The sequence below is a fragment of the Convolutriloba macropyga genome, chromosome 3 (genome assembly GCF_964194025.1).
Source record: "Convolutriloba macropyga chromosome 3, txConMacr16.3, whole genome shotgun sequence".
Taxonomy (NCBI): Eukaryota; Metazoa; Xenacoelomorpha; order Acoela; family Convolutidae; genus Convolutriloba; species Convolutriloba macropyga.
Genome location: NC_134470.1, coordinates 31399079 through 31543257, shown reverse-complemented (window position 1 = coordinate 31543257; position 144179 = coordinate 31399079). Strand labels below are relative to the sequence as shown.

At 36.9% G+C, this 144179-nt stretch overlaps 4 protein-coding genes across 4 annotated transcripts; all 4 read right to left on the bottom strand.

The window, feature by feature from the left end:
- Nucleotides 1-35007: 35007 nt before the first annotated feature.
- LOC142337002 (putative UDP-glucuronosyltransferase ugt-47) lies at nt 35008-49344 on the bottom strand. The gene is made up of 4 exons (XM_075386013.1): nt 49132-49344; nt 45946-46192; nt 44967-45191; nt 35008-35620 (listed from the first exon to the last, which is right to left on the bottom strand). Exons 1-4 carry the CDS (start codon nt 49207-49209, stop codon nt 35046-35048), a joined length of 1125 nt encoding a protein of 374 aa, XP_075242128.1. The 5' UTR covers nt 49210-49344; the 3' UTR covers nt 35008-35045.
- A 4151-nt stretch (nt 49345-53495) lies between these two features.
- Nucleotides 53496-64085, bottom strand: LOC142336607 (uncharacterized). Its single transcript, XM_075385517.1, has 2 exons — nt 63661-64085; nt 53496-53812 (listed from the first exon to the last, which is right to left on the bottom strand). The coding sequence occupies exons 1-2, from the start codon at nt 63908-63910 to the stop codon at nt 53496-53498; spliced, it is 567 nt and encodes a 188-aa protein (XP_075241632.1). The 5' UTR covers nt 63911-64085.
- A 4375-nt stretch (nt 64086-68460) lies between these two features.
- On the bottom strand, nt 68461-88514 carry LOC142336606 (uncharacterized). The gene is made up of 6 exons (XM_075385516.1): nt 88255-88514; nt 85926-86335; nt 83377-83623; nt 82927-83151; nt 68623-69092; nt 68461-68478 (listed from the first exon to the last, which is right to left on the bottom strand). Exons 1-6 carry the CDS (start codon nt 88505-88507, stop codon nt 68461-68463), a joined length of 1623 nt encoding a protein of 540 aa, XP_075241631.1. The 5' UTR covers nt 88508-88514.
- An 11819-nt stretch (nt 88515-100333) lies between these two features.
- On the bottom strand, nt 100334-128724 carry LOC142337001 (uncharacterized). The gene is made up of 5 exons (XM_075386012.1): nt 128396-128724; nt 112829-113238; nt 108882-109128; nt 105480-105701; nt 100334-101235 (listed from the first exon to the last, which is right to left on the bottom strand). The coding sequence occupies exons 1-5, from the start codon at nt 128601-128603 to the stop codon at nt 100667-100669; spliced, it is 1656 nt and encodes a 551-aa protein (XP_075242127.1). The 5' UTR covers nt 128604-128724; the 3' UTR covers nt 100334-100666.
- Nucleotides 128725-144179: the final 15455 nt, after the last annotated feature.

Below are 144179 nucleotides of genomic sequence, written 5' to 3'. Positions count from 1 at the left end.
GTTTTATATAATTTGACAAAACCTGAGATCTGAAAATAAATTATGGCCTGGACGTTAAAGCATGAAAAAGGTGAGACATTATTTGATACTAAAAATACTTTCAATTTCGTCTAATAAGAAGGCCAATGTGACCTGCCGAAAAGGAGATTAGGACAAGACGACAAAAATATACAAATACTCAGACAATCATTATTGATATTTGAAAAACCTTTTAAGCCTTTTAAAACAAAAAATAGATAAGGAATACACAGCAAGCGCTGAATCTCTCTTTTATTTGAAGTGCTGAGATTATGTAAGAATTCTGCTGTAATTTTGAAGTGTGTTTTTTTTATAAAGAATCTGTTGAAGGATGTGCTGCACTTTTGTATGAAAGCGCTGAAATTCCCAGAATGGCTGAAAATATGTAATCATTATGTTGAAACTTAGAAGTGTTGGTGTGATGTAATGGATTCAAAAGACGTGCTGCATTTGTGTTAGAAGTGTGCTGAATGTTTTTTACTGAAATCAGCTATGTATTCTGCTGAAATCTCTGTGTGTTCCATTTATGTAAGGAACCTTGAATCTGTTGAAATACATCCTGAATTATTGCAGTAGGTGTGCTGATTTATGTAAGGAATGTGCTAAAAAATTTGCAATCGAGATTTTAGGAAGCGCTGATATTATGTAAAAGATGTGCTGAAATTGTATAAGAAACGTGATGACAAGTGCTGAAAAAATGTTTTTTTTTCAGCGCTTTCAGCACCTTGAATGAAACTTTCAACACCTCCATTACAATTTTTACATATTTCTTGCAAAATCCGCGGATATTTCTTGCTTACTACCACTCACAGCTCAATTCGGGGTCATAAACCTTATTTTTTAATTTCGTTGGCAGTTTGGTTTCTATCTGAACTATCTTTGATACCACCTTTGTAAAAACAGAGAGCAAATAACACTGTAGCTGAGTGTTCTTTGGAAGTTTGTAAAAAAAGTTTCCTGTGGGATTCTCTGAACACTCGTAACCCAGGCTGAGGTCCCAGGCGGAAAGCCGGTGTATCCAAACCCTCCCAGTCGAAAAGTGCCTATGTCCTGACTTTCGAGCGTTCACCAGATTTTTGTGCTTTCATAATCATACTTTCGTGACTTCATCAGACCCTTCGTGCGTTCATGTCCAGACTTTCGTGCGTTCATCAGACTTTTGAGCCTCCACCAGACTTTCGTGCATTTATGTCCAAGCTTTCGTGCGATCACCAGAAAATTATGCGTTCATGTCCAGACTTTAATTCTCTCACCAGATTTTCGCGCGTTCACCAGTTTTTCGTGCGTTTATGTCCATAATTTTTTGCATTCACCAGACCTTCGTGTGTTTTTGTCCAGGACTCCGTGCGTTCACCAGACATTCGTGTGTTCATGTCCAGACCTTCGTTTGTTCATCAGAAATTCGTGTGTTCATGTCCAGAGTTTCCTGCGTTCACCAGATTTTCGAGCCTACACCAGACTTTCGTGCGTTTATGTTCAGACTTTCGGGCAATCACCAGAATATTGTGCGTTCATGTCCAGACTTTATTTCGTTCACCATATTTTCGTGCGTTCACCAGTTTTTCGTGCGTTTATGTCCAGACATTTGTGCGTTTACCAGACTTTCGTGTGTTCATGTCCAGACTTTCGTGAGTTCAACAGATATTTGTGCTTTTGTGTCCAGAATTTTGTGTGTTCATCAGACTTTTGTGTGTTTATGTCCAGACTTTTGGGTGATCACCAGAATATTGTGCATTCATGTCCTGTTTTTAGTTCGTTCACCACATTTTCGTGCGTTCACCATTTTTTCGTGCGTTTATATTCAAAAATTTGTGCGTTTACCAGACTTTCGTGTGTTCATGTCCAGACTTTTGTGTGTTCATCAGATTTTCGTGTGTTTATGTCCAGACTTTTGGGCGATCACCAGAATATTGTGCATTCATGTCCAGATTTTAGTTCGTTCACCACACTTTTGTGCGTCCACCAGTTTTTCGTGCGTTTATGTCCAGACATTTGTGCGTTTACCAGACTTTCGTGTGTTCATGCCCAGACTTTCGTGCGTTCAACAGCTTTTTGTGCGTTTATATCCAGACATTTGTGTGTTCATCAGTTTTTCGTGCTTTTATGTCCAGGCATTCGTGCATTTACCAGTTTTTCTTGCGTTTATGTCCAGAAATTCGGGCGGTCACCACATTTTCGTGCCTTTATCTCCAGACTTCATTTGACCACCAAAATATTGAGCGTTCATGTCCACACTTTAGTTCTTTCACCAGATTTCTGTACGTTCACCAGTTTTTCGTGCGTTTATGTCCAGACATTTGTGCGTTTACCAGACTTTCGTGTGTTCATGTCCAGACTTTTGTGCGTTCAACGGCTATTTGTGCGTTTATGTCCAGACTTTCGTTTTTTGTGCTTTTATGTTCAGACATTTGTGCGTTTACCAGACTTTCGTGTGTTCATGTCCAGACTTTCGTGCGTTCAACAGACATTCGTGTGTTCATGTCCAGACCTTTGTTTGTTCATCAGAAATTCATGTGTTCATGCCCAGAGTTTCCTGCGTTCACCAAATTTTCGAGCCTTCACCAGATTTTCGTGCGTTTATGTCCGGACATTTGTGCGTTTACTAGACTTTCGTGTGTTCATGTCCAGACTTTTGTGCGTTCAACGGCTATTTGTGCGTTTAAGTCCAGACTTTTGTGTTTTCATCAGACTTTCGTGTGTTTATGTCCAGACTTTTGGGCGATCACCAGAATATTGTGCGTTCATGTCCAGACTTTAGGTCTTTCACCAGATTTTTGTGCGTTCACGAGTTTTTCGTGCTTTTATGTCCAGACTTTCATGCGTTCAACAGCTATTTGTGCGTTTACCAGACTTTCGTGTGTTCATGTTCAGACTTTCATGCGTTGAACAGCTATTTGTGCGTTTATGTCCAGGCTTTTGTGTGTTCATCAGACTTTCGTGTTTTTATGTCCAGACTTTTGGGCGATCACCAGAATATTGTGCCTTCATGTCCAGATTTGAAATACTTCACCTTATTTTTGTGCGTTCACCAGTTTTTCGTGTTTTATGTCCAGACATTTATGCGTTTACCAGACTTTCGTGTGTTCATGTCCAGACTTTCGTGCGTTCAACAGCTATTTGTGCGTTTATGTCCAGGCTTTTGTGTGTTCATCAGACTTTCGTGTTTTTATGTCCAGACTTTTGGGCGATCACCAGAATATTGTGCCTTCATGTCCAGATTTGAAATACTTCACCTTATTTTTGTGCGTTCACCAGTTTTTCGTGTTTTATGTCCAGACATTTATGCGTTTACCAGACTTTCGTGTGTTCATGTCCAGACTTTCGTGCGTTCAACAGCTATTTGTGCGTTTATGTCCAGGCTTTTGTGTGTTCATCAGACTTTCGTGTTTTTATGTCCAGACTTTTGGGCGATCACCAGAATATTGTGCCTTCATGTCCAGATTTGAAATACTTCACCTTATTTTTGTGCGTTCACCAGTTTTTCGTGTTTTATGTCCAGACATTTATGCGTTTACCAGACTTTCGTGTGTTCAAGTCCAGAATTTCGTGCGTTCAACAGCTATTTGTGTTTTTATGTCCATATTTTTGCGTGTTCATCAGACTTTCATGTGTTTATGTCCAGACTTTTGGGCGATCACCAGAATATTGTGCGTTCATGTCCAGACATTAGTTCGTTCAGCACATTTTTGTGCGTCGACCAGCTTTTTGTGCGTTTTTGTCCAGACTTTTTTGTCTGTTCACCAGTTTTTCGTGCTTTTATGTCGAGACATTCGTGCGTTCACCAAATTTTTGTGCCTGTATATCCCGACTTCGTGCGATCACCAAAATATTGAGCGTTCATGTCCAGACTTTTGTGCGTTCAACAGCTATTTGTAGTTTTATGTCCAGACTTTTGTGTGTTCATCAATCTTTCGTGTGATAATGTCCAGACTTTCGTGCGTTCAACAGCTACTTGTGCGTTTATGTCCAGACTTTTGCGTGCTCATCACACTTTCATGTGTTTATGTCCAGACTTTTGGGCAATCGCCAAAATATTGTGCGTTCATGTCCAGGCTTTAGTTCGTTCAACACATTTTTGTGCGTTCACCAGTTTTTCGTAATTTTATATCGAGACATTCGTGCGTTCAACAGATTTTCGTGCCTGTATATCCCGGCTTCGTGCGATCACCAAAATATTGAACGTTTATGTTTTTTTTGCGTTCAACAGCTATTTGTGCGTTTATGTCCAGACTTTTGTGTGTTCATCAAACTTTCGTGTGATCATGTCCAGACTTTCGTGCGTTCAACAGCTACTTGTGCGTTTATGTCCAGATTTTTGGGTGTTCATCAGACTTTCGTGTATATATGTCCAGACTTTTGGGCGATCACCAGAGTACTTTGCCTTCACTTTCAGATTTGAATTAGTTCACCTTATTTTTTTGCGTTCAACACATATTTGTGCGTTTATGTCCAGACTTTTGTGTATTCATCAGACTTTCGTGTGTTCATGTCCAGACTTTTGTGCTTTCAAAAGCTATTTGTGCGTTTATGTCCAGACTTTTGCGTGTTCATCAGATTTTCATGTGTTTATGTCCAGGCTTTTGGGCGATCACCACAACATTGTGCGTTCATGTCCAGACATTAGTTCGTTCAGCACATTTTTGTGCCATCACCAGTTTTTCGTGCGTTTATGTCCACACATTCATGCGTTCAACGGCTAATTGTGCGTTTATGTCCAGACTTTTGTGTGTTTATCAGACTTTCGTGTTTTTATGTCCAGACTTTTGCGTGATCAACAGAATATTGTGCATTCATGGCCTGTTTTTAGTTCGTTCAACACACTTTTGTGCGTTCACCATTTTTTCGTGCGTTTATATCCAAAAATTTGTGCGTTTACCAGACTTTCGTGTGTTCATGTCCAGACTTTTTTGTGTTCATCAGACTTTCGTGTGTTTATGTCCAGACTTTTGGGCGATCAACAGAATATTGTGCATTCATGTCCAGATTTTAGTTCGTTCACCACAATTTCGTGCGTCCACCAGTTTTTCGTGCGTTTATGTCCAGACATTTGTGCGTTTACCAGATTTTCGTGTGTTCATGTCCAGACTTTCGTGCGTTCAACAGCTATTTTAGCGTTTATGTCCAGACTGTTCTGTGTTTATCAGACTTTCGTGTATTTATCTCCAGACTTTTGCGCGATCACCAGAATATTGAGCCTTCGTGTCCAGATTTGAATTAGTTCACCTTATTTTTGTGCGTTCACCAGTTTTTCATGTGTTTATGTCCAGACATTTATGCGTTTACCAGACTTTCGTGTGTTCATGTCCAGAGTTTCATGCGTTCAACAGCTAATTGTGCGTTTATGTCCAGACTTTTGTGTTTTCACCAGACTTTCGTGTTTTTTTGTCCAGAATTTTGGGCGATCACCAGAATATTGTGCCTTCATGTCCAGATTTGAATTAGTTCACCTTATTTTTGTGCGTTCACCAATTTTTCGTGCGTTTATGTCCAGACATTTATGCGTTTACCAGACTTTCGTGTGTTCATGTCCAGAGTTTCATCTGTTCAACAGCTAATTGTGCGTTTATGTCCAGACTTTTGTGTTTTCACCAGACTTTCGTGTTTTTATGTCCAGAATTTTGCGCTATCACCAGAATTTTGTGCCTTCATGTTCAGACTTGAATTAGTTCACCTTATTTTTGTGCGTTCACCAGTTTTTCGTGCGTTTCTCTCCAGACATTTGTGCGTTTACCAGACTTTTGTGTGTTCAAGTCCAGACTTTCGTGCGTTCAACTGCTATTTGTGCGTTTATGTCCAGACTTTTGTGTGTTCAACAGACTTCCGTGTGTTCATGTCCAGACTTTTGTGCGTTCAACATCTATTTGTGCCTTTATGTCCAGATTTTTGCGTGTTCATCAGACTTTCATGTGTTTATGTCCAGACTTTCGGGCGATCACCAGAATATTGTGCGTTCATGCCCAGACATTAGTTCGTTCAGCACATTTTCGTGCGTTGACCAGCTTATGTGCGTTTATGTCCAGGATTTTTTTGTCTGTGCACCAATTTTTCCTGCTTTTATGTCGAGACATTCGGGCGTTCACCAGATTTTCGTTCTTGTATATCCCAACTTCGTGCGATCACCAAAATATTGAGCGTTCTTGTCCAGACTTTTGTGCGTTCAACAGCTATTTGTGCGTTTGAGTCCAGACTTTTGTGTGTTCATCAAACTTTCGTGTGATCATGTCCAGACTTTCGTGCGTTCAACTGCTACTTGTGCGTTTATGTCCAGACTTTTGCGTGTTCATCAGACTTTCATATGTTTATGTCCAGACTTTTGGGCAATCACCAGAATATTGTGCGTTCATGTCCAGACCTCAGTACGTTCAACACATTTTTGTGCGTTGACCAGCTTTTCGTGCGTTTATGTCCAGACTTTTTTTGTCTTTTCACCAGTTTTTCGTGCGTTTATGTCCAGAAATTTATGCGTTTACCAGACTTTCGCGTGTTCAAGTCCAGACTTTCGTGCGTTCAACAGACTTTCGAGCCTTTACTAGACTTTCGTGCGTGTATGTTCAGACTTTCGAGCGATCACCAGAATAATGTGCCTTCATGTCCAGACTTGAATTAGTTCACCTTATTTTCGTGCGTTGACCAGTTTTTCATGTATTTATGTCCAGACATTTGTGCGTTTACCAGACTTTCGTGTGTTCATGTCCAGACATTCGTGCTTACAACAGCTATTTGTGCGTTTATGTCCAGACTTTTGTGTGTTCATCAGAATTTCGTGTGTTCATGTCCAGACTTTCGTGCGTTCAACAGCTATTTGTGCGTTTATGTCAAGACTTTTTAGTGTTCATCAGCCTTTCATGTGTTTATGTCTAGACTTTTGGGCGATCACCAGAAAATTATGCGTTCATGTCCAGACTTTAGTTCGTTCAACACATTTTGTGCGTTCACTACCTTTTCGTGCGTTTATGTCCAGACTTGTTTTTGTCTGTTCACCAGTTTTTCGTGCTTTTATGTCGAGACATTCGTGCGTTTACCAGACTTTCGTGTGTTCATGTCCAGACTTTCGTGCGTTCAACAGCTATTTGTGCGTTTATGTCCAGACTTTTGTGTGTTCATCAGACTTTCGTGTGTTTATGTCCAGACTTTTGGGCGATCACCAGAATACTGTGCGTTCATGTCCAGACTTTAGTTCGTTCAGCACATTTTTGTGCGTTCACCAGGTTTTCGTGCCTCTATATCCAGACATTTTGCGATCACAAAAAATATAAATCGTTCAGCCAGATATTAGTTCGTTCAACAAATTTTTGTGCGTTCACCAGCTTTTTGTGCGTTTATATCCAGACTTTTGTCTGTTCACCAGTTTTTTGTGCTTTTATGTCCAGACATTCGTTTGTTTACCAGTTTTTCTTGCGTTTATGTCCAGACTTTTGGGCGTTCACCAGATTTTCGTGCCTTTATATCCAGACTTCGTGCGATCACCAAAAAATTGAGCGTTCATGTCCAAATTTTAGTTCTTTCACCAGATTTTTGTGCGTTTTTGTCCAGACTTCCGGGCGTTCACCAGACTTTCGTTCGTTTATGTTCAGACTTTTTTGCGTTCATCAAACTTTTGTGCGCTTGTTTGCTTGCTTGCCTATTTGCTCTTTTGAGAATTGAAAATTCGTCCGATCACGGGTCTTTTCTATTTGACTTGAAAATTTGAACAAAATAATGTTGTTTTAACAGTTTTTCTGAAATTGTATAAGGAACGTCTTGACCAGTGCTAAAAAATTTTGTTCAGCACCTTTAATGAAGCTTTCAACACATTATAGTTTTTACATATTTCTAGAAAAATCTTCGGGTTTCTTACAAAAGTTGTTGCTTACTACCGCCCACATCTCAAACAGGGGTCATAAACCTTAATTTTTAATTTTGATGAAAGTTTTTTGTCTATCTGAATTATCATTGATAACACCTTTGTGAAAAAGAATGCAAAAACACTGTAGCTGAGTGTTCTTTGGAAATTTGTAAAAAAAATTTCCTGTGAGACTATCTGAAAACTCATTACCCACGCTGATGTCCCAGTCGGAAAATCGGTGTGTCCAAACCATCCCAAAAGAAAAATGCCTATGTCCTGACTTTGGCGCGTTGATAATCAGACTTTCGTAACTTCATCAGACCCTTCCTGCGTTCATGTCCAGACTTTTGTGTGTTCATCAGGCTTTCGTGTGTTTATGTCCAGACTTTTGGGATATCAGCAGAATATTGTGCGTTCATGTCCAGACTTTAGTTCGTTCAACACATTTTTGTGCGTTCACCAGCTTTTCATGCATTTATGTCCAGACTTTTGTCTGTTCACCAGTTTTTCGTGCTTTTATGTCCAGACATTCGTGCGTTTACCAGTTTTCTTGCGTTTAAGTCCAGACATTCGGGAGTTCACCAGAATTTCGTGCCTTTATCTCTTGACTTCGTGCTATCAACAAAATATTGAGCGTTCATGTCCAGACTTGAATTAGTTCACCTTATTTTCGTGCGTTCACCAGTTTTTCGTGCAGTAATGTCCAGACATTTGTGCCTTTACCAGACTTTCTTGTGTTCATGTCCAAATTTTCGTGCGTTCAACAGACTTTCGAGCCTTGACTAGGCTTTCGTGCGTGTATGTTCAGACTTTCGTGCGATCACCAGAATATTGTGCGTTCATGTCCAGAATTTAGTTCGTTCACCACATTTTCGTGCGTTCAAAACTTTTCTTGCGTTTAGGTCCAGAAATTTGTGCGTTTACCAGATTTTCGTATGTTCATGTCCAGACTTTCGTGCGTTCAACAGCTATTTTAGCGTTTATGTCCAGACTGTTCTGTGTTCATCAGACTTTCGTGTATTTATCTCCAGACTTTTGCGCGATCACCAGAATATTGTGGGTTCTTGTCCAGACTTGAATTAGCTCACCTTATTTTTGTGCGTTCACCAGTTTTTCGTGCTTTTATGTCCAGACATTCGTGTGCTTACCAGTTTTTCTTGCGTTTTTGTCCAGATATTCGGGCTTTCCCCAGATTTTTGTGCCTTTATATCCAGACTTCGTGCGATCACCAAAATATTGAGCGTTCATGTCCAGACTTTAGTTCTTTCACCAGATTTTTGTGCGTTTTTGTCCAGACTTCCGGGCGTTCACCAGACTTTCGTTCGTTTATGTTCAGACTTTTTTGCGTTAATCAAACTTTTGTGCGCTTGTTTGCTTGCTTGCCTATTTGCTCTTTCGAGAAGTGAAAATTCGTCTGCTCACGGGCTTTTCCATTTGACTTGAAAATTTGACAAAAAGATGATGTTTTAAAAGTTTTTCTGAAATTGTATAAGAAACGTGTTGACGAGTGCTAAAAAATTTTGTTCAGCACCTTTAATGAAGCTTTCAACACATTATAGTTTTTACATATTTCTAGAAAAATCCTCGGGTTTCTTACAAAAGTTTTTGCTTACTACCGCCCACCTCTCAACCCGGGGTCATAAACCTTAATTTTTAATTTTGTTTGAAGTTTGTTTTCTATTTGAATTATCTTTGATAACACCTTTGTAAAAAAGAATGCAAAAAACACTGTAGCTGAGTGTTCTTTGGAAATTTGTAAAAAAAAAAATTTCCTGTGAGATTATCTGAAAACTCATTACCCACGCTGACGTCCCAGACGGAAAGTCTGTGTGTCCAAACCATCCCAAACGAAAAATGCCTATGTCCTGAATTTGGCGCGTTGATAATCAGATTTTCGTGACTTCATCAGAGCCTTCTTGCGTTCATCAGGTTTTCGTGTGTTTATGTCCAGACTTTTGGGATATCACCAGAATATTGTGCGTTCATGTCCAGACTTTAAATCGTTCAACACATTTTTTTGCCTTCGCCAGCTTTTCATGCATTTATGTCCAGACTTTTGTCTGTTCACCAGTTTTTTGTGCTTTTATGTCCAGACATTCGTGCGTTTACCAGTTTTTCTTGCGTTTATGTCCAGACATTCGGGTGTTCACCAGATTTTCGTGCCTTTATCTCCAGACTTCGTGCGATCACCAAAATATTGTGCGTTCATGTCCAGATTTGAATTAATTCACCTTATTTTTGTGCGTTCACCAGTTTTTCGTGCGTTTATGTCCAGAGATCTGTGCCTTTACCAGACTTTCTTGTGTTCATGTCCAGATTTTCGTGCGTTCAACAGACTTTCCAGACTTGACTAGACTTTCGTGCGTGTATGTTCAGACTTTCGTGCGATCACCAGAATATTGTGCGTTCATGTCCAGACTTTAGTTCCCTCACCACATTTTTGTGCGTTCACCACTTTTTCTTGCGTTTATGTCCAGACATTTGTGCGCCTATCAGATTTTCGTGTTTTCATGTCCAGACTTTTGTGCGTTCAACAGCTATTTGTGCGTTTATATCCAGACTTTTGTGTGTTCATCAGACTTTCGTGCCTTTATCTCCAGACTTCGTGCGACCACCAAAATTTTGAGCGTTCATGTCCAGAATTTGGCTCTTTCACCAGATTTTCGTACGTTCACCAGTTTTTCGTGCGTTTATGTCCAGACATTTGTGCGTTTACCAGATTTATGTGTGTTCGTGTCCAGACTTTCGTGCGTTCAACAGCTATTTGTGCGTTTATGTCCAGACTTTTGTGTGTTCATCAGACTCTCGTGTGTTCATGTCCAGACTTTCGTGTGTTCAACAGCTATTTGTGGGTTCTTGTCCAGACTTGACTTAGCTCACCTTATTTTTGTGCGTTCACCAGTTTTTCGTGCTTTTATGTCCAGACATTCGTGTGCTTACCAGTTTTTCTTGCGTTTTTGTCCAGATATTCGGGCTTTCCCCAGATTTTTGTGCCTTTATATCCAGACTTCGTGCGATCACCAAAATATTGAGCGTTCATGTCCAGACTTTAGTTCTTTCACCAGATTTTTGTGCGTTTTTGTCCAGACTTCCGGGCGTTCACCAGACTTTCGTTCGTTTATGTTCAGACTTTTTTGCGTTAATCAAACTTTTGTGCGCTTGTTTGCTTGCTTGCCTATTTGCTCTTTCGAGAAGTGAAAATTCGTCTGCTCACGGGCTTTTCCATTTGACTTGAAAATTTGACAAAAAGATGATGTTTTAAAAGTTTTTCTGAAATTGTATAAGAAACGTGTTGACGAGTGCTAAAAAATTTTGTTCAGCACCTTTAATGAAGCCTTCAACACATTATAGTTTTTACATATTTCTAGAAAAATCCTCGGGTTTCTTACAAAAGTTTTTGCTTACTACCGCCCACCTCTCAACCCGGGGTCATAAACCTTAATTTTTAATTTTGTTTGAAGTTTGTTTTCTATTTGAATTATCTTTGATAACACCTTTGTAAAAAAGAATGCAAAAAACACTGTAGCTGAGTGTTCTTTGGAAATTTGTAAAAAAAAAAAATTCCTGTGAGATTATCTGAAAACTCATTGCACACGCTGACGTCCCAGACGGAAAGTCTGTGTGTCCAAACCATCCCAAACGAAAAATGCCTATGTCCTGAATTTGGCGCGTTGATAATCAGATTTTCGTGACTTCATCAGAGCCTTCTTGCGTTCATCAGGTTTTCGTGTGTTTATGTCCAGACTTTTGGGATATCACCAGAATATTGTGCGTTCATGTCCAGACTTTAAATCGTTCAACACATTTTTTTGCCTTCGCCAGCTTTTCATGCATTTATGTCCAGACTTTTGTCTGTTCACCAGTTTTTTGTGCTTTTATGTCCAGACATTCGTGCGTTTACCAGTTTTTCTTGCGTTTATGTCCAGACATTCGGGTGTTCACCAGATTTTCGTGCCTTTATCTCCAGACTTCGTGCGATCACCAAAATATTGTGCGTTCATGTCCAGATTTGAATTAATTCACCTTATTTTTGTGCGTTCACCAGTTTTTCGTGCGTTTATGTCCAGAGATCTGTGCCTTTACCAGACTTTCTTGTGTTCATGTCCAGATTTTCGTGCGTTCAACAGACTTTCCAGACTTGACTAGACTTTCGTGCGTGTATGTTCAGACTTTCGTGCGATCACCAGAATATTGTGCGTTCATGTCCAGACTTTAGTTCCTTCACCACATTTTTGTGCGTTCACCACTTTTTCTTGCGTTTATGTCCAGACATTTGTGCGCCTATCAGATTTTCGTGTTTTCATGTCCAGACTTTCGTGCGTTCAACAGCTATTTGTGCGTTTATATCCAGACTTTTGTGTGTTCATCAGACTTTCGTGCCTTTATCTCCAGACTTCGTTCGACCACCAAAATTTTGAGCGTTCATGTCCAGACTTTAGCTCTTTCACCAGATTTTCGTACGTTCACCAGTTTTTCGTGCGTTTTTGTCCAGACATTTGTGCGTTTACCAGATTTATGTGTGTTCGTGTCCAGACTTTCGTGCGTTCAACAGCTATTTGTGCGTTTATGTCCAGACTTTTGTGTGTTCATCAGACTCTCGTGTGTTCATGTCCAGACTTTCGTGTGTTCAACAGCTATTTGTGGGTTTATGTCCAGACTTTTGTGTGTTTATCAGACTTTCGTGTGTTTTTGTCCAGACTTTTGGGCGATCACCAAAATTTTGATTGTTCATGTCCAGACTTTAGTTCGTTCAACAATTTTTTTTGCGTTCACCAGCTTTTCGTGCGTTTATATCCAGACTTTTGTCTGTTCAGCAGTTTTTCGTGCTTTTATGTCCAGACATTCGTGCGTTTACCAGTTTTTCTTGCATTTATTTCCAGACATTCGGGCGTTAAACAGATTTTTGTGCCTTTATCTCCAGACTTCGTGCGATCACCAAAATATTGTGCGTTCATGTCCAGACTTGAACTAGTTCACCTTATTTTTGTGCGTTCACCAGTTTTTCGTGCGTTTATGTCCAGAGATTTGTGCCTTTACCAGACTTTCTTGTGTTCATGTCCAGATTTTCATGCGTTCAACAGACTTTCGAGACTTGACTAGACTTTCGTGCGTGTATGTTCAGACTTTTGTGCGATCACCAGAATATTACGCATTCATGTCCAGGATTTAGTTCGTTCACCACATTTTCGTGCGTTCACCACTTTTTCTTGCGTTTATGTCCAGACATTTGTACGTTTACCAGATTTTCGTGTGTTCATGTCCAGACTTTCGTGCGTTCAAGTCCAGACTTTCGTGCGTTCAACAGCTATTTGTGCGTTTACGTCCCCACTTTTGTGTGTTCACCAGTTTTTCGTGCCTTTATGTCCAGGCATTCGTGCGTTTTCGAGTTTTTCTGGCATATATGTCAAGACATCCGGGCGTTCACCAGATTTTCGTGCCTTTATCTCCAGACTTCGTGCGACCACCAAAATTTTGAGCGTTCATGTCCAGACTTTAGCTCTTTCACCAGATTTTCGTACGTTCACCAGTTTTTCGTGCGTTTATGTCCAGACATTTGTGCGTTTACCAGATTTATGTGTGTTCGTGTCCAGACTTTCGTGCGTTCAACAGCTATTTGTGCGTTTATGTCCAGACTTTTGTGTGTTCATCAGACTCTCGTGTGTTCATGTCCAGACTTTCGTGTGTTCAACAGCTATTTGTGGGTTTATGTCCAGACTTTTGTGTGTTTATCAGACTTTCGTGTGTTTTTGTCCAGACTTTTGGGCGATCACCAAAATTTTGATTGTTCATGTCCAGACTTTAGTTCGTTCAACAATTTTTTTTGCGTTCACCAGCTTTTCGTGCGTTTATATCCAGACTTTTGTCTGTTCAGCAGTTTTTCGTGCTTTTATGTCCAGACATTCGTGCGTTTACCAGTTTTTCTTGCATTTATTTCCAGACATTCGGGCGTTCAACAGATTCTTGTGCCTTTATCTCCAGACTTCGTGCGATCACCAAAATATTGTGCGTTCAAGTCCAGACTTGAATTAGTTCACCTTATTTTTGTGCGTTCACCAGTTTTTCGTGCGTTTATGTCCAGAGATTTGTGCCTTTACCAGACTTTCTTGTGTTCATGTCCAGATTTTCATGCGTTCAACAGTCTTTCGAGACTTGACTAGACTTTCGTGCGTGTATGTTCAGACTTTCGTGCGATCACCAGAATATTACGCATTCATGTCCAGGATTTAGTTCGTTCACCACATTTTCGTGCGTTCACCACTTTTTCTTGCGTTTATGTCCAGACATTTGTACGTTTACCAGATTTTCGTGTGTTCATGTCCAGACTTTCGTGCGTTCAAGTCCAGACTTTCGTGCGTTCAACAGCTATTTGTGCGTTTACGTCCCCACTTTTGTGTGTTCATCAGTTTTTCGTGCCTTTATGTCCAGGCATTCGTGCGTTTACGAGTTTTTCTGGCATATATGTCAAGACATTCGGGCGTTCACCAGATTTTTGTGCCTTTATCTCCAGACTTCGTGCGACCACCAAAATTTTGAGCGTTCATGTCCAGACTTTAGCTCTTTCACCAGATTTTCGTACGTTCACCAGTTTTTCGTGCGTTTATGTCCAGACATTTGTGCCTTTACCAGACTTTTGTGTGTTCATGTCCAGACTTTCGTGCGTTCAACAGCTATTTGTGCGTTTATGTCCAGAATTTTGTGTGTTCATCAGATTTTCGTGTGTTTATGTCCTGACTTTTGGGCGATCACCAGAATATTGTGCATTCAAGTCCAGACCTGAATTATTTCACCTTATTTTAGTGCGTTCACCAGTTTTTCGTGCGTTTATGTCCAGACATTTTTGCGTTTACCAGATTTTCGTGTGTTCATGTCCAGACTTTCGTGCGTTCAACAGCTGTTTGTGCGTTTATGTCCAGACATTTATGTGTTCATGAGACGTTCGTGTGTTCATGTCCAGACTTTCGTGCGTTCAACAGCTATTTGTGGGTTTATGTCCAGAGTTTTGTGTGTTTATCAGACTTTCGTGTGTTTGTGTCCAGACTTTTGGGCGATCACCAAAATTATGAGCATTCATGTCCAGACTTTAGTTCTTTCACCAGATTTTCGTGCGTTCACCAGTTTTTTATGCGTTTTTGTCCAGACTTTCGGGCGTTCACCAGACTTTCGTTCGTTTATGATCAAACTTTTTTGCGTTCAACAAATTTTTGAGCGCTTGTTTGCTTGCTTGCCTATTTGCTCTTTTGAGAAATGAAAATACATCCGGTCACGGGGTTTTCCTATTTGACTTGAAAATTTGACAAAAAGATGATGTTTTAAATTTTTTTCTGAAAATGTATGAGAAACTTGTTGACAAGTGCTAAAAAAATTTTTTCAGCATTTTTAATGAAGCTCTCATTACATTATAGTTTTTACATATTTCTAGAAAAATCCGCGGATTTCTTACAAAAATTTTGCTTACTACCAATCACATCTCAGCCCGTTGTCATAAACCTTATTTTTTAATTTCGTTGGAAGTTTGTTTTCTATCTGAACTATCTTTGAAAACACCTTTGTAAAAACAGAAAGCAAAAAACACTGTAGCTGAGGGTTCTTTGGAAATTTGTAATAAAAATTTTCCTGTGATATTCTCTGAACACTCGTTACCCACGCTGTGGTCCCAGACGGAAAGTCGGTGTGTCCAAGACATCCTAAACAAAAAATGCCGATATCCAGACTTTCGTGCGTTCATAATCGGACTTTCGTGACTTCATCAGACCCTTCGTGCGCTCATGTCCAGACTTTTGTGCTTTCATCAGACATTCGTGTGTTCATGTAAAGACTTTCCTGCGTTCACTAGACATTCGAGCATCCACCAGGTTTTCGTGCGTTTATGTCCAGATTTTCATGCGATCACCAGAATAATTTGCGTTCATGTTCAGATATTAGTTCTTTCACTAGATTTTGTGCGTTCACCAGTTTTTAGTGCGTTTATGTCCTAACTTTCGCGCGTTCACCAGACTTTCGTGTGTTCATGTCTCGATTTTCGTGCTTCCAACAGACTTTCGAGTCCTCACCAGATTTTGGTGCGTTCATGTCCAGACTTTAGTTCGTTCAACACGTTTTTGTGCGTTCATCTGCTTTTCTTGCGTTTGTGTCTCGATCTTCGTGCTTCCAACAGACCTTCGAGTCGTCACCAGATTTTGGTGCGTTCATGTCCAGACTTTAGTTCGTTCACCACTTTTTCTTGCGTTCACCAGCTATTCGTGCGTTTATGTCCAGAATTTTGTGTTTTCATCAGCCTTTCGTGTGTTTTTGTCCAGACGTTCGGGCGATCACCAGAATATTGTACGCTCATGTCCAGACTTTAGTTCGTTCAACACGTTTTTGTGCGTTCATCTGCTTTTCGTGCGTTTGTGTCTCGATCTTCGTGCTTCCAACAGACCTTCGAGTCGTCACCAGATTTTGGTGCGTTCATGTCCAGACTTTAGTTCGTTCACCACTTTTTTGTGCGTTCACCAGCTATTCGTGCGTTTATGTCCAGAATTTTGTGTGTTCATCAGCCTTTCGTGTGTTTTTGTGCAGACGTTCAGGCGATCACCAGAATATTGTACGCTCATGTCCAGACTTTAGTTCGTTCAACACATTTTTGTGCGTCCATCTGCTTTTCGTGCGTTTGTGTCCAGACTTGTGTTTTTCACGAGTTTTTCGTGCTTTTATATCCAGACTTTTTTGCGTTTATGTCCAGATTTTCATTCGACCACCAGATTAATTTATGTTCATGTTCAGACATTAGTTCTTTCACCAGACTTTGTGCGTTCACCAGTTTTTCGTGCGTTTATGTCCAAACTTTCGTGCGTTCACCAGACTTTCGTGTGATCACTTCCCGATGTTTTCGTGCTTTTATGTCCAGTCATTCGTGCGTTTAACAGTTTTTCGTGCGTTTATGTCCAGTATTTCGTGCGTTTATGTCCACATTTTCATGCGATCAGCAGAATAATCTGAGTTCATGTTCAGACATTAGTTTTTTCACCAGATTTTGTGCGTTCACCAGTCTTTCGTGCGTTTATGTCCAAACTTTGGTGCCTTCACCAAATTTTCGTGTGTTCGTTTCCCGATCTTTTGGGGCTTTTATGTCCAAACATTCGTGCGTTTACCAATTTTTCTGGCGATTGTTTCCAGACATTCGGGCGTTCAACATATTTTCCTGCCTTTAAGTCCAGACTTCGTGCGATCACCAAAATATTGAGAGTTCATGTCCAGACTTTAGTTCTTTCAACAGATTTTCGTGCGTTCACCGGTTTTTTGTGCGTTTATGTCCAAACTTCTGTGCGTTTACCACTTTTTTGTGCGTTTATGTCCAGACTTTCGGGCGTTCACCAGACTTTCGTTCGTTTAGGTTCGGACTTTTTTGTGTGTATCAAACGTCTGTGCGCTTGTTTGCTTGTTTGCCTATTTGCTCTTTTGAGAAGTGAAAATTCATCCGGTCACGGGGATTTCCTATTTGACTTGAAAAATTCGTTTATGTTCAGACTTTGGTTAGTTCATCAGACCCTTCGCGAGTTCATGTCCAGACTTTCTTGCGTTCACCAGACCTTCGTGCTTTTATGTCTAGATTTTCGTGCGATCACCTGAATATTATGCGTTCATGTCCATATTTTAATTCTTTCACCAGATTTTTGCGCGTTCACCAGTTTTTTGCTTGTTTATGTCCATACTTTTGTGCGTTCACCAGACTTTCGTGTGTACATGTCCAGAATTTCGTGTGTTCACCAGACTTTCGCGCTTCAACCAGTTTTTCGTGCGTTTATGTCCAGACAGTTGTGCGTTTACCAAACTTTTGTGTGTTCATGTCCAGACTTTCGTGCGTTCAACAGATATTTGTGCGTTTATGTCCAGACTTTTGGGTGTTCATAAGACTTTCGTGTGTTTATGTCCAGACTTTTGGGCGATCACCAGACTTTCGTGTGTTTATGTCCAGACTTTTGTGTGTTAACGAGACCTTCAAACTTTAACCAGACTTTCGTGCGTTGATGTCCAGACTTTCGTGCGTTCAGCAGACATTCGTGTGTTCATGTCCAGACTTTCGTGCGCTCACCAGACCTTCGAGCACTCATCAGACTTTCGTGTGTTTATGTCTAGTCGTTCGTTCGTTCACCAGACGTTCGAGCTTTAACCAGACTTTCGTGCGTTGATGTCCAAACTTTGGTGCGTTCACCAGAATTTCGTGTGTTCATGTCCCAACTTTCGTGCGTTCATCAGACTTTCGAGCCCTCAGCAGACTTTCGTCGCAATCACCACAGACTACAGTTTTTTTCACCAGATTTTTACGCGTTCACGAGTTTTTCGCGTGGTTATGGCGAGGCTTTTGTGCATTCACCAGACTTTCGCGTCGTTATTTCCAGAATTTCGTGCGTTCTCCAGCTTTTCGAGCCTTCACCAGACGTGCCTTCGTTTATGTTCAGACTTTTGTTAGTTCATCAGACCCTTCGCGAGTTCATGTCCAGACTTTCTAGCGTTCACCAGACGTTCGTGCTTTTATGTCTAGATTTTCGTGCGATCACCTGAATATTATGCGTTCATGTCCAGACTTTAATTCTTTCACCAGATTTTTGCGCGTTCACCAGTTTTTTGCTTGTTTATGTCCATACTTTTGTGCGTTCACCAGACTTTCGTGTGTACATGTCCAGAATTTCGAGTGTTCACCAGACTTTCGCGCTTTAACCAGACTTTCGTGCGTTGATGTCCAGACTTTCGTGCGTTCATCAGACATTCGTGTGTTCATGTCCAGACTTTCGTACGTTCACCAGACCTTCGAGCCCTCATCAGACTTCCGTGTGTTCATGTCCAGACTTTCGTGTGTTCACCAGACCTTCGAGCTTTAACCAGATTTTCGTGCGTTGAGGTCCAGACTTTCGTGCGTTCACCAAACTTTCGTGTGTTCATGTCCCAACTTTCGTGCATTCATCAGACCTTCCAGACCTCACCAGACTTCCGTTGCGATCACCACAGACTACAATTTTTTCACCAGATCCTTATGCGTTCACGAGCTTTTCGCGCGGTTTTGGCGAGTCTATTGTGCATTCACCAGACTTTCGCGTCGTTATTTCCAGACTTTCGTGCATTCACCAGCTTTTCGAGCCTTCACCAGACATGCTTTCGTTTATGTTCAAACTTTTGTGCGTTCATCAAACTTTCGTGTGTTCATGTCCAGACTTTTGTGCGATCACGAGAAAATTGTGCGTTCATGTCCAGACTTTAGTTCGTTCACCAGATTTTCGTGCATTCATCCCCCGTTTTTCGTGCCTTTATGTTCAGACTTTCCTGCGGTCACCAGTTTTTTCTGCGTTTATCTCCAGTCTTTTGTGCGTGCACCAGATTTTCGTTCGTTAATGTTCAGACTTCATGCGTTCATCAAACTTTTGTGCGCTTGTTTGCTCTTTTGAGAAGTGAAAATTCGTCTGGTCAAGGGGTTTTTTATTTGACTTTAAAGTTTGACAAAAAAGATGCTGACTTAATTGTAAATTTTCGAATTTAGAGACTCTTTTTTTTATAAAAAGCTGATTTTAATCGGTTTAGGGAGTTGTTGAAATGGAATCAATTTTTAATGTAGTATTTGCAGTGCTTGAAGAGTCTAAAACAAAAAGAAATGTTGATACAGTTGGTTTGAAAAAAGAAAAGTTTATTTTGGACATTATTTTGCGAATTTGGAGAGCATTAAAAATAGCTGATATATAGCGGATTAACGAGTTGTTGAAAGTGTTGAAAGTGATCACAATCTGTTTTTTTGGATTTTTACTGGGGTATTTATAGTCTGCCAAAAAATATTGTTGAAACTGACTGAAACAAAATTGTCACCTGAGACATTATTTGCCAATTTCAGCCATGTTTGCATAGTCGGTTTTGTACAATTATTATTTTTTATCGATTAAAATAGTTGTTCAGATTGAATCATTTTATGTATGATTTGTGTAAATTGTTTGTATTATCCATTGAAAACATTTGTGTATCATAGAACTGAATACGTTTTTTGAGATAGGATGTGATGAAAAAAGTGAGCCTTTCTGCCAAATATAGACATTTGGGCTTATAAACTTTATGAAATATGGTGAATTTTGGTCGGATGAAGTATCGATCGTCTTGAATCAAACTTGGATGGCAATCTTGCTGATTCAATTGAACTTTGAGGCAGATTTCCTTGCTAACTTTTTCGAAGAAAATGCGGTATTTTTAGGACGTTTCTCGAAAAATACATTTGAAAAATTTTGAACGTTTGTTGGCCTAAGAAGTTAACCGAATTTAGTTGGAATAGAAAAGACACATTATTCCCAGTGTTCTGATTGAGTTTTGAACACGATGGCTGTTTGCGAGAGTGTCTACATGGCTGAGGCTGAAAGATTGCCTAGAACAGAACTTTGTTTCAGGGGAAGGTTTTAACATTTTTGTATATCTATCTTTTATTTAAGTTTAGATTTTCATCTCTTGAAGAAATGATTCAAATCAATTCAACTTGAGTAGAGTATTTAGGTTATTTGTGAAGTTTGAAACTAACTTTTTATTCTTGAAAATGGTAAATTTCTCATACTTAAATTGAGATTATACTTAGTTTCCGCTCATATAATTTTGAAAAGATTAGTTTTCATCAAATTGAAGATAATTTGCAAAATTTGAACCTTATTATGACAATTGTGGTTCTGAGTGGAATCTGATACAACACAGGTGTCGAATGTTGCCAGTAGAGAATTATAGTACCTAAACACTTTCGAATCTTTTTTCTGTACTTTAATTTCGAAATTAGGTAATTTTCATTTCGTGAAGGAGTGATTGCAGTTAAAGCAAAAAAGAGCAAAGCTGATGTCCACTTTTTTTGGTTGTAAGTGTTTGGGAAACAATTAAACTTCTGAATGTTTTTCAGGACATTCCGCTTTTTTCTATCAAGAAATTAAATTTGTGTTAATCAGCCGCGTAGTAATTATTCATATCAAATCAGACAATTTAAAATTTTTCTTTTATTAAAGCGAGTTTGGAACAACATCTTTTTTGTGTAGCTTTTCTAGAACAAAATGATAAAATTCTGTGAGATTTTTTGACTTTGATAGAATTTGAGAAAAAATTGTACTATTCACAAGCGTCAAAAAGTAATTCTAGTTTAAACAAAAAAGTTCTAGAGCGTTTTAATGTAGGCGGAGTCCTGAACTACAAGAAACTTCACTCCTATCATTCAAAAAAGAGAATAATCATAGAATCTGAAATTTCGACAATTTTGCTAACACACTTTTTGGAAAAGAACCGATTTTCATTGGTTTCAGGAAAACTTGTGAGATCAAACTTTGTATGGAGTATTTGTCATGAGCTTGGTGTCTTATTATTCCTGTTTATTATTTCAGCGGCACTGAGATTTAAGTAAAGATAGCAGAGTATTTAAAAAAATTAAACCAAATTTGGCATGGGAGATCGCATGTGTGCATAAAGCCTCAACCAATGAGTGTTTCTCTTGGAGATTTGCAAGGAAAAGAGTCGCAATTTTCGTTGTTTTGCTCAGCTTGAACATAATTAACGAATGACGAGATTTGAAAACATGCTTTTTTCATGGATTCAACGAATAGTTCAAATCAGACAAAACTTGCTATGGAGCATCCCCAATTTATATAGAGTCTGAAACAAATACAATTTTTGACATAACTTAGCAAGAAAGAAGTTGACGTTTCATAAGGAAATTTGCCAATTTTGCAAGTAAAGAATTGTGAAAGAGGTCTTCTTCGTCGTGTAATGAGTTAATTAAAATAAACCATTTTTTCATAGGAGATCTAAGTTGTGTATAGAGTCTATATCAGGAAGCGTTTTTTGGTGTAGTTTTGCAAGGATCAAAATTGAAATTTTGGTTGTTTTCTCTTTTTGAATATAACAAGCAATTGACGAATTTTAGAAAAAGGTCGGTTTCATCTGGTAAAGGAGTTTTTCCAATTAGGCCAAATATAATTTGTAGTATCCCCGTTTGAGGTACAGCCAGTCCAAAACAAAAAGAAGTTTTGCTATAGCTTGTCTAGAAAAAGTTGAGATACATAAAGTAAGTGTGCAAATTTGGCGAGTAACAAAATTTGAAATTAGGTCTTTCCCATTGGGTCAAGGAGTTGTTCAAATTAGGCCAAACTTAGTATGGAGCATTCCCAGTGTATGTGGAGTCTAAACCAAGAAAACATCTTGTAGAGCTTCTCTAGAACGAAAATTCGTATTTCATACAGAAATTTGCGATTTTTGCTATTAACGAATTTCAAAATTAGGTCGTTGTCATCGGGTCAAAAAATTGTCTAACTCAGATCCATACGGGTTATTTACAGCGCACCTACAGTGGAGGACGGAAAATTGTTTCCTATAAATTGTCGGTATTGCTCTTTTACAAAATTTTTTTTGTAAATCAGAGTTGTATTTGTGAAATCAATCCATAATAATCTTAGTAGTGCCTTTCAATTTTCTCAAGGAGTTGTTTCTATTGAAATAATTTAAAATGGAGTTTTTTTCAACGTATATAAAGTTGGAATCAGGAATTTTTTCGGTATAATTCGGCCAGAAAGGAAATCGTTTTTTCGCAAGTGAAGAATGACTAATTAGTTTTTTGTAGTTATCTTATTCAAAAAATGGTATTTTTGGGAAAGAAACAAAGCATATGTAAAATATTTTTTAAGCACATGAACTTTACATTTCAACTATTTATAACCAAATAGTCTATTGAAGAGATATATGACAAAAAAAGCAAAAAGAACTCTCAAAAGTAAAAAAGAAACGCTCTTTTTGACTTCCTTTTCTGTTTTTAACATATGATCCAATTTTAAAACTATAGTTTTTGTAACCACCGAGCAGCTCATAAACTAAAATTCACAGAACTATGAGTTTTTTAGCTACTATGGTTTATTTCCTTTTTCAGGAATAGGCCAAGGAAGGTCACATACTCGAGGTAGAAAAATGCAAAAAATTTGAAATTTCAAAGTTGTCAATAACCAGAGTTAAGATGAGTTTTTTAGCTCAACCTAACACTCGGCTATTTTGCTTTGCGCTCATATATGTTGTTTGACTTTTTTCTGGGACCTAAGATGAAGTGTTTTCCTTTTTGCGAAGAAAACCAAAATTCACTTGCTTTGCACCATTGGGTCAAAATCATCATTTTTAAACAACCAATATCAGTTTTGGAAAAAAATTAAACCAATTTTGGCATGGGAGATTTCTTGTGTGCATAAACTGTTAATCAGCAAGTTTGTTTGGCGAAGCCTTGCAAGGAAAATATTCACAGTTTTCACTGTTTTGCTCTATTTGAACATAATAAACGATTGACGAGATTTAAAAATTTGCTTTTTTCATCGAGTCAACGAGCAGTTCAAATTAGACAACAGTTGCTATGGAGTATCCTCATTTTATGTAGAGTCTAAAACATAAAACAATTTTTGACAAGAATTGTCAAGAGAAAAATAGAATTTTCATAAGTAAATTTGCAAAATTTGCAAGTAAAGAATTGTAAAAGAGGTTTTCTTCATCGGGACAAGTACTTGGCCAAATCAAATCAAATTTTGCATGGAAGATCTCCATTGTGTAAATAAGCAAGAGTTTTTGGTGTAGCTTGGCGAGGAACAAAATTGAAAATTTCGTTGTTTTCTCTATTTGAATATAACAAGCGATTTACGAATTTCAGAAATAGGTCTTTTTCAACTGGTCAAGGAGTGTTTAATTGAGACCAAATATTGCATGGAGTATCCCCGTGTTATGTACAGCCCAAATCGGAGAGAAGTTTTGGTATAGCTTGTCTAGAAAAAAATGGTGATTCATCAAACAAATATGCAAATTCTGCGAGTAACAAATCTCATCGGTTCAAGGAGTGGTTCAAATTAGGCTAAACTTAGTATAGAGCATTCCCAGTGTATGTAGAGTCTAAACCAAGAAAACACCTTGTAGAGCTTTTCTAGAACGAAAATTCGTGTTTCATACAGAAATTTTCGATTTTTGCTATTAACGAATTTCAAAATTAGGTCGTTGTCATCGGGTCAAAAAATTGTCTAAATCAGATCCATACGGGTTATTTACAGTGCACGTACAGTGGAGGACGGAAAATTGTTTCCGATAAATTGTCGGTATAGCTTTTTCTACAAAAATTGTTTAGTATTTCCGAATTGTATTTCTGAAATCAATACAATGAAATCAATCCATAATAATTTTAGTAGTGCCTTTCCATTTGCTCAAAGAGTTGTTCCTATTAAAAAAAATTAAATTGGAGTTTTTCTCAACGTATGTAAAGTTGGAATCAAGAGTTTTTTTGGAATAATTCGGCCAGACAAGAAATCGTTTTTTCACAAGTAAAAAAAGTCTAACTAATTTTTGTAGGAAACTTAGGATCCTGTCCAGTAAGTTAGTTATTTTGGATAAAAACAAAGCATATATTTAGTCTTTTTGCAGAACAAGAATTCTACGTTTCAATTATTTATAACCAATAGTCTAATCATGAGATATATGGTTAAAAAAACAAATTAACTCACAAAATTTATAAAACGCTCTTTTTGACGTTTTTTTTTGTTTTTAACTTATGTTTCAACCTGAAAACTATACCTTGTATAACCATCGGGCAGCTCATAAACTTAGTTTCACACAATTATGGGTTTTTTAACTGCAAGAGTCAGTTTTTTTTAGAAAAAGGCTAGGAACGCCACCCATTCGACGTAGAAATATGCAAAAAAAAAGATTTTCAAAGTTTTTTTGTTAATAACTAGAAGCAGAGCAAAAGTTAAGATGAGTTATATAGGCCAAAATGACTCTGGGCTATTTTCCTTACGCTCATATGTTTTGTTTGAATTTTTTGGGACCTAATATGAAGTTTTTTTGCTTTTCCGAAGAATGCCAAAATTCACTTGTTATGCCTCATTGGGTCAAACTCATCATTTTTTAGAGCCAATTTCAGTTTTTCCGTACAAACTCAAACCCACGCTCACCCAAAGACACATTAAAACTCACTCACACAAAAAAGCACACACACACATACACACACACGCACGCACGCACGCACGCACGCACGCACACACATACACACACACTCGTGCGCACATACACTCGTGCGCACACATACACACTCACAGAGGCACAGACAGACGGACACACTCAGACACACGCGCGCACAAACTCACACACACAAAATTTATTTGCAATTATTCTGGCATTCTATCAATGTGAGGACAGTTTTCACTGTGCAAATCGACAGTAGAATGTTTTAAAAAAAAACCCGGGCCGAGGTGTCCACCCCTAGTACACCGTTATTAAGCGAGATTAAGGTGTAAAACCTTTTCCACTCTTAAATAGCAGGGAAAAGAGTGTAAGAGTGTAATTTTAAGAAAATTACACTCTTTTTAAACTCTTTGCACTCTTTAATCCACTCTTTTTACACTCTTAAAAATTACACTCTTTCGTCCAATTTTTAGTGGGGAAAAGAGTGAAAAGTGTAATTTTGAAGCAATTACACTCTTTGAATTACACCGTGTTGGCAGATCAAATTGACATGCACTTTTGTCGAATAAAAATTACCATATCCGACGTATATTTTAGGTTAACTTTTTTAGGGTGCAATTAGTGCTGCTAAAAAACCAGTGGCATTGACCAATTTACTGAAATATAGAAATTCAGCGCATACCATTGACGGAGCGGCCCTTTTTGTGTCCAATGAGCGCTTGTCACGTTGGTTTTGAACCCACTTAGATGAGAGCCCCAAAACCACCGAAAAGGCCAGGGTCGACACGAGAATTATCACACCTGTTAATAAATCAATATTAAATCTGATTTATCTTCATGAGTGCCTTTTACCTCTTTTTTCTCTTACTCTAGCTAAGTTTTGCGGTTTTAAGATTTTCAATTGTTGAAAAAAGCAATTCAATCAGAATTTTCTGCTCCCTTATGAGATCTTTTTGTCTGTTATTACAAGTTTGAATCTAGCTCTATTGAATATTTTTAATAATAATAATAATAATAAAATGTTTACTGGTGTCTTTACAGCAGAATAAATAGAGCACTTACACAGTTGATCGATACAAAAAAGTGCACCAGAAAGATCGCCATTAGACCATAAGGTCCGTTTTCAGGCGTCTCATAGTCGGAAGAGAAATTTCATGTTATTTATTTCAAAGTTATTCAGTGGAAATCAAAATTAAAGTGATAGCGATTAAAAAAACAAGGAAGGTTAGTGTTAAAATGATTTCAATTTGGTCATACTTTTTGATGAATAAATTTTCTAATTTAAGCCATAAATCAATCTAGTGAGTTGTTCATTCAGTAAAAAATAGTTTTCTAGCTTTTCGTGAGCAAAATTATTTAACTGTGCGCCGCTCAATTTTTTCACTTTTGTTACAAAATTAGAATCCAGTTTGAGAATAACGTTTAATAGTTTTCGGATTTTATTTGACAGACTGTTTTCGGAAAAAGATGAATTAAGGGGGACAGCTTTAACGCGTTTTTCCCATGAGCACAGTTTTGACAGTTCATTTTGTGTAATGAAGTGATTTATGTCCATGATGCAACTTTCACGTCTTATGCATTTTGTCATCAGTTTAAAAACTTCGTTTAAAAACTTCGTAAAAGCTACTGGGCCGAAAAAACTTTGTATTTCTCTCTGATGAGAGAAACTGAGTCAAACTTTTGAACAAAAAAGATTACTCTCAGTATTCTGTTAATTTTCGCATCGATTTTCTGCATCGTAGCTCTACTGGCAGTACCATAGACTAGAATCCCGTATTGAACCACTGGTTTAACATAAGTGTTGAAAATCTTGATCAATTGGCTGCAATTTAAAATTTTTCTCAATTTATAGAAAAGTCCGCAAAATTGTACCAATTTATTTTTTACGCGATTCGAGTGTTCTCTAAAACATAATTTTTTGTCAATCGTTATGCCCAAGTAACTTAAAGAATTTATATTTTCAAGGCGCTTGCCGTTCCTTGTAAAGACATCACCTCTGTCATGCTTAGTTTTAAAGGTTATGATTTTACTTTTATCCGTGTTCAGTGTAAGTTTGTTCATTTTAAGCCAGTTTTCTGTTTGAGATAAGATCTGTTGATGTTCCTGTTTTTCAAATAAGATTCCAAAATAGTATATACAGGACCCCTTAATCCATACATTTTACGCTTTTGAAGCAGATTTTTTCTGTCAATTGTGTCGAAAGCTTTACATAAATCTAAAAATGTGCAATAAGTGTGCTCCGTATAAGAATGTTTTGATGATCGTATCAACTCAACCAAACTGCTAACTGCGTCAACAGTTCCTCTTTTTTCCCTAAAACCGAATTGTTTGCTGTTTAAAATTTCAAAGTCTTTAAAATAGTTAGAAACACGATTTAGAATAATTTTCAAAAATTTTTGATAATTCTATAAGAGAGTTTGGAGGGCGTAATAGTAAGTGGTTTTGCTTTTTTAAAAAAAAGATTTCTGAACCACACTGACAAAATTTCAAATGCCTACTCCGCATTTTTATGTATATACGAATTTTTGTAAATTATGCATTTGATTCTTGAATTTTTATGCAAAAACCGCACATGAAAAAACGTTGGGCGCGATTGTTACTTCGAAAAAAATTGGTATTTCTAATTGCAATTTATTGAATTTTATGTAAATTGCATTAGCAAACATCAAAATCAACAGTTTTCCGTTTCGGAACCTGCTCTGAAGTTAAGTTGTCGACGCAATAGAAATCAAATTTTCTCCCAAAGTTATAAAAAATTACAGTAAAAAAGTTGCTCATGTTCAAAGGAAATTTCGATTTTTATGGTTACGAATATCTGCTGATATAACTGTATCCGCGCGATGAACGACTGTTTTAGAAGCCGGTTTTCGCTTTTATTCTTAAAATTTATGCATAACAAGAAACGTGTTGCTACATTCTCAATTTTGAATAATTTTACAAAAATTTTGAAATTTTTAATCTACAATAAGCTTCGCGGGCCGAATCCTAGAACAAAATTTCTTATCACTTACTCAGTTTCATTCCTGGTGCTGGCTGTCAAACTTAACGTTTCAACTTCTTGTGTTGCTTTCTAATATGTTTTTCAAGCGTATGCGCAATTGCAATATATTTCTGCCTATAAATAAGAAAATGTGTCTACAGACGCTATGTGAGCTCAGACTCTCGATGGTCTAGACTATCGATGGGCTTGAATGCAAATAGCTTTCTACAAAACACATGTGTATCTAAAAACAACTTCTTGCTCTGTTCCATAATGTTCAACAAATTTTTTTAGTTTGATTATTTTCACGACTGCTATTTGGGATTTCTGAACGATTTACCTCTTTAGAACCTCATTTTGGTTTCATTTTGGCCAAAGTTGGTCTTAGAATCACCATTAATTTTAAGAAAATAGAACAGATTGATGCATATATTGAACGGAGCACTGAAAAGGAAATATGTTTTTCGTAAGCAAACTGAGCGATTTGAAAATAAAATTCTGTAACTGAGTCGATTTCTCAATCTGTGTATCTTGATGTATCTTAGTAGGAAGAAATATGGATGAATGATGCTTGAATTAATTTATTCACCGCTTGAGATCAAAATGTCGAATCCTGAATGAAAAAGAGAAAAATAGTTTTTGACTGGACCGCTGTAATGACCAGGTCCTCAAAAAGAACTCAGCTTATCATTATTAATTTTCCTCGAAAAAATGAACCTCTTTTTATTTTTATGGTTATTGAGAATATGTATTAATACCTTGTGTTAGTTAGAATGCAAAAAACATGTAAAATACAGTAAGACAATTTTTTTCGTCTAGGTCGAGGTGTACTTTTTCCCCAGGTCAAGGTGTACAGGTTGACAATGGCCGTCTGTTCCCGGTCGTGGTGGGGGGGGGGGGGGGGGGGTGTTCCTTGGGTTTTGTTGGTTCAATAATTTCTTTTGTTTAGCCACGTGCAATTTTGTTTAGCTTGTTTTGGTGATTATGACTCAAACTTGTCTAAAAAATCAAGTTTACAGCATTTAGGCGGGTAAAAGATACTTGAGAAATATCACATCAATAACACAGACCAAAGAGACCTCCGATCAGACCAACTTCGAGCGCGCACATGCGCTCGTTGCGCTCAAAATGCATTATGTGGAAAGAGCTTCAAACGAATTTTAGGCTGATCAGAGGCCGCTTTGTTCTGGGGCTGTCTTATCCGAGGTTGTTTTCAGCAAAAAATACTTTAATCAGAAAAAATTATCAGCGCAATTGGGTCTGATCAAGAACAAACATTTTTTTTCTTTTTTTTTCTTTTACGTGTTTTTGCATTTTGTAATTCACAGATGTTGTCTCTTACAAGAGCTGAGAATAGAGCAGCGTTCTTATCAGAGACTCGTCCAGAGTCTGTTGGCGCTGATCAGGACAAATATGTTCAGCTGATACCAATTGCCCGTCCACAAAAATAGTTATTTTAAATTATAAGACAGTTTAATGTAAAGCTGTCAAAACTTGAATTATTAGCACAATAAAAATGTTAATTTTAGGAAACTTGAAATCTCGTTTTATTAGCAATACTCTTAGAATTTAATACCTTTAGCAGAAAGTATCAATGAAAAAAAAAACATTTTAAAAAACGAATATTTTTTTATTAAAAATGACAATTTATTTGTCCATTTCGAAACCTTTATCTGATTTGACTATTTTGAATGCATATAATCTGATTAGAGTGTTATTGCAAGTGAACTTCAGTCTGGTAGAAATGTGCGCACTTTACCAAGGTGGGCGTATTTTGCGCGTATTTTCAACTGTGCGCGTATTTTGAGCGCACGTTACTAAGAGCGAGATATTTCAAGCGCAGAACCATTTGCTGGGAACGAAAGTTATTGATGTTGACATGCCAAAGCGTCAGTTCATTTCTACAATTCACAAACTTTTACGCAATTGATTTGATGACTACCACTACTACAACTACAACAAAAACAACAACAACAACAACAACAACAACAACAACAACAACAACAACAACTACTACTACTACTACTACTACTACTACTACTACTACTACTACTACTACTACTACTACTATTACACTTACTACTACTACGACTACTGCTTCTAATAATACTACTACAACTATTACCACTACTACTACTACCACTAATACTACTATTACTGCTGCTACTACTACTTCTACTACTACTACTACTACTACTACTACTACTACTACTACTACTACTACTACTACTACTACTACTACTACTACTACTACTACTACTACTACTACTACTACTACTACTAATACTACTAATACTACTATTTCTACTACTACTACTACTACTACTACTACTACTACTACTACTACTACTACTACTACTACTACCACTACTGTTTGAACACTTAAATTCCATAAAGAAATAAAGGAATAATGACAATAAGTACAAACCAGCTAATAAAATGCAGATAAGTTTGAGCTTATTTGCATTTATTTAATCCAGGAAATGCTGTTCGACAAAACTGTTGAAGCGGGATTTAGACTCTCTTTTCGCTTTTTGTCGTAAGGTGATGTAGCTCATGTTGTTCCTTGAGCAGTCTTCTTCCAGTTGATCCAGCCACGTCTTGCGTTGACCCGCTGGAGCTCGTTTAGCATAACGATATTTTTCTGTCGGCTCCCAGGTGAAGGCTCGGAGCGCTAGACGATCGTCATTCATCCTCAGGACATGGCCAAACCATTTCAACCGTTTAATCATGATCATTGCAGAAAGTGTGGACATACGTGATCTAGCCAGTACTTCTTCATTTATCACCTCTCCAGATGTGAAAAACATAGTATCCTTCGCAGACAACTGGTGTGAAAGCTCTCAATTTTCCGTTGCGTTGATTTATTCATGGTCCACGTTTCAGAGCTATATAAGACCACTGATAACACGAGAGCTCTGTATAACTTGCATTTGAGGGGAATACTAAGTTGTTTGCTCTTTCAAAGCTTCTGAAAGCTCGCTAATCGCTGTCTCCCTTCCGCCAGCTTGACACTGATTTCCTTTAGGTCACCATGTTGCAAGCTCACGAAAGAACCGAGCTACCTGAAAGCTTCTACATTCTCGAACTCCACTCCATCTCGATCGTGGACATTGCAGGAGAAAATGCGAGATCTTCCAGGCTTTTCTTTGCCGCAGTATCGTGACTCGTGAATTCGTCGGCCTTTCACAGTGGCGAATTTCCTGGTGCACTTCTGACAAGTGAGGCTTTTCTCTAGCCCAACAAACTTTGACTCGCTGTCTTCGACCCTCTTCGAATTCTTAGACTCGCAGAATCTGGCTTCATGCACTTTGCAGCCTCTTGCAGTGTCGAAGCGACGTTTACAACCTGAACATACACAAATATCGTCATCAGAGACCGCAGATGATCTGTTATTCGCCGTAGACACTAGATCAGCACAGCAACCACTGACCTCTCGTCGCTGCTAACTGTCACAAGCTCAGCCTCCGCTGAACTTTTCAGTCTCAGTTTCTCACCAGCTAGTGTCTCGAACCAGCCCGCATTCTTCTTCTTGCCCACCAGCACCTCTCTGCCAATGAGTAGTCGGGATTGGTTTTCGGCCTCAATGAGAGTCCCAAAACGGCCTTTGCGGTTTCCTGTAAGAACTTCCACGTTTCTTTGAGCTATGGGTACACTGGCTCCGGATTTTTCGCATTTAACACCCATATTCTTTGTCTTCCCAACATTGATCATTAGGCCAACAGCCTCGGCTAATGATTCAATTCTATGTAGTTTTGCTTGAATTTCAGAATCAGAGACAACCAATAGGGCAAAATCATCGGCGAAGTCAAGATCGGCAAGTCAAGACACAGCAACCAATGTTGATTCCTCCTTGAGTTGAATTAGCCGACACATAGTTTATCACAAGGCCAAAAAGAATAGGCGACCACACATCACCCTGGCGAACACCAGTTTTTACGTCGAAAATATGGCCCTTCTCGTCCTCTGCCTTGACGCAGCACTTGAAGCTTTCGTAACTGTTGCGGATGACATTCAAAACTTTTTTTCGGAGCCCGTAATGTTTCATTATCTTGTATATCATCTCGCGGTCCACCAAATCAAATGCCGGGCGGAAATCAATCAAACAAAAACTGACATCCAATTGGAACGCCATGCACTTCTCTAGTATTTGCCTCAACGCAAACAATTTGTCAGTGCAGCCCCTGCTCTTTCGGAATCCGCATTGTCTTCTCTTAGCACTTGATCAAGTGCATCTTTGCATCTATTCAGGATGATTGATGCAAAAACTTTTCCAGGTACCGAGAGCAGTGAAATTTCGCGATAGTTCCCACACTCAGATCTTTTTCCTTTTTTTGTATAGCGGGACAACTTCTGCTAACTTCCAGTCTTGTGGAAGATCTTCTTCAGTCCAGCACTTGTTGACAATGTCCCACAGCCATTCAGCGATTCCATTATGCGACTTTAGCATTTCGGCAGAAAAATTGTCTGGTCCACTTGCTTTACCGTTTTTCAGTTTACGGACGGCACATTGATCTGCGTGGCTTCTATGCCTCTATTTTGATTCGCACTTCAGCAATGACCATTTCGTGATCGGTGAGAGTGATCTTTCCCCTCCTTGTCCTAACGTTGTGCAAACAACTCCTGTGCCTCGAACCGAATAAGATATGATCTAACATCTTCTTTCGCATCCGTTGGTCAGGTGGGTTAAATGTATACCGGTGCACTAACCGGTGTCGAAACCAGGTTCCACCAATCAACAAGTCATGAGAGACACAAAAAGACAACAATTTTTCTGAGTTACCATTCTCCTCGCCAATTCCAAAGGGGCCTCGGCAAGGCACGTTGACATCAGATTGTTGACCATGTTCCGCTTTGAAGTCTCCGACGACGCAGACTCTCTTCCTTTGTTTGAACCTGGATACCAAGCTGCTCAACTGATTCCAAAAATTGTTTTTCGTTAAGTCGTTAGCTTCATTTGTGGGCGCATAACACACAATCACAACAAGGTTAGCTCGTCTCTGAGCTGCAAACTTCACATAAGCCACTCGCTCACTAAACTCAACTTGCTCAATTATGCTACCGGCACGTGTTTTCGTCACTGCAATACCAACTCCTCCTTGTCTCGCTTTTGCGGTCGATAGCCAGGAGTCAGTGAGGAAGAGCTTGTGGTCGCCAAGATCTATTTCCTGCTCCTCCAGTCTTGTTTCCTGCACTCCCAGAACGTCAAAATTGTACTTCTTCAGGTCCATTTTCAGGCTTTCTGGTGAACCTGATTGAGCCAGTGTCCTGACATTGAGGGTTCCAATTCTGAGATTTCTATTCCACGGGAGATTCTTAGCACCCCTTACCCGGGACTCGGGGCCATTTTTGTTTGAATTCATTCCATTGGGTTTTCAGGCTAATGAGGACCCCTGCCTCGTTAGCTCGGTGGTACTATGCATCTGCCCTACGGGCAGCTGCTGCACCAATTACCCCAGGCTACACCGCGGGGAGGAGAGGTTGGATTTTGCCCCCTCTACCACTACTACTACAACTACTACTACTACTACTACTACTACTACTACTACTACTACTACTACTACTACTACTACTACTACTACTACTACTACTACTACTACTACTACTACTACTACTACTACTACTACTACTACTACTACTACTACTACTACTACTACTACTACTACTACTACTACTACTACTACTACTACTACTACTACTACTACTACTACTACTACTACTACTACTACTACTACTACTACTACTACTACTACTACTACTACTACTACTACTACTACTACTACTACTACTACTACTACTACTACTACTACTACTACTACTACTACTACTACTACTACTACTACTACTACTACTACTACTACTACTACTACTACTACTACTACTACTACTACTACTACTACTACTACTACTACTACTACTATTATTATTATTATTATTACTACCACGACTACATAACGGTGATTGGATGATGACTCTATTACATAAACCGAAGCTTCCTAACTTGAAACTGGCAATTCCCGTTAATCCGACACTTCTCACAACCAATACGGATTATTTGTACAATACCGAGAAAAACCGACAATTCATACATGCAAAACCGATGAAACCGACGGAAACCGACAAATACCGACGTTTCGTACGCCATTTTTGTCGGTATTTCTTAGCTCCAGTCTTTTCATAAATTGAACGGTCCAAAGTCTGGATCATAAACTTTTTCGGTCTTTCTGAGTCTTTTCATAAATGGAATGAGCCAAAGTCTGTATCATATCGCATTTTTGTCTGTACGAGTCTTTTCATAAGCTTTTTTGAACGAGCACGTGAACGCACCAAAAATTTGAACGAGGCAATGTCTTGGATCATAAGCATTATTGGTCTGCCTGGGTATTTTCATAGGCAAAAATTGTCTGGATGGGTATTTTCATAAGAACTTTTGAACGAGGACCTCAACCTGGGCTATCAATCTGTTTATCTTGGTCACAAAAAAATTAAAAGAAAGATGTTTGGAATAAAGAAAATGCATTAGCATGTCTATATTTATGTTTGTTTTCAGGTTTTGTTTACGCTCATCCACTTGGCTGGAACGGTTCTTACTGCTATCAATGAGATAAGTGGGCCTGATGACGCAAACTTTCAACAGAGCACAAATTTGTATCATACCTAGCAGTTTTTCTGACTCTGTTCCATTATGTTCAACAAAAAAAAATCTGCGCTTTCTTCAGAGAAAAAAAAATATTTTGGATCTTATTTACTGTTAGTATCTTGGATTTCTCAACGACAACTAAGCGCTTTTCAATCTCAGAATTTCATTCTGGTTTCATTTGTTGGCCAAATTTGGTCTTAGAACCCTAATGTAGTCAATTAAAATAGAACAATTTGTCGCAGATTGTTGACTCAACGATCGAAAGGGCAAAATTTTGTGTTTTTTATTATGCAAATTTAGCGATTTGAAATTTAAATTCGGCCACTGTGTCAATTTATCAATCTGTGTATCTTGGTCAGAACAAATATTCTGTTCTCGCCTTCAGTTTTCAAAACACAGCGTTCCAGAAAACATTCATCATGAATACTCTTTTCGTTACACGGCATTAATCAAAAGGAAAGCGTTGGCTCTATTCATCTCTTTTCAGTCAAACGAACCATTTTTTTGTCGTAAATTATAAAGCCTCATTTTGGGCACATTGTACCAGAATACAACGAAATTCATTTGATTCTTATTTGTAAATGTCTCAGTTTAACATATACGGGTTTTCACTGAACATGATGAATTTTTCAATCATTTTTAATGATTTTCTTATTGATTTTAAAACCGCTTTGATCTGTCCGATTTTGACAAAGTTGCCAGCAACACAGAGTTATCCCAACAATGGCAAAAACAAACAAAGTTGCCATGCTTGTACATACTGCAATGACTTCATAGAGGGCAATTCCAAACATGTCTTCCGGGGACATTGTTCTGTTGATAATAATTTTTCCCTCCGCCACTTGTTCAATAACTCGAACAGCTGTCTGGTAGCCTCCAAGCTTATATTGCTCATTTTTGATCATCTGCAGTCTTGCTAACATTTCTGAATAAATTGTCTCCACCAGCATTTCATCTAAAACCGTCTCTAGGTTCGCGTATGTGAAAGTTTTCAATAACTTCCCAACTTTTTCCCGCAGAAGTATATTGGAGATAATGGGTTGATCTCTAAAGCCTGGATATGTGATCATCGGTTTCGTTGCGTGTATCCCGTCCAGCATTGAATTGGCACCACAGTGAGTGACAAATATTTTAACTTTCGGATGCTGTAGAATTTTACCCTGGGGGAGATACTGCCCGATGAAGAGACTTTTGCTGATGAGGGCTGAAATAACAACCCTAGTCCAACTCCGACGCTTACTTTGCTAGATCTTGCAAGATTCTTGCAGATGGTGCTTAACCTGCAAAACCTGGCAACAGTCACCCAAATGACGTTTATCTTGCACGATCTTGCAAGGTTCTAGCAAATCATGTTTATCTTGTAAGATGCAAGTTCCGGACGCTTACCTTGCCAGGCACTTACAAGATCTTGAAATATGCACGTTAATTTTTGGGAGAGATAGATGTATTGTAGGAACTTTTAATTTCAAATCATTATTTTTAATAGGAGTTCAGCCCATTAACTGAAGCTGAGACAGAACGCTTCATATCAACTTTACCACTCATAACGTATTTGAAATCATCGTTCCAAAAAATTTTTTGTGATCGTTTTAATGACCAAAATTGTTTAAGTCAAATAAAAACTGGGTTGGCAAGTGCTGATTAAGGTAATAAGAAAGCCTCCAGTGCCTTTCTTTTCATGATACTTAATGAATATTATGACCTTTTCTTCATGAAATGAGACTTTTCTTTGACTCCATTCTCTTTGAATTACAATTAGGAACCGAAAACCACAGAAACTCATTGTTAATAATCATATGAGGTGAACCAAACCCAAAGTGCTTGATAAAAATTTAGTTAATCACACATGTTCGTTTGCGATAATATAACCTTTCCTACCTATTAATTATGTACTTGGAGAAAATCGGAGATGGTCAGTCGAAAATTCCATTGCAAGAAACTTACAAGTTACAGGTTACAAGTTACAACTTACAAGATTCTTGCATATCTGACGGTTGTCTTGCAAAATCATGCAAAGTTGGCGCGTATTATTACAAAACTCATACAAGATTCTTGCAAGAACTACTAGAGTAGCCGTCGAAGATAGACTAGGGAACTATAAAACCTTGAAGTATTTTATTGTTATGCTGCATCGTACAAAACTAGGGGAAATTGTCTAGCATGGTGGCGTTTTTATGATTCCAGTTAAATCTTTATTGGTTTTTTCAGTTAGAAGAAAAAATGTTTACAAGACCGACTTCTCAATATAAATTTTAAGTTGTTGTCACAATGCATGAGTATCTTGTTCGGGCAGCAAAAGAGTGTTAAAGGGCATACCGCGGTTCATGTTGGTGGTGTTTTCATAGCCATTCAATGCATTCAATTAACACCTTATCTGTTATACAGAATGAATATTATCGTCAGAACATCCAATCCGTATTTTAGTTCAATTTCATTTGATCATCCCATTTCAAGGGCAGATGCTTCCTTTTGGTTATTCATGTGCTTTTATTCACTTCTTCATGCTTACTTCAGTTAATTTTGATTTCTGTTCAGGTCCTAGACAAAAAACTGTCTATTTTTGCATGTTAACAAATTTCACGTACTTTTTAATGTGCGACTAACCTGTGATCTATTGTAACATCCTTTTAATCTTAGTTTTAACTTCTTCTTTCATTCCTCTCTTTTGCACTGCTGCAACTCAGTTCGTAATTTAACATTAGTCAATCGCTCTTCAAATTAGATAACTCAACTTAATCTGAACTATTCGTATTGCGAATACCAGATTCGTAACTGAGAATTCAAATAATGAAAAGTAAATAGGCAAAAGCGACGCAATTGCCTTTGTAAGTTCAACCAAGAAGCATTCGTTGTTCAATTAACATGTCCAAAAATAAACGAGCATAACATGGCGCAGTCAGCAGCTGACTCTTGAAAGGCTCATCTCCACATCGACGCCTTTCGGAGAAACCAACTATCACACCTCCACTTTCGTGGGACAAGTGGACACAATGGAAGTTAGCATTGTTAGCGAAAAAAGGGATCCAACTTGAAACTTTGATCAATCGACCACCCTCAGCATTAACGTATCCATCCGAACCAACATATGAAGAGCCAGGGACTCTGGGAACAAAAAGCCGTATCACTACCTTACCTGTACATCGGAACAGAGTGCCGTCGCATTTTTAAGAGAAAATACCCACAATTTCATATCGAGAAACAACCCTTCAAGGACCTTTGGCAAGCAATGGATGGTTCATTCACTAAAATTCGAAATATCACTTACGATCGTTTAAATTCATTTTCTTTTAAACAACAACAAGATGAATCGGTAGAGAGTTTTTTTGGCCGTCTAATTGAACTAGCAGAAGACTGTAGTCTGGGAGACGAGGAAACTACGCTAATTAGAGATGCAATCATAATTAATATGCAAGATCATGATACCCAAAGAGAATTATTGAAATAAATCGTCTCACCAACGAAAACTCTCGAAGTGGCAATACACATTGAAAAGGGGGCGCAAAACCAACAGAAAATAAATCAAAACATGAACACTACTGCGCAATTGGTTAATGCTAATAACGATTTTCAAAGACACAATCGCAACGCAAACAACCAACAATCTCGCAGAGATTTCACTCGTTACTCAACCGTCCCCCAGAAATATCAGTATGATAGCATTTGCTCTAAATGTGGAGAACTCTGGGGTCATAACCACCGTCAAATTTGTCCTGTAAATGCAAAGAAGGGTAATAGTTGTGGTATTACAGGACATTTTGCAAGGAAGTGTTGAGAGCCAAAAAATCACAGATTCAGGCACCTAAACCTCCTCAAACGAATGTGAATCAGATGGATGCAATTTTTAAAGAAGTGACGATGGAGAATCTGTCAACTACATTACCAGTCAGTAACAACTCTATGATCAAGTCTACGACTCCAATTACGAAAGTGATTCAGATGAATATGTAGCCGCCATTTCCTATGACTCAGCAAATCAACTTTAACCTCTCAATGCACAAATTAAATGTGGAAGTTTCCAGGCAAATGCAATGATTGCTTCAAGTAGTGTGGACACCCTCGTCACAAAGACGCTAGCAAATAGAATCCTTAAAACTTCGCCATCTTCAAAGTTGACCACTACGAAACTGGACAAAGATTTGAAAACATTTTCAAATGAACCGATTAAAGTACTTTGGAAACTCACAACCACAGTGACATACAATGATTGCGCATGCAAGGAGGCTCCCCTAACAGTTGTAGAAGATGGACATATATTAATCATCGGGAGAGATTTTTTTTAAATTCTTGGTCACGCAGTGGTTCAATAACAAGCAAAATTGGTAAATGTGTTAAACATATTGATAGTTCTACATATAAAACTAAAGAGACAATTGCGTCTCTATTTTCATACCTAGTGTCAAGAATTGAAGTCTCAAAGACTCATGTAGCAAAACCAAAGTTTCATCAAAAGTTTACAGCAAAGCATCAAAAAGTCGACGCGTTCCGATATATTTGCAACCTAGAAACACAGTTGAAGTAGATAGATTACAGAAAGAAGGACGTATTGAAAATTGAACTAGCTGCTCTGATGAACACGTCTTATCTCCGACAATAATCACAGTAAAGAAAAATCAATCCATAAAAATAGTGCTTGACTCTAAAGTTTTATATAAATCCATCCACAAAAAAAATATCAAATGCCTAACATTGAAATGTTATTGATTCAATGTCACGTCACGTTAAAACAACTCAAACTGGTCAACAAGCATATTTGTCAACAATAAATCTTAAATATGCCTATAGTCAGTTACAATTGCACAAAGACACTGCCAAAAACTGCAACTCTGACATCATTTGGGGAGAATTAAATGATACTTATAGATTTAAGACCGGATTCTACGGTCTCAAAGACATGCCAGCACAATTTCAAAAAGCAATTGATTATGCGCTTGTAGGTCTTCAAAACACTTATTGCTTTCTTGACGACATTATCATTGATAGCACAGGATCTGTATCTGATCATCTAAATTATGTCATTAAATGTCTCAAAAGATTATACGAAGATAAATTAAGAATTAATCTTCAGAAATGCCACTTCACAAAAACAGAAATTGAATGGCTTGGGTACAAATATAGACAAACCGACCTATCGAAAACAAAACCGCATCTATATTAGCAATACAACCACCTTAAACATTAAAACGCTTAAGATCTTTTCTCGGGTCAGTACACTATATTAGTAAATTCAAACCAAATCTAGCACAATTTTGTCACCCCCTTAGACTACTTCTTAAAAATCTAATAAATTTGTCTGGAATGAGGAACACACTAAACATTTCAAAATCATAGAAGATGAATGCGATGCTACTCGCTCTCGATTGGGAGCTGCACTTCAACAGAATAACCCAGACGGATGGAAACCCAGAGCATTCACGTCACGATTTCTAAATCCAACGAAGGAGCGCTACAGTGTTAACGAATTGGAGCTCTTAGGAGTCGTTTGGTCAATCGATTCTTGCAAATGCTATCTGTACGGAAAGGCTTTCACACTCAATAACAGTAACAGATCATCGGGCATCATTATCAATATGAAAAGAACATAGATCAAACAAATCTAATAATAGCCGCCTTTTTGATGGATCGACCAACTACTTCCCTATAACTTCGTAATTGAAAATCATATGCCTGGAGCAAAGATGAGCCTTGTAGAATATATATCTAGAAATCCTTTTGCCTAAGTTAAAAAAGTTTCTGCATATGACGAATTTTTGGTACTAGCAACAATGTCTAAAATACTCCTTTATACATTTAATTCGAATAAAACGCACACTGTACAGAAATTCAACAGAATATTAAAGTTACATTTACCCCCATATTCTGCAAATCGGCCAATTCCGCCGCAAATACCTACTACAATATAAAACAGTTCACGATTTTGCATCAAAGTAGTTGCATTACAAAAGTCACAATATAGAACATCATTACAACTTGCCTCGCAATTGACACCTAAATACAAAATTATTAATCCTCGTCTAAGTACGCCAATCGCACCTCAAGTGCCTTCTAAAAATTCAAAACCACAATTTGCATTAGATAAGTACCATTGCATAAACCACATTCCTTTAACTATTTTGCAAAAAATGCAATGCAAAAATCAGACAATAAAGAATATGAACAATCTGAAAAATTAGACCCAATGAAGCCCATGTTTGACACCAACTCAAGTAATCAACACAAGATAATCAAATTAGCGCAAAGGTACAAATTAGTGAATATAGAAACAACCAACCCAAAAATATCTCGCTTTTTACCCTAAACAAACTCAGAATTATTTCATCAAATAATCTTTCGACATATTCAATGTCCAAGATGCCAAGAACTAGAACACTAAAATCTACACCAAAGAAGGCCCGAGTCAACTTCTCAGTCAACTCCCCTTTTAATACGACACCTGCAACAAACACATCAACAAACACAGAGACGAATCCGTCTACCAGTGCCGTGGATATAGCAAAAGATCTGAGATTTACAGAAACCCTGTAATTGTTGGCAATTCTAACTGGAAAGGACGCTAATATGAACGAAGTGCGCGATTGTGTCATCAGAAACGACGATGATAGGCTAAAAGAGATTACATCTACTCATACTGGCAGGACCTAAGTGTCAAACCTGGCTGTCTGTGCATAACAAAAGAAGTGCAACTCCTAAAGTAATCAAAGACGCTATAATAGAAGACATTCACTCCACGCATTCTGGAAGCTTTGGAATGTTGTCCCTAGCACAGAAAAATTGGTGGCCATATATCCAACGATATATTGGCGAAAGCAAGCGAGTGCAAAGCCTGCACGGAAAATGGTAAGAATTTAAAACCAGTGATTCCGCACAGCAAATGGTCACCTTTACCAAAGTGTATTGAACCAAATGACGGAATCGATATAGATTTTGTGGACCTATTAGCAACGAAAAGGAAATACAACAATTTTTAATTACAAGCGTAGATCAATACTCAAAATACCCTACAGCAGAAATAGTAAAAAATGCTTCTGGCTCAAATGCTATTGAATTCCTTAGTAAGTATAATTAAAATCACGGAGTACCCAGAACAATTAGATTAGATCAGGCTGGATGCTTGACAGTCAAAACGTTTGAAACATTTTGTACTGAAAATAATATTACACCAAATATATGCACCTGCAAATGACCACGAGCAATAGGACTATTAGAACGTCTTATTCAAACTATTAAGCATCACTTATCATGTATAAAAGCACAGCTTATTAAAAAATCTTGAAAATTCAAAACTTGCAATTATACAACGATTAAGAATATATCTAAACAACAAACAATTGAAATTACACCATTTGAAACAAACTTCGGTAGACGAAGTAACACACCAATGTCAAATATCACCACAAAGTAAAACAATAATAATTTATTTTGTAATAAAATATATTATAAAACATTATTTAGATAAAGATATCATTCGGGGCAGATCCTATCTCTCAGACACGCAGTGGGCAGACACGGGCATGTGTTTGGACGTTGAAATCGAAAAAGTTATATGTGCAGCAAACGCCCGAGTCCATGAAGAGCAGAAAAAGATGAAAGACGGTGAATCGCGCCTCATGTGGTCAGAAGGTATCTCGAGACCGATACCACGGAGCAAACGAAGCGTGCAAGTGAAAATAGCACACAAGATACATGCAGCCCAGCGACAGAAAAAGAACTTGGATGGGCTATACGAAATCCTCGCACCAGGGAGCACGGTCGGAAAATTTATTCCCACAACAAGTGTCATAAAGGGACCAAACCGGCCAGAGATTCGCGTCCGGATTTCCAATATCGCAAAATTGGGAACCCGAAACAAAAGAGATGCTGAATTGGGGCAGTATATTGAAAGGCGACCTAAAAAAGTACAGGAGAAAACTCTCGAACAAAAAATCACAGGAAGGAATTACTTAGGAAATATTTGGGCAGCAAAAAGATAAAACGCAACAAAAGAAAAACGGATGAAGATAGTGTCAGTTTTTTCTGGACGCTCTTGTATATCCATTTCCAGTAATGTTGCCCAGGCCTTAAAAGTGCCAATCCCAAAACGCAACCCTAAACACGACGATGCTTTCGCAAATAGACCAGACTTGACACAGATACTACATTTTGGTCCACAAGTACCAATTGCGGCGCCACCTACCCAATCTGATACAGCAGGACCATCTGCGATACAATCGAACCCATCGTCTAAACAACTGACACCCATATTGCGCAAGGACAAACGTACCATTACAGTAAGCAATACATCAGATTCGGATACTTCGTCTGTCAGAAAGAGCAAACGTCAGCTCAAAAAGCAGAAGAAATTCTCAAATTCACCATCCATAGTAGAAAATATCCAAAGCACAGAGGGATAGTCGGCTGAGATACAAATCTCAGATACTATTTGCATCGGGGAGGTGTCTCCAGGAAATACAAACGAAAGGCGGTCTGTCGACCCAAACCCCCAATTTGCCTCGCGAGATGACGGTGTTAGAGGCGGAGAAACGTTCGGATTCGGATAAAACTTTTCAAACTCTTTAAACTTTATATCTTACTCTACTTTTTAATAATTCACTCTTTATGTAACTGTAGAAAAAGTATTAATTTTTTGATTTTATTTATTAAAATTTTTATTTTTCTCCAACAGGGGGGAATTGTCATACAGAATGGATATTATCGTCAGAATATCCATTGCCGTATTTTAGTTCAATTTCATTTGATCATCCCATTTCAAGGGCAGATGCTTCCATTTAGTTCTTCATATGCTTTTCTTCAGTTCTTCATATTTATTTCAGTTATTTTTGATGTCTGTTCAGGTCCTAGACTGGAAACTGTCTATTCATGCATGTAAACAAATTTCACGTACTTCCTTATATGTGATTAACCTGTGATCTAGTGAAACTTCCTTTTAATCCTAATTTTGTCTGCTTGTTTCATTCCTCCCAATTGCACTGCTGCAACTCAGTTCGTAATCTAACGTTAGTCAATCACTCTTCAAATTAGATAACTCAACTTAAGCTGAGACAATCGCATCGCGAATACCAGTTTCGTAACTGAGAATTCAAATAAAAGAAAGTAAATAGACAAACGCGACTCGATTGCTTCGTAAAATCAACCAAGAAGCATTCGCTGTTCAATTGACTTGTCAGAAATTAATTGAGCATAACATTATCCAAAAAATTGCCAACTCCTCCACAACAGAGTATTTTGGTAATTGATGTTCAGCTAGAAGATAAATGAAGCTATGAAAAAGAAAGAAACTAATTTGTTTTAGAAAGTGAAGAAAAATGATTTGGGAAAAAACCTATACAGATGATAGTAACAGATAAGCAAATAGTCGCAAATTTTCAAAGAATCACAACTGACAAATATAGTTAAGGAGATCCTACAAAATTAAAGAAAAGGTTTAAAAAAGTCCAAAAAAGAGAACTTGTACTTCTTTTTACTTATTTGTTTTGCCCATTGAGCAGAGACAATCTATGCTTAGCAGGCGTAACTTAAGTTGTGCCGTAATAAGTACAGAATAATGATTTAATGTTGTTTCGAAATATTTTCGAAAGCTCACTCAACTGCATCTCCGGATAATTCTGCGCAAATTGACGCATAATGTGTCTTTAACGACCAATTGTAGCAGAGCTGGACTGACATATGCCTACAAAATTCAGACAAGTAAACCATTTGGTCTCTTCTTGACTAGTGGGGCAACGCTATCTAATGTACTTGAAAAATTGATATAGCTTCAACCCATAATTCAAAATTGCGACAAACGCTAATACGAAAACTGACCTTAAATCAAAGCAGCAGTTCTGCAACTAAGTTTCTTTTGTATCAAGTCTTTATATTTTCCATTTTTTGTAGTTTTCCATACTGTTTGCGCGTAAATTTAAATGTTTTCGTTTCTGGTAGAGCAGGTATCGTTGTTGTGACGATAATTGTTTGTCTCGATAGATGTTTGTCTCTTACGACGTTTGTCTCTAAGGTTTTGTACTGTTTGGTTTTTAAAGCAAGTGTAAACTAGTGGGAAATTACTGGCATGCTAATTGTGCAATTAGAGTTCTTTAGTACTTTTAGATTAAGTTCCGAGTGCATAAATGCACCAAATAAAGAAACGTAAGCTAGGAAAACGTAAGCTTGGATAAAATTACTAAAAATACTTTCAATAGCTACCACTATGGCAGCATGTTACTAAAACTTTCAATTTGCTTTTAACATGTCCCAACGCGCATTCACTTCAGTACAATCTTGAATCACCCAAAAAGCACCAATTCAAAAATTTCATATAAAAGGTTTTCAGATCTCTGGAATAGTAGTGGGACACTAGTGAATGTTGCACTATAGTGGGATTTCAATGATTCACTAGTGGAATTCCTTGTAGAGTGAATTATAGTGGACCACTAGTGGATACTAGTGGAACCCCAACCCGGGTTAAAAAATTAGCCATATTTATCGTCTGAACTTGTTGAATTCAGTATTGAGTTTTATTTAAGCTTATTTTCATCCCAGAAGCTCGTTTCTCTCAGAAAAACTTTAAATCTCACGTGGCTTTGTTATGTCGAGATCTTTCAACACTGACATTTTCACAGCCCATATGAAGTAAAACCTGTCCTGGCTTGTCAGATGTTGATACATCATTCTTGAGTCCTCCTTGCTCGTAACTGTCAGAGTGCCTAGACTAATGAACACAACTGGCCGGTCCGCTCTTTCCAGCCAATAAGAGAGCTCCGCTGACAGGGAAGGGTACATGACGTCATCGGGGACAAATCCTAAATTGTTCAAGTTTGAAGAATCTTTTGATCATTTAGAGAACTCATTGGGTCTTTCTCAGTATAGATCTCCTCGCCCTCCCCCGCCTTAGTTAGCGTATATCAGCCCCCCCCCCTCCCACAATTACCGTAAAAACACCATAATGGAGGACTATTTTTTCGTTGGTAGAACATAATAGGAAAGACCCGGCATTCTAATATTTTCTTTTTGTCAATATCGTTACATTTGGACTGTGGACAATGTTACAGACCACGGAATCCAATAAAGCCTTCACATTAGTATTTCTTGACGCAGGCAAGGCTTTATATAGCAATTGAACTTTCAATTGTCAGAGAAGCTGTCGGCTGAGGTCAAATCAAATAATCATCAATATAGAAGTAGAGAAGTATATGTTATGTGACTCTGCTTGAAGTTTAATGATTGTTTCTAGCGTTCTTCGAGAGCCGCGCATCGATGTGAGATACTCTCCGAAAAATTCGAAGTGACTTGAAGCCTTGCGCTTAGAACACGCAACTTTCATGCTCGAAAATGTCGTAAAGACCGCAGTAACAGAAGTTTCCGTAAACAGCCAGAAGTTGACTTCCAAGTACTTTCGGAAAATTAGAACTTAAAAGACTTGTCAAGTTATCTCTACAACGATTCTGTGGAAATCTCGAATAAAACAGTCTATTGAATCCAATTTAATAGGCTGCAAATTTAATTCAAAAAATTTTTGCAGATTTTGAGATAATTTTAATATTAATAAAATCTAACCAATTGAATGCACATTTTGGTAATGTTGTCCTCTCTTCATAGACATAGGAGGAGCACCATGACTCAAGAGTAGAGAGTGTCTGTGTATGTAACTGAAGGGGAATCTTCCATAATCAAAACACACATCTTCCCATCCCTCATCATTGTGGATCTGTTGAAGACTCTTGTACAGAGGATACGAAAAAATTACTTCCATGAAGCCATCCAATAGAGCACTGCCAATTGCTGAGAGTAAGCTTGGTTGCCCCTGTAAAACGGTTCACTTTCTGCTAGACTTCAATTTCTGTTAGTTTTGATGTGATAATTGGCACAAAATAAATTATTTACTTCGATTGGAGTTGCTGGAAGAGGCCGGTGATTTTCTGTGCAAAATTTATAGCAAGACAAAAATTGCCAATATAATGAAACAAGGAGGCTCGGTAATGTGCGATCGTACATCAGGTTCCGACCCCACTCATCCACAATTTTGGCATAATTGCATACCAAATGAGGAACAGATAGAAAAACACAAAAATTCAAGTATTTTTCAAAAAAATTGGTGTATGAACAAAAAGATAGCCTCCAAAGCAAATAACTTAGTATAGTAAAAAAGAATACATTAGATTGATGAGATATGCCAATATTAAGAAAGCGAGTCGAGACGAACTGCAAAATCAAACAACAACAACAAACATTAATTAAATCAAAAACTTCATGTCCGTTGTAAAAACAAAACTATTAACAAAGGCAAAATAGCGTCAGAAAAAGCTGAAACTGAAGAAAATAATTTGTAGTTCACCAGAAAAGATATAGGACCAAGCCAAAAAAAGCTTGATAACAAATAGACAATGAAGAACAAAAACAGTAAGTTTGAAAAGTTCACTTATTTTTTTTTAAAAACAATAAATTTCAAAGTTATGAAAACCATTAAAAATCAACTGAAATATCCCATAGGTGTCCAATTACCAATGTTATAAAAGAAGGAAGTAAAGAACTGTTGGTATTTAATATTTTATGCGGCTAGAAAATGAACAAGTAAACAACAAATAAACAAACAAATCAATTAAAAGTTGCCAGAAAATGATTTCGAAGCCGTAAAGCCATACTTTGGCACCAACAATATGTTTGCATGCACTTTTTTTGAGCACTGATAAAGTATTATGTGACCTCTCCTTTATAAAATTAGGTCACAAGCAGACAAAGAAAAAAGGCAAAAGTAAGTAATACTTTTTTTTCGAAAAAAAATTTCCAAAGTCATGAAAGCCTTTGATTAGAAAAGAAAATTTATAAATAGTTTCATTTACTCTTCCAAAGGAAGCCCATGAAACCTGCAATTATCCAGAATATAAATTCAGTCAACAGACAGAACGTCAAATGTGACAAAGTCAAAATTTACTTTTATTTTTTTTGTGAAAAACCAGTGTCGAAGCCAGTAAAGTCATAACGCATCCTTTAAAAACAATAGATTTTGTGACAACAACCCCCTTTTTACACATTCCCTTGACACCATTAATGTCATATCTGGCCTGTAATTAACGAGACTAGGTAACAAGCAGACAATAAAAGGAACAAAAACTGCGAAGTTAAAAAGTCATTTTTTATTTTTGGAAAACAATTGTTTTCAAAGTCATGAAAGCCATCAGCTATCCACTTATATCAGAATATCAGCTCATGTATCCTTCCATGGAAATCCAATGAAACCAGGTCATTGAATAGGAGGTTTTATACGACTAAAAAGACGAGGTAAAAACGACATTTTAAGACAAAATTTAAAAAAATCATTTAAATTCTTCGACAAAGTAGTGTCGAAGCCGTTAAAACCATAATTTAAATCTTATAGGATTTTAATATTATCAATTGTGCCTTAATTTCAACGCCAAAAATTAGCTATGTAAAATGTCAATATCGTGATAATGTGACAAAACTAGGAAACGTGACAACTGGTCAAATGCCTGAGAATAAAAAAAAATGTGAAATATGAACTCTTTGTTATATGAAATCTATAAGTATCAAAGCCAGAAAACCCTAACTTAAGTCTTAAAGCCACGAAAACAGTTTATATTTTAAATCATTAGAAATAAAAACCGTTCTTTCTTTGCTGACACTAAGCTACAAATTGACAAAATTAAGAGAAAACTAGTCAAAGTTCAATAAGCCAATATTTATTTTAAAATCAAATACTTTTGAAAATCAAAACGACCACAATCTTCCAAGTAAAAAACTAGATGCATTTTTTGGAGCCTCTTAGCAAGCCATTTGGACCTATCACTACAGAGCTTTGATTTGAAATGTTTTGTTTTTTAATTATTATAAAGATCGACTAATTTAATTTAAAAAAACGACTGATTACAATTCGAAGTGTTATTGGGTTGTTAGAGTCCAAGATTGGTCTAAAACTAGCCTCGCTAATGCTGTTCGACCGTTAGGAACACTTATTTTGTTCGAAGGTTTTTGATATAGATACTTTGTTAATTAAAAAATATGGAAAATGCTGCTCCTCTGATAATTAACGAGTAAAGTTAGCAAAAAACCGCATGTTTTCAATTACAGAGCACTATCAATGGAAGATGGAAGTTGTATAAGAAATAGCCCTTTTTTGCGTCTACAAAAGTTGTTTTAGTGGTGCTGGGTGTTACTTTCTGCAAATTTAATCAAAATGGATTAAAGAAACTTATTTCGTGCTGTTTTTGATGGAAAAGTCTGAATTTTGAAATATTTAGTCAGTATTTTTGACAAAAAAATTTTAAAAAATAGTCGACAATACTTTTTGTCTTTAAAAATGAAATCAACAACACTTTCCTTAAAAAATTTTAACACTTTTTAGCAAAATGGACGAAACTTTAGTCAGAAATTCCGGAAAACCTGAATAAAATCCACGGAATTCACCCTATTTTCTCAAAAGTTTAAACCTCTATAACTCCCTGTAAAAAACGAAAATCAGAAGAATCTTTTTGATTCCATATTCTACGCTGGACGAGTTTTCTAATGATACCAGTCTCAACTCTTTACGATGAATATATCGATCGGCCAAAATTGACTGAGCAAAAAAAAACCCATTTGAGTATATAGTTCCTCCCCCATCTAGCGGGGTCGAAACAAAAATTGGGCTTGAAAACTGGCTGGAAAAGTGTGCGTGTGTGTGTGTGGGGGGGGGGTTTGAGTAATTAGACCTATAGTACTCGTTACAGAAATAATTGTTGGACTTACATCCCATTGTTCCCGAATGAGGCTGCTCCTTTCCAAGAAACAGGGTTGATCTCTTGCAGTTGGGAATAGCGGTCCCATGATTTGAGAGACTGTTGGTATGTTGTGCTTTCTGCCAGCCAAAACAACTCCAGCTAGTAGTTCGTCACCATACAAGACGTCAAATTTCTAGTCAAGGAAATCCGTTTCATATTTTTGTTTAATCATCGGAAGTTTGAAAACATGACGTTGACGCCTTTGATGCAGAAAACAAATAATTTCGGTCAATAAACTGTATCCTATGGAGCAAAAAAACCTTTTTTTTCAAATAGTTGATTGGAATTCAGCAATAATGAGTCCAGCACCAAACTTGTCAACATCTCCATAGAATTAACGTTGTACCAAAATGTTTCGTCGCTCATATCAGTTTTGTTAAGAAAAACATTTACAAAATTGAGAGAGCATTACTGAAAATGTTGATGCAACTACTATGCATGATGTCGTGGAGAAAATTTTGCGAACCTATCTGCGGAAAAGGTTTAAAACAGTGTAACTTCAAGGAAAACAATCCTCGTTTATCGAAGCAGTAATTTTCTGCTAAGTGCTTGACATTTAATATCTCTAACTTATTTTTTCGCACTGGTACCCTCCTTTTTTGGACAAGTAAACACAAGGTTGAAATTTTATGCTTCAAAGGACCTCAGTAGCAAAAAAAAACATTTAAAATCATGCCAAATCTAAATCCCGCGGAAACAAAAAAAAAGAAAGTGTGTGTTAAAAGTTCGATAAATTAACGCTGCTTCCAAAAATTGCATAAATTTTTTGGCTCTAAAGTGTCTACTGGCCTCTGCAAAACCTAAAATTTCATTACTATACTAATTCACGTCAGAAAAAAAATACATTCTACACCAAAACACATTTGGTTTAAGTAAAATAAAAATTATCAATTAATTTTTTAAATCATTATGTAGCTATGTATATAGCTATACCTGTATTGACTTTTAGGTTGCGCTTCTCTAGCTTTTATTGCCCTGACGAATAAAAAATTCAGAATTGCGGACTAAGGAGCATGATCAAAGAACTTAACGAGCTATAGGAGGAGCCTAAATCTTCAGAAAACTGGTCATAGATTTCATATACTATGATGACCTTATTACAATATAAAACCTTTTAGATAGTATTTTGTGTACGTGCTCCCATTGAATTACTCTCATCTTTACTTTAATTTAACCCTCATTACGGTTTGTACTATTACGTAACTGCTTAACATACATCAGATTTGTTACGTAACGACTTGCCTGTTAAGTTTGTGCATTAAGCCTAAGATCTTAAAAGCTATTTTGTCTGTTCAATCTGTTGTGCATCGTTAAATGAACGGGACGGTGATTCAAGAGGTCATTTTGTTCGTTTATCATATCAGTTCTTTTCTGATATTAGATTGTTTAGCGATGCTCCCGTTCATGGTACAAGTGTAATCGTTCACAATAGACCTCGATGTTTTCAATTTATTTCTTAATTAGACTACTATAGCAATTACAGGTAACAAGTGCTACAAAATTTATGAAACTATGTTGCGCCTAGGTGCAAGTAACTTGCATCGTAAGACTTAACTACCGTGATTCATTGAAGTTAAAAATGAAAATTTTGAAAACAAACTCCCCCGGACTGAACTGCAAGTCAAGATCAGTACTGGGCACGTCAAATTGCAAGTCTACAAGCATATATCAGTACTGTGCACGTCTAAAAACAAGTCTGCAAGTCTGACAAGTCTTTACCAAGACTTGGATTACACTTGCAAGTTGATTCCCAAGTCAAAACCAATTTTTCAAAAAATTTCGAGTGAAATTTTCGAATTCAAAAAAATTTCGCAACGTGCCACGATTTTTGCATTATATTTTAGGCACTTTCTCGGGACCCCTGAAAACGGATGCAGACTGATGCCAACTCATTCCAACTGATGCCAGGGGACTCGGGAAGGTCAAATTGGGCCGTTTTTAGGTGTTTCTGGGCCATTTTCAGCCATTTTTCAGCCGTTTCAGCCATTTTTCAGCCGTTTCAGCCCCTAAAATAACCGAAATCACCAAATTTATGTACTTTTCAGATAAACCAAAGGTCGAACCGAGGCCAAATTGTTAAAAATAGTGCTACCGTGAAGGTCCCAATGATAGCACGAGGTACCGTTATTCGACCAATCGTTGTTGATGCACTGCAAAAAATTTGAGAGACCCAGACCCAGAGGAAGACCAGCGTTCCAGCCAGAACGGCCAAAGTACTGGCCAAGAGATCTTTGTTTTGCCCCAGTACCAGCTCGCTCAGGAGCCAATGCTGACCTCTGTTAGTTATAGTGTGCTTTTTTAGTGGGTTATGGTGATATATCGAGTTATTATAGAACGAGCACTAGCTAACTCGGATCGACTGGGGTCAACTTGGCCCCTGCTCATAGGCCGGTTTTTCGCGAACCAATGATCAAAATAAAGAGTCATATATATGGTTGTACAGCTTATTTCAAGGCGGTTCTAATGAGCCAGGTCTGGTCCCGATTGGTTCAGTATTTTGGGAGATATTTATGATTTCAGACTCTTTACCCCGAAAAAATGGCTCATGCTCAGTGCTCGTTCGTTAATAACTTTTTGTTGAGTGAATGTTTTGGGCTCAATTTTTGATATGAGTGAGCTCATTATGTGTGCTAACTAAATTAGCAGGTCTCAACTAGTTGCGTACTAATTTCTGACATTTCTGACGTTTTTTTCGGCTATTTTTGACATTTTTTAGACCTATTTTGGACGTTTTTTCTGTCATTTCTGACGTTTTTTCGGCTATTTTTGACGTTTTTTAGACCTATTTTGGACGTTTTTTCTGCCATTTCTGACGTTTTTTTCGGCTATTTTTGACGTTTTTTGGACCTATTTTGGAGGTTTTTTCGGCCATTTCTGACGTTTTTTTCGGCTATTTTTGACGTTTTTTAGACCTATTTTGGACGTTTTTTCGGCCATTTCTGACGTTTTATTCGGCTATTTTTGACGTTTTTTAGACCTATTTTGGACGTTTTTTCGGCCATTTCTGACGTTTTTTTCGGCTATTTTTGACGTTTTTTGGACCTATTTTGGACGTTTTTTCGGCCAATTCTGACGTTTTTTTCGGCTATTTTTGACATTTTTTAGACCTATTTTGGACGTTTTTTCTGCCATTTCTGACATTTTTTTCGGCTATTTTTGACGTTTTTTGGACCTGTTTTGGACGTTTTTTCGGCCAATTCTGACGTTTTTTTTCGGCTATTTTTGACGTTTTTTGGACCTAATTTGGACGTTTTTTAGACGTGCCAAGTCTTGGCCAAGACTTGCATTTGGACGTGCACGTCTTGGCCAAGACTTGCATTTGGACGTGCACGTCTTGGCCAAGACTTGCATTTAGACTTGCACGTCTAGGCCAAGACTTGCATTTAGACTTGCACGTCTAGGCCAAGACTTGCATTTAGACTTGCACGTCTAGGCCAAGACTTGCATTTCGACTTGCACGTCTAGGCCAAGACTTGCATTTATACTGAAAAGTGTAAAAAGTGACATGATCATAGCTCTGAATCAGTACTGATACAAGACTTGCAGTTTGACGTGCCCAGTACTGATCTTGACTTGCCGTTCAGTCCGGGCCTATTCTGGAAAAATATAAAAAACACTGGAGGACGTGGAAATTTAGTTTAAAACGGAAATTATAATAAATATAATAGAATAACTTTTGGGATGTTTGTTTAAGGTTTCCGAAGTATGCTAGAGTTAGAAAAATTAAGATCAAATTAGAAACAATTGTGAATCATTGTCACATTGTTAAATAATATCTTCAAGTTATATGTTATAATTATCTTCGAAATAAATATTTCAGACGAATTGCTTTACTCTTGAAGTACCTAAAATATTGTTCATTGCCATCAAATATTACTACTTCGATATTTAACTACTTCGATACTTCGAGGTAAACATCAGTTTAGAAAAAAGTGCTAAATTTGGTTTGGAAAAAAGAGAGAGTAATAATAAGAGAAATAAGTAAAACATAGGGTTAAACTATTTTTTGCAATGTTCCTACTTTCAGTAGCATACACCAGGTTGTCGTTTCAGTTTGCTACCTTTGAAAATTGTATCAATTATTGAATGAAATGTTAGTAAAATTATGATAGCTAGAAACTCTGCGGAAAATCTTAACGATGCTGCCTCCATATTAGAGTGCATAAGTCATTTTGGGTATCATTATATGTACATGCGTCTACACAAGAATAACAGGACAAAGTAATAGCTGAAGAATGAGCGAATACTTAAACGCTTTTCAATGCCAACAAAATTAAAAAGCTATTTAACCTAAAATTTTTAAAAATTCAGCCCATTTTTAATATAATTTTCTTAACTGTCTCCAACCGGGATAAACTGTAATATCAAAATCTTCTCAGACATAAAAAACGAAACAAATCCCGTTTGTGATTTTGTAATAAAGTCGTCCAGTTGAGTGAACAGTCTGATTGTGAAGTTCAATCGAAATGCCTCATCCATAATGGCGAAAACTGCAAATGGATTTCCTGCGGGTGAGCTGATGTCTGTGGAGATTATCATCTCAGAGTAGTCGCTAATATTGGGCATCAGTTTCTGAACCAACTCTTGACAGGCATCTAGTGCAATCACGGTCACTTTGTGCCTCTTCTCTGTTAATTTTCTCACAGTTGCTGTAACACCAAAGTTGTGATGAAAAAAATTTGAAGAATCGTTGGTCATAGCTGTGGTGAATAGGACAGTGGTAAGTTTAAGACTTCCCGTGTTAAGGATAACCATGAAAAAACGTCAATCTTTTGTATGAAATTGTCCTTTTTGTCGGTTTTTCGTCGTTTTCTTCGTTTTCGTCTTCTTTTAATTGTATGGAATAATCGTTTTTTCGTCGTTTCTTTGTCGTTTCTTATACGTTTATTTTTGTAAGAAATCGACGCTTTTCAATCGTTTTTTGTCGTGTCTTAGTAACGAGGAAGAAACGATCATTTCTTACAAAAAATAACCTCGAAGAATTAATCTTTTCTTACAAGTGCAAAACGACAAAAAACAACGAAAACGACCAATACCACGTAAGGGCTTTGATTGTTTTTGTCTAAGGAAAACAATTAAAAAAGCGACGATTTCTTACAAGTGAAAAAACGAAGTTCCTCAACACGGTTTATCACACACCCAAAAAAATTGTCTATGGAAAACATAAGAAATGTCAATACGCTCTGTTTTTAGAGCCGTTTTCGAAGGAAATCTTCAAGCACAAAAATCAAAGGAAAATGGTCTTATGTTTGCTTTCATATGATTATATCAAAAGTGGTGAGTGCGGATTGATGAACTGATTCCTTATAGGTTTTAAACTCAAGAATTGAATCCGCTTATTTCGGTCTCATTTATATCTCAAGTGGAATATGGTTTTTCATATAAACTTTTGTACCTAGAAACTACTACTCACACCCGAAGATTTTTTAGAAGACATAAACGTCAAATAAATGAACATTTTAGGTTGCCAACAGATTTCTGATTACACGAGGTTATGCCACCAGTTTTTAACGTATAGTGGATGGTTTGAACAATATTGCATGAAAATTTTATTATCAATTCTTTTGAAATGTTATGTGAATTCCATTTAATTACAATACAATTTATTCCTCTAAAATTTTTTCCCCTTGAATTTCAAATACAGACTGTTTGTTTATGTAATCTCTACATCCAAGTCGCCGATAATTTTTGACTCAGTCGGACTATCCGGACTCTATGATCTTCACTCCAGAGTGCTACAGTCATTTTCTGAAAATATTGTTCACAATCTTTGCTTCAAGAAACACTATCTTTTTCACAGTATTGAATTTTCATTTGCATCGTATGTCTCATTTTTTCCAAATCACTGCAATTGCAAGGACGCCTAACATCAAATTGTAAATTCTGTCAAAGTGATTGTATTGTACTCCAAAGCATCAGGGATCACCTGACCAAGTGCAAATTTATATAAATTTTTTATTTTTCGAATAATCATGTACAGTTTCTTCGTAAATTTCATTATTTTTGAAAGCTTAATCAATTTTTAAGGTCTTTTGCATGAATGATTCTTAAAACTTTTTTCTCTTTATTTCTTGTGAAAACTTGAGCTTATTGGGGTCTTTTGTTCAGTTTCTTGCTTCAGAAGTTTTAAATTTTAGATAAAGTTTGAATTCATGCTCGAGTCATTATTTATGATCTGAATTGTTTTTTGAATTCTTGTCTATGAAAATCAGCTATTTTGAAGCGCAACAAATTGACAAAAAGCTAAAGAAAAAAGGGGTTGGGAAACTTTTTCAGTGTCTGTTGAAAAAAAAGAAGAAAAGCTCACGTTTTTTGTAGACCTCAATTTTTCTGGTAAAAAACAACAACTTCTTTGAGATTGATCATTTTCTTTTTCTCTCATTAAAACTTTTTTTTAAAAGTTCACTACCGCTTTTATTATATTTTTATTTTACACTTCAGAAGCAATAACTCCGGCTGAGCATCAAACATGCTTGAAAAGTAAAAATCATGCTCAAATTCACTAATCACTCTGTATGGAGGTTTTCCCTGGTCAATTTTGACATTTGACAAATTGATTCCCCTAAAACAACCCTTTCTGTATATACCTTTACGTTTGGAAAACTATTTTAAAATTAAAGAACTGCTTCAACAGATTGTAGAAACGTTAGTCGAACAAAATTTTGCGATAACAAAGGTTAACACAAGAAAGTTCCCACAGATTTTAAATTAAATGCATGCATTTGATTCAATGTAAAGTGTTTTTGCACCCAATTCTATTTGAACAGAACATTTTTTAATATTTAAATTCTTGTCATGGTAAGATATAGATGATCACAGTACCCTTTTCTCTCAGATTTTATCTTCAAGCTAAGTGCTTATGTTAACCGCAAAATTAGACCTGACTTTATATGGCCAAAATTGACCAATAACTGGATTTCGCTGCATTCCGCAAATACATTCCGCTTTGCTATGTTAGTACGTTGAACCAAAGAAAAAATTGCACAATTGTCTTACATCAAAACAACTAGCCCGTACTTAACGCCAAGTCATTATCAGTACTGGGCAAGTCTAATTCCAAGTCTAAGTATCTGTACTGGTTCAGAGCTATGATCATAACACATTTAAGACTTGTCAGACTTGGCCAAGACTTGGCAAGTCTTAATCCAAGTCTTGGCCAAGACTTGGCAAGTCTTAATCCGAGTCTTGGCCAAGACTTGCCAAGTCTTAATCCAAGTCTTGGCCAAGACTTGCCAAGTCTTAATCCAGTCTCAAATGGCCGAAAAAAAGGTCAAAATAGCCGAAAAAAACGTCAAAAATAGCCGAAAAAACGTCAAAAACGGCCGAAAAAAAGGTCAAACATAGCCGAAAAAACGTCAAAAATAGCCGAAAAAACGTCAAAAATGGCCGAAAAAAAGGTCAAAAATAGCCGAAAGAAAGGCTATTTTGAACGAAAAGGGTAGCTTCAGTTACCTTTCAGGCTACTAGGTTTCCGCAAAATTTGCCAAAGTTTGAGTAGTTGTAGCAAAGCTATAAATCATGTGCCTGAACTCGGCATTGAAATGTAACTCAGCTATTTTTTTCTTGTTACTTTAACTCTGCTATTGATGCAACTAAAATACAATTCAGTGGTCACATAACTCCGCTGAAAAAGAGTAATTGTAAATCACGTAAGCACATGCAAAGACAAAGCGAATTATTAAGTTAAGTTTTCGGATGTACTTAAAGCTTTACAGGCTTTTTAGCCTACTTTTTGCTTTTTACTCAATTTAGTTCTGCAAATCCGTCCTTGATTGCAACTAACCGGTTCGAGGGTCGCTCTCATTCAACGCAGAAAATTTGCAAGATAAGCTGTCAATGCGGAAAACTTTGTAAGATAAGCGGCGAAGAAATTAAAATTACATAAATCAGGCGGTTAATGCGATGAAAAAAAAATTGCCTGGTAGCGATGAAATTAAATAAACTTACCGCTTAGATAAAAGTGTCAAAAGAAGATGTAATATTAGGACGTAATTTTAGAGGGTAAAACGATGTAAGATAAGGGTGGTAATGTGGAATAAGGTAAGAATTGTTAGGTTTTACCCCTCCTAAGCGGTGAAATTATGTAATTTCAACAGCAGGGTAAGCGGGAACTTACAAAAAATCAACGCATTTCACCGCTAAAATATCTAATTTCACAGCTAACAATCGCAAATCTTACAAAAAATCAACGCCCATGTCTGACAGAAAGTAAAGTGAACTTGATTTAAATTCAAATCAAATACACTAGAATTTAGTGAGAGCTGGCGCAGCGGAAACAAATTGGATGACAAGCAGGAGGTGAGAGGTGCAAACCCGTATAAGGCCAGTAATTTGTAGTAAGCGGTGAAATTACATAATTTAGCGATGAAATGTCGTCAATTATTGTAAGTTCACTGCTTACTCTAGTGGTGAAATTACATAATTTTACCACATTTCGCCGCAAAATAATGTACGAAATTTGCGTTAAAAAAAATTTTCACGCTTATGTTACATATTTTTCCAATTTTTCGTCGCACCGGGTAAGCATAAACAAGCGAATTAAATTAATTTGAGATATATATGCTGAGAAAAATTTCATCTTTCAAAAATTTTTTGATAGAAACAAGTTTTCATGCCCAACAAACCGTCATTCTTGTTTTTTGTACGTATTGTGTTCTTTTTTCCGTTTTTTCGTGTTTTACTCTTTATTATTAGACCCTTGATACAATCACCGCTTACCACTCAAATACACAGACAGACACACATAAACACATGACAGATGCAAAAGGTGATAATGCGTCAAGGAAAACTAATAAGTAAACTTTTTTAATTGTTTAATTTTTTAGTAATTTTTTCAAAAAATTTGTCTGCTTTTTTAATTTTCTAAATAAAAGATGTTTTTCTCTATCGTTTTGTTCGAAAAGATGTTTGTAGATACTACTCTAAAGCAAGAGGAATTTAGCAATCAGCACGAAAGAGAAAAAAATTGCTGCCTTAAATATGCTCTGTCTAGCATCTTGTGACTTCCAGCCTTTCTCGAAAACAGTGAGAGCAATTTTCTCAAAATACCTCTATTTTCTTAACTTCAGCATCAACTCCATGGTTGTACATAATTTTGAAACCAATTACAACTACTCTATGCGCCCAGAAGCCATTTAAGAAATCAGTATCCAATTATTCACCGCAGAGTAAATCGCCAATTCACGAAACCAAATGAACATACGCAGATGTTCAAACTATTTGATTGAAATTACCGTTGAATATTACTTAAAGCTATTATGATTTTTGATGCATTCTGTTTGTTACATAAGGATCTTTGTAAAATTTCTCCGACAAAAAATGAAACTATCAGAAATGAATTTTGTACTCTTTTATTCAAAATAGTAGGTTTTCATTCTACTTCCTCTGAAATCTATAATGGCAATATTTCATTTTTGAAAATTAACAAAATTTTTGTTATATTTTTTGGATGACAATGAAGAGGTAACTAACTATTTAAACAGGGAGCATTGAATTATATGCTAGACGCTTGTTAGATTTTATAAAAATTCAATAAACTTTCAATCCAATTATAATTAAGCACAGTTAAATGTAAATGTAGTTATATAACAAGCCGTGGAATTTAATACACATATTGTGGAGTTCAATTAGATACACCGTGCTTATAAGAATAGATGAATTCAGTTGCTGGAATTGGCAACCACTTAACAATTTTGAGAGAAACTCAGTTGCACAAAAATAAGAGAATCATTTTTTACAGAAACCAAGCTACAAAAAGATTGTGGTCGCAATTCCGCAACTTAGCCTAACTGAATTCCACGAGAGGGCAAAGGTCACTTCTACTCAGGTCTGTCTTTGCAATTTAATTGTGATCGATAACACGGGTCAAAGAATTCAATAAGTTGAATTTTAAATTAAATTTTGAACTGAAAATATACAAAAATTAGCTTGTATTTATAGTGGTTATCTATGCGAAAATATACAGAGAAAATTTAGATTAGCTAAAAATATTTTACATGATTGGCATGTGAATAGATCTTAACTCCGAATCCCGGAGGTGATTTTCTATTTTCATCAACATTTCATGAGAATCATATATGGCTTGGGTACAATCGAGCTCTTTAGTTGGAGGTCGGTGGATGTTAAAATCAGGTTTGTGTTGGTCGGAGAATTTACTTCTGACATATGATTGATAGGTCAATAAGATAATAATAGCGCGAAAACAAAATTAGAATTGTGTTTAGTTTTGTAGCCATTACTTATCGACACAGCAATAAAGTTCGCCAGGTAAGTTCTTCTTTCGTTGTTTGAAACTTTAATAAAGAAAACTTCTAAGTTTCTTGATGTTTCTTGGAAACCATCACATCCTTCCTCCTTTTTTAAGCAAGTTTGTGGGTATAGGTTCTCCAAATCTGTCGGGTTGTTTTCTGTTTCTTGTTGATGTTCGTGGAGGCTCAGAGGTTTCGGTTCATTGGTGCTCTGCAGATGATGTGGCTGCAGAAGCTTCATCTTGGAATGAAAGTCCCACATCTGTACTCTGAAGTTGTTGTTTTGATTGAGATATGGTCTCCTCCACTGTTGGTTCAATTTTCACATTGTCCTCGTCTAGTCTCGCAATTTGGTTGTCGCTCACTAGAATAGTCCGTGCTGAGTTTTCGGGCTGTATGAAAGATGTGTTCAAGCCCTTCCTGATGATGAAGATAGCAGGAACTGTTTTTGTGTTTTCGTTGGCCTTGAAGAGAATGGGTTCGCACAAGTCGAAATCTGCTATTGCTGGTAGTCTCACTCTGCGTCCCAACAAGAATTCAACTGGAGTTTTGCTCCTCGTCTTTGAAGTGTTGCGATGCGTCATCAGTGCTCTCTGCAGGAATGCTCCAAATGACACATTAGGTTGGGACTCCACGCTTGAAGTGCCCGCTTCACTGTCTGAACTGCTCTTTCAGCTAGTCCATTAGCTCTTGGATGATAGACGGGTGATTCTATTTTCTTAATTCCCAGTCATTCACACCACTTTTTAAGGTCACCACTTACAAATTCAGGACCATTATCAGAAACTAAAGTTTTTGGTATTCCGAATCTTGCGAAGATTTGATTAAGATTTATTTTAACTGTTTCTGATGTTCTATTTCCCGCGGGGAAGGTTTCTATCCAACCAGAACCAGCGTCAACAATTACTAAGATATTGCCTTGGTCCTTAACATAACCCCAGTCCATGTGGAGCCGTTCCCAAGCGTCGGCTTCTGGCCACGTAGAGACAGTTTTTCCCAGGCTAGGCCTGTTCAATTGACAATTCTTACATTTACTAACAAAGTGTTGAACGTCTTGGGTAATGCCAGGCCACCATCCTATCATTCTGACTGATGCCACAGTTGCATTCTTTCCGGGATGTTTCTCATTCGCTTTTGCCAAAACCAAGTCTCGTAGTTTGGGTGGAATGAAAGGAACAACAGCTCTGAAGATGATTCCATTATGTAAAGTGAGTGCATCTTTCTGTTGTTCGAATCCTTTTTCCTAACATTGTTTCCAATTGCCGCTTTTGATTCGTTTCCTTATGTCCTGGAAGAGTCGGTTTGTTCCAAGTTCAGTTTTGTTTTCTTCTTGGGTCACCAAATCACTGTGGGCGAAGTAGATGTTATTGATTGCGACGCACACTCGATCGTTGTCCGATTCATCTCTGCATGGGGTATCTGCTCTCCTGGTGTGTACCTCAACTCATAGTCGAAACCCATTAGAGCTATTGCCCATCTTGTGATTCTCGCTGAAAATTTTAAGGGTAGTATTTTCGTTGCAAAATCAGGAATCAATCTTCCGTAAGAATTTGCCCAACAAACAATTCGAGTTATTGTTGTTAGTTCGTGCTTTTTCATTTTTGTTTCAACACGTTTTGGAATCTGGTGCTTTTGCCTCCATTGAAATGGAGTATTCCAAAAAACTAACGCTATCGATTGGTTTTGAGTTAGATTTTTTCTCATTAACAGTAAAGTTTTTCTCACGTAGTCGAATTTTGACTGCAACCATTCTTTTGTCGAACTCCTCCTTGGTAGTTCCATACACCAACACATCGTCTTGAAATATCACAACACCTTTAAGTCCTTTGATTGTTGATTCGATGCAATTCTGGAAGATTGAAGAAGAGTTTTTCAATCCCTGAGGTAGTCGGCACATCTTGAACAGTCCCTGAGATGTGTTGATTGTGCATATATCTTTAGCTTCTTCGTCAAGTTCAATTTGATAGTAGGCATCTGAGAGGTCAATTTTGCCAAAGTATGAAGCCCCATGTAGGTTGTGGATAATCGTCTGCATGTCCGGTATTGGGTAGTCCTCATCCATGACCTTGCCATTGATGTGCACTTTCAAGTCCACGCAAAGTCTCAGTTCTCCACTCTTCTCTCGCTGCCAAACCACTGGAGATGCATTAGTGTCTCCTCCTGGCTGTACCGCTTAAAGGATGCCTTGTCTGACTATTTGTTCCAGCTTCTCTGTGACCTTGTCTGAAAGAGGTAGAGGTACTTTTCTGGCATTGCAGAACATTGGCTGTGTTCCTGGTATCAGCTTCACATGAGCTTTGTAATCCTTCACAGCAGGTAGGTACTCGGCTGTGATGTTGTTCACGCCGTGCTTGGGTAGAAGGTCTCTACCAAGTAGTCCAAACTCCTTATCAGACTGCACAACTGCAAGTTGTTTTTGAGTTAGCCTGCTTCCGTTCCACTCAACGTCACAAGTAAGTGATCCCAGAAGCGTTAATTGGTGACCATCATAAGCTTCAAGATGTCTTATCTTACCATCCAACTGAGGTTTACCAAGCGCAGTCCATATTTTTGATGATATCACTGTGCTATCTGCACCTGTGTCTACCTGCATTTTTAATTTGCAGTTATTTATTGAGATATATTCCCATGTCACAGACATGCTAAAGTTTTGTTCTTTAGTATAAAACATGCCCATCTCCGATGCTGGAGATGCTTGCTCTGAAGAAACATTTTCTTCTTCGCAAAAGTTATTCTGTTTATTGTACTTACCTGAATTTGGTTGGGGTCTGCTTCTACACATTTTTGAGAAGTGCCCCACCTTTTCAAAGGTGTTGCATTTTTTACTTAGCGCTGGACAGGGTCTACTAGAGTGTGGCTTACCTCCACACCTAGTGCACATGTTGTTATTTTTATTAGCCGTAATTTTTTCATTTGGTTTTCGAAAGGTCTTTTTGAAGTTGAACACAACTTCTTCTTTCACATTAAAGGGCTTATTACCTAATGAGGAACTTGCAAAAGCCATTGCTTGACTTCTGAACTGTAAGCTCTCGGTCATTTCAGTAACCGACATTGCTGGTTTTGCTTTAATACCGTCTAGTAGTCTAAGTTTTGCTTCAGGGTCCCTCAAACCTGAGATAAACTTTATTTTTACCAACTCCTCTTCGGGGTTGGCCGCTGTTTTCAGTTTTTCGAAGTCACAATAGCGTCTTTCTTCTCTAAGACGCGCTAGGAAGTCGTCGTCTGACTCCCCTACACCTTGTATAACGGACAGAAATTTAGCCCTTTCTGCCGTTACTACTCTCTCTTTAGGAGAAATATAGTTTTGGATTGCCAATCTGATGTCTTTATACGGATTTTCTATCAAATTCCTAGGACTCATTAGGCTCCTAAGTTTAATAATTGCATCTTGCCCGCACAGACTAAGGAAGAGATTGGTTACCTGTAGGTCCTGTACAGTACCGTCGTTGTTGACTTTGTCCTATTTCTTCTCTGCGCGACATTTCGCCACAAAAGACATAATCCACGCAGTAGCTGATTCTGCATTCTGTAGATCAAAAATTTGTCTGTCTGTAGCTGGTCTGGACACCATTGTCGTGGTCGACAACACGGGTCAAAGAATTCAATAAGTTGAATTTTAAATTAAATTTTGAACTGAAAATATACAAAAATTAGCTTGTATTTATAGTGGTTATCTATGCGAAAATATACAGAGAAAATTTAGATTAGCTAAAAATATTTTACATGATTGGCATGTGAATAGATCTTAACTCCGAATCCCGGAGGTGATTTTCTATTTTCATCAACATTTCATGAGAATCATATATGGCTTGGGTACAATCGAGTTCATTAGTTGGAGGTCGGTGGATGTTAAAATCAGGTTTGTGTTGGTGGGAGAATTTACTTCTGACATATGATTGATAGGTCAATAAGATAATGATAGCGCCAAAACAAAATTAGAATTGAGTTTAGTTTTGTAGCCATTACTTATCGACACAGCAATAAAGTTCGTCAGGTAAGTTCTTCTTTCGTTCTTTGAAACTTTAATAAAGAAAACTTCTAAGTTTCTTGATGTTTCTTGGAAACCATCACTTTAATGTTCTGACTTTTACTACGACAGTTCATATATTTAGAAGTCTTAAGTTGATTTTGTTCAACTTTGTAATTTCCATTGAAGACACCGGGCTGTGACTTAATATTCCGCTCTAAATGCGAACAAATGGATTAGATTGGCTGAGAAAAATATAAGCAAAAAATATAGTGAACAGTACCTGCAGCTGGGTTTAAATGCCCTCTGAAGCAGTGAGTTGCCACCAAAATATGAAAGGATTTATCGACTGGATTAGTTCGTACATTATCAAGCGTAGGTTCTGAGAAATTTTCATCATCATCACGATTTGACAATTTTACTGGATTCGCAGGATTAGTCTCATCTTTGTTTACTATTTCACCTGTATTGGCAATGCAAGTGCAGTTGATAGTCAGAAATAGAAAAATAACTAGTAGGACTATAATTCTCATGTTTATAATTGAAACAAATCAATGACCCAAATGGAACCCGGCTTCGAAACATACAAATTTATCAATTAATGCCAGATATGCCGGATTTGTGAGTAACGAAACTAAGACACTGAGAGTAAATAATTTACCGAACAAAAGCTACCATTTTTGGGCAGTTGGTAGATTGAACTTAATATTTGCCAAGCATTGTGTGTAAGGTATCGTTTAAGTACCATAAATGAATTTATCGGTAATTGTTGTTCGAATATAGTGCTCTGCTTTGTCAAATAATTTTCTTTGAGAATTTCCAGAGAATCAACTACGACGTTCCCGGACTTGAGTCCCATGATATTTCAGTACTGAACAATAGTATTTGAATTCTGTATTTTTACTCTGACCAGTACTATGATCATGTCATATTTTAGACTTTTCATGGTAAAATACAGAACAAAAAAAGGTTCTCTGAATTTAGTCTGAAACATTATAAATTTGCAGCCTTAAAATACTCTGAACCGTAAGAAAATTCATTCTGAATTTATCCTGTAAATACTGAGTATATCCTGTTTCAGACTGGTTTGGCGGCCAAGCTGGTGGCTGGCGGCCTACATATGTTATGGGGTTTGTACACATAGCATGGGTTGTACACGTGTTTCCTACATATAGCATGGATTTTACACGTGTTTACTACGTATGGAATGGGTTGTACACGTGTCTACTATGTATGGAATGGGTTGCACACGTGTTCACTACGTATGGAATGGGTTGTACACGTGTTCACTACGTAAGGAATGGATTGTACACGTGTTTAAATATTACGACGAGGAGAGGGCACGTGCGTATAGTAAAAAAAAGGAGCAGAATACAGTGAATTAAACCTGAATTAAGATATTTAGGTTGCGAAAGAGTTTATTGGTTTTAGTTTTAGAATTCAGTCCATTTAACATCAAGTTTGCCCGGAGTTGTCCGAAATTGGCCAAAGTTGTCCGAATTTGCCCAGAGATGTCCGAATTTGCCCAAAATTGTCCCAATTTGCCCAAAGTTGTCCGAATTTGCCCGGAGATGTCCGAAATTGTCCATCCATTTAGTTTTTCCCATCGCAGCAACAGAAAATCTTTTACATAAAATGCTAATCTATTATGGTCCCCCCCCCGCTACAAATAGGTCGGTCGTTCAAATTTAATCAACACCTGTTGCGATAATAGTAGTTAAATAAACTGCCAGTGTAATAAATCTTAATGCCCAATTGACACTGAAAAACACTTCAGAATTAGACTATGAGTTTATCACACAAAAAGAAAAACAGATCCGAAGAAATATCACGTCTTTGAAAAGGTACTTGTCCACAAAAGATAAAAATGAAAAACCAATAAAACTTTGCTCAATTTTGATCGCAACAGGTGTTGATTAAAAAATTTACCACACGGTTGTTATCGCCCTCAAAATTATCATAACACCTCGGCTTCGCCTCGGAGTTTGATAACTTCTCGGTGGCGATAACAACCGTGTGATAACATTCAAAAGCAATCTACTATGCAAAAAGCTACCGAAGTGCGCAGAGGGTGCAAAATATATAGGCCTAATAAGCGAGGGGACGCGACAGAATAGAACCGCTATTGGAAACTAGAAAATTATTAATTGCTGCAATAATGGGAGAAACTAAAAAAAAGTTTTTTCCCCTAAACTATTATTATTTATGTTTGATCTACTGGTTTGCCTAAATGAAAAGAAAATTTAGGGGAAAAAACTAATCCAATTGCAAAGATTGAAAATTACATTTAATACATGGATCTTTTCCGTTTGTGCCCCCAGTAACAGATAGTGTCCTCACTTGTTCAATCATTATGTAAAAAATATGGCACGTGCGTCTGGGGGTGGGTGAATAATATGCACCAATCTAAGCGGGGGGGCACAAATGAACAAGATCCTAATACATTGGCAAAAAGCTTTTCTTTTAAACAGAATGCGACTTGATATAGATCTATCACAACCAATCTTGAGGCTTTTCCCGAAAGAATACTTTGTAGAGCAATTTAAAACACTATTACGTAAGCGGACAAATATACCGCACTTTTTTCATCAACTAGCGTAACGAAGGCTTATAAACTAGTGTAACGAGGGTATTTGACCGCATCTGGCCATGCCTCGCGGGCCATGGCCATGCCTCAGCGGCCCGTGGGACTTGATATGAATCTATCACAACCGAACTACTGATTTATGGACCAATGAGACTTTTATGACCAATTATGATAAAACTGTCGGCTAAATTTCTCATTTTTTCCTTGTCGGCTAAACGCCCTGTCGGCCAATTTTCCTAGCACCCAGTAGTATATCATATCAGGCACACACTTTGGACTTATTCTAGGCTTCACTTTGCTGCTCCATTCTATTGTCAAGCAATGTTCATTGTACATTTTCAGCTCATACTTTGATTTTAGAGAGCTGCGACAATTCAATTAATTTCAACAAATATCCGTTGGGAGTTATAGAAAAAAAATAAACAAACACGAGAATTAATTATGGAACAACAATCGCAAAACGTGACAGTTTTTCCACATCATATATATATATATATATATATTTATATATATATATATATATATATATATATATATATATATATATATATATATATATATATATATATATATATATATATATATATATATATATATATATATATAAATAATTCGAACTTCACAGCAAAGGCAGAGAGATAGTAACAACTAAGAGTATCATTATCATCCAATTTTGAATAAAACTTTAGATTTCTTCGTTTTTTCAGAAAAAAAGATTTGGCTCATTAAGTATTGAAAGTATTTTAAAAAAATTGACTCGCTCAATGCAGGGATATTGTATGCAAGACGAATCACATAAAATTTAAAACCCATTTATCATTGACATTTGCCCAGCATCATTGAAAATTGGTATTCTAACTATCACCCTTTCGAAATTTGATCATGCAAAATAAAATTCAATTGAGATTAGTTTCTTGTTCAGGAATTTTAAATATGAGATGTTTGATGATACAAGTTACTTGAATTAATATTAGAGTGATGTTGTTTGCAATTATTTAATGCTCTTCAAAATTCTTTTGACAAAATGAATTGAAAACATTTGACAGATTTTGTTGCACTGCTTGGTTTAAGCTACCCTAGTCACAGTCCGACACTTATCTTCCACCATCTTGCCAAATGTCTGCAAATGACGCTCATATTGCATTATGCAAGACCACGACGCCAGTGTTGCATGATTCTCACAAGATCTCGCAAGATAGAGGCCAGAAAATGTCAGACATAAAAACTCAGTTTTTAATACTTATTCAATCAAAGACCATATCCTCTAATGAGTTCAGCGCATTGACTGAGACTTTCGTTTGAAACAACAACGTATTTGAAAAACTCTTTTCATCAGGTAGTGGTCAATAATGGAGAGTTAATTCTGTCTGCCATAAGAACTAAAAAATTAATAACAAAGCCTCCAATACCCCCCTACAAATGCACCATCTCTCTAGTAGTCAAGGAAACTAAAAATGACTACGATTAAGCTCAGAGTAGATTTATGGACGCCTATCTTGCAAGGCTCTTGCAAGAGTTCGACGCTGATCGTGCAACTCCTTTGCAAGAATTGGATGCTTGTTTTACAAAATTCTGGTCAGACTTCTCCACATATCTTGTAAAAATCTTGATTTTGACGCTCATCTTGCAGGAACCTCACAAATCGATGCCTATCTTTTTTTTACTTGTGCATATCCGACGGCTATCTTGCAAGAATCTTGCAATATCTTACTAGATGGGGGTGATCTTAGAAGACTATTGCAGGAGGATTCTTGCAAGATCTTGCAAGAAAATCGTCAGTCATAGACAAGGAGTGTTGGTACTTTGATCGATTTGCTTACAAAAGTAGGATTAAAAATCTTTGGGGGCGGAGGCAAAACTAGCGAAAACTGTCCGTTTTTTCCGTTTTTTTTCTGATAGACTGGTACCTCGTTCATCATTTTTTTCTTCGAAAAAATTCATTGAAATGAAGACCATAATGTCATCAAAGGGTATTGTTCTCATCCTTTTCGCTGCATCCTAAAAATATGCCATCCCATCGAATATATTGGGAAGTAAAATAATGAAATTGACAAAGAGAAGTTGGCAAACTATTCCAAACTCTGTACAAATACCTCGAAAAAGGCCCTGTCTTCCTGGTGATTTGCTTACTCATCACATTCCGAGCAGCTTTCTGTTTTTTTTGGAATAGTGTATCTAAAAATCTCGCAGGATTTGCCTATTAACCGCATTTCTATTTACTATTTGTCTATATACGTGCTGAAGAAATTATAAAAAAAAGCCAGATCGTCACAACCCAAAAAATATCTGAGGTGTACATTATTGAAGCTTTATAAAAATTTTCAATTTGTTTACAACTTCTCAAACCTGTTGAGCTTTTCAAACTTCATCTGCTGAGTTCTCTCCTACTGAAGGTCTATACTTTAATCGATAAATTAAATGTGGAACATAATTTTAGAATTTGCATCCAAGACATGCAATAGTTCAGACTATGTTACACTCTGAAACGAGAAAATTTTAGAGTGCATTGTCTGCCTAAACACAACCAAGCTCATTTTAAAAACCTTTCATTAGAAAAGTTTATAATGATCAAATTTGTTTACTTTTGTTTTCAAACACATATCTCAAAAAGCAAATTAGTCTATACAACAGGTATAGGGTGAAAATTAACAGACAAACCGAAAAAACAGCAGTCGTGGAACATATAAACATCATTTGGCCTAAGGGAAATCCAATGACATTATCAAAGTTATCTGATCTGTTGAGAACTGTTCTATTCTCGATGTAATCCTCAATAACCGTCACAGCTTTTGAAAAACCGCCCTGTTTTATTTGTTCACGTTTCATAACTGAAAGACGCGCAATCATTTGAGAATAATTTGGTTCCTTCAATTGCTCGTTCAAAAGAGGTTCCATATCTTTGTAGGTGAACGTCTTCAGAAGTTTGGCAACTTTTTTGGAATTGAGGAGGTTTGAGGTCAATGGTTGGTCTCCAAAGCCTGGGTATGTCACCATGGGTTTGACTTCGTAGACGGCGTCTTGTACTGAGTTGGCACCGCAATGAGTGACAAATAATTTAACCTTGGAATGCCGTAGAATGTTGCCTTGAGGTAAATAGCGCCCAACAATTAAATGCCTCGAAAGGAAAACTAAAATAAAAAACCAAGACTAATCGCTTTTTGCCAAAAAAAATCAAGATCAGCGTCATAGTTCAAAAAACCGAAAAAAAATTGTGAGAAATTCTTGGTATACTCAGTTATAAACCAGCCAGGCTAAAGTCCCGGACCCAAGATCGATATGTTCATTCCGTCCCAGACGGAAAGTGCTAGCTCATGTTAAGACAAAGGGGTTCTGTAATATTTATGAGTCTCGTGCAAATTGCTATGAAATAAAAAATATGTGGCTACGAGTGGAACCATCCGTTTTCTTTTTTTATCAATGATCTGCCCCAGAGGATAAAAGTATTTTTCCGTTTGGACATTAGGGCACGAAAATCTGGTTGTGGGTTGATGCGCAGACTTTTGAAAAAAGAACGATTTCAATCTAGATAAAAATTGATCCACAGAGCGACCCAATCCTGGGTAATGAATTTTCAGTTTGTTTTGCATCGATAGTAAGAGAACTTCGAAACTTTTGGCTTCAAAAGATTTAGTTTCATCAGTTTTCAAACTTAAGAAAACTGCAGTATATTTAGTTTCAAAAGTAAAAAACAATGTCGGCTGCATTTGACTTTTTGTTCATAATATAGTCGTAGTTATGTTACTGCTTGGTTCACATGAACTTCAAACCTACTTTTTGCAGAAAAACTTCTTAAAAATTGTGCAAACTTATTGCACACACGTTTGAACGAAATTCTTGTTTTGCGTTGTATCCAATAAAATACTAGGAGGCTCGGTAATGTGCGTTTGCACAGTGTTCCGAACCCGCTCATCCTCCATTCATGACTTATTTATCTAACAAATGTAGGGATTAGAAGAACAAAAATTTTTTGAAAGAACAACAAAAAATTTTTTGAAAAACCGAATTAAAAGCAATAAAGAATTTATGGTTCTGCCATTAACAACACTATCAGACAATACGAACGACAAAAACACACAAAAAAACATATTTACAGCGGAAGCTCAAAATCCGATTTTCCGAATACAGTTTAACATATTCAAAAGACTATCAGATAAAACCTAGAAAACAAAAATTTTTGTTACTTAATTACTACGCACATGCTAACCGTCACTAATGGGACTGGATAAGTGGCCGAGAAAAAGATGAATAAAATGGCGAAGCTCCGAAATGGTTCAAATTGTTTTAAACCAAATAATCTAGGAAGGCATAAAAAGCTTTAGCTTCTACATAAAAAGTGGTAGAGAAATTTATTTATAAGTCCGCATCAAACCAATGATTGCTGTCTCTGCAGAGTCTATTCCAGAGGACAGTATTGCCAAACAGCTAGAGTTGAAGAAAAGAGGAAAGTTTAAAAACAATATACAAAACACACAGCAGTAAAAATTGTGGTCTATTTTCTGAATGTTCAATATTTTCGTTATTTAAATTATTATTTATTTTATTTCAGTTAATAAATGAAACAATAGTTTGTATACATGTAAGGGGCCTCAATTTAAAATCAATGGAACTAAGCATTAACGCAAGTATTTTTAAGTACAACCAAAAAGAAGCACCAAAATTTCAATAATCAGTCAGTATGAAAACTTTAAGAAAACGTATAGTGCTCAAGATAAAAAAAACATCGGTTTTAATAAAAAACCAAATAAGAATATGCAATTTAGATGACGACAAACTGGATAGGAAGTGTAATTGATTGGACAAAGTTTCAAATTGACAAAAAGGGAAAAGAAGATAAAAAATCTGCAAACTTTCGTGAAAACAAAATCAAAATTATCAAAACCATTAGCTAGCAACTGGTAGCTGTGAATGAACCCAATAACTCTTGGAAATAAGCTTCCGAGATCTGTAATTAATCTGAATAATTCTCATGATCACATAAAGAACAAAAATCAAAGGCAAATACCTGAAACGTTAACAAAACGAGATAAAAGTGCCGACGGTTTATTAAAAAAACATGTTTACTTGGGACTTATTTGAAAATCAATGGGACTTGATATTAACGCGAACATTTTAAAGGACAAAAAACACAAAAACGTCAACAAATTTTTCACTCACAAAGTTTTCCCAAAAACACACAGTGACCACGACATATAACATCAGACGTAACAAAAAATCCAACAGAGGTTGAGATTTAAATGATAAAAAAGTGGATGAGACCGCTCATTGAAGGGACTATGTATCAAATTGACAAAAAGAACAAAAAAAGTGAAAATAATCAGAAAACTCTGCAGAGAAACAAAATCAAAATAATCAAAACGATAAGCTAGCATTTAAAGGCTTTGAAAAAATTCAGTCCATGCAAAGAAGCTGCAAGTACACTCCTTGCAATAACTCCTTGTAAAGAGGCTGCTGAAAACTGCCATTAATCAGTAAAATTCTTACTCTCACATGAAGAACATCAATTACAGGCAAAAAATTAGAAACTTATTTAAAAAAACACTAGAAGATTGTGCCAAAATTTACAAAAATTAATAATTTTTATTATAAGACAACTCGTAGTATCAGAGGCTTTAGAATTAATAATTTTCAAAGAAAAGCATGCATTAGTCATGTTAACAAAGAGATAATCAGTAATCAGGTTATACTTCAAAACTAATAAAACGAAAGCAAAAAAACTCCTTTAAGTTCGTCTAAGTCCGTCCTCATCACCATAGGGAAGGAATTTTCAATATCGTGACAGAGTGACAAAAAACAACAAAAACCTCAAACAAAAATTCAAAAAAATATGAAAACCAAAATCATCTAAGAAATAAAAACCAAATTTAGGAAATAAAACTACCAACCAAACTAATTTTTGATTCAAAATTAAACAAATGCGACCTGTCGTTAATGGGGCCGACCTACAGGCTCAAAAATGATTTAAAAATCCGGTAGTGTTCAATATGATCAAAAGATTTTTTATTGTCTTTAACTTCACCCAGAGTTCCTTCAAAGCATTAGAAAGTATCAGTCAATTTCTGTTTTAATTAAACAGACTAAGCCATAGAACAATAAAAATGCAATAAACGCGGGGAAGGTTCAAAAATTCATTGAAAAAAAAGAGTACATGCTAGAGTACATAAAAACCAGGAGATATCATTCCCTGAAAACAAAATAAATGGTTGTTGGGCCTCACTTGCTCGTAAATAGGTTTGTTTTTAATTGAACCTTGAAATGAAAAAGAATTTATTTCCGGATGACAAGAGAAACGAAAAAAATGTGAGAACAGCTCTTCAAAAGAATTTGATTTCTTTGGAATGTCAAACTCCCGATGTGACCAAAACTAGCTTTTTTCAATAGCTGCTCGTTTTTAGGAGCACAAAGTTGGTCCACATTTTATTGTAAAATGCTAAAAATTTTATACAATAAAAAATCTAAATTTGAGCATAAGGGAAACAAAATCAGACCCAAATATGAAATGTCAACAACTTTTTTATATCTCTCTAGCTTCTCAAATCAAAAGGAAAATTAAGAAACCTCTTTTCAGTTTCAAAATCTATGCTTGAAGAGTTTTCTTTTCATCCTAACGTTCTCTACAATGATTTTATCGATAGACGAAAATGGGTTGAACAAAAAATAGAAGGAGTAGTATATAGTTGCTCACCTGAAATGAAATGGGGTCCGAGGAGTAAGTTAAAACCTGCTTTTCTGACTTTACTGTGGCTTTAATTTATCTAGATCGTCCTTTAGGTTCAAAAAAAGCAATAGAAAAAGAATATTATCGAAAGTGTCGTTATCAATTTCCTCCACAAAATATTTTTCTTCAATAATTTTCAAGTACATAAAAAAAACAAAACGCTGATTTTTGAAACGTTTCGTTTTAAACTGTATGCATATAGAAATGTTGAAATGAGCTACCTAGTCCCACGAAAATTCAACATTTTTAAAAATTGTAATTCGATTTTGTAAATAAATTGGTTAATAATGCATATTTTTTTACTTATAAATTATTTACACATTTTTGTCAAACTTTACAAAAAATTATGAACTTTTATGACTCAATTATTTGTCATTTTCAATTTTTATTTGTAAAATTATCAATGAAATTTCCAGTTTTTTTTTCTAAACTCCAAAAATGGCGAGATTTATTATTGCTAACAACAATAAATTACTTGAATTTATTTTTTTCCTGGCTGAAATATGTCAAAAATTGATTCCCAACAAATGATTTGCAAATAAGTCCTTTAAGCAGTTTGTAAACTAGTTGTAGATTTGTTTATATTTGCTTCCTTATTGGTAGGCCATAACTTGTAATCGCGGCAAAATCAGAGACGTATTTGTCATCGAGGTCAAGGACGAACAACTTGAGTGCCAGAACTTTTGTAAAAAAATGATTGATTTAAAAATAATTAAAATGTTATAAATTTATAAGTATTGTTTAATCTTGATAAAAAAGTTTTTCGAATGCATCTTTTTTGCAATACACTTAGAAAAATTTGCAAAATTTCATTTGGTGAATGACTTGAGGATAATCAGCAAAATACTCCGGTTAAATTTTATGTGGTCTGATTCCAGAGGTGCAAACTAGGTCCCAGAGGTCTGCATAGATAAATAAAAATTTCATCGAAGAGGAAATGGACAATTATCGATTCACTTGATCCAAAATTCAGTTATTGAACTGTAGCTGAATAATTTCGCATTCCGGTTACATAAATGAATGATCTTATCTAGAGTTTTATTTAAGTTTTGTTCAACTGTTATGCGCAAAACAAAAAATCCAAATCATATCAAAGAAGGAACTTTCTTTCAGGTCAGAGAACAAGAAGAAGGCTTTCATATAGCTAAAGTGTTAGGTTGTGCTGCTGCAAAGCCAAAAATGGGCTAAATTAAATTAACAAAACAAGCTGTTGGTTCCATATCGTTTAACTTTTCTTCGTCTTCCGTAATTAACAGCAACTCAAATTCCCAGTCCAAAATGTGTTTGCTTTAGTTTGGCGAAGTTTAGAAAATGTTTTAAGAACTGCTATCTACATATTCAAAACCAGAATTTTTTCAACGTTTAACATGAGGTATTCTGTTCGCCAACCAGTTTGGTAAACAATTTCAAAAACTCTTGCGAAAAAAAAATCCAAGTATTTTTTCACTGTCTCAGAGAGTTTTTAATCAAATGGCTGGTGCAATGATTATTTTTGAGATTTTGAAAGTGACCGATTTTATAATGGTGCAGGGAAACCATTATTTTTCTGTAGTGCTGGCAAAAGATTTTTTAATGGCATACTGGTCAACGCCTAGCCTTTAGCTTTTGTATTAGTTTGCCAGGTTGAAAAAGTACACTTTTCGGAAAACGTTTTTGCCTATTACTCCAAATTATATACCGCAGAATTGTAGCTCATGGTGAAACTAAATAAATCCAGCTTTAGTGTTTCTCAGTGAATCGGTTCATAATTTTTCTGGTGACCTGATGACCAGTTGCAAAAGTGCATAAACAGACCAATTTTTGTTACACAATGAGATGCCTCCTCTATTATCCATGTAATCATTCTCAAGTATATATTACCCGCCTAAATGCTGTAAACTTGATTTCAGAGACAAGTTTAATTTATAATCACCAAAGCAAGCCAAGCAAAAGTGCATGTGGCTAAACAAAAGAAACACTAAAACAAAAAAAATGAAACAGGGATCCCTTTTAGAACCAACAAAATCAAAGGAACTGAAGCATCAAAGTCGACAACACCAAACCCCCGACCGGGAGCAGACGGTCATTGTCATTTGGCGCCCCTGAGTGGGCACTACTGTGTCGTGTCAAATCGTCATGGGCACTGATGGGTCGTGCAGGATCGTGGTGGGCACTGCTGGTTTCGTGCAGGCTCGTGGTGGCACTGCTGAGTCATGCTGACACGTTGCGGGCACTGCCGGGTCGTGCTGGCTCGTCACGGGCACTGGTGTGTCGTGCTGGCTCGTGGTGGGCAGTGCTTTGTTTGTGCTGGCTCAAGGCGGGCACTGCTGAGCTGTGTCGGCAGTGGCGCGAAATGATGGGGTCGTGCTGGTCTTGGAAAGTTTTTTCTCCGGAACCAAATTGTTTTTTTTGTAACCAAAAATGAGATATGAGAATAAAGTTTTAAATAATTTTACTGGAACGTCAGTGTTTATGTTTGTATGTGAAAACTAGTGCTTGCAAAATTGTTTGACAACAAATGTTTGAAGGACCAGGAGTTCAACGTTTTTTTTCAAAAAAAAGTTGAAATCCTGAGTTATAGTTACGCAAACCCTGTTAGTAATTGGTGATTAAGCCTCTACAGGGGTAGGGGTAGCTTTCTATGCCTCCAGAACATAAATGATAAGAATCGGTACATTGGTCAAAGTTTAGACTATATAAGCCTGCTCTGAACATTGACAAATTCTGCTATGATTGACGACAGTTGCGTGCTTTCCTCTCTGATGTTACTTTGAGGGCAGTTTGGGCACACATCTGCCCTATTTCCAGTTTGATTTGTTTTGGCATTGTTATCCTCAATTCTTCATCACTTCGTGGTAGTGGAGAAGTTACTGAGTACTGGGGAGTGGTTGTAGCTTCTCCTCGAGGTTACCATTTCCATACTTGTTAAAAGTGATTACATGAAATGTTGTGGATTCTTTGTGTTTGTAAACTATTTTGTAATTGGAGCACCAAATGACAATGTCCATCAGTTCGCGATCAAGGGTTTGACGTTCCGGTCTTTGATTCTTCCGTTCTGTGGGTTTTGTTGGTTCAAAAAAAGAAACCGAATCCTGGTTTAAATTTCTTTATTTCAGTATGTCTTCAGATTAGGATCGTTTTGTAGAGGCTCGTTTTGACGAGGCTCATTTTATTGAGACTCGTGCAATTTCTAAAATGATCTCTTCTCTCGATTCTGGTATCTGCGAAAATGCCATGGGAAATCTTCTCCTCCATTGTTATCAAAACGGAGAGACCACTAACACACGAAAGAAGTGACATTGAGGACGAAGACCCGCTCACAACCAACCACTTTCTGATCGGTAGAGCGTTTTCCAATGTCCAAGGGTGTGTCCTCGGAGAGATTCCTACACTCCAGACGAAGACTTGCACACAAGTACGACGACAACTTGGAGCGATCTGGAAAAGATTTCTAAAAGAGTACCTTCCAACCTTGGACACAAAGAAGAAGTGGACAAAACCTGATGCCAAGTTGAAAGTAAAGGACGCTGATTGGGTTTTGGAAGAGTGGACCTCAAGAGGAATATGGCCACTGGGACGCAAGATCAGGACGTTAACCGGCCCCGACAAAACTGCTATGTCATGTGAAGTAAAAACTAATTTAGGCTGTGTAACTCTTCAAGCTGTTAAACTTGCACCTATTTTCTCAAAACCATCCCCAGAAATTTAGATAGGCACCGAGAATGTTATCGATTTGATAATTCTTGCGGATGTAATACCCGCCTACATGCTGTAAACTTGATTTTTTAGACAAATTTGAATCATAATCACCAAAACAAGTAAAACAAAGGTGCACTTGGCTAAAGAAAAGCATAACTGAAACAGAAAATTGAAAAAGGATCCTTTTTTTAAGCGACAAAATTCAAGTAACTGAAGAATCAAAGACGACAACGCCAAACCCCCGAACGGGAACAGACGGCCATTGCCATTTGGAGCTCCTGAGTTGGCACTGCTGAGTCGTGTCAACTCGTCGCGAGCACTGATGGGTCGTGCTGGCTCGTTGCGGTCACTGCTAGCGTTGCGCTGGCTCGTGATGGGCACTGTTACGATCGTGCTGGCTTGTGGCGAGCACTGCCGGGTCGTTTCGTCACGTAGCGGGCAATGCTGGATTGTGCTGGCTCGTGGCGGACGCTTCTGTGTTATAGCTAGCTCATGGCTGGCACTGCTGGGTTGTGCTGGCCGTGGCAAGCACTGATGGCTTGTGCTTGCTCGTTTTGAGCACTGCTGGTTCGTGCTAGCTCGTGTTTGCTCATTTTTTTTTTTCATTTTTTAGTAAAAGTTTGTTAAAATTGTTAACGATAGGGTTATTTGTTTTACATTGAAGACAAAACATTGACAAATTCTGCTGTGATTGAGGACAGTTGCGTGCTTTCCTCTTTGACGTTACTTTGAAGGCAGCTTGGGCTCACATCTGCCCTATTTCCAGTTTGATTCGTTTTGGCATTGATATCCTCAATTCTTCATCACTTTGTGGTAGTGGAGAAGCTACTGAGTACTGGGGAGTGGTTGTAGCTTCTCCACGAGGGGACCATTTCCATACTTGTTAAAAGTGATTATATGAAGATTTGTGGATTTTTTTTTGTTTGTAAACTATTTTGTAATTGGAGCACCAAATGACAATTTCCGTCTGTTTGCGATCAAGGGTTTGACGTTTTTGATTCTTCCGTTCCTTGGGTTTTGTTGGTTCAAAAAAAAGAAACCGAATCCTTGTTTAAATTTATTCAGTTCAGTATGTCTTCTGTTTAGGCTCGTTTTGTAGAGGCTTGTTTTGACGAGGCTCATTTTTTAGAGACTCGTGCAATTTCTAAAATGATCTCTTCTCTCGATTCTGGGATCTGCGAAATTGCCATGGGAAATCTTCTCCTCCATTGTTATCAGAACTGAGAGACCACAAACACACGAAAGAAGTGACATTGAGGACGAAGACCCGCTCACAACCAACCAATTTCTGATCGGTAGAGCGTTTTCTAATGTCCAAGGGTGTGTCCTCGGAGAGATTCCTACACTCCAGACGAAGACTTGCACACAAGTACGACGACAACTTGGAGCGATCTGGAAAATACTTCTAAATGAGTACCTTCCAACCTTGGACACAAAGAAGAAGTGGACAAAACCTGATGCCAAGTTAAAAGTAAAAGACGCTGATTGGGTTTTGGAAGAGTGGACCTCAAGAGGAATATGGCCAGTGGGACGCAAGATCAGGACGTTAACCGGCCCCGACAAAACTGCTATGTCATGTGAAGTAAAAACTACTTTAGGCTGTGTAACTCTGCCAACTGTTAAACTTGCACCTATTTTCTCAAAACCATCCCCAGAAATTTAGATAGGCACCGAGAATGTTATCGATTTGATAATTCTTTCGGATGTAATACCCGCCTACATGCTGTAAACTTGATTTTTTAGACAAGTTTGAATCATAATCACCAAAACAAGTAAAACAAAGGTGCGCTTGGCTAAAGAAAAGCATAACTGAAACAGAAAATTGAAAAAGGATCCTTTTTTTAAGCAACAAAATTCAAGTAACTGAAGAATCAAAGACGACAACGCCAAACCCCCGAACGGGAACAGACGGCCATTGCCATTTGGAGCTCCTGAGTTGGCACTGCTGAGTCGTGTCAACTCGTCGCGGGCACTGATGGGTCGTGCTGGCTCGTTGCGGTCACTGCTAGCGTTGCGCTGGATCGTGATGGGCACTGTTACGATCGTGCTAGCTTGTGGCGAGCACTGCCGGGTTGTGTCGTCACGTGGCGGTCAATGCTGAGTTATGCTGGCTCGTGGCGGGCACTTCTGTGTTATTGCTAGCTCATGGCTGGCACTGTTGTGTTGTGTTGGCTCGTGGAGGGCACTACTGGGTCGTGCTGGCTCCTGTTGGGCACTTCTGGGGTCGTGCTGACTCGTGGCGGGCACAGCTGGATTGTGCCAGCTCGTGCTGGGCACTGTTGGGGTTGTGCTGGCTCGTGGCGGGCACTGCTGGGGTTGCGTTGGCTCCTGTTGAGCACAGTTGGGATCGTGCTGGCTAGTGGTGAGCACTGTTGTTTCGTGTTATCACGTGTCGGGTAATGCTGAGTTGTGCTGGCTCGTGGCGGGCACCGCTGTGTTCTTTCTGGCTTGTGGTGTGCAAAACTGTGGTCGTGCTGGCTCATGGCAGGTACTGCTGGGTTGTCCTGGCCCTGGCCAGCACTGATGGGTTGTGTTTGCTTGTTTCGAGCACTGCTGGTTCGTGCTGGCTCGTGTTTGCTCATTTTTTTCCTTTTTTAATAATAGTATGCTAAAATTGTTAACGATAGGGTTAGTTGTTTTACATTGAAGACAGATGATTGCTGATGATCTCTTTGATTAGATTTTTGGCAAAAATGCCTAATGTTTAGCAAACTTGTCAAGCTCCGATTTAACTCCGCTTACCATGAGAGTTTTCTGGTTTTCAAATTCAGCTGATTTTCGTTAATTTAACTTAATAAATATCAAATTGTGTTTTTTTATTGAATATTGGTCGATTAAACTATGCCACTATTGTTTGGGTCAGTTAAAATATTTTAAGGCTCGAGCATCAATAATAGGGTTTGTTTTTGATCAATCGTGAGTTTTTAGCAACCAAAAACCATTCGGAAATTATTGAGTTACTTTATTGTTTTAAAATTTTCTTTTTTTGTTTTTTTTGGTGAGTAGAGATCAAAATGATAGCAAAATAAAGTTCAATCATTGGAAGATTACATTTGCTGTCAATTGATGCCCAATGATTGTGTAATATAATTTCAGTCGTTATTCGACCACGGTTTGCGTAAATTGATTTCTGAAATTTGGAGATCTGCATTTATTCGCTGTTATTCCGGAGTCTTATCACTTAGTCTATAGAATCACATGTCCAATTGGCACGAGCTCAAAGTAATTTACGTAGATATTTTTAGTTGAAAGCACATCGTTGTTATGATTTTTAAACAGATTTCTTTTTGTTTTAAAAAACCAAGATTTTTTACGTTGAACTCCTAACTTACTCTCAGAAAAATTTATGCGTTCGTTACTTAGTTAGATTTTATGTAATCGTCTTTTGGCTTTGACACAACAAGATTTTATAATTTTTTCCATTTTTAGTGCCTTTTTTGTACTCTTGTTGCATTGTCAGACTGATGAAAGTTCGAGGTTAACAATAATGGAATAGAATGAGGCGCAATCGAACAGTTCTAATGTTTTTATTGAAGAAATTTTGGTCGTAACAGCTTAGACACAGTTTTGAAGCAAAGTTAACTGTTCTTCGATTGAAAGTCGCTGTTTTTGATGTTCTCTTTGTGTTTGTACGCGAAAGTCTTAGCAAAGAAAAGTCCGTGGAGCCTCCTATAGAGGTTTAATTAAACCTAATTAATGACGTCGGTCAAAAACCTATGTTTTTTTTTACTTTAGAATTACTTATTTATAAAAGATTGAAAGGAATTTATCAGTTTTGCTCTTTTTACTATTTTTGTGGACAATAGTTGACATTAAGGACAAGCCCCAGATCTGTTCTAGTGAAAAAAATTTAAGTTGCGTAATTTCCATTTAACCGATGCTTTTTCACTTTGTTGCTGGGCGTGCGTTTTTAAAAAGTAGACATTGAGTTTGGGTCTTACTTACCCTTTGTTGATGATATATGTTTTGTTGTTCGGTTTGTATCGTAGTCATGGGGCTCTAGCACTTATCATGAATGCAGCTCCTCGGAAAGCAATTGCAGACATTGACAGGACTAATTTGTTATAGGCAAATGACAGGAACTCTGAAAAAAAATCGTGTTTTGTCATTGATAACAGTCATTCTCCTCAGCGTCTTCGCGGATTTCTGTGAGAAACACCCGAACACTTTAAAAGCTAGCTGAAAAAAAAACAAACATAAAATTCAGAAAAACTGCTCTCATATGTGTCACACTTAAGCTCTTCTGCTGCTCTAGTAGGATGAGCAGCCCTCAAAACCACATTTTCAATTCATTTTGGCTGCAACGACAAAGTCATAGTCACGTCGAAGGCAGCCGGCCTACCTAATTGCCAAGTTCCCACAGAGATATTGCGCAGCGTGAGTTGTTTCCCAGAATAGGGGTTTTCTTCTCTACGACAGAGGCCAAATTTTGCTGAGAAACAATCTGATACAACTTTAACGCGAGTTCTGCAGTGACTGGCTATTACGTCAGTCACCATGAGATGAAAAAGATAGATCACCATGTATATGCAGAATCCCAGTTTGACAGTGCAGACATTTCCTCTCTGCACTAAAGACACGAACACCTAATCTGTAATTTGCACTGACACGAAGTTCTTGCGCAGTCAAATGAAGACCGAGTGCTAACAACAATACTCTCGCATAACAAATAAACAAAGATTGAAGTCTTGCTTTGTTTGTCGCAGAGGTATGCTTCTCAATTAATGCCTCAATTATTATTTGTCGGAAACTTTTTAAATTTGTCTCCACGAGAAATGAGGGAAACCTTTTTTGTTGAGTCTATTATAATTTTCGTGGGAAATCCATTGGAAGGTGACCTGTGATAATGGATACGAGTCCGTCAGTCATTACAGGCCAACAAAAACAGGTACGTAATAGTCCAGACAACACTGAACACCTAAGTGTGATTAACTTATAGGCAATGACGCCTAAAGCCAATAGGCTTCACTAAAAACAGTGCCCACAATGTTTTCGAGAACTTCTTCTTGCTTTTAATAAAAAATTCTTTAGACTTTTTAAGCCGTTTCCCTCGGAGTGTTTCAACGAAGTGAAAGCACCATTTTATGTGCCCCTAGACCTTGACGTGACATCCCTAAGAAGCTTTGCAGGTCGGCGAGTTAGTCAAGTTTATCCAAAAATTAATAAAAAATTTTCTCTATTCTTCCTATGAGAATAGTGGCGACATATTCTGAGCTCCCAATGGCAGCACCTAGCACGGGGTTTCCATATACTCTTTCGACGGGGTTTCTATATATTCTTTTGTTGACGCTCTTCAACTTTATTGGTGGCCAGAGTTCTCACTTGTTGGTTCGGAGAAAGAGTCTACGCTGTGGTGCGTAATAGCATATTTTTCACATTTCAATAGGATATTCTTCAGAACCAGCCCATTGTCAAGGTACTTTTTATGCTGATGTAGATTGGGCACCAACTGATTAACGTTTTTTTAACACTGGTGAGAGGGTGATTGAAGGAAACAAACGATCTAATGTATTGCCCTATTGAACACCTGATTCGATGGATGCAATATATTGTACATAAAACTGTAGACTGTTATGCGAGTAGCAAAAACTGGTGAAAGCCGTTATACCTGGTTAAGGTTTTTTCTTAGGTTTCACAAGGTGACTGCAGTTTACAGTGTTGAATGCATTTTCAAAAAATTGATCCTTAGAATGCTTGATTTAACCGATGATTCAATATTGCTTCATACGAAAGTTTTGCTGAATGAATGATTACTGTTGAGCCACCCCGAACGCTGACACCGAGTTGTAATTTTTCGAGGAGATCATCCCGGACTTGATCCGGCCATCCCAGTAGACTAAAATAACTTCTGATCAGACTGATGTGTATTTGAAACCTCGTGTGTGCCAGAATTGCGCTCCAAGCTCTCTGATGAGGCCTTCCCAGACGGACGTGGCCACTGATTAAGACGAAATCAGACCATTGTCCTGGTTTTTGTGTAACCCTGGCCTCGAAAGTCAGTACTGATCAGACTATTGCGCGCCCGAAAACGCCCCTGATTAGACCGAATTGCGCTCGAATAAGTCTGATCAGAGAATGATTTTCACTCTGAACAAAACTCTTTGTTCAAGGTGCTTTTTTTGCAAAATTTGAAATTTTTTAGAACTTGAAGTGGGCGTAAAATTTGAAATTTTTTAGAGCTTTTCAAACAAAATTTGAAAAGTTTTTAGAACTTGAAGAACTTGAAAAATAAGACGATGCTTGCGAAGTCACTACGTATGAGATATCACAGAATTAGCCGATTTCCGGTTGAACTTGCGTTGTTTCGCCTTATCTGGCCTATACATTTACTCAATTTTTACATGCAAAAGCTGTCCATTCATTACGCATAATTGTCGGAGTTGCTATACTGATTAACTTAGCCAAAGACATTCTCTGTTTACAGACATAGCCAATTCGGAGCACACATCCAAAATGGGATGTCGATCTTTGCTCTGGTAAATCAACGTGGACATGTACAGTAATAGAATAATAATAGAATTTTATAGAAATAACTAGAAAATGTTTAACCTATATCAAAATTTTCTAACGCGTCTTGCTAATATTCAAAGACTGGAGCATAGGTGTCGTCACTGCCCATATGAAGAAGAACCTCTTTTGAGATACCAACTGAGAGAACATTGTTTCGGATTCTTCCTGAGTCAGTGCAATCACTGTTCCTAAACTGATGAACACAACTGGCCCATCTGCCTTCTCCAGCCAATCAGAGAGCTCTTCGGAGAGGGGAGGGTACATGATGTCATCAGGGATAAAACCTGCGATACATGTTTATAAACATATTTAGTATCCAATAAAACAGACAATTATTTTGAAGAACATTGTATACGAGGAGAGCGGCCCAAATATATCAAACAATTTTGATTTGCATCATCTTTTCCAAAGTATAAACCGTGCATTAACTGACATAATATTCATTGAGATTTTACGGTCAAAAGTATTATTAGTAAATTTAATTTTACGCTGCATATATGTGTTCTAACCAATTGAGACTGCATTTCTGTAGAAATGATCTTCAGCTCTTGTCAAAGGAGGAGCTCCATGGCTGATAAGAAGTGAATATTTTTGGACGTAGCTGAATGGAAATCTTCCAAATCCATATGGAATCTGTTCCCAACCTTCTGCTGCGTGAAAATCCTGCAGGGCATTAAATACCTTGTACGATACAGCAGCTTCATATATACTGATATAGATCGCGTTTCGAACTACTGACCACAATGACGGCTGTTCCTAAAACAAATCATAGCTAATTATAATTTTTTCAACTATTTTCAACTCAAGCTTGTTACCAAAGCTTCTCAACCCAAGCTCAACACACACTTTTTAACTGAAAATTGCATGGTCTGAGAGACCTCAAAATGCACGACCGCCTGATAAATAAGCATCAATTCTCATATAAACTTTTTCACGGCAATTTAATGGCAATAGCACCAAAACTGCTTATGTGGTGGCAATTATGCCAATTCAAGGTAAACAATGTTTTGTTAACAAGCACTTCAGTCAAATTTTGTCAAAATTTACACGAATTTTTAAAAATCAAATTTGACCTAAACTCATAATCAAATTACCGCAAAGAAATCTCAAAATTTTTACGCCTAGAGTAATTCATTTTCAAACTGATCAGACTTTCTTGTGACTGACCTATGATAAGACCCTTTCTACAGACTTTGCCCTATAATCAGAAAATGCTAGACTCAAGAAATTGCGCGACAATTTTCCAGACCGAAATCGTCACTGATCAGACCATCCCAGACCATTGTCCCCCGGATCAAGGTTTTGGCGAAAATAATTTAAGAGTTGCGGAAAGTAGCGGTGAAAAAAGTATTTCAACCCGGGTCGAGGTTTTTGGGTAAATTATCGTAAGAAATGCGGTGAATGCGGTGAATTTTCGTAAGAAATGCGGTGATTGCGGTGAATGCGGTGAAAAAAAATAATTCGCCGCGATTCACCTTATTCACCGCAAAAAGATGTAAGAAATACGCGGTGAAAATTATTTTTTTTCACCGCATTTCACCGCATTTCTTACGAAAATTCACCGCTAAACCTCGACCCGGGAACGCAAAGTTCCTGCATCTTCAAGCGATGAATGCGGTGAAAGCGGTGACTTTTAGTTAGAATCGCGGTGAATTTAGCAGTAAATGTCTGTAAGATTTGCAACTTTATACCGGTGAATTTTTTTTTACCACTTTCGTTGGGTGGTGGTTTAATAAAAAAACATAAACGGTTACGGGACAATCTCAGTGAAAAAATAAACCACTAAGAATTGCAAAAACTTACAAAAACTAACCGCTAAATTCACCTAAAATCTTACAAAAAGTCTCCGTTTTCAACGCTTTCAACACTAATAGATACCGACGCTTTGCGGTGACACTTTTTCTTTCTCTATTCACCACAATTCTTACAATTTCAACGACTTCGTGTTTAAAACTTCAACAAAATAAAAAACTACTTTTCTTGAGTTTTTTAAACCAATTTAAACCAATGCCAAAAATTTATTCTTCGGGATAGCAGAAACAAAAAACAACAAATTATTGTGTTATCATCTCATTTGACGCAGAAGCTGTCAGGAAATACGTTTTTGTGAATTTTATATTTTCTTTCACCAATTTTTTTTAAAGTTAAAAATCTTCCATCTGTCTGTTGGCTGCTAAAAGAATTAGTGAAAATGACCAGTTAAGAAATTCAACGCGTTCACCTCAAATCTTACATGGTCCCATTTAAAAAGTTGAGTCGATAAAAAATTGTGCTAACTTTTTGCGGTGAAACTTTTTGTGGTGATTTTTTTAAGATTTGCGATTCCTAAAGGTGAACTTTTTCACATTTTTCATCGTCTTCACCGCTATACTTATATATTTTTTCGCGAAGATTTCTGCAGTGATGATATTTTGTAATTTTGAGGTAAATTTTTGTAAGCTTCGCGCAAATTCTGCAATATTTTTACCACATTCGCCGCAATTATTATATTTTTTAAAAAAAATTTGAGTAATCACACTTCGAACTGGGCCAGAAAAAGTGCGCACACAGTCTTTCTCAGCTCAGAGTCCTTTTCACACAGTCTTTTTCAGAGGTCACCTGTGACATGACATGTTTTGAGTTTTAAGTTTATCAGACCATCAAGGAAAATTAAATCTTAGCAATTTGCAAGAAATATTATATTGCGTATAAAAAATGGAACACGTACTCAAAGAAATGAAACTATACAGTTTGCAAACATGTGGAAGGTCTTAAATTTTTGTGACAAAAAATGAAACAGATGATCAAGATCTGGTTAATTTAAGCTTCTTTGTTACGAATGTTGATCTCCTAATTTGCTCATGAAATCTTGCTAATTTGCTCATTTTCCAGATAAACATGCAAAGTTCTAACTTTCTTGTCTATATCATGACGTTTTCGTACCAAGAACCCTATCCAGATTTAACTATACTGGTTCGTTACAATTAAATGAAGAAAAATGACAATTCTGTTACATTCAGGGGATTAGTTTGGTATGACAGCAAGCGCAAATGATGAACCTGAATGAGTATACACTTACTTCAGTGTTCTCCATTGGCAGATCGGTACTGTGGAGCAGCGAAGGGTACTTCGCTGCAGTCGGCATCAATGGTCCTACAACCTGGGAAACCACCGGAATATTATGTTTTCTGCCTGCGAGAACAATTCCAGAAGACACGGCATTTCCATAGATCAGGTCGAATTGAGATCCAGATGAGTTGATGAAGTGGTCCAGCATTTCAAACATTTTGATCGTGTTATTGAGTCGATTGAATTCATCAAAGCGCTTCATAGCCTCAAATGGATCGCTGGGTAGATTGATGTTTGGGACAACTGGTCTGATGTGATAGTCTGTAACTTCTGGCATGTATTTCTCAACCAGATCAGAGCATTGATCTGTCACAATTACTGTGACTTTGTGGCTTCTTTTACTTAAAGCTCTTGCTACTCCTGAAACAAGCTATTCCCAGGAACACCATAAAAGAATCTTAATAATCATACCGTCTTATATGATTCTTGGTAATCATACTAAGTAATACGCTCTTATATTTTCTGGTTTTATGAAAAAGGAGTCCTTAAGTATTCACACAGTTTTCCGTGATAAAATGCGTCTGGTGTCATTTCACTTTGGAAAATTGACCTCTCTTAATTGCTAATTAGATGTTCTCTAGTGTGGATGAGCATGTGGAGAACATTACCAGTTTCCTTAGGACTTTTTCGGCAAGTTTATTTTTGTTAATAATGGAAAGTCATAAATCCTTGAAATTAATGTTCTTAGAAAATTCCCAAGTTGAGGTCCAGACCCAAATTGGTTTATGATCAGACCCATTCAAACGCACACCCGTGTGTTCCCAGACCAAAATTACAGGGTCTGGACGGAAGTTCGAGCGCACTACAGTCTGGATGATGGTCTGGAGATGGTCTGATCAGAGGTCAATTTGGTCTGGCAAGTCTGATCATAGGCGGATTCAAGCGCACTTGGGTCTGATCAGAGGCAACTTCGAGCGCAATTTGGTCTAATCATAACCTCTTCGGGCGAACTTGGGTCTGATTAGAGGCAACTTGGAGCGCTATTGGGTCTGATCAGAAGTGTTTTCGAACGCAATTTGGATCATTTCGAACACTGATCAGGGATCATTTCGAACGCCACATTTTTTCATTTTTTTGTTTTTTTTAATCAGAAATGTTGGCACTGCCAAGAGGCAAACAATAAAGCGGCGTTCTGATCAGAGACCCATCTAATTCCAACAGCTCTTATCAGAAAAAGAGTACATTTGATATTAAAGGCCGGTCCCCTTTAAATTTTGATCAACTGGAGACCACTATGTTTCTTATGGACAGCTGTCCAAAATTATCCACTGAGTCAGAAATATACAACAGTTAGGTTTACTTTTCTTTAGCAATACTTTTATAATTGAATTTTTGTTAGATTAATTAAATACTGCAAACATCAGTTTTTATGTAATGAAAATATTATAGCAAAATTAAGAGATTTGTTCATAAGTAAAATATTTCTCTGATCAGACTATTTCGAGCGCACACATTTGAGTCTGATCATCAATGGCTGCAAGTGCAATTGGTCTGACAATAAACGCTTTGAGCGCAACTGGGTCTGATCATAACCTCTTCGAGCGTACCTGAGTCTGATCATTGTCTTTTTAAGGTCTCGGCATCGGTCTTGACATTGAGCCTGGACCATCGTCTGAAGATGGTCTGATCAGAACGCCTTTGGTCTTGAAAGCTGATCAGAGGTAACTTGGGTCTTGAAAGTCTGACCAGACTTAAATTCCGACTGGAAAGTCTGATCAGAGATAATTTTGGTCTGGAAAGTCTGATCAGACGAAAATTTGGGTCTGGACCTTAACCTGGGTTGTCTTTCATAAAATGCACATTCAAAAGCCGGAAGTAGTCTCAATATTTTGTTTTTCTCATACATGATTTCTCTTTGTGACCTTATGAAAAATTTTGTGTTTACACACATTTTTTGCGGAAAAAGGTGACATGAGATAAAATTGCAGATTACTTGGTTTTGCATCTATCGCGATAATCTATCGCGATAAATGTTTGAATCTATCAAAACACGATTTTTTGTGTGATCTCACAAGAAAAAGATTTAGAGGGAAGACAAACCAAATTGTAAAGTTGATCTGATGGCGATAAATTATCTGAAATACCGAAAGGGCTATTGTTTGTGACCCATCGCATTGTAACAAAATATTCCATGGAAAAATGTTAATGAAAAACTTTTATTTTTTATTATTTTCGGACCACATCAAATTTTTTAGGTTTCATTTTCTGAAATTTTAATTGCGATAGATCTCGTTAATTCATACCAATTGAAATTTTGCAGTGAAATATGAGGGACTCACCTGAAGCCGGGTTGAAATGACCTCTAAAACAGAAAGTCACCAGTAATATGTGGTAACACTTTTTAGAAAGTAAACCTTCTGTTGACATTTCAGTATTGCCATAATCCATATTAGACCATGCATAACCATTAGATCTATTAGTTGGACCCAACAATTGAATTGAGACGGGAATGCTCCAGAAAAAGCAGAGCACAAACATGGTGACTGTCATTATCAACGAGTAGCCAAAAAAATCACAAAAGAAGCAGAACATAAACTTAAACCACAGAATGCGAAGCCGTGAGAAGACAACCAGAGATAATAAAGTATCCAATTTGAGACAAGTGGCTTTTCTCATATTGAATGCGATCGTTTGAACTTAAACTAAATTGTCATTCGTCATTGAAAAAAACTTTGTTATTCACATTTGCAGCTCTCAACTTTATGAATAGAAATGAAAAATAAAAATGCTCCGTACTGAGTATTATTTTTAATGACAAGTACTTTTAATGACAAGCGTTTTGAAAACCAAAATAATCTGCATTTTTGGAACTAAAGTGAAAAAATTCTTGTCTTGACTGCTGTCCTGCTGTCAAAGAATGCGTTTTCCCTATACAGAGAGGTTCTGAAATAATGGGATAGTTTGGTTGTTTGTGCCTCGGTAGGGGTTTTGATCTTTATGAAAAAACTCTACAAATAACGATGTTATGAAGATAAGCAAAATTTTTAAAAAGAGATATTGAAGCGGAAAATTGTTGCTATTTTCGCAGCCCAGGTTGAGGTCCAGACCCAAATTGGTTTATGATCAGACCCAGTCGAGCGCACAGCCGTGTGTTCCCAGACCGAAATTACAGGTTCTGGAAGGAAGTTCGAGCGCACTACAGTCTGGACGATGGTCTGGATATGGTCTGATCAGAGGTTGATTTGGTCTGAAAGGTCTGATCATAGGCAGATTCGAGCGCAATTGGGTCTGATCATAACCTCTTCGAGCGCACTTTTGTCTGATCAGAAATGTTTTCGAACGCAATTGGGTCTGATCATAACCACTTCGGGCGCTATTGGGTCTGATCAGAGGCAAATTCGAGCGCAATTGGGTCTGATCATAACCTCTTCGAGCGCACTTGTGTCTGATCAGAAATGGTTTCGAACGCAATTGGGTCTGATAAGGGATCATTTCGAGCGCATTATTTTATTTCATTTTTTTTTTGTTTTTTTTACTGAGAGATGTTGGCTCTGCCAAGAGGCAGCCACAAAGCAGCGTTCTGATTAGAGACCCATCATAAGTCCTATAGCTCTGATCATAGAAAAGGAGTCCAGCTGATAGCAGAGGCCGGTCCCCTTCAGAAGAAACTTTGATCAACTGGAGACCACGATGTTTCATATGGAAAGCTGTCTAAATTCATCCATTGAGTCAGAAATATGCACTAAACTGTACACCAAATAAAATTTATTCTCAACAGTTGGGTTTCGTTTCCTTTAGCGATACCTTTATAATTGATTTTTCCTTAGATTAATTAAAAACTGCAAACATCAGTTTTTATGAAAAAAATATATTATAGCAAAACTAGCAGATTTTTCATAAGTAAAATTTTACACTGATCAGAATATTTCGAGCGCACTTGAGTCTGATCAGAACTCTTTTCGAGCGCACTTTAGTTTACAGACCTTTTGTGTCTGGAAAGTCTGATCAGTGGTATTTTGGGTCTGGAAAGTCTGATCAGGGTAAATTTCCATCTGGAAAGTCTGATCAGAGATAATTTCGGTCTGGAAAGACTGATCGGACGCAATTTTGGGTCTGCACCTCAACCTGGAGCTAAAAAAATTGGTTAGCTTCTTAACTATTGACGTTCGACTTTCCATAAGCTTTCAACAAGCACACTCTATTTGTATTTTTCAAGATAATTCTCTTTTCCCTAAAGTTGAATCTAAATTAAAGACTTTTTCTGCCGACCCAAACTATGGGGAGGAGGGACTACATCCTCAACTTTTTTTCCAGTCAACTTTGGCGGATCGATTTAATCGATGCACAAAGTTTTTTTTGTGTAATTTTATTAGAAAACCTAACAGGCACAAATTATTTAATTAAAAACATTTTCCCAATTTTTTCTCTTCAACAAGTTATGGAGGTTTAAAGTTTTGTCAACATTCAGCTGATTCCAACTGTTTTTTTTAAATTTTTTCAAATTTTGCTAAAAAAATATAAAATGGTAACGATGGTCTTGTGAGTTTAGGCCATAAAGATAAAGCAGTTTTGGCGAATTTTTAGCCAACTTTTTTGACTTCGATTGTGGCAGAGTGATCAAAAACTCAAAGCTTTTTTTTTAAAAAAATGGCACAAAATCAGCTTTTTTAGAACGTTATGTCCAAGTTTGTTGATAAAGTAGACTTGAAACCTACATAAGATAAAAATGTCGAAATAAGGCGTTGATTATTTTGCATTACTATGAGTGTACTGTGGCATAAAAGTTTTGCCGGTTTTATGCCGAACTATAGATTATAGATTATAGAGTTTGTAAAAATTCAGACCTACTGTTGATAGTTTGCTGACAAATGAGAGAAGTATTTTGCTTCTTCGACCGGCTCATATTCTATTGCAGGACTTCTGCTGCTATAATTAAAGCTTCAGTTTTGTGTTTTGTTTGAAATGCATTTAGAGTAAAATTAGAAATGATGTTAAACAAAATGTTTCAGAGATTAGCGAGAATTCTTTGACGTTCGTCAATTTGGCAATCGTTTCCGCTATTTTTGCCGTCATATGGTTTCCGAATGATTCTCAAGCTGAAACACGTTTTCTAATGTTACATAAATGATAATTAAAGAAACAACCAATAGATGGCTAACATTTTTTGGTCATTAACACTCTAAGGTTTTTATAAGGTTTTTTTCGAAACAGAAAGATTTTTTACAAGAATTTTATTGTTTTAACAAGAATTTTATTGTTTTACTAAAATTTGTTGTTGCTTTCTTTTCTTGTGACAATTAGTGTCATTTCTGAGATCTGTTAATGGCTAAAAATTTAATGTTTTTAGTTGTCATCTAAGATCTTCAATGTTTTCAAAATCATGTTTCAATAGAATTTAGATTGATGCGCCGTCCTTGTAACATAGTCCCACTAATGAAAATCTCCCTCTGCTTTCTCTGGAAATGTGGGTTAATCGGTTGTTGGAATTTATATTTGGTTTTAGGTTTTGTCTGTTTTAAAAATTTTAGTAAACATTGACTAAAAATTACCGTTTACAAAATTCACATTACCGTTTTTCAAACATTTACTCAGCATTTGTTTTATTTTGCTTAAATAGATTATAATGTACTTGATAAAGAAGAAATTGTTTGTTTCTCAAGTTCAGCAAAATTTGCTGGATGTTTTTTTATTTTGCAAGACTTTTTTGCTGAAATCTTTAAAATTCACCCCTTTTATTCATAATATCTGTAAGTGGTCAAGTAATTTAGCTAAGACTACAAAAATGTCTCTAGAGCGCCGCCCAGAAAGCTGCTTTGACAAAAATTGCCAACTAGAACGAACTAACGAATTTGCTACTTAAACAGCGGTTTGTCATCTTTTTGCTGATTTAAACCAGTTGAACGCAATTTCCCACCGCTGTTTGCGAACTCTGTTGGACTTTTTGGTTGAAATAATGCCCAATTTTTTGTCTATAGAATCGACGAAGCAACACTGATGATCCTTTTATTAGACAATGAGCTAAAAACTTTTCTGAAAATTAAAGATGAACTTTAACTTAGCAAGACGAGCACAAATATCAAAATCGTTTTTATTTTTTCTCCATAGTTTCTTTGCTTGCTCAAATTGCCATTGGACACTAGAGGGTAAAAAATTCGAACTACACAATAAGGAATCAGGTGTCTGAGTCAGTAGCGCGAGATTTTTTGGCGATGGTGCAGATGAATGAACTCTACAAATATCAACTGGAAACAGAGACGCAAACAGGTGAGCCCGAATCTTTGTGCAGTAAAGCAAATAACAAAGATAACAAAAAATCCTACAAATTAGGGAACGACGAAACGAGAAAGCAAAAACACGAATCAAGAGGAAAGAAGCAAGTGTGGTAAAACCTGGCACTGGCTCTAAACTCAACGACCCTCATATTAATGAGACGTGCTTTTGTGGGTTATAAAGTTGGAAGCCTTTGCTAGAACGAATCCAACAGTTACAGTTGGCTATACTGAAACTTAAGCACTCTGACAGCTGATTCATCATAGGGCAGCAGCTGCTCACAAGACTACAAGAAGCAGGAAAAGAAGTCTCGGACACAATCTTGAAAGCTTTTGTCTTCTCTTGGAAGTTCTGCTTTGAAGAAGTCTCGGACACAATCTTCGAATAAAAACTTCCATGAGAAGACAACACAAAGGCAAAAAGAAGAGACTTGTTCTGTGGCACTAGCCGTGAAGTAAGGATCAATGAAGAGAAAATGCTATATGTGTGGGGATCCCTGGACATTTTACAATGTGCCGCAGAACAAAATATACAACACAATGCAGAATGTATGGTGAGAAAAGATAGTTGGAAAGGGCCCGCAAACGACACGAAGAAAAGAACAAAAGTGATTCAATGGCAACTAAAATGGCGTTGACTAAATAAGAAAAATGATAGCTCGAGGTTCTTGCACGATGTAGTAAAGCAAGCATGCGAGGAAGTCAACAATGGTTGCAATGGCCACATGTTGACTAACATTAATGCCTTCTGGGGCTTCAGAACCATTTAACCAGTGGGCTGAAATCTCAATGGAGGGAGAAGCCTCTAAATTTGTATACAAAGGTTGTGTGAGGATGCGTATACCATTGAGCTTGATTGTTTCCTGTTTGTGCTGTACTACTCCTCAAACCATCTCTCAGTCTCAATATTCGCGGACTGCAGACATTCCTTTACTTGCGGGAAACAATTCCGGGAAACTCCTCGAGGCAACTGTGGTAAAACTAAAACAATAGAAAAAATTGATTTTCTTGCCATGCGCCGTTTTTTTAAAAAAATAATTTAACCACAGTCCGTAGGGAGAACTCAAAGAAGTATGCAACGTTTATTTGTGCATTGGCCAAGACAGCAAAACTCCAGTTTCAAGGGTGGCATAGGTCCAAGTATATAGCCAGCAAGAGTTAGAGTGTTCACTGAAATGATGGAACCCTTCAGAGTAGAGCTGATGTCAGGTTTCGGATTTTCCGTCGTGTTTTTGGAGACAAATCGCAGAATATGTATTTCTAGACATGGTGAAGAGGTGCCTAATCTGATGCTGCTTCTTCGCATTTTGGTGCCGAAAAAGAAAATGAGTTCCGACACCATTTCAAAACAGAAGATCATACCAGAGACCCCACAGAAGAATGTTATAGCTGAGAGTTTCATCACGACAAAGCTGAAGAGGAAAAGATGCTTACTCAAGAACTGAAGTCCCAACATAATGAGGGGACCAGCTTTTGTCTCTGCGGTCAGGATCAGATATTTGTTGAGAGACAGAGACGGAAGGTGAGTATAGGAGATGACCAAATGTTCGCTACCTAAGTTTTCAGGAGATTTTAAATTAATTTTGATTTCGCAGTCTTCATGGTGAAATGAGTTAGGTACTTCACCAAAAATTAACACTATGGCAGTAGAAGGAAATTTTGTGGCAATCATTTGAGAGACAAGGAATTCCTCGCTTTTATATCCAAGTCACGCAAGTCGATAACAGTTCTAGATATTAAAATTGACTCTTCTATCAAAGAGTCTGAAATTGACTCAACCGCTTAAAACACAGAGACAGTTGAGCAATTTGAAGAACGCACGGCACATCTGAAAACCTGACAAACAGGCGCTGGTCCAAAAAGAAGACGACAAGACAGACAGATATTGGTCATCAACTTCAATCATAGACGAGTTGCGTCAAATATCAAAATTGGGAGATAGAGAAAAAAAAACACGTGAGATGTTAAATAGAGCAAGCAGACAGAATTGGTATCAGACATTGGAAACTAGCAAGAGGTGTACCGCAAAGCTATGAAGATGACGTACCTGAAGGTTAGAAACTTTCCAGTTTTTTTCCAGGTATAGGCGAAGCATGCTATATGATGCACAATTTTGAAATCGAAACCGCATTGAATTAAACGATTGAAGCATAAGTGTACTTGGAGCAAAAACAAGAGTTGGTGAAGAGGATGGGAAACATTTTTAAGCCGACTAGATTAATCGGTATGTGGTTTAAAACAGGAAGCTAACCAATAGTACAAGAAAATACAGCGGTCCTTACTGAAAGTGCAGCAATGTTTTTGCAGGTTTCGCTTGAGCTGAAGCAGAGGGTTAGAGCGTTATTCTGATCCGAGATCATTGTGACATTGAGTAACAAATAATTGACATCTAACATCGAGAAATCGCTCTAAGCCATCTTCTACAGAGGACACAAAGGCATAATTCATTGTTTTCTGAGTCTTCGAATAAAAAAAACGCAAAATCCTAGTCAATCAAAGGCGCTGCTTATAGACTTTTTTGTGATCAGTTTCCGGTTAGGGCTTTCTTGTCTTCAAGCAATCCAGCCGACACTAAGTTAAAAGATGTCGTCAAGTGTCATTTTCACAGTAAATATTTTATCCGGATAAACAACTCCAGCCAACAATCAAGATTAGCACTATTAAAAACAGGTTATACCTACTCGGCTAGAGACTTAAACTAGAGGGGCTGGTTAAGATTTATTGTGGCAAAGTGATTCAGATTAGACCGGAGATGCAAACGACAAGAAATCAACAACGAGCTACTTCTTCAGCCAAAAAGGTCTTGACACAGCAAAAAGCTGAGTTGTCAAGAGAAAGACCCACATCAATCTACCTTCACAAAAAGAGACTTGGCGACAGAATTTCAAATAGCACTATACATGAGACAATTTAATACAGATTTTAGCATTCAACAGAAGCGCTCCAAAGCGATTGGTGAGTCCATACAGAAGCCCATAATGCTTCGACAAAACTCAGTAATTAACATCAGTTGCAAACAACTCAAAATGCAAGTTCACTTTGTTCAAAACCAGATGGAGGAGAGGGAAATATACACTCACGCAGTTTCAACTAAAAGACTGCGGCAGAAGTCCTTTAAAATCATCACCCATATCAAAGCAGTAACCTTTGAGGACCTTATATGTGAGGAGATTCAAAGCAACTAGCTCACGTCTGAGTGTTGATATTAGAAATAGAGGTAAAACTTAATTTAAAGATACAGAAATTTCAAGCTAAGCGATATAAGGTCAGGCACAGTTGATCCAAAGTAACAATGTTTGAAGATAAACCAAGCCAGATTTAGCTCAGAAGATCAAAATGTAATTCGTGCACTCTGATTTAGGTAGTTGTTGATAGCTATAAGTTATCTGATTATGAATTTTTTCATCACATTGTTCGAGTGATTGTATGGTCCAGACAACACCAGAAAGATTTTGATTCCGGGACTATTGAAAATGCGATCATTTTAGGCCAGGTTTAGGACTACCACTATGATTTATGGTACTCGGATCAGATTCTTTTTTTGGCTATTACCAACGATAATGGGGATAATTTGTGGCAATGTGTGAGTCGTTTTTGTCTCAGACATCTATTGCATGATCTTGATTTATTGAGATCTTCTGTAAAATTTCTTTTGTTGTTTTTGGCCCCACTTCTATAAAATTTCATTTTCCAACTTAGTTTGAAACGCTTTCATTTCGGATGAAGAATAAGTTTATGGATTTCCTGGTAGATTGTGGCCGTCTAGTAATCTAAAGTTTTTGGTTTTTGGATTACACTCAGAGATCTCGTTTGTAAAGATCTTTTAACTTTTTTCTATTTTTTATTTGAATGAGAGCAAAACGTCAGCAGGGATTTTTTTCACCCTAGAACAGTTAATGCATCAGCAAAATTGACAGATTCGTGGAGTATGTTTTTCAATTTCATTTCGAAGTGCCCCAGAAGTTGTCGTTAGAACAATTGTATAGTTTTTATTGATTTATTTTTTTACGTCGCGCAGCTTAATTTTTGCAAATTTTACTGCTACGCTCGAAAGTGGTACTAAGTTTTGTATATTATTCTAATGAATCGGTCAACAAATCGCTCAAACTGACCAATGAGTCGTGACTGATTTTATGTATTCAGCATCACAGGTTCAGACCTCGATTTATTAAAAGACCATGCTCGACTCAAATAGTTCATGAAAACAATATAGCTCGACTAAATCTACAATTTATTCTCGACTTTAGCTAGACCTAAATTTTTGCTGCTGGACTTCAACTAGACCCAAATATGACGCTCGATTTTAGATCGATGTAAAGTGATTAAGCTGGACCCAAACAATTACATTTGGGCTGAAAATTGGCTAGTGGTTATAACGTGATCAAAAAGTTTTACCGTACAATTTTTTTTCAATGTTTCTCATTTTTTATCAAAAATGAACTGTGCTTATAAATATATTTAAAAAACAAATTTTAAAATTAAACGAAATAAATTATAACACACTAAACTCATTGCCGGTGAAAAGTCGATTGTTAGAGCTTTGTTAACTAGTTGAATTAAGTCGAACAAAATAGCAATATAGCGTCCTAGCGAAAACTAATTCATCTTAAAATTTCAATATTTCTATAGATACTTTGGCAAAAATCCACCTGATTTTCGAATTTGGACTGTCTGTTGCAAAGCTTGTTTTGTGTTGCTGGAAGATTTATACATCTACAAACAGAAGAATTCAAAAAATTTATTCCCACAAAAATGCAATCATGAGTCACGAAAAGACCATGTTCGACCTGTTAAAAGACCATGCTCGACCTATTAAAAGACCATTTTTGACTTTAATTTAACATGAAAATACCTTATCTGAACCCATGAAAAGACTTATCCTCGACTTTAACTAGGAGCTAGACCGCCCCCTACTAGAATTATGAAGTCTTTTCCTAAGTCGAGGTCTGAACCTGGGATTGTTTTTCACAAATAAACGTGAACATTTGAATTTTGACCCATAAAAAAGTTTTGGCTCTCTTCCTTTTCTTTTGTTAATTCTATCTGTTTATGTAATAACAGAAAAGTTTAAATGGCTTAAGTTATTATATGCAACAATTTCTGTGACAGCTTACAAATAATCTGCTTTTTTAATGTTTATCTTGAAAAATAATGAAACTGTGCGTTTTTTACCTCTTTTTCAATCTTCTGTCGACTGTAATATACTCCTATCTTACAGATACTCCTAAATGCCTTATATGCAAGCAAAAATGAATCGCTAGAGTTTTTTCATTTATCAATTTTTCTGATATTATTCCATTTGTCTTTCCGAAAGCATATTTTTGTAATGAACATCTATAATGATTTTTTGAACATTGCATTCTTTTGTCATTCGTATGCCATGATTTTTATTTGTCAATTAGTTGCTCATGTTCATTAGGAAACGATTTCCACTGCGTCTTAGTGCTTATTGGTATGAAGTCGTTAGTGGTAATTTAAATAAGGATATATGTTCTATAAGTTTTACACCACTGATAAACAAAAAAAATGTGAGTATATACCAAGTGTTGAATTTTTTTGCAAAAGTTTCGTTGTTCCTCGATGATTCTCAAGGAACTGAGGTGTTTTTGCCGTGTTTTCCTTTCGAGTATATGATTGTTTTCGATATATTTATGGAGTTTGAGTTTCAATTGAACATGGATTTTTTTTCATTTTTGTAGGATCATGTGCTTTGTTGAGAAGCAAACTGTTGTTACCAAAGAAGTGTCGTTACCCGAAATAATTGTTTTATCCAAGTTTTTTGCTTGACAATCGGGGCGGGTGAGCTATAGCTTTTTATGTTTCTGTTATAGGTTGTCTTCACCGATGTAAGTTAAAGTCGTCAGACAACGCGTCATAAAAACTCTGTTAAATTGGTTGAACTCTACCACTCATCAGCTGAATTTGGGTGCATGAAGCACTTCTCAAGTCCATTATTCTTTTTTCTTTTTAGCTAATGTTATTTGTACTACGAGACCTTTTTTGTTGCAATTTCGTTGATTTTTATGTTTTCCCACCTTCCATTTTTTAATTTATAATCCATGATGTTTTTGTCGTTTTGTCGTTTAATTAAAAAACGATGCTGGATGATTCTTACCAATGATTTTTGAAGTCGTTACAGATTTTAACACTGGTCTGTTGGAATTTTCTTTTTGATTTGAAATCAAAAATATTTCAAGTTCATTGTTTTCAATTTTGTCATTTTCGTTGCCTTTTCTCTCGTAAGCTGGTGTATAATTTCTTATCATTGTGATTTTCATCAACATTTTTGATTGACTTTCTTAAATCAAAACAAAAATGGTTTCAGAAAAAAAGTTTTTTTTCTCAAGATTCATTTCTGCTTTATTTGTTGATTTTTGTGCATATAGGATCATTTGCTTTGTCGGCAACCAGAAGCTGCTCTTATAGAATTTGATTTCAGAATTTCAGTTTGTTGGCAAAATGTGGTGTATACTTGATATAATTGCGTGATTTTTTGATTGACTAATTGTATTGCTTGATTTCTTTTTGCCACTGTTTTACCCAGTTCGTTTTTTGTCCAAGCTAGTGAAAAATATCAACCTCACGGGCATACCTGCCGGTTCTTATTTGAGAATCCATCAAACATCCATGTTTCAAAAATTTGCGTAAAATAATTCTGATCAACAACTTTCGGAACGATTATTGACTCGCTATTTTGTGACCCATTATGTGCCTCACTTTGCTAGTTGCGTTTCATCCATGCGTCCATGCGTTCCATAGCGAAGTATTACCAATAAATTGAAAACTCTTTCTTTTCAACCGTTTTTTTCTTTATTTAAACTCAATTTGGAGTGTGCCAAGAGTAGTTATATTATCAGAAATACAGATACACTCAAAAGTCGGCCGCATCCTGGAAGTTAAAAAATAATAATAATCCACATTACATAAACCAACCTAATAGCACGTTTGGCACAATGGTTGCGCGCCGGTTGGTTCATTTACTGCGGAATAATATTATTTTAATACGGCGTCTATTTCAGGATGCGGCCAATTTTTGAGTGTATTGGTACTTCAGATAACGTAACTACTGCCAGGCATTTCTCACAGTTTGACTTTATATTCATTTTTATAATAATAAATTTTAGGTGTTGCAATGTGAATGGTTGTTGCAATGTGTTGTATATTTTGGGTGTTGCAATATGTTTTTGCAACTTTTTGTAAACAATTTAAACTCTCAGAGAGTAATAATGTAGGATTTGCCGAGAACACCGGTGAAAACATTTTTTTTCGCCGAAAGATTGAAACATGTGACTTTTAGCAATCATACATCTTCCTCGGCGCAATCAGCTACTTATCTTTTGTATAATTTTTCTGCATTTAAAACAATTTACTCCATTTTTAGTGAAATAAATGCGGCAAAACTCTATAAAACTTGCGGTTTTATCGGTAGAATTTTTGTTTTTTACGATATTCGGTATTCAGCGGTAAAAAAAAGATTTTAAGGCCACCAAACCAAAAAGGATAAAAATAAAAGCTATATAGTAATGAGCGGATTCAAATCTTGCTAGAATCTTGCAAGATGATTCAAAAACTGCAATATTCTTGCAAGAATTTTCCAAGATATCAATCAGGGCAAAAAAATAAATCGGGGTACTAATGTTTTAGGAAACATCTTTGAAGCAAGTTATTGTTTATTAAACAAATTACAAAACCGGATTCAATGAAAAAAATAGCTCGGATTCAAAATCTTGCAAGAATCTTGCAAGAATCTTGCAAGAAGTATGCATTCTTATGCAAGATAGCCTGCAAGATTCTTGCAAGTTTTAAAATTTTTTAATCACTAGAGTATGCTAAAAATCCAAATCTGAAAAAAAAGTTAATAACAGACTAAAGACCTGCAGTGATTTTAGCGATGGCGATGAACATATTCACTTCGTTTTTCGCTGCTTTTATGGCAATTATTATACCTTAAGCAAATTTTAACGTTGACTTTCAAGAAATTATATGAGTGTCATGATTTTCTGGTAACGGCGCTGAATATGATTAGATGTTGATGATGATAATGACATGGTCATCTTTGAGTTCATAGAAATCAGACATTGGTCATAAATGAGTTTCAAGTGATGCTCCGATTATTTCCCTAAGTTTCCCTCTCGGTATCCTAAAAGGATCCTTTGAAATATTCTTGTAATCATTTGAGGAAGAATAATTGAGGTATGTAAACAGGAAAATAGAGTCCTGAAGGGAGAGAGCAATATTACCATGATCTTTGAGTAAATATCTCATATCTTAAAGTCAAAGAAATCGAGCTATTTATTCCAACTAATTATGGTTTACATCACCGTAAAGTTTTCAAAATTATTGTTGTTTGTTCATAAGAGATAGCTGAAGTTTTGCAAATCAATTGAATCAACATAACATAAAATAGGTGATTAGTTTAAATTTCCGAATGAGTAAATTGAAATGGTCCGGCTCTTAATAGATGTGATCACTGTAATATCCTTTAATCTGTCTTGCTAAGTGGTTTTTTGGGTTTTCTGGCTCCAATGATTAACCGAATTAGTTTATATATTCCATAGATAATACCAAACAGAGTCAAAACCACGCTCACTAACAACATTGACCAAATAATCAACATCTCGCCAAAAGGATAACCCATGACATCACCAGGAGCTATTGATCTATTCAGAGCTATTTTTCCTTCAATCACGTCTTCAATAACCTTGACTCCTCTAGCAAATCCCCCGTGTTTAACTTGTTCACGCTTTATTACCTCAAGACGCTTCACCATCTGAGAGTAATTTGATTCGATCAAAATTTCGTCCAAAAGAGGCTCCATATCATTATACGTGAACACTTTCATGAGTTTTGCTACTCCATTTGAGACCATCAAATTTGAGAGTAGCGGCTGATCTCCAAATCCAGGGAATGTTATCATAGGTTTTGTTGCGTAGATTATGTCTTGAATGGAGTTTGCGCCACAATGGGTGACAAATACTTTCAGTTTTGGGTGATGTAAAATGGTTCCTTGGGGTAGGTAGCGCCCAATGAACAGCCGATCAACAATGAAAGCTAAAAATCATGAATAAAAAGTTGCAAACTATTCGTAAGAAAAACATGATTGTGATCGTGTAGGCCGCATAAGAACCGCGATATGATGCTTGCAAAGAGTTTTTCTCTTGTAACTTGAATCCCGCAACGCAATAAAAAAACTGAATATAATCTGACAAATTTGAAGTTAAAAGATGCGCTAACGGTCCAGAGTAGATCTGATCAAACTTCTAAGATTAACATTTTCTTACTACTTTTTGCTCAAGATAGGAGCTTCTAAAATTGATCTATTACGAGACAGTTTATCCTGCAAGATCCGATATGTTGATTTTCTTAGGTAAACTCTAAGAGTTTTCGTATCTGATCTGATAATTTGCTGACATCTAGCAAGACGGTTCATAACTTGAACGACTGAATATTCAAAAAAATACCGAACAACTAAAGATATGAAAACGACCAAAAAACAAACAACAAGAAAGAACGGAATTAAAAACATATCGCAGACAAGAGCAGACAATGAGAACAATTGGTTCAATTCTGAGCATAAACTCCAAGCACCTTTTCAGTTAATTTTTGAAAGAGAAATTTTAAAACAGCTTAAGATCAGTCCCACATCGCGAAGAAGTAATCAATTTAAAAAATAATGGTTGTTATAGGGAAATGAGGCAGAATATGGCAAGTAGAATGGTAAAAGACAAGTTAATTTCTGGCAACTGACAATCTGAAACAAAAATCACAAGAAATCTGAAAATTGGGCCCAAAAGTTGACAGTTTTTCAGGTTCCAGGCACTCGGCGTGTATTTAGTGGTTTTCGCGTTTGTTTACTGGTTTTGGCGGTTATTTTTAATAATATTAGTACATTACTTGCAACGTTTTATTATTGTAAGCCGTCGTCATGCTCAAAAACTGCAAAGGTCAACACTTTTTTTACACTATTTTTTTAAATTTTTCACATTTTTTCATGATTTTCTTATAAAAATGATGAAAATCAAAATCAATAATCTACCACCATGAGTAACAAGATACCTCTCGGATACACTGATACAGTACTGGTCCGACGATATACAATTGGAATACAATGTTTCAGCACTTATTTACTATGGCACTTGGGTCCGGGAAACAGTTGCTATCCCCAATATTTCCGCTAAATTTTTTCAGAAAAAAATTTAAAAAATTCGCAAATTTTTAAACTGATATGATTATTGTGTATCAGATTGCCATATTCAAAACTTACAACAGGAATCAACTAGAGATTGTAATACTTGGTTACCTTACAGTTGTGACTTAATTGATGAAATAGAACGTTTTTCTTCACTTTTATGTGGTAAAAATAAGAAGCACGTTAATTAGCAGCAATATGCGTATTACACGACGCACATTAGGTACATCAGCTCAATTTTGTTTTCACTTTTGTTCAAATGTCCACATCCTTCTTGAGCAGTGTGTTGGTTCAAAAACCGGTTTTTGAAATAAAAAGATATTAACAAAAATTCCACGTTTTAAATGGTTTCAAATGTTTGTGTCTTATCGAAATATACAGCTTATGAATAAAACTTAATCGTGTATCGTGTGGATGAGGCAACAAAAGCAAAACTTTGTATATACATTGAATTACTTGGCTCATTAAAAAAATAAGTGTAAATAATAAGATTAGAGAAAGTTTTGAGCTCATGAAAGTCGGATCAGCTGTTTTCTAACAAACCGTAGTGTGTACAATTGTCTGGAAATGATATAGACGGATTCCTGCAAAAGTTTGAAGACTCGTTTGGAACTTGTCCGATCAGAGCTAAATTCGGCAGGGATGGTCTGCTCATTGATGGCTCCAAGCGAATCTCAAACGCATACAAACCCAGGTTGAGGTGCAGACCCAAATTGGGCTATGATCAGACCCACTCGAACGAACACCTGTGTGTTCCCAGACCAAAAATACAGAGTCTCGACAGCAGTTGAAGTACAAAGTAGTTTGGGCCATGTCTGATATAGGTCTGATTAGAGGTCAAAGGGGTCTGGAAAGTCTGATCACGAGTCACTTCGATCAGGAAGTTCTGACCATAGGTCACTTCGGTCCGAAAGATCTGATCAGAGGTGGATTCGAGCGGACTTGAGTCTGATTAGAGGCAATGTTGAACGCATTTGAGTCTGGGGAAATTTTTTTCTGCTCATTTTTTTCTGATGAGTAGCTGATTATGGCTCTGCCTCGAGCCAAGAAAATATATCTGTTCTGACCACAGACTCATTTGCAGTCCCTGGCCTCCAATCAGAACGATCGAGACAAAAGAGTCCAACCGCAAACAAGTGGTCACTCCCATTATTAAAACGAATCACAACTGTAAATTCAGGCGTTCCTTATTAATAACTGTGAAAATTCATCTATGTCGCCGGCAAACAATAGCATGCAAAGTTTTCAATTTAAAAAAATCTGTAAACTTTTTCTCAAAAACACTTTTGGTTTTGAATTGACTCAATTGAATTCTCTGCTGGACACATCGAATTTAAGGAGATGCATATTTTATAAAGATACTTGAAGTCTTGTGCGTGTTTAAGTATAGTCTATGATCAGAAGCTACTTCGGTCTGCAAGGTCTGATCAGAAGTCAGTTCGCTCTGAGAGGTCTTATCATATTTTGTTTATAGTCTGGACAATGATCTGAATTTGAGTCTGATCAAATGCGCACTCTAGTCCGGACCAAAATCTACCGTCAAATTAGAAGTCATCGTGGTTTAAGCAGTTTTATCACAGCTCAATATTTGTCTGGACCACATCCTGGGAAGCTTTGAAAGCACTATAATCTAAACACAGTCGTATTCGAGCGCGTTTGAGTCTGAGCAAATTTTTTTGTGAATGTTTTTTTCTGATGAGTGGCTGATTATGGCTCTACCACGAGCCAAGAAAAGATATCTGTTCTTACCAGAGACTCATTTACAGTTCGTTGTCTCAGATCAGAACGATCAAGACAAAAGAGTCCAGCCACTAACAAGTGGTCGGTCCCTTTATAAACGTGAATACAACTGTAGATTTAGACGTTCCTTATAATTAACTGTGTAAATTCGTCTATTATGCCGGCGAACAATGGCAAGCAAAATTTTCAAAATACAGTTTTCTGTAAATCTTTTTTCTCAAAAACACTTTCGGTTTTGAATTGACGTAATTGAATTTTCTGCTGGAGACATCAATTTTTATGAATAACATATTGTAAAGATGCTTGAAGTCTTGTGCGTGTTTAAGTATAGTCTCTGATCAGAAGCTACTTCGGTCTGCAAGGTCTGATCAGAAGTCAGTTCGCTCTGAGAGGTCTTATCATATTCTGTTTATAGTCTGGACAATGATCTGAATTTGAGTCTGATCAAATGCGCACTATAGTCCGGACCATAATCAACCGTCAAATTAGAAGTCATCGTGGTCTAAGCAGTCTGATCAAAGCTCAATATTTGTCTGGACCACATCCTGGGAAGCTTTGAAAGCACTATAATCTAAACACAGTCGTATTCGAGCGCGTTTGAGTCTGAGCAAATTTTTTTGTGAATGTTTTTTTCTGATGAGTGGCTGATTATGGCTCTACCACGAGCCAAGAAAAGATATCTGTTCTTACCAGAGACTCATTTGCAGTTCGTTGTCTCAGATTAGAACGATCAAGACAAAAGAGTCCAGCCACTAACAAGTGGTCGGTCCCTTTATAAACGTGAATACAACTGTAGATTTAGACGTTCCTTATAAATAACTGTGTAAATTCATCTATTTTGCCGGCGAACAATGGCATGCAAAGTTTTCAATATACAATTTTCTGTAAATCTTTTTTCTCAAAAACACTTCCGGTTTTGAAATGACGTAATTGAAATTTTCCGCTGGATACATCAATTTTTATGAATAACATTTTAAAAAGATGCTTGAAGTCTTGTGCGTGTTTAAGTATATCCTCTGATCAGAGGTAACATCGGTCTGGAAGGTGTGATCAGAAGTCAGTTCGCTCTGAAAGGTCCGATCATAGTCTGTTTTTTGTCAGGTCAATAGTCTGAATTTGAGTCTGATCATAAGCGCACTATAGGCTGGACCATAGTCTACCGTCAGATCAGAAATCATCTGGGTAATCATCTGGGTGAAATCATGGCTCAATCTGGGTCTGGACCACATTCTGGGAAGTTTCGAAAGCACTGTAATCTGATCAGAGGCCACTTTTGTCTAGGAAGGTCTGGTTAGAGGTCGCTTTTTTATGGTACAGCCTGAGAAGAGGTGATTTCGGTTGGGACATTATCATGAATTGAACTCACGTGGGCTAAGATTCAAAATCTTTAGCATTGGTGTCGTCACTGCCCATATGAAGTAAAACTTCTTTTGAGACATCAACTGAGAGAACATTGTTTCGGACTCTTCTACGGTCAGTGCTGTTACTGTTCCTAGACTGATGAACACAACCGGTCCATCTGCCTTCTCCAGCCAATCAGAGAGCTCCACTGAGAGAGGAGGGAACATTAGGTCATCGGGGATAAAACCTGTTAAAAAAGTTTAATCGTAAGCATCTGAGAAAGTGGCTCTCGTAGTTTTAACTCCAAACAGCCGACGCTCCCTAGTATGAGAACACCTAAGTTAACAAATTGGAAACGTTTCCCTAATTGCTCAACGAAATTTTTGTTTTCGTTATTTTTTGTAGAAAACATTATCGACTAATGTATAATTTCAAACTGATAAAGATTGTCAGAGTCAAATGAATGGTGTTGTTTTGCCAATAAACTTGGCTTGCTTTTAAACTTGAAATAGATATTTTGCAGAGGGGGTAGTGTCCATTTAGGCGTCAGCAATTTTTCTAGTCATTATCCACAATGTTTTCACTAGTTAAATTATTTCCTACAAAAGTATAAATGACCTAAAAGAAACATTCTAAAATTTTTTAGCTGCCTAACCAATAAGAGCCCAAATTTAGTCAACTTTGAAACGTAAGAAGCCATTGGTAATTGTTGTTTGAGGAACTATATACTCAACTGGTTTTTTTTCAGTCAATTTTCGCCGATCGATATATTCATCGTACACGATTGTGAGTGGTGTCATCAGAAAGCCTGTCAATCATAGAATTTCAAATTGAAAAGTTTTTTTCTAAATTTTGCTGTTTCCGAGGAAATACGGAGGGTTGATTTTTGGTGAACGTTAAACTACCTTTCGTTGTTTTGTTCACATTTGGTAATTTTTGCTTAAATTTCGGTCAATTTTTGTTATATATGTGATAAAATTGCTAAAGATTGTCTAATTGGTTTTAGCTTTAAATATAGAAGAAAGTTAGTGAATGGTTTGAGCCAACTAAGTTTTTTTTGAAAGTTCGGAAGTTTTTCCTTCTTTCTTCAAATAGAATTGCATCAAATATGACTATTTGGCCCATATTGTCCAGATTGACCGGTGGTGCAGACATAAAAACTGCTGAAACAACCATTTCAGATACGGGATAATAGTAGCTCTGTAAATAAAAATTTTGCGTTCTTTTGCTAATTTAAACCAAAATTTTTACTAAAATTTTTTTTTGATATAATAAGATTTTCATTTGCCAAAAAACCATTACGCAACTTTGAAGAATGATCAAGTTCCTTAACAACCGCGCAGCAAAATCATAGACAATTTTGTTTTATCGGTTTGGTTTTGCGATGATTCGGATTGAATTTGGAGTCTGTCTTTTTGGAATACTTTGTGCATTTTTCATTCAAAAACCTCTTTCATAAACGTTCCTAAAACGTTTTTAATTAAAGATACAAACAAAATGAGGTCTTTTACTGTTCAAATGAGGTCCAATAAAACATTGTTTTTTTATGGGTAAAGCATTGTTTTCATGACTCAGACGAAGTAATTTTTTTTAATGACTTGTTGACATTTGCCGCATGTCTTGTTGTTTTTGTAATTTTAATGAAATTTTGCAATTTTTTTGATATAATCAAATTTTCCAAATTTCGTTTGCAAAAAAAAACCTTTCATAACATTTTAGAACTATTGAGTTTTTCAACAGCCTGGTATCAACAGCCTGGTATCTAAGGACCGATTAAAGAAACTATCTAATTCTTTCAGTTGATACAAAACGCTTTTTTTATTTATATAACTCGATAAGTACCAAAGATTCAACGTTTACTTTTGTTTTTTTTGTTCTAATGACTCTTCGGTGATATTAGATATTTTGGTAACATTTGTTAAATGTTTTTTTTTTATTTTATTGAAAAAGCAGCAATAGCAAAACCTGTTTCGGTCTAATTGTGGATTTTTAATTCATTTTTTTTTTGGATTGTAATGGGAGTCGGTTCATATTTTTTTTGAAATACTTTGCTTTTTTGTCTTTTTTTAATGTTAGTTACCAACCAGATTTCAAATCAAGCCTCAATTTTTGACAAGTTAATTTGAAGTGCAAAGGGAGGTCAATAAACATTCACAACAACTTTTGCGAACACACGGATTTTTGGCTTTAAAACCGTTTGCATTGAATTATTCTAAAATTTTGAATTCTGCTTGTATTCAGTGTTAGTCTGTTGTCTTAGTTCCACTAATGACATGTACAAGTGGCTTCCTAAGCAGTTTCAAGTTCAAATTTTTAGCTATCTTTTATATGAAAGCTTACGGTTGTGATGTCTTACTGTTTTAAAAGAAATTGTTTTCAATAATATAAAGGTTTTTTGAAATTTGCCTCTTTCAATCATATTTCTGAAACTTTCTAGCGAATTCTCATAATTTAGAGAGGGTCCGTTCTTGTTTTTTTTTCAAAGGTATCCTAATATATTCTTAGTTGCTGTTTTGTTATTTATGAGCTTTCATAATTTTTTTATTTTTGTTCCCCATTCATCACATTATTGGTACATTAACGACAAGTCGCTTATCACATTAATGACGTCGAATTAATGCGCAATTGATTTTATTCAATATTTTTAGTGTAGAAATTTTGATCTTGCAGGCTTGAACACTCTTTGTTTCTTCGCAAATTTGGAATAAATTCTTGATTTTTGCATGTATTTGTTCTTTCTGTAATTCTGTGAGATCGTGAATAGGATCTTCAGGTCTTAATAGAATTTTCTCAAGGCATAAAAGAAGCTATTGAAAAATTTAACTTGATAGCTAATTGCTTTCAAGACTTTGAATATAACTGTTTTCAAAAAGTGTAAATGTATTTTCCAAATTTCCCCTTTTTGCTTTTTGTCGCCCTGCTAATTATTCTCAAGTTATAAATTTTCGGGTGAAATGCTAGTCCTTTGTTTTTGTTTTTGTATGATGCTTTATGGACTTTTTCGTTAAAAATGAATCGACTCTGAGTTTTCGTTGGAAGTATTGCTTGTTGTTTTTGCTTGATTTTGTTATTTGCCCTCCCTTACGCGCCTTATTGACAGTTTTCATCGGGCCCTCTAATGAGTTTTTGTTTCATTTGTATAGTAGTTAGAGCTAAAGCTATTTTTCAAATGTATAAAGCAAACGTTGAACATTGTCCCAAATGATAATTTGATCCTGATTTGACCTGATGATAATTTTAAGATTAACTAAGATTGCATAAGGCGATGTCTAAGTAACGAATTTAAATTCACGGATCTTTCTTTGGTTCCCTTTTTCTTATTTTAAAATAAGTCATTGGTGTTCAGTGATAAAAATCGGCAGAGTTTAGTGCACTAACATCCATGTGTTTTGAAATACTCCAAGTTGGAAGCAATCTTTTCACTCACCAATAGAAACCGTGTTCTGAAACACTTCGTCTTCCCTTTTGTTCAAAGGTGGAGCTGCGTGACTCAGCAATATTGAGTATTTGTGGATGTAACTGAAAGGGAATCTTCCATAGCCATAAGACAAGGGTTCCCACCCAAACTTTGTGTGAATTTCTTGAAGAGACCTGTAGAGGTGCCTTGAAACTGCTACTTCGAAAGTAGTAACGAAGAACGTGTTCCCAATTATAGACATAACTGAAGGTCGTTCCTGCAAAGCAACCCAACTGTGCAAATCTATTTCCTAACTATCACAAGCCTTATCATGCCTAGTTTCAATTGGTGTATTGTTTGCTTTTTACCCTACAATTAGCAACTGTTATTGAAACAAATAGAACAATATCTTGCTGCCCAATAGTTAGTACATCTCGGAACAAGCTAATTCTTTTTTGTGCATAAAATCAATGAAGAGCTATCAAGTTTCTTGTACAAGAAAAGGCTTCCTCTTTAATTACACGTGAAATTTCGACAAGAGAATACATTTTCCTAAACTCATCAAAATCCTTATATTCTGGAAAAATAAAAATAATTTTAAAACCAAATAGACCCGGGTTTCCCAGCGAAAAACTTTATTGACAACCATATCCGATCTATATATGGAGTTTATGGTAACTTGGCAAACTGGCTCATAACCAACAAAAAATCAACATTGATCATAAAGCTCTTAAAACATCCATGCAATTCACTTTGAGTGGAGCAAAACTCACCAAGACACTTGAAAAAAAATGACGTTCATGGTGTCTTTGGAACCATATCCACAACTATACACATTCATGGTGCCAAGTAAGACCATAAAATTGAACTCAAACAATAGTTAAACTAACATCTTCTCACTACATTAAGCCTTCCAAGAAAAAGCAAATTCAGTTCGCTTATTTTTTGGCAATCATTTACATGTAGGAACTATAGAAGAACCAGGCAAAAACCATGTACTATACTTGAATCTTGAAAAAACCAAGGATTCATTGAAAACTTTGTAGGAACCCTTTTTGTATATTGCAAGAACCATGTACGGATCATTTAGGATTCCTATGAGAACCAAGTTTGGATCAAATAAGAATTATTTAAGAACCATGCATGGATCATGTAACAGCCATATAATGGACCATGTAAGAAGCGGATGAAAACCATATGTGGACCATATAAGAACCATTTAAGAATCATTTCGGTATTAATATAGCATAGGTTGTTCAAAGCGCTTAAAGCTGAGACTACTGTATAAGCTTTGTTTGGCTCTGACAGAACGTAAAAATGTGAATACCGGATTCTTGGATGCCTTATAAGAATCACATATAGAAATGTTGGCAACCACAGCAAGATCATATACGAAAAGTTTGAAGGGTCTATATGGCATAATATACGGTTCTTGGATATGATTCCCAAGAATGGTCGACCCGGGGAAACAATAAAATTTGCCGGAAATTTAACTACTGAAAGGAACACAAACTTCATTTCAAAATTAAACGTGATACGTTTCAAGTTTTAGACTATAAAAGCAAAACTTTTTAGACAAGGACTTTTCAAAAAATGATTTAGTTTAAGGAGTTTCCGAAAACCGTTGTTAAACGCAGTAAAACGAATAGAACTGGTTCAAAATTCCCAGAAAACAGCAAGTTTTAATTTGTGATGCATTGTCGCTGAAAAAAAATACACAAGCTGTTCTCTGATCAACGTGTTCAGCACTAAGTTTCAGGAGGACGTCCTATCTTCCAGACCAAAATTTCGCTAAATTAGAACCATTCAGACAATGAAGATCATCTATAGGATTTTGGTTAGTTTAAATTGGCTGATGCGTTAATGACATCATGCGAATTCAGATGCATATTGAAACCTTGCAGCGTTTACATTTTGCTCTAAGGTGGTCCCAACACTTCAAAACAGTTTTGATTTTTTCTAATTTAAAACGAGTAAACTAACTGTATAGAAAATACATTTATTGCGGTACAACAAACGACTAATTCACGACTAATTTTTCAGTGTGACCTAGGCAAGATACCCAACAGTTTAATGAGAAAACAGAACAAACTCTTAATTGTCCTATACTTTTTTTATTAAAATGGCGCCAATGTGCATACAAATTTTCTTGTGGTAAATATTATACAAAAAAATTTTATTGATATTTTATAGTTTTCATTTACATTTTTCTGAGTGGGAGGCAACAAAACAAAATGATTTTTTTTTGAGGCGTGGAGGGGGGGGGGTTGAGATGGTGGGTTTAATTGTGGCTGCCGTTTATAAAGCTCAATTGAGCCAAATGCATCATTGCACCAGAAGTGAAGCTCAGGGGTTACAAAAGTACCTTACCTGAAACGTTCAGGTATTTTTGCCTTACCTGAACTTACCTTAACTTACCTCAACTTTACCTGAAAATTACCTGAAAAATTAAGGGGGCACCACCTGAACTTTTACCTGAACATACCTTAAATTTACATGAAAAACACACCTGAACAGTTAATGTAAAATTACCTAAACTTACCTGAAAAATGCAAAAAAATTACCTTAAAATTTAAGGTAAAAATACCTGAATATATACCTGAAATTTACCCTAAAAATACCCTAAATTTAACCTGAACTTTTAAGGTAAATTATATTAGTTAAGGTAAATTTACCTTAAAAATTAAGGTAAAAAATTAAGGTGTTTTTAAGGTAAGTTAAGGTATGTTCAGGTAAAAGTTCAGGTTGTGCCCCCTTAATTTTTCAGATAAATGTCAGGTAAAAACTAACGAATTTAAGGCAAAATTAAGGTGTGTTAAGGTAAAGTTCAGGCAAGGCAAAACTACCTGAACCGGTTCAGGTAAAAAAATTTAGGTAAGTAAAATTTACGGTAAGTAACCGTAATTTTGCGAAACTCAACAAACGGCTGGAAACTGTTCCATAAATGTGTTTTTGTCACCTTAATATAGCAGAGAACCCCAATTCGGAAACATTTACCTGATAATAAAAAACAATTTTCAGTTCGATGGATAGGGTTTTGAAGTAGTGCTTATGTTGGAAAATGGAATCAGTGCGCACTAAAATAAATATCAATCTGAATCTGACAGACTATAAATAATGTAAGCTACATGAGGATCATATGTCGATACCGCTTCTATATTAGTGTAATCCAGTTTTACAGAGATTTATTTTATGCAGGAATAATAGTTTTTGATTTAATATATAAGGAAGAGTGATTGGATTCAAGTTGATACACTTTAAAACCACTTTTAAACTTTCTCTAAACCGTTTTTCTGAAACCAGTTTTTTCGGTACCAATCGGAATCGATTTATGAGCAGCCAATACATAAACAGAGGCGCGTGAAAAATAAAAATACCAATTTTTGCAAAATTGGTGCGTTACTGCTTTTTTGAGGTTTTTTGAGCACTCACTGAAAGTATTTTTGGTGTTTGATGTAGTGTAGGTCAACAAATATTAGCTCAAATTGCTTCATATAAGGATCATTGTAAAGCTCTTGTAATAAACTTCAACATTTCGTTTGAAAATTTTACTAAAAATAAACAATTATGTACTGCAGAAAGTTATTTAAAAAGTTAAGGTAAGTTAAGGTAATTTTGCCTTAACACAGTTCAGGTAATTTTTTTAACTTAACTCAAGTTAAGGTAAAGTTAAGGTAAATTTTACCTTAATTTTATCTTAACATAGGTTTACCTTAACTGCGTTAAGGTAAATTTACCTGAACTTTTTTTAGTGTGAGGACTATTGAACTATTTTGACACAAAAAAAAGATGTGTAGCCTAGTGGGTGATTCATCATAATATTTGCAACTCACAACCCTCTCGTCTTTTTAGAAGGATTTACAGTGTAGACACATTCTCTCTTGGTACGGGCTGAAAGTGGGAGCTGATAATGTACGGGGGGGGGACGAAACAGATCCACAGAGTGAGATAGTCTTACAAAATAATGTATTACTTACCGATGGATCTTCTTTTGCCAACTCAGTCTTTTCAAAAAGAGAGGGATAGCCTGCTGCAGTTGGTAACAATAATCCCATAAACTGTGATACGACAGGTATGTTATGCTTCCTACCAGCAATTACGACTCCACATGTAAGAAGGTCACCATAAATTAAGTCGTACTTATGAGTCGAGGTGGTGATGAACTCGTCTAAACTTTCAAGCATGTTAATTGTGCTGTTAACTCGAAAGAACTCGTCGAAGATTTTCAGAGCCTCGAAAGGGCCACCAGGAATAATTATATTTGGCACCACAGTTCTGATATGATAGTCAGTGACTCCTGGCATATTCTGCTCCACAAGTTCTGGACAAGAATCTGTCACGAACACTGTGACCTTGTGGCCTGCTTTGAGGAGAGCTCTCGTCATGCCTACGAGAAAGAAAAATATCTAGCGAACATGAAACACTGCTTTAAAACACAGCAAATAAAGCGGCCCTGAAAAAAGGACACAAGACAGTTGAACAAAAAATACAACACCAAACTATGCTCGCGTTAGAACCTCCCTGACTGAAATGCAGTGATTAAATAGTAAACTGAGGTCAAAAAAGACCGCACTATTATTTGTTGATTTTAAAATTATTAATTTGAAAAAATTTTTCGAAAAAAAAGTTACAATCACTTCGTTCGGTCAATCAATTTTAACAATTGAAACTCTGATTATCAACTTCTTTCTCAATCGGTTCTGCGCCGGACAACTGCAGATGTTACTGAGTAAATAAAAAGAGCAGCGAGGATTGAAATGCACTATCCAGCGAGAAAGTATTACGTCATAATCTCTTAACCATGTAAGCCTTACGAAAAGATTAAATGCACACAAAATACGTTCTATTTGGCATAGAAAGCTCGGAAAAAGTTCGTTAAACAAAATTTTCGTTGAGCCTACTAATATACTGAATCGATTGCGCTCTTTTTAGGCTTAATATTTTTATGTTTCGAAAACGTATCGGTGACCAATCTGAGCCGAAAATCGGCTCAGACAAAATACCTGCTAGCAGATACAGCTAGATTTGCCGGGCCATTTAGATGTGCTTATTGCCTTGACGTTACGTGAGACAGCTGTTTTATACTTGTTGAATTTAAAACCGTTACATACTCGATGAATAAAGTTCCGATTGTCTGATTATTGAGTTTTATCAGCAATATTTTTGATGCCGCGACGGGCTGATTGATGTGATAAACTTATTGATGTGATAAGGTTTAGACAATGTTGATACCGTCTGGTGCGTTATAACTACTTTCTATTAAATCATCAATATCCTATTGAACAGAACTTAACACACGTCAGCGAACCGAATTCTTGGCATTTAGATTTACAATCAAACAAGCTGACATATTCTCATTTATCCTCTCAATTCAATTTATCTGTGAAATTGAGGCTTCCATAAAAATAGTATTTGTGCTTCAATTGTTATTTGTTGAAATTCGTTTGTATTAGAGCTCTGTTTCATTGTTGAGAGTGCTCTACGTTGAGTTAGCGTCAAGCATCTGTGACAATATTTGACTCTGCGCTAAACATTACGCAGTATTATTGCCCGTCTTGACCTTTTTTAGCGCTTTGAGCGTACGGATTCCAATTAGCTCTTTCATTTTTTCATCTTGTGTTTTGAAAAGTTACTTGTGGTGTGTCAAATAAGAATATAGAACATTTAAATTCTCTACTGGATTTGAGTTTTGTTCGATTGAAAAATTTTACAATTTGGAGAATTCGATGCAACCAGAGACCGAGTAACAACACAAAAGATATGACTATGCGATTCTGAGCAGCACATTGGGACCGAGAATAAACTGTATGACTCATCCAAAAACTTCACTTTCATAGAAAAAAAACTTCTGATTGTTGCCGTAAATTGATATTTTAGAAACCAGCAAATCTAGCAACCCCCCTTATTTGTTTGGTTACATTTCCTATAATCTGATTTTTTTTGAATAACGGTCACCGATAACCCACCCCTTACACTTTTTTTATTGAAAAAACATCGAATTGGTAAATTTTTGGTCAAAATTTTGGAATTGACCAAATCGCGCTAATTAATATTTATTGGAATGGGTAAAGTCTTATACGAAATAAAAATCATGCGAAGCAAGAAAAAAGTTTGAAAAAATTGACCAGATTTGAAAAAAATGGGAAAAAATCTATCCGATCATTCTAGCATACTTATATAGTAGTAAGATAGATTAAAACGTTGTAAAAACAAGTTTGGTCTAGTTTTTCAAACTTCACAAAAAGATCAAGTAACTGATTTTTTTTAAGCGCTTATTCTTGGTAACTCGTGAAAATCGTGCATTTAACGTCAAGGCTCGGAGTTTGAGCAAAGCTCAAATCAATTATGTTGTAAAAACATTATATGGTTTTCATATTAGCTGCAAGTTCACTTCATCACGCCATAAAAACTTTGCCTCAAGCGTTACAAGACCATTATAAAAAAGGAATTTACGCATTACCGGGTCTGAGTTTTAATCCTAACGCTTTGAAAGTCCGAAAAACCGCGCAATTTCAATTGAGCCACTTCTTCCGTGAAAAAAGAAGCTAGTTATATGGCATGATGTGGTGAACAATTCATTGTCCCGTCATCGCAGTAACAACAATAAGCCTTTAACACCTTCGCAGCTTATTGAAGTGCTTGAAAAGTATCAGGAGCGCATAGAAGCTATAGTGTATTGCCCCAGAGAGGGAACTACTGATATTTACAATCAGCTCAAGCGTAGTACTCTAGTTACCATCCATTTAGTGAAAGACATTGTGTCTAAACGTAAACAGAAAGATCTTAGTTTACTTAAAGAGTACAGAACATTACACCAAAGGCCTGCGCTTGAGCTGAAAACACTCACTATAGTCTTAGCTCATAAGAACAACCTCCGGTCCTTGATAATACGCTCCCGACCGAAGAAACTTTCAAAGCGCCGTCGTAAAACGCTTCGCACCCGTCCTGCGTTCGAGGAGGCGGAACTCACACAAGCCTTTGATAACCTGAATGTCACATAGTCTTGCGCTGTTGTGGGAGTCTACCCGCTGACTGGCGGTGTGACTTAGTTAACTCACGAGTTACGGGTTAGTTTGTGGTTGGTTCTCTCCGATAGCGCTTTACAAAACGTTTCGCTCTCCCCATTCTTCGAGTTTTTCACTACCGTCCGTTTTCCGTAGGTTATCTGGTTTCATTTTCCGTTTCCGTCCTTTTGTTTCCTTGTCACTTTGTTTCCTTCTATCTCCCGTTTATCAGTTGTATGATGTAGTATATTGAATTTCTGCTGTAGTAAAATTTCTCTCTGCTAGGATGCTGGTTTGTTGTGTAGTCTCATTCCTTGCTAGGGTGTGACTTAAGTTCATTCTGGAGTTACGGCTGGTTTGTTTCGTGACTTTCACCACACTGGTTTGCTAGCAATTTGTTGTAGCTTTATTAATTTTTGTAGTATGCACTTTTGTTGTCTGGGTGGGGTGGTTTGCTAGGGTGTGACTTAAGTTTGTTCTGGAGTTACGGCTAGTAAAGTTCCAGACCTTTTCGACTTTTGGTTATACTACACTGTAGCCGTAAATTGTTTCATGTTTAATGTTTCGATGCCGTTGATAAAGCCCCCATAATGTTTTGTGCTAGTGTACCTGGCAGTAGCTCGTCTCCTTCTTTCTAGGGTGTGACTTAAGTTTATTCTGGAGTTACGGCTAGCTTGTTTGGTTGAGTTTGTTGCTGTGGTCTGTTAGCATCGATCTTCCCGCCTCCTCGCTTGTGGTTTCCGCCCCGCCCGTGCCAGTTTTCCCGTTTCGTCGCGCGCCATCCGCCCGACCTTTCCGCATCCGCCCGTGCCAGTTTTCCCGTTTCGTCGCGCGCCATCCGCCCGACGTTTCCGCATCCGCCCGTGCCAGTTTTCCCGTTTCGTCGCGCGCCATCCGCCCGACGTCTCCGCCCCTTCCGTGCCGTTTTCCCGTTTCGTCGCGCGCCATCCGCGCGTCGTTTCCGCCACGCCCGTGCCATTTTCCCGCTTCGTCGCGCGCTTTTCGCCCGATGCTCCCATTTGTCCGTCCGGTTTCCCGTTGCGTCGTGCGTTACTCTTTCGGCGTCTCTTCCCGTCCATCCCGTCTCCCGTTCTGCCCCCTTTTCGCGCTTCCTGCGCACCGTTCTTTTTCTTTCGCCGGGTACTATTGTACTCGACGAACATCTTTGCTCTTTGGCGGTTTGCTAGCCAAACCGTCACACTAGGGTTCAGTATAACCCCTTTGTGTTGTGCTGTTGCATGTGTGTGTACTTTATATTAGTACCAAATTAAACTTGTGGTTCCTGTTTTTCTTAAGATCATGACAACTTTGCAGGACAAATTCAACAAACTTTATAGTGCGAGGGCAAAATTAGAGGCTGAACTTAACAACATCTATGGTGAAATTAACAATGCTGTGGATAAGCAAGATAGGAAAGTTAAGATCGAACGTCTGCTTGTGAAGTGCAAAGACGCTTTTATTAGAGTAGTTGATAAAAATGAAGAGCTCTTTGATCTGGCACGAAAGACTGAAAATCCAGATGCTGCCTGTAAGAACCTTGAAAAATGGTTAGAGACTGTAACAAAGAAAACTGATGAGTTCATTGCTGCTGCTCGAGGGTATATCAATTCGGTCCATGACAAAGAGACAGCAGAGCAGTATACCTCTCACCATTCAAAATCAAGTTCACATATGACTTCCTCAAAAAGATCAAGTCAGCGTCAACGAGACTTAGAACTATCGAGACTCAAAAGGGAGGAACTTGAGAAACAACATGAAGCAAAGCTTCGCATTGCTAGACAGCGTCTCGAAATTGAAAAACAAACGAAATTGCGGGAATTGGAAATTGAGCAGCTTGAGGAGGATCATGGCAAAGAAGTTGCTGCTGCAGCACTTGAGGAAATTGAGTTGATGACAAAATCATCAGCAGACGGGTCTGGTACAGGCAAAATGAGTGGGCTCTTTACGGAGAGAAGTTCAGTCAAGAGCAAGAAACTTGTTCAAGATTGGATTAATTCGTCACCGGCCGGGAACATGGCAGATGTTGCAAACGAACCGAGTTTGCACTTTTCTGGTTCCATCGCCCAATCCAACCAAGCAATTGTCCAACGACCTTCTTCCGCTCAACTTCCAAACTCACACTTCAATCTCAATACACATAGTCAAGTTGAGGCCAACATCAACCTCCCTGTCCAAGAACCAAGTAGTAGAACCAATGTAACCAATGATGCACATGTTGCAAACAACATCATGCAAGAGCAGCAACAGCCTCAATATACGCCTCCATCACCAATAAACTTTGGTATGCCAACTCAACTAAACGCCCCAAACACAGCCCGACAACTGTCTCAAGCAACAATGCACTTCGATGGTTTGCAGTTAGATCATCAATTCCCTCGCAGATCGAGCATGCCGGGACAGTTGAATTTAGTCAGCCCTCCGCATTCACCACCTTTTAAAACAATCGTTAATGCTCCTCTAGCACCTAATCCGCCACAAGCACACATAAATGTACCAGACCCACCATCCCCCGTTCTAAACCTCGCACCGCCGCATTTCCCGTTAATTCCACCAGCATTCCGCTTTCCTCCTTCGCCGCCACAAGCACTACCACTACAAGCCACTAACCCTGTGGCGAATAATGTCAATCTGTTACCCCATTCTCCGCCTGCACCATTCGTTTCCTCCGCAAACGTTTTTGTACCTCAAATAATTCATCCACCACCCCCACAAAAGAACTTTCAGCCCAGAAGTTTTGTCCCTATAACCCACGCACCTCTTGCTCCTCCAGATCCAAATGTCTGGCGTTTTCCAGCAGCAGTCCCATCTAATGCAGTACCACTTGTACGAACATCCGCAAACTTATACACCGTACAACCGGCCCCGTCAATCAACCCTCATATATCTACATCGCACCGCTCCTCTCATGTACAAGCAGCAGCAGGCGCTCAAAATTACGTAACATCAGACTTCATGCAAGCGAATCCATTTAGTTCTTCCACAGGTACCGCCCCCACCTTTGTCACTCCGATCATTCCGCCAACGTATGGAGCTACCGTTCCGAACCCGTTGTGTTGGGGTGGCCCGCCGCATCCCACACCTTCGGCTCCTTCTTTGGACTCTGCGGATTTGATAAAGCAGTTGGCGGAGGCAATTACTTGTAAGAAGAACGATCCACTGCCCGAGTGGAAGTTGTCACAGTACAATGGTGATCCACTGCAGTGGCACGAATGGTTCGGACAATTTAAAAGCGCCATAGACGCACAGTCCTTGACTGATGATGTCAAGTTAACATACTTAAAAACTCTTGTAACTGGAAAAGCTAAAAGCGCCATCACTGAGTTCGCATACTGTGGTGTAATGTATAAGGATGCACTTAGGACACTCGAACGTAAATTTGGCCAACCACAGGCAGTAGTCAGTGCACATTTAGAAAAACTCAGCTCTTTTCCTCCATTAAAGATGCACAATAGTGATAACATTATAAACTATTCTGCAACAATTTCAAGTCTTGTTGGGGTCTTTAAATCACTTTTATATGACGCAGACCTTAAGAGCGCCTCACTTCTTAACACGGCTGTGCAAAAGTTGCCGCCCAATCTAAAAGAGTCTTGGTCACTCTTCACAGTGAAGAAACATTGGGTAAAGCCAACACTCCTTGACTTCAACGATTGTTTGAAGGAGAAGGCCGAGGCACACGATTTAATGAAACAAACTTCATCGAAGGCAAGAACTGAGGATAACACCAACTCAGTAGTAAAAACCAAAGTTGCCTCAAGAACTTTTGCTGCTAATACACAAACTAAGGGCACTCAGAGACCAGCCTCAACATCGGCAACGCCTGCAACCCCTCGCTGCATTGTGTGTAAAGGTAACCATCGCATCTGGGAGTGTAGGGTATTTAAAGAAAAGTCTCCCACTCAGCGAGCAAGGGTAGTGGCGGAAGCAAAACTGTGTTTCTCATGTTTGAGAGAAAAGCATATGTTTAGGCAATGCCCAAACGCCAGGAAATGCAGGAAAGACGGATGTAACAGCTCCCATAATACACTTCTCCATGGAGCTGAGAGGGTTTATCCATCAAAATCCCCTTCAAACAACAACAACAACAACAGTAATTCTAATGCTGGCGCAAACCAAAGTAAACTTCCTAGTGTCCAATCATCGAGCAAGACCACCACTTTGTCATCTGTGAGTAATGTGAAAGGCCTCCTTCAGGTGACTGAATTACAGTTGAAGAGCTCTTCTGGTAAAGATACCACGGCTTTAGTTTTGTGCGATACCGCTTGCAGTAACTCTTGGGTGTCCAATGATCTCGCAAATAGACTTGGTTTGCACGGTACAGCATTGAAACTAACAGTCAAGGGTATAAATACCGAGGAGGTTGTAGACACTAAGTTAGTTGAACTAATTGTAACACCACGCGACAACCAAGCTTTTGAACCATTTAAAGTCAGCCCTTATGTAAAGGAAGATTTGAATGTAGGCGCCAATGTCATTAACATTAAAGCACTTCAGGAAACATACCCGCACCTAGCAGTTCTAGACCCAGTTACATATTGCTATGGAAACATCGAGATGATACTTGGACAGGATGTGTATCATGCCATCCGCCCGTTAGAGTACTTCGCTGCCGACGAGAAGTCATCGCCCTTCGCTGTTCGCTTGCCCATAGGTTGGGTTCTAAGCGGCCCTCTACCGTCGTCTTCAGGTTTAGTCTCGACTTGTTTCAAAGCTAATATGGAGCAGGATTTTGAACTCGCTAGTCAGGTAAAATCTTGGTACGACATGGAGTCGTACGGCGCACTTAAGCAAGTAGATCCACGATCCGCCTCGGATGCACGTGCGCATGAAATTCTTGAAAACACCACCGTGCATAATGGAAAAAGGTACGATGTCGGAATGCTATGGGCTGAAGATAACATCGAACTGCCCAACAATTATTTCTCAGCGCTTGTTCAATTAAAGTCTTTGGAAAAGCGGCTCACGAAAGACCAGACTTTAAAGGAAAAGTATTCGAATACCATCAAAGAGGACTTCGACAAAGGCTACGTAGTAAGGGTCAAAGATGCTCATAAGGTGGAAAGTCGCTCGGAACGAGAGTGGTACCTACCACACCATCCGGTTGTTAACCCGAACAAGCCGGGCAAGGTCCGTAGGGTACTAAACGGAGCAGCTAAATTCCATGGCGCATCTCTTAATAAGTCATTACTCACTGGACCTGACTTTCTGCAAAACCTAATCTATGTACTCCTACGGTTCAGACAACATCCATTTGCCGTATCCGCCGACATCGAGGGAATGTTCCTCCAAGTTGGAGTGTTACCATGTGATCAAACATCATTGCGCTTTTTGTGGCGGGAAGACCCTACATCAAATGTTGTGGTACACCAGTATACGCGCCACATCTTTGGGGCAAAAGATTCGCCCACCTGCGCCAACTACGCACTTCAGCGCACGGCGCGCGATAATGCTAAGGAGTACCCAGAAGCTGCGAAAGCCGTCCTTGAGAACTTCTACATGGACGGTTACTTGGACTCAGTGGAATCCCCCGAGAGGGCCCTCATTAGGTCGAAGGAATTGGTACATCTTCTCCATCTAGGTGGGTTCAAGCTTACTAAGTTTGTAAGCAATGTACCAGATCTGGCTGACCGAATTGATGGGTCTGCTCAATCCACTGAACCGAAGGTCATCGTTTCATCAAAGGAGGAATCAATGCACGTGCTTGGGCTTAAGTGGGATCACAACAACGATACTCTGGTTGTGAGCAGGGGTACTAACAGCACCATCACGAAAAGTTTAACACAGCGCTTGGTCCTAAGTCTTGTGTCAAAGGTCTACGACCCAATTGGTCTTGTCGCACCGTTCACTGTTGGTGCTCGGTTAATCTTGAAAGGCATTTGGCGTGTCAATGGACAAAGTTGGGACGACGAGTTACCTAAAGACACAGTTGACAGATTCCTTGCCTGGTGTGTTGAACTGCCGCGGTTAGCTGAGATCACTATACCGAGAAGTTACTTTTCAGGACCATTCCAACATCTTGAACTCCAGATGTTTGGTGATAGCTCGCAAGACGTATTCAGTGCAGTAGCATTTCTTAGGGCCCAAGTAACTTGCACCTCCGGGGAGATTATAACAGAGCTGGCGTTTGTCCTGGGCAAGGCCCGCGTTGCACCTATGAAGGTAATGACAGTTCCTAAGCTGGAACTACAAGCCGCTCTCCTCGCAGCACGTTTAAAAAAGGAAATCTGTCAAGCATTAACCGTTAGTGTGGATAAAGTATTCATGTGGACAGATAGTACCATCGTCTTGCAGTGGATAAACTCAACCATTAAACACCCAATCTTCATTGCAAATCGTGTCAGTGAAATTCTGGAGAACACCAGCGTTGACCAATGGAACCACGTCGCCACTTGTGATAATCCGGCAGATGCTGGCACGCGTGGCATGTCCGCTGAAGTTTTGCAATCAAGTAGCTGGGTGAGGGGTCCTGACTTCTTGAGAACTAAGCAATTCCCTTTTGTACCAAATACTGACGTCGTTGATAACATCAAGCTTGGCGTTGTAACTAAGGAACAAGATGATGTTTCCATCTCATCTCTAGCCGCATCTGTAACCAGGCCCCCTAAGGGACAAAGCATTAATCTAATCCCGTTTGATAAGTTCAGTTCTTATCAAAAATTACTTCGTGTCACCGCATATGTGCTCCGTCTTTTACCATCTCATGAAAGTTACCGTACCGTAGACGGCAGCATAGCCGACCCTGTTGAGCTTGACGAAGCCGAGCGTCATCTCCAGTACTTAGTTCAAAGAGAGTCCTTTGATACTGAAAGAAAGGATCTTCTTGACAACAAATTCGTTAAGAAGAGCAGCCGCATTGCTCAGTTTACTCCGTTTATTGGGCCTCATAGTCTCATCCGTTCTTCTGGTCGACTCTGACGGCTAGTGGAAATTGACTTTGACACTAAGCATCCTATCGTTCTGGATGCGCGTCATTCTTTTGTTAAACTGTTTCTGCGGCATACTCATTTGAAGAACCATCATCAGGGCATCGATTACTTAAGGTCAAAGGTACAAGAACGTTATGCCATCCTAAAACTACGTTCCACACTGCGTTCCGTCAAATCAAACTGCGTCTTGTGTAGAAAGTTCCGTGCAGCAACCATTCAACCTATCATGGCAGACCTCCCAAAGGAGAGACTCGCATACCAGTCTCCTCCCTTTACCAACACCGGGGTTGATTACTTCGGCCCATTCTACGTCACAGTTCGTCGGACTACCGAGAAGAGGTGGGGATTTCTTTTCACTTGTCTCACTACTCGTGCTGTCCATGTTGAAGTTGTCGCGTCCATGGACACTAGTTCCTGTGGAATGGGAGTGGAGCGGTTCGTCTCCCGTCGGGGTACTCCTGCTATGATTTGGTCGGATAATGGTACGAACTTCATTGGAGCGGAAAAAGAGCTCCGTGAATGTGTGGAAAAATGGAATACGTTCTACATTGCTGCCGAACTTGCACATAAGGGCATTAAGTGGAGGTTCAATCCACCCAGTGCGCCACACCAAGGTGGCATCTGGGAGAGGTTAGTTCGAAGTTTTAAAAGAGTACTGTACACTATCCTCGGTACGCGTCGCCTCACAGATGATGTTTTGAACACTACTTTTTGTCTGGTCGAACACGCATTAAACTCACGTCCCTTAACACCCGTAAGCGCCGACCCGTCCGACCTAGGCGCAATAACACCTAACCATTTTCTACTCGGTAACCAAGCAACCGGAATTCCGTCTATCGTTGGCGTCGACGAGTTCGATCACCGTAAGCGGTACGCCCGCGCACAGTCCTACGCCAATGCAATTTGGTCACGTTGGATTAAGGAGTATGTACCTGCGCTGAGTCGTAGATCTAAGTGGCAGACGCCTGCCGAGCAACAGCTCAAGGTTGGTGATTTGGTTTGGATCGTTGAAGAAAGCAACCCTAGGGGTTACTATCCAACTGCTAGGATTGAAGAACTTCGGTACGGCTCCGACAGCGTCGCTCGCTCCGCCGTCTTGCGCACGTCATCCGGATCGCTCGTCCGCCCACTCGTTAAGCTTGTACCGATCCTCCCAACATTTTCTTCCGGGCCGGAGGATGTTACTGAGTAAATAAAAAGAGCAGCGAGGATTGAAATGCACTATCCAGCGAGAAAGTATTACGTCATAATCTCTTAACCATGTAAGCCTTACGAAAAGATTAAATGCACGCAAAATACGTTCTATTTGGCATAGAAAGCTCGGAGAAAGTTCGTTAAACATAATTTTCGTTGAGCCTACTAATATACTGAATCGATTGCGCTCTTTTTAGGCTTAAAATTTTTATGTTTCGAAAACGTATCGGTGACCAATCTGAGCCGAAAATCGGCTCAGACAAAATACCTGCTAGCAGATACAGCTAGATTTGCCGGGCCATTTAGATGTGCTTATTGCCTTGACGTTACGTGAGACAGCTGTTTTATACTTGTTGAATTTAAAACCGTTACATACTCGATGAATAAAGTTCCGATTGTCTGATTATTGAGTTTTATCAGCAATAGCAGACCCTGTTTAATCTATGCTCTGAAAAACCTGCACTCTGACTTACTGGTTTTGACTCAGAAATTAGCAAAAGCAGACAAGAACAAAAAGTCAACATACTAAACGACAAACGACAAGCAACATACTAAGCGACGAATTGGCAACATTCAATGAACAGACCCATATTTTATGCAAATTATCTGAATTTTTTTTTCGATAAACGTCGCAGTGGAACGGCTACTTAAAATTTGGAAAAATATGTCCAGTTGAAAAAAAATTCATTATAGAAAAATAAATGGAGAAAATTGTTTTAATCGTGTTAGAGTTAACAAATCATGCGTGTCAATTTATACTTTCTGGATGCTCAAAACTAAAAAAACTATCAGAGGCTGAAAACTGATGGCAGTCAACTTAGCAAATCATCTTGAGTTATTGGAAAAAAACTCGCGTTGATCAACACGTGATATACCTGCTAAACTTCGGGCCCTGAATCTAAAAAATTTTCTATCCAAAATCTGCAAAAAATTCCAGCATGAATTTAGCAGTCTCAACAAGATTTGCTTCTCTATTCTTTGATTGGGTTATTTTCTCATAGGCACCACTTGTATAAAGTTGAAAGACCAGATGAAGGGATATTGATAAATCCTCAAATGGCTAGTACGCGGTATGCCTTGGCGTATTATTACAATATGCTTCTTTAAAAAAGATCTCTAAATTCTCTCGGGCCGCTAAGATTCATTTTAACATATTGATGTATATAATTGGAAAATGGTACCACGTTTATAATTGTTCCGACCCCTCTTGAGGGGGGGGGAGGAACTATATACTCAACTGGGATTTTTTTTTTTTTTGTTCAGTCAATTTTGGCCGATCGATATATTCATCGTAGAGAAATGAGACTGGTATCATTAGAAAGCTTGTCCAGCGTAGAATGTGGAATTAAAAAGATTTTTTTGATTTTCGTTTTTGACAGGGAGATATCGGGGTTTAAACTTTCGAGAAAATAGAGTGAATTCCGTTGATTTCATTCACCTTTTTTCGGCATTTTTGACTAAAATTTCGCCAATTTTGATAAAATTTAATAAAATTTTTCAAGAAAATGTTGTTGATTTTATGTTTAAAGACAAAATACATTGTCGGCTATTTTCATTGAATTTTTTGTCACAAATTCCGGCTAAAAATTTCACAAAATTCAGACTTTTTCATCAAAAACAGCACGAAATAAGTTTCTTTAGTCCCTTCTGATTAAATTTGCAGGAAGAGCACATCCAAACACCACAAACACAATCTTTGTAGAATTAAAAGGGGGCTATTTCCACTTTAACTTCCGTTGAGGGTGCTCTGTAAATAAAACTTTGCCGTTTTTTGCTAACTTTATTCGTTGATTATCAAAAACGCAGCATTTACTTATGATTTTTAACAAACAAAATATCTATATCAATGACATTCCAACAATTAAACACTCTTGACGCACAATCAACATTAGCTGATTTTGTACCAATCTTGGACCGTTACTATCCAAAAATAATTCGGATTGTCATCAGTCGGTTTTTTATTTAAAAAAATTCGATCATTTTATACTAATTAAATAGCAGAACATTTCAAATCAAAGCTCACTAGTGATTGGTCTTATTGGCTTCCTAAATAGCTTGCAATTAGTTTATCTAGTTGATTGCTTAAAAGCTTATGGTCGTTTTGACTTTTTAAAATATTTGATTTTTAAATATAAAATAGCTTATTAAACTTTGCCTCCATTTTTCTCTTATTTTTGTCAACTTGTAGCTTATGGTCAGCAATCAAAGAGTGCTTTTTCTTTCTGCTGAAATAAAATTTAGTCTTTATTCCGGTTTTACGCCTTAAGGTATTGTGTTCTGGCTTTAATACTACTAGATTTAACAATTTTTTTATTTTCTTAGGGCATTTGGCCATTTTTCAAGTTTTCAAATTTTGTCAAATTATCACGTTTTTGTTTATCCATATATCACATTTTTCTTGTTCAAAATAACTCAAAATTGATACTATTTAAATTCTTAAAGATATAGATTGTGGTTCTTTACCGCTTCGACAATACTTTCTCGAAGAATTTAATTGAAATTTTTAAATTTGTCTTTAACTGTCGTTTTACTTTGTTTTTTAGTCGTATTTATTTTCCTGTACAATGACCGATTTGATTGGCTTTTCCTGAAAGAGTAGATGAGCCGATGTTCTGATATTAGAAGATAGATAATGGCTTTCATGACTTTGAAAACAATTGTTTTCCAAAATGAAAAAAAAAATTATTTCAACTTCGCAATTTTGTTCCTTTTATTGTCTGTTTGTTACCTGGTCTCGTTAATTAAAGGTCAAAGATGACATTATTTTTGTCAGGGGAAGGTGTCAAAGCGATTGTTGTCACAAAATCTAATGTTTCTAAAGAATTCGTTATGATTTTACTGGCTTCGACACGGGTTTTTCACAAAAAAAAGTAAACTATTAATTGGTTTTTGTCATATTTGGCGTTCTTTTTGTAGACTTAAGACAAATTCTGGATAATTGCAGATCTCAAGGGCTTCCTTTGGAAGAATGGATGAACCTATTCAAAGTTTTCATTTTGTAATTTATGGCTTTCATGTTTTTGGAAATAAATTTTTTTTGAAAAAAAAACAAGTATTACATAAGTTTGCATTCTTTTTTTCCTTTTTGTCTAATTGTTGCTTATTTTAATTAATGAGCGGCCACATAATACATTATCGGTGTTTGACGAAGGTGCAACCGAACATACTTTGGGGGCAAAAGTATGGCTTTATGGCTTCCAAAGCATTTTCTGACAAGTTTTAATTGATTTTTATTTTGTTGTCTATTTGCTGTTTTTTTTTTGTAATTGCATAAAAAATTGAATACCAAGAGTACTTAATTCCCTTCTATAGAAGTATTGGTAACTCTAAACCTATGGGAAATTTTAGTTGATTCCTGATGGTTTTCATTACTTTGAAATTAGTTGTTTTTTCTAAAAATTCAGCGAATTTTCTAACTTTAAAGTTTCTGTTCTTTATTGTCAAATTGTTACCAAGCTTTATTATGAACTGTTGAATAACCATTTTTTTTCTGGTGAATTACAATTTATTTCGTTTATTTTCAGAGTTATCTGACGCTGTTTTGACTTTTTTATTAAGTTTTATTTTTTAAAACGGACATAAATTTTTTGATGTAATTAATGTTTGTTGTTGTTGTTTGATTTTGCCGTTCGTGTTCGCTCGCTTTCTTAATATCGGCATATCTCATCAATCTAATGCATCACTTTTTACTTCACTGACTTATTTGCTTTGGAGGCTATCTTTTCGTTCATACACCAATTTTTTTTTTTGAAAAATACTTGAACTTTTTGTGTTTTTCTATCTGTTCCTCATTTGGTAGACAATTATGCCAAAATTGTGGATGAGCGGGGTCGGAACCTTATGTGCGATCGCACATTACCGAGCCGCCTTGTTAGTAAAAAATTAGTTAAAAAATTTTCAGTTGTGAATGCGCATAAACAGTCTACTCCACTAGTCAATAACTTTTCAAAGGCGCTTCAAAGAATGACATTTAAACAATTTCAGAACAGATTTTTAGATAATGTTAACTTTATATACTTGAGGCTTTCCATACTTCAGCTTTTGACACGGTTTACGAGTGCATAAAACGTGATTTAAAAACGAGCTCCTAATGAGCGAACTCAATTACGATGATCGGACAATTATAAAACATTTTAAGGTACTAGTGCCTAACCATAGATTTTTCAAATGTCAAAATCGATGTTCTATTAGCTCTTCGTAGAAGCGAAAAAGATTTTGTAAAAATAATGCTGTACAGATTTCCATGTTTTTTTTCAGTTTGATCAGGGCTGGCTGGGAAGTTTTAGTGTAGAATTGAGAGTCATTTCGGATTAGATTAAGATTTGAAAACTACCCAGGTCAAATTTACCTCTGATGAGACATTCATGCTCTTAAAATGTTCTCGACCTCAACCTGGATATTTTTAACCCAAATCACTTACCTGCGGCTGGGTTGAAGTGACCTCTGAGGCAGAAAGTCACCATCAATATATGGTAAGTTTTAGCCGATTTTGCACCATCTTCAGATCCTGCAGATTTGGGAGCATCGTTCTCAAATCCATTGCTTTCAGTTGAATTCTTCTGAACACTACAATGAAGTACTGCTGAAAAAATCAAAACAGCTACGCAGAAAGAATCAATAGTCCGCATTATTCTAAGCAACTAAATTTCACCTCAACGTGAAATTTGATTGAATCTTTCACAATGTTAGTTTGCATTTGATCTAAGAAAACCCACACACAGTTTCCTGGTTGAATCAACAACTTTACTTACAGATGACAAGATCTTTCGGAGAACAAATGAACAAAAGTTCCAAAACCAACTTGAGTTCAAATATTAATAATGTTACATAAACTTGCATGACTTAGCAATACCAAGTTTGTTTGAGCTTCAGAAATCGGACGTCATGAAATTAACGAGTGTACACAACATTAGCGTCAAACCATGTTTTCTTAGAGTTAGAGATCCTGAAACAATTTCTCAATTTTTTTATTCATATTCCGAGAGTTTTAGCACTTTTCGCGTTGTTCCCACTTCAGCTTAGGCAATTAATGCAAAGAAGATCCTGGAGCTTACTGAACTCTCAACATCAGTAACGATTTGCGTCAAGATTGGGTCAAACTGGAAACGGCAAACCTGGTACAAAACAAACTAAAATGGACATGCTTCAGGATAAGGAAAATTTTAAACTCGTAAATTCTAACTCTCGCCTGCTTAAAAGTGGAGAATGTGAATTTTTCAATTGGAAAAGATCAGTCAGATTTGTAAATGTGTTGTGGCATTCACCTAAACAAAGCTAAAGATGACAAACAAAAGCTAAACAAGAAGGCTCAGTAATGTGCGTTTGCACATGAGGTTCCGAAACCGCCTATACAAGTTTGGCTTAATTGTCGACCAAATGAGGAAGAGATTATAAAATAAATTATGTTGCATTAGCGGGCGGATGATACGTGTCGTTATTAAGACTACGAGACAAGACAACCAAACTCAATTTCTATTTTTTTGAAAAAAAACTAAATAATAACAGAGTAAAAATAGTTTCGAGAAAAACCTAAAATGAAAAAGCTAGCTTTTTTTTCACTTGAAAAAACATGGGACCAGTCTTTGATGAGAATCGGTACCAAGCAGACAAAAAAGAACAACAAGGACGAATTTTAAAAAAAAACGTTTATGTTCTCTCGAAAACAAATTATTCAATGAAATCCATTAGATATCAGTAAAAATCTTGAAATTGGTTTATTTTAATTCACACATTAATATAAAGACATTGCGAATTGTCAGTTTTCAGAATATGTGGTACTTCTACAAATATAAACGACAAATTCAGACCAAAAACAAAAATTCCGTTTAATTTTGCCAGAAAACGGCGTCGAAACCGTTAAAACAATAATCTAATCTGTAAGAAATAGGAATTAGTCAATGGTGCCTAATTTGGAAGTCAATATTTAGACTTGTGAGCGTTGAATAATGAGACTGGGTAATAAATTTTTAAAAACTTTCATCTTTTCCAAAACGCTTAATTTCAAAGACATTACAAAATAGATAGCGATTTTTTTCAAAAACGCATTGAGACCTGTCATCAATTAGAATATGTCGTACGTCAACAAAAAGAACGAAAAAAAGATAAAATTGAAAAATAAATAATTATTTTGCAAAAAAAAACTGGTATAGAAAGCGTAAAAACAATAAGCATTGCACTAGTAACCTTACATATGTTCAATTGTGCCTTTCATCAACACAAATAGTTTTATTTACAATTTGTAGTTAAGGAGACTAGGTAACACTTAGAGAGAAAAAACAGCAAAGTTCAATTTTTTTTAAAAAACCTCTTTATATAATTTCTAAAACTTTCGAATACAAAGCCCTTAAAAATTTAAGCTATCAAATGAAGCCAACAAAAGTTTTTTTTTGTTTCATAGAAAGCCGCTAAGACCAGCAATTTTACAATGTTTCTCGTTCGACTGCAACAAGAACGAAAAAACAAAGACGAAAATGAAACAACAATTTATTCTTTTGCGAAAAACCAGTATTGAGGCCGCTAATGCAATAAGCTATGCACCAAAAATGTAATATATTCAAATGTGCCTTTTTTCATTACGATTATCTTGTCATGCAGCCTGAAGTTATTGAAAGTAGGTAACAAGTAGTCAAAAAATCAGCCAAAAGTGAATCTTTAAAATATATCTGTATACTTTTTTGAAACATTTGAGTTCAAAGTCACGAAAACTTTAGCCATCAACCGAAATTAGTAAATAGGTTCCTTTATTCGACCATAGGAAAACGCTTTAACCAGAATTTATCGAACGACTACAAAAAAAAACGACAATTAACAACCAAAAACAAAAAAGATTCAATTAAATTCCTCTTGAAGACAGAGTCGAAGCAGATAAAAACAAAATCTATTCACCAAAAAACTCACGTATTCAATTGTGCCTTCATCTTAAATGCCAGAATATGACACCTAAACTATAATAATGTATCAACTATAAACAAAAATGTGACAAGAGCGTGAAAAGAACCTCAATGGTGGAAAAATTATAAACTTTGTACGAAAAACTGTAGCTTCAAAGCAGAAAACGCATAACTTAAAACAAAAACTACAGAAAGCATTGAATTTTTATTGACTTGAAACCCGATTTGACCTGTGTTTGCTGACTTTTTTTCCAAAAATTCCTAAAAATGTTCATTTTAAGAATATGAATCTTTAAAAGTCAGAACGACCTTAAGTTTTCGACTAAAAAAACAAAATTTTTTTTCTTGAAACCTCCTAGCAAGCCTGCTGAACCTCTCGTTGATTTTGATTGCTCTCTTCTGTAATTAACGAAGAAGAAAAGAAAAAAGATTTTAAAAAGTTTTTTGACTGTCTACAATCAGTTTTTTTTTGGAATTTAGGAAATATTCATTTTACCAAAACTAGCCTAATTTTTGTTTTTCTTCTCTTGGGAGCACTTTACTGATCCCAATATTATGGATATGGAATATTTGACAAAAAAATCAATATATCAAAAAGAAATGATGCATTTTGCTCAATTAAAGAGTTAAATTAGCGAATAACCGGCAAACGAAGTAGCTAACTTTGGAGTCAGTAACAACTTTGTCAGCAGTAGTTTCAGGTGTATTAATGCGTATATTTAAACAATGTGGACTACAAAAGCCGATTTCGAGCCATTTTGTATGGAAAAATTTCTCAAATTTGACAAACTAAGCAAAAGTTTTAGCACAAAAATGGATTAATCAGTTGAAAAACTTTCTTGTTTTTAGAAGTAAACACAACAACACTATCTTCACCAATTTTAAAATTTTGTTTGCAAAATTGGCGAACAAATTGCAAAAAAATACGTAAAATGTGAACAGAAAAAACAAAAATCAGTCAAATGTTCAAAGAACTTTAAACCTCTATAACTGTGTGGCAAGAACAGCATTCAAAAATAATTTAGTTTCATTTTAGCAAACTCTGTAACATTGTTATTTACAATTTCAACAAGTTTTAACAATTGATGAAATTTTTTGTGAAAATTAGGAAAATATCAATAAAATAACGGATTTCCCTCTGCTATTCTCAAAATTTTGTACCATTAAAACTCTCTTCAAAAAACGAACCAAAAAAAAAACTTTTCAGTTATAGTTTTTATAAACTCAGCATCATTGTAGTTAACAATTTTAACAAATATTAACAGAATTTACAAAAATTTTTTTCAAAAATAGGGAAAGTGTGAAAAAACAACGGATTTGCCTCTACTATTCAGAAAATTTTGCACCAATATAACTCTCTTCGATAAACAATAATTAACAAACTTTTTTATTTCACATTATACGCTGGACGGGTTTTCTAATGATACCACTAACAACCCTCTACGATGGCTATATCGACCAGCAAAAATTGATTGAACAAAAAAACCGTTTGAGCATGTAGTTCCTCCCCTACTAAAAGTGGGTCGGAACATATGAGAACACAAAAGGGAGAATTACAGTTATTAAGATCTGATCAAATATAGGCCAGAAAAAATAACTATTCCACAATAGAAAGCAGCAAATAAGGTTCTCAACTAAAATATCTAAAAACTTTTGACACAAAATTGAATGCTTCTGACAATTTCTGGAAATAAACTATATTTTTTGTGTGGGAAAACTTTCATTAATATACCTTTTTTTCATCAAGCTAAGACTTTAAACTGACAGAGTTCAATCTTAGATGTTTCCATGTTATGAGTTTTTTGATACACCTAACGTTTTTAAGAGTTTAATAAAAAAAATCTTTTCAATCATTTTCAAAGCTTTAAAAGGTGCAGCTTCAGTCTTTTTACCATAACCAAAAACTGATTTAGAGTTATTTTATTCTGAAAATTTTTTTCAGGTTTTTTTATTGCCATACATAGCTCTTGAAACAGAAGTTGAGGTAGAGATTTTTGTAAATATAGTAATTTGTTCGACATTTTTAAAAGATTTTATAGCATTTTTTTCCGTTTGTTGAGTTTTATTTCACTCATGATTTAGTTTCTCCTATAACATTACACCGCTGAGGTATACCCACATTGTCACGGGCAAATATGCCCGATGCGTTTATCTCGTGTTCGTTTTTCCTATGTTAACACAATAAAAAGGGAACAATATTGCGGAAAACAGCTACTTTAGCAGAAACCGACAAAATGGAAGGGAAACTAGCTACCCGTGTTCGCAAAAGTGTCCTAATCTTAGCCGCAAAATCTTAGCCTTGCAATTACAAACTTTATAACCTATTTTTTCGCGCGTCTTGTATCAGGCATCTGCTCCATTTATGTATCGCTTTTTCGCACGCAACTTAGCTCAATTTCGAATACAATAAGCAATTAAGCCTAATTTAATGCGCGTTTTGGAGCATAAAATTGATTATTAAAGCTTTATTACTACTAGCAGTACTTTTTCTTACTTTATTATTACTTATCAAAGAGTTCCTAGCCACTTGATTGAATCTACACCCGCCAACATTTTGTGACAATCTACAGTTTTTGTGACACTGGGACGTACATCTTTATTTCACAGAGCAGATTTGACCAGTGAAAATTGATTTGGCCAATGAAAATAGATTTGGCCATTGAAAATAGATCCGGCCAATCCCATATTGACAAACAAAACCTTTTTTGAGAGAGGGATTTTTCGGGAAAAATAAACAGATTTTGTGCTATTGGGATGTACCATTTTTGGAAGTATTGACCCCTAAGCAAAACTTGGTTTAAATCAATTCATATGAGTAGGAGATACTACAAAAATAGTATGAGCAATATTCTACAACTCCTTGACCCATAGGGTTACATCATATTTTTTATTTTCAAAGAGAGACTAATTTGAAAAACATTGGATGAAATCTTAAAACTTGACTTTGTATAACACTAATCCTAAATTTCTTTAAATCATAGCCAGAACTAGCCTAACACACGTTTCTCTTATAATTTTGAACCACTTTGACCCAATAGTCGAGAAATAAGAAGGTATTTTACATAAAAAACAGACGATTTTTTTGCGTTTCCGAACTGTTCTTTTCTAATGTATCAATTTTTCAAGTACTGACCCCAAAGCAAAAATTCTTGGTTTAAAACAATTCATATGAATAGGAGATACTACGAAAATAGTATGAACAAAAAACGACAACTCCTCGACTCATAGAGTCACATCATGTTTTTTAAATAAGAGACGAAATTTGAGAAACATTGGACAATATTGGAAATCTTGACTTTAGTAATCAGAATCGAAAGACATGTAATTCGCTTACCAAATAACAACCAAATCAACTATTTGATTAGTTTGCAAACGACATTTTTGTACAGTGAATTAAAAACTGAAAAAGAATGACTTTTTTCTGAAAAATCCCACAATTTTTTTTGTTATTTGTCGGATTTTCAGGTCGATTTTTTCTTCTTGATTAACAAAAACTGTATAGTTTATACGTCAGTTCGTCAGTTCCCCTACTTATAGTGCCGCTGATTTTTCCAGTCCAGCATTGGTATACGAGCCCTTTTTTAAGCGAGGGAATTTTTAGAAAAAAAACAGATGGCTCGGCTTTTCAAAAATGTATTTAAAGTTGTTTGTATTTAAATCGCTTTAAAGCTCAGAAAGCCTCAATTAAATCTTTAGTAAAGTGCTTATTAGAGAGTGTTTAATCAATTTTGCATGCTCAAAATGCGCGCTTTTTATAGGCTTAATTGAGGATTAGATATACATTTAATGCGAATAATAGATACCTAAATTGAGCGGAAACGGGCTACAAGACTTGTAACCTGTTTTTCGATTTGAAAGTTCTTTTATTTCGCAAAATTGGCGGAACCACTTTTCCGAAAAGTAAGATACAAAGGATATCTCCTAATTTCGTTCATTTTATGTATCTAATTTCCGAGCAAATTTTACTAAAGCGGATTGGGGTATACTTCTGCGGTGTAATGAAATTAGCCTGTCCAATTCTCTCTCTTCAACCTGTCAAAAATATAAAAGTTTATCCTGGAGTTGTATATTAGTTTGAAATTCTCCAAAAGACTTGCCATCGAATCTGCTTTCGAAAAGGACCAGGAGATAAACTAAATGCGGAGTATTTTTTATTGCATTCTGTAACTCCAATTTCTTGAAACTTTTTGGTAATAAATTTTGGTGCTTAAATGGCATTAGTTGATGAACTAAAGCTGACAATTTTCAGTTACAATTTCAGTTTGAACTTATGGTTTTTTTGCTTGCGAAATCTATCAGATTAGAACAACTCGTTGCGAATCCAAATCTATTAACTAATACTTTTGTTGGATATGGTCGTGTTGATGTAACAAAGTGTCGAACTGGAATTTGTAATATCCATTTTGGTGAGTTGGCTAAGAAGTAGAATTGATCATTGAAAGTTCGATTAAATTCACAATTAATACTGGTACAATGGGTCATCTGATTACATCCGCATTTCATCTGAAAATGGAGCGCATATAATCGACAATTTTCCATATTTTCAAATCAATCCAATCTATCATGTCTGCTATTGAGATTCAGAACGCAGCGTTGTACAGTTTAAATTTATCTCATCGCACTTTGGGTGTATCAATGTGCAACGACGCGTTTAACTAACGGTCCCCCTTTTATTCGGGGCAAGATATCGCGAACCTTGCTACTCATCAGATTTCATAAGTTGTCATTTTTAAATTATGTCCTCCTTGTTGGATATGTCAAAACCAAATTTGTAAGCCTGTTTTTCCTGCCCGTACCCAACTCCAAGTCTAAATCAGTACTAGGCGAGTCTAAATGCAAGTCTTATTTCATTTTCCAGTACTGGGCAAGTCTTAATACAAGTCTTACAAGTCTTGCAAGTCTTGACCAAGCCTTGGGCAACACTTGAAGTTGATTGCCAAGTCAAAACCAACTTTTCGAAAATTTCGAAACGTGCCACGATTTTCGCATTTATTTTAGGTACTTTCACGGTGTGCTGTAACATGATGCCGACATACAAAACAGTAAGTTAGCACCCCGGGAGTCTATTGGACCCAGATTGGGCCGATTTAAGGGTTTTTCAGGTGTTCTGGTCCGTTTTCAGTCGTTTTTCAGACGTTTTAATCCGAATTTTAGCCGACAATCGACAGTTCTTGTTTTTTCAGATTTTGTAAATGTCTTAGAATAGCTTATGGGGCAGATTCGTAAAAAGGGAACCACTGTGCGGGTGCCCTTTCTAGGCCGAGGTCCCCTCATCCGACCCAGTCCCGCCCAATAAATGTCACGAATTTTGATAGGCCCGCAGGACATTTCGGCCAATGCTCTCAATACAGCCTTTTTCCGAAACCATTTTTGACTATTTTTGGCTTATTTTTGACAAATTTTTCGATAATTTTGGCGTTCTTCCTGACCTGTTTCTGACTATTTTTTGACTTGGGAACACTTGGATTTCAACAACTCTTGTGCGTGTCTTGGCCAAGACTTGGATTTAGATTTGCAAGTCTTCGTCAAGACATGCACAAGACTGACAAGTGTAAAAAATTATAAATTATTACAAAACAAATTATAAAGGTAGTTACCTTTTTTACAGTTAAAACTTAGTTATTTTATTTTTTCGTGTGCATTTTTCAAAGATTTATACCTCTTGGGCTGTTTTTTTATTTGCGCGCTCATATTTTTTGCACGGTGAAAAAAAATGATTATTTTACGAAACTGGCAATGTAACTATGCTATGAGATCCAAGGACTTGGGCTTCCAGAAAATTTCATAATATAAATTCGGAAGCCTGTAGTTAGCTAATAGCACTATTAGTTTTGCCTTGCAAATATTACCTTGTGTAAAACAAAATCATTGTCGTTTTAACGATCATCTCAACCATAGTGAAAACAAAAACCGTTTGTGATTGCATTGCAACTAAATTATTATCGTAATAAAACCACACCAAAATTGCTCTGGAAAATAGACGGATTAGTCAATATTTCTAAATAATCAGAGAATGGACAATGTATAAAAGGTAAAACAGTCCTTGGTTTTCCAGCGGTTTGCTAATAAAATACGCGGGGTACTAACTTTGGGACGATAATAATATTAATATCGATAACAATCTTTTCCCCTCTATTTCAGAGTGTATATTGTTTTACACACTCTTTCTCGCTTAATGACGGTGGAATATGGGTGGACGCCTCGGCCCGGGTCAGTCTTTCAATGATATATCAATTACCTGAAAGCACATAAGTTTTTCTATTTCTCCGGACCATTTACATATCAGTAAATTTTTATGATAATGTTTTTGGTTTTTGTCTCTTCCTGTTTCACTACGGACCTGGCAAAATTAGGGGCGTAGTTGCAACTATATTGATTGACGATTGATTGGACCTTTTCCCGTTTTCGTTGTTTGTTCTACAAGTCATAAATATCAATAATTGGAGCAAATTTCAGAGTCAACCCGGAGATTGGTGCAGAGCAAATCAGCGCTGAATCAGTCTCAAGACATTCTGTTTTTCTGGATGGCTAGTACTCTGTTCACGTTCCAATTTATACTGGTTGGTCTTCATTTTTGAGTAAAATTCACTACATGAAAAAAGTATCTCAATCTTAACTCCCGCCAACAAGGTTTGCTTTATTTAAGCGATCCGAAATTCCGCTTGGCTACTTGTAATTTCTCCCAGGCCTAGGCCTCGACTTATGAAAAGACTTCAAAAGTCTAGTAGGGGGCAAAGATCACTTTAATTACACGGTAGAGCTTCCCAGTTAAAGTTGAGCTAATATCTTTTCATGGGACGAGCTAAAGTCTTTTCATACCGAAAAAAAATCTAGTTAAGGTCTTTTAATGGGTCCACCAATGGCCATTTCATAGCCAGCCGATTCAAATTTAGGTCTTTTCATAAGTCTGTTTTTTCAGATTTCAATGTTTATGTATAATTTTTTGTTTCTCTGCATGCAGAGGCAGAATTGAAGCAAAACTAAATAGCATTGCACCACAGCTATCCAAGTTAAAAAACAGTTGGAAAATCTTAAGATATTTGTCAAATCTTAAGATAAAGTGTTTTGGTAGCTTGAATCTGGTACCACATTAGATGACTTCAATCGAGCGTTGAGCGAGAAGAATGATTTGCTGTTTAGTGATCATCTGGCCACAGTTGTGGTTGTTGCTGGTAAGAAGCATGGTATTCCAGTAGTGTAGCCGAAAACTGGCGTTTTGCTACCGACAGCCGGGCAGAAACGGTCTATTATTGACAGACTGGAAAATCCGATAGCCAGTCGTAAGGTAATTTATCAATCATTGTAGTGGCTTCAGAGAATTTTCAGCAAAAAAACGCTTCATAGTTATGTTTTTAGTCTTTTCATTTTTTTTCAAATGAAAAGAATAAAAGGTTTAGGTTTTAAAATGTATTTAAGGAGCAATTGATCAAGTCTATTTCTTAGATCATCGCGGCCTTTGTTCACGCGTTTTCGACTATAGAGCTTCTACCACCATTCCTGCTCTATATGAAATTTGTTGCAATATTTCACAGTTAAATTTCTGGTCGGCAGGTAGAGAAGATAAAAATCTATAAATCTCTGTTGGGTAATATAACTTTGCATAACATAATGCATAATTTTTATTTGAGATTTTCCAGAATATAATTAGCAGTGATTCATAACCCAATTAACTCCAAACAAAATCCAGTTGATATCAAGGGGATTGGCCTCCACATTGCTTCCCACGGAAAGTTTTCTAATCTATAAAATAAACATTTTATCTTAGGGGTAAAAGGGGAACGTATGGATGGAGAGCCGACAAGACCAATAAGTAATAAAAAAATCAGAGCGGGGACCCGGAGGTTGGTGGCAGAGCAAATCAGCGCTGAATCAGTCTAAAGACATTCTGATATTTAGGATGGCCATTACTCTGATCATGTCACTTTTTACACTGGCGAGTCTGATTTTTGACTAAAATTTACTTCATGAAAAATAAAATGTTAAGCTTAACTCCCGCCAACAAGGTTTGTTTTACTGGCGATTCGAAACTCCGCTTGGCTACATGTAATTTCTCCCAGGCCTAGTCCTCGACTTATGAAAAGACTTCAAAAGTTTAGTAGGGGAGCAAAGATGACTATAATTACACGTTAGAGCTTCACAGTTAAAGTTGAGCTAATATCTTTTCATGGGACGAGCTAAAGTTTTTTCATAACGAAAAAATCTAGTTAAGTTCTTTTAATGGGTCCACCAATAGTCTTTTCATAACCAACCGAGTCGAATTAAGGTCTTTTCATAAGTATGTTTTTTCAGATTTCAAAGTTTCTATATAATTTTTTGATTCTGTGCATACAGGACCAGAATTTAAGCAAGACTAAATAGCCTTGCACCACAGCAGTCCAACATAAGAAACAGTTGGAAAATCTTAAGATATTTGTCAAATCTTCAGATAAATTGTTTTGGCAGCTTGAGTTTAGTACCACATTAGATGACTTCATTCGAGCTTTGAGCGAGAAGTATGATTTGCTGTTTAGTGATCATCTGGCCACAGTTGTGGTTGTTGCTGGTAAGAAGCATGATATTCCAATAGTGTAGCAGAAACCTAGCGTTTTGCTACCGACAGCCGGGCAGAAACGGTCTATTATTGACAGACTGGAAATTCCGATATCCAATTTTAATGTAATTTATCAACCATTGTAGTGGCTTCACAGATTTGTCAGCGTAAAAAACGCTGCATAGTTGTTTATTCTTAGTCCTTTCATTTTTTTCAAATGAAAAGAATAAAAGATTTAGATTTTAAATTTTTTTAAGGAGCAATTGATCAAGTCTATTTCTTAGCTCAACGTGGCCTTTGTTCACGCATTTTGGACAATAGAGCTTCTACTACCATTCCTGCTCTATATGAAATTTGTTGCAATATTTCACAGTTAAATTTCTGGTCGGCAAGTAGAGAAGAATAAAAATCTATAAATCTCTGTCGCGTAATATAATTTTGCATAACATAATGCATAATTTTGATTTGAGTTTTTCCAGAATATAGTTAGAAGTGATTCATATCCCAATTAACTCCAAACTAAATCCAGTTGATATCAAGGGGATTGGCATCCACATTGCTTCCCACAAAAAGCTTTCTAACCTATAAAATAAAATTTTGTCTTAGGGGTAAAAGGGGAATGCATGGATGGAGAGCTGACAAGACCAATAAGTAATAAAAAAAATCAGAGCGGGGACCCGGAGGTTGGTGGCAGAGCAAACCAGCGATGAATCAGTCTAAAGACATTCTGATATTTAGGATGGCCATTACTCTGATCATGCACTGGCGAATCTGATTTTTGACTAACATTTACTTCATGAAAAATAATATGTTAAGCTTAACTCCCGCCAACAAGGTTTGTTTTAATTGCGATTCGAGATTCCGCTTGGCTACTTGTAATTTCTCCCAGGCCTAGGCCTCGACTTATGAAAAGACTTCAAATGTTTAGTAGGGGGCAAAGATGACTATAATTACACTTTAGAGCGTCACAGTTAAAGTTGAGCTAATATCTTTTCATGGGACGAGCTAAAGTCTTTTCATAATGAAAAAAATCTAGTTAAGGTCTTTTAATGGGTCCACCAATAGTCTTTTCATAACCAACCCAGTCCAATTAAGGTCTTTTCATAAGTATGTTTTTTCAGATTTCAAAGTTTCTATATAATTTTTTGATTCTGTGCATACAGGACCAGAATTTAAGCAAGACTAAATAGCCTTGCACCACAGCAGTCCAACATAAGAAACAGTTGGAAAATCTTAAGATATTTGTCAAATCTTCAGATAAATTGTTTTGGCAGCTTGAGTTTAGTACCACATTAGATGACTTCATTCGAGCTTTGAGCGAGAAGTATGATTTGCTGTTTAGTGATCATCTGGCCACAGTTGTGGTTGTTGCTGGTAAGAAGCATGATATTCCAATAGTGTAGCAGAAACCTAGCGTTTTGCTACCGACAGCCGGGCAGAAACGGTCTATTATTGACAGACTGGAAATTCCGATATCCAATTTTAATGTAATTTATCAACCATTGTAGTGGCTTCACAGATTTGTCAGCGTAAAAAACGCTGCATAGTTGTTTATTCTTAGTCCTTTCATTTTTTTCAAATGAAAAGAATAAAAGATTTAGATTTTAAATTTTTTTAAGGAGCAATTGATCAAGTCTATTTCTTAGCTCAACGTGGCCTTTGTTCACGCATTTTGGACAATAGAGCTTCTACTACCATTCCTGCTCTATATGAAATTTGTTGCAATATTTCACAGTTAAATTTCTGGTCGGCAAGTAGAGAAGAATAAAAATCTATAAATCTCTGTCGCGTAATATAATTTTGCATAACATAATGCATAATTTTGATTTGAGTTTTTCCAGAATATAGTTAGAAGTGATTCATATCCCAATTAACTCCAAACTAAATCCAGTTGATATCAAGGGGATTGGCATCCACATTGCTTCCCACAAAAAGCTTTCTAACCTATAAAATAAAATTTTGTCTTAGGGGTAAAAGGGGAATGCATGGATGGAGAGCTGACAAGACCAATAAGTAATAAAAAAAATCAGAGCGGGGACCCGGAGGTTGGTGGCAGAGCAAACCAGCGATGAATCAGTCTAAAGACATTCTGATATTTAGGATGGCCATTACTCTGATCATGCACTGGCGAATCTGATTTTTGACTAACATTTACTTCATGAAAAATAATATGTTAAGCTTAACTCCCGCCAACAAGGTTTGTTTTAATTGCGATTCGAGATTCCGCTTGGCTACTTGTAATTTCTCCCAGGCCTAGGCCTCGACTTATGAAAAGACTTCAAATGTTTAGTAGGGGGCAAAGATGACTATAATTACACTTTAGAGCGTCACAGTTAAAGTTGAGCTAATATCTTTTCATGGGACGAGCTAAAGTCTTTTCATAATGAAAAAAATCTAGTTAAGGTCTTTTAATGGGTCCACCAATAGTCTTTTCATAACCAACCCAGTCCAATTAAGGTCTTTTCTTAAGTATGTTTTTTCAGATTTCAAAATTTATATATGATTTTTTGATTCTGTGCATACAGAACCAGAATTGAAGCAAGACTAAATAGCCTTGCACCACAGCAGTCCAACTTAAGAAACAGTTCGAAAATCTTAAGATATTTGTCAAATCTTAAGATAAAGTGTTTTGGTAGCTTGAATTTGGTACCACATTAGATGACTTCATTCGAGCGTTGAGCGAGAAGTATGATTTGCTGTTTAGTGATCATCTGGCCACAGTTGTGGTTGTTGCTGGTAAGAAGCATGGTATTCCATTATTGTAGCCGAAACCTGGCGTTTTGCTACCGACAGCCGGGCAGAAAGGGTCTAGTATTGACAGACTGGAAATTCCGATAGCCAGTCGTAGGGTAATTTATCAACCAATGTAGTGGCTTCAGAGAATTTTAAGCAAAAAAACGCTGCATAGTTATGTTTTTAGTCTTTTCATTTTTTTTTTCAAATGAAAAGAATAAAAGGTTTAGATTTTAAAATCTATTTAAGGAGCAATTGATCAAGTCTATTTCATAGCTCAACGTGGCCTTTGTTCACGCAATTTGGACTATAGAGCTTCTACTACCATTCCTGGTCTATATGAAGTTTGTTGCAACATTTAACAGTTAAACTTTTTGTCGGCAGGTAGAGAAGAACAAAATCTATAAATATCTGTCGGGTAATATAATTTTGCATAACATAATGCATAATTTTGATTTGAGTTTTTCCAGAATATAGATAGCAGTGATTCATATCCCAATTAACTCCAAACTAATTCCAGTTGATATCATGGGGATTGGCATCCACATTGCTCCCACAAAAAAGTTATGTAACCTTTAAAATAAACATTTTATCTTAGGGGTAAAAGGGGAACGTATAGATGGAGAGCTGACAAGACCAATAATAAATAAAAAAAATCAGAGCGGGGACCCGGAGGTTGGTGGCAGAGCAAATCAGCGCTGAATCAGTCTAAAGACATTCTGATATTTAGGATGGCCATTACTCTGATCATGCTCTGGCGAATCTGATTTTCGACTAACATTTACTTCATGAAAAATAATATGTTAAGCTTAACTCCCGCCAACAAGGTTTGTTTTAATTGCGATTCGAGATTCCGCTTGGCTACTTGTAATTTCTCCCAGGCCTAGGCCTCGACTTATGAAAAGACTTCAAAGGTTTAGTAGGGGGCAAAGATGACTATAATTACACTTTAGAGCGTCACAGTTAAATTTGAGCTAGTATCTTTTCATGGGACGAGCTAAAGTCTTTTCATAATGAAGAAAATCTAGTTAAGGTCTTTTAATGGGTCCACCAATAGTTTTTTCATAACCAACCCAGTCGAATTAAGGTCTTTTCTTAAGTATGTTTTTTCAGATTTCAAAATTTATATATGATTTTTTGATTCTGTGCATACAGAACCAGAATTGAAGCGAGACTAAATAGCCTTGCACCACAGCAGTCCAACTTAAGAAACAGTTCGAAAATCTTAAGATATTTGTCAAATCTTAAGATAAAGTGTTTTGGTAGCTTGAATTTGGTACCACATTAGATGACTTCATTCGAGCGTTGAGCGAGAAGTATGATTTGCTGTTTAGTGATCATCTGGCCACAGTTGTGGTTGTTGCTGGTAAGAAGCATGGTATTCCATTAGTGTAGCCGAAACCTGGCGTTTTGCTACCGACAGCCGGGCAGAAAGGGTCTAGTATTGACAGACTGGAAATTCCGATAGCCAGTCGTAGGGTAATTTATCAACCAATGTAGTGGCTTCAGAGAATTTTAAGCAAAAAAACGCTGCATAGTTATGTTTTTAGTCTTTTCATTTTTTTTTTCAAATGAAAAGAATAAAAGGTTTAGATTTTAAAATCTATTTAAGGAGCAATTGATCAAGTCTATTTCATAGCTCAACGTGGCCTTTGTTCACGCATTTTGAACTATAGAGCTTCTACTACCATTCCTGGTCTATATGAAGTTTGTTGCAACATTTAACAGTTGAATTTTTTGTCGGCAGGTAGAGAAGAACAAAATCTATAAATATCTGTCGGGTAATATAATTTTGCATAACATAATGCATAATTTTGATTTGAGTTTTTCCAGAATATAGATAGCAGTGATTCATATCCCAATTAACTCCAAACTAATTCCAGTTGATATCATGGGGATTGGCATCCACATTGCTCCCACAAAAAAGTTTTGTAACCTTTAAAATAAACATTTTATCTTAGGGGTAAAAGGGGAACGTATAGATGGAGAGCTGACAAGACCAATAATTAATAAAAAAAATCAGAGCGGGGACCCGGAGGTTGGTGGCAGAG

Excerpts from the sequence above, each read along its gene's own strand:
- LOC142337002 (XM_075386013.1), bottom strand. The coding sequence starts at position 49,209 with ATGGGACCGCTATTCCCAACTGCAAGAGATCAACCCTGTTTCTTGGAA. Across the intron at positions 46,193-49,131 it reads TCATTCGGGAACAATGGGAT|GGGCAACCAAGCTTACTCTC; the intron begins GTAAGTCCAACA and ends ACCGTTTTACAG. Across the intron at positions 45,192-45,945 it reads CCAAAATGTGCATTCAATTG|GATTTGTCCCCGATGACGTC; the intron begins GTTAGATTTTAT and ends TGAACAATTTAG.
- LOC142336607 (XM_075385517.1), bottom strand. The coding sequence starts at position 63,910 with ATGAGAATTATAGTCCTACTAGTTATTTTTCTATTTCTGACTATCAAC. Across the intron at positions 53,813-63,660 it reads GCATTTAAACCCAGCTGCAG|CAACTGTGAGAAAATTAACA; the intron begins GTACTGTTCACT and ends TTGGTGTTACAG.
- LOC142336606 (XM_075385516.1), bottom strand. The coding sequence starts at position 88,507 with ATGTTCTGCTTCTTTTGTGATTTTTTTGGCTACTCGTTGATAATGACA. Across the intron at positions 83,624-85,925 it reads TGCCAATGGAGAACACTGAA|GAACAGCCGTCATTGTGGTC; the intron begins GTAAGTGTATAC and ends GATTTGTTTTAG. Across the intron at positions 69,093-82,926 it reads TTTGAATATTAGCAAGACGC|TTTTCCTTTCGAGGCATTTA; the intron begins GTTAGAAAATTT and ends TTTTTATTTTAG.
- LOC142337001 (XM_075386012.1), bottom strand. The coding sequence starts at position 128,603 with ATGCGGACTATTGATTCTTTCTGCGTAGCTGTTTTGATTTTTTCAGCA. Across the intron at positions 113,239-128,395 it reads TCACTTCAACCCAGCCGCAG|GCATGACGAGAGCTCTCCTC; the intron begins GTAAGTGATTTG and ends TCTTTCTCGTAG. Across the intron at positions 109,129-112,828 it reads TGGCAAAAGAAGATCCATCG|GAACGACCTTCAGTTATGTC; the intron begins GTAAGTAATACA and ends GTTGCTTTGCAG.